The sequence below is a fragment of the Microcaecilia unicolor genome, chromosome 2, assembly GCF_901765095.1.
Source record: "Microcaecilia unicolor chromosome 2, aMicUni1.1, whole genome shotgun sequence".
Lineage (NCBI taxonomy): Eukaryota > Metazoa > Chordata > Amphibia > Gymnophiona > Siphonopidae > Microcaecilia > Microcaecilia unicolor.
In genome coordinates this window covers 624538847-624683025 of record NC_044032.1, presented here as the reverse complement: position 1 = coordinate 624683025, position 144179 = coordinate 624538847, and the positions used below count along the sequence as shown (strand labels likewise).

General features: G+C 44.4%; 1 protein-coding gene across 1 annotated transcript; it reads right to left on the bottom strand.

Annotated features, from left to right (window-relative positions):
* Positions 1-29313: 29313 nt before the first annotated feature.
* Positions 29314-97718, bottom strand: LOC115462700. The gene is made up of 6 exons (XM_030192704.1): positions 97498-97718; positions 63683-64057; positions 43304-43372; positions 36222-36307; positions 33495-33588; positions 29314-29521 (listed from the first exon to the last, which is right to left on the bottom strand). The coding sequence occupies exons 1-6, from the start codon at positions 97559-97561 to the stop codon at positions 29421-29423; spliced, it is 789 nt and encodes a 262-aa protein (XP_030048564.1). The 5' UTR covers positions 97562-97718; the 3' UTR covers positions 29314-29420.
* Between the last annotated feature and the right edge of the window lie 46461 nt (positions 97719-144179).

Sequence of the window (144179 nt, the reverse complement as noted above, 5' to 3'; positions counted from 1 at the left end):
CATTTTATTTATTTATTTGTTACATTTGTATCCCACATTTTCCTACACATTTGCAGGCTCAATGTGGCTTACATAGTACTGTGAAGGCATTCGCCAAGTCCAGTACGGATAAATATAAAATGTTGTAGTGGGATAGGGAAGATAAGATTCAATCAAGTTAGGTTTGAGGTAAAGGGGTTTGTCAATGTTTAATACGATCTTTGATACTGAAGTGTTGCAGGGTTGAGTTATTTAAGTTGGGTCGTTCGGATATGCCTTTCCGAATAGGTGAGTCTTTCATAATTTTCTGAATTTTAGGTGATCATAAGTTGTTTTCACCACTTGTGGCACTGCATTCCACAGGCGCCTAGTGTATCTAGATTTTCAGAAAGCTTTTGATAAAGTTCCTCATGAGAGACTCCTAAGAAAATTAAAGAGTCATGGGACAGGAGGCAAGGTTCTGGTGTGGATTAGGAATTGGTTATTGGACAGAAAACAGAGGGTAGGTTTAAATGGTCATTTCTCTCAATGAAGGAGAGTGCCACAGGGATCGGCACAGGGACTGGTACTATTTAACATATTTATATGATATGGGACGACAAGTGAGGTGATCAAATTTGCAGATGATACAAAACTATTCAAGGTTGTTAAAACAAGTGCTGTCTGTGAAATATTGCAAGAAGACCTTAGAAAATTGGAAGACTGGGCATCCAAATGGCAGATGAAGTTTAATGTGGACAAATGCAAAGTGATGCACATTAGGAAGAATAATCCAAATCATAGTTACCTGATGCTAGGGTCCACCTTGGGGGTCAGCAATCAAGAAAAAGATCTGGGTGTCGTTGTAGATAATACAATGGAGGAAAGGAGAAACAGGGGTGATATGATACAGACGTTCAAATATTTGAAAGGTATTAATCCGCAAACGAACCTTTTCCGGAGAAGGGAAGATGGTAGAACGAGAGGACATGAAATGAGATTGAAGGGGGGCAGACTCAAGAAAAATGTCAGGAAGTATTTTTTCACGGAGAGAGTAGTGGATGCTTGGAATGCCCTCCCGCGGGAGGTGGTGGAAATGAAAACAGTAACGGAATTCAAACATGCGTGAGATAAGCATAAAGGAATCCTGTGCAGAAGGAATAGATCCTCAGGAGCTTAGTCAAGATCGGGAGGCGGGGCTGGTGGTTGGGAGGCGGGGATAGGGCTGGGCAGACTTATACGGTCTGTGCCAGAGCCGGTGGTGGGAAGCGGGACTGGTAGTTGGGAGGCGGGGATAGTGCTGGGCAGACTTATACGGTCTGTGCCCTGAAGAGCACAGGTACAAATCAAAGTAGGGTATACACAAAAAGCAGCAAATATGAGTTATCTTGTTGGGCAGACTGGATGGACCGTGCAGGTCTTTTTCTGCCATCATCTACTATGTTACTATGTTACTATGTAATACGCTGAAATCTTCTGCTCAGTGTGTGGTGGTGGCCAAAAAAAGCAAACAGGATGCTAGGAATTATTAGGAAAGGGATGGTGAATAAGACAGAAAATACTATAATGCCTTTGTATCGCTTCATGGTACATCCGCACCTTGCATACTGCGTTCAGTTCTGGTCGCCGTATCTCAAAAAATATATAGCGGAATTAGAAAAAGTTCAAAGAAGAGTGACCAAAATGATAAAGGGGATAGAACGCCTCTCGTATGAGGAAAGGCTAAAGAGGTTAGGACTCTTCAGGTTGGAAAAGAGACAGATCAGTGGAGATATAATTGAGATCTACAAAATTCTGAGTGGTATAGAATGAGTAGCAACAAATCAATTTTTTACTCGTTCCAAAAATACAAAGACTAGGGGACACTCGAGGAAATTACATGGAAATACTTTTGAAACAAATAGGAGGAAATATTTTTTCACTCAACGAATAGTTAAGCTCTGGAACTCTTTGCCAGAGGATGTGGTAACAGCAGTTAGCGTATATGGGTTTTAAAAAAGGTTTGGACAAATTCCTGGAGGAAAAGTCCATGGTCTGCATTGAGACAGACATGGGAAGCAACTGCTTGCCCTGGGATTTGTAGTATGGAGTGTTGCCACAATTTGGGTTCTGCCAGGTACTTGTGACCCTGTTTGAAAACAGGATACTGGGCTAGATGGACCACTGGTCTGACCCACTATGGCTAATGTTCTTATGAAAATATGATAGTGAAACATCACCCCCCACACACACACTGGAAGGACTGCAGGTGGCATACCCCCGCCTCCCAACCACTAGCCCCGCCTCCCACCACCGGCTCTGCCACCTAAACTGGGCTAAGCTCCCAAGGATACATTCCTTTTGAACAGGATTCCTTTATGTTTATCCCACACGTTTGAATTCTGTTACCGTTTTCATCTCCACCACCTCCCGCGGGAGGGCATTCCAAGTATCCACCACTCTCTCCGTGAAAAAGTACTTAGGCAACTTTCATTTTGGCACTGATTCTTTAGGCTTCATATACAGAAACTTGCCCAAAATATCTAAAAATATCTAGAAAATGGCCATTTTCGACATGAGAAGATAGATGTTTTTCAGGTTTGAAAATGGCAATGTTCGCCACTTGATTTCATTTGGAAGTCATGTCCTAGTGGAGGAGTGGCCTAGTGGTTAGGGTGGTGAACTTTGGTCCTGAGGAACTGAGTTCAATTCCCACTTCAGGCACAGGCAGCTCCTTGTGACTCTTGGCAAGTCACTTAACCCTCCATTGCCCCATGTAAGCCGCATTGAGCCTGCCATGAGTGGGAAAGCACAGGGTACAAATGTAACAAAAATAAAATAGATACTATTGGAGATTCTACATGGAATGTTGCTATTCCACTAGCAACATTCCATGTAGAAGGCTGCGCAGGACGCAGGACGTGCAGGACGTCAGACTCACAGAAGCAGAAGCCTGTGCGGCCACATTGGTGATCTGCAAGGGCCGACTTCTACATGGAATGTTGCTAGTGGAATAGCAACATTCCATGTAGAATCTCCAATAGTAGGAGCATTCCATGTAGAATCTCAAATAGTAGCAACAGTGGAGGAGTGGCCTAGTGGTTAGGGTAGTGGACTGTTGATTCCCACTTCAGGCACAGGCAGCTCCTTGTGACTCTGGGCAAGTCACTTAACCCTCCATTGCCGCATGTAAGCCGCATTGAGCCTGCCTGAGTGGGAAAGCACAGGGTACAAATGTAAGAAAAATAAAAAAGATACTACTGGAGATTCTACATGGAATGTTGCTACTATTGGAGATTCTACATGGAATGTTGCTATTCCACTAGCAACATTCCATGTAGAAGGCTCCTTGTGACTCTGGGCAAGTCACTTAACCCTCCATTGCCCCATGTAAGCCGCATTGAGCCTGCCATGAGTGGGAAAGCGCGGGGTACAAATGTAACAAAAAAAGAAAATAATGCCTCTTCCCGTATACTGATGTACAGAGAATTTTGCTATAGTTAGTTTGCAGCTGTTTTGCAGTAAACTTCTATGGAGGCTTCTTCAGTGTATTTTAAAGGTATAAATTCTTGATTCAATGAACTCATGAAAAATCATTTGGAACCAGAGGAACATCACATTAAGTAGTTTATCTGTTTCACAGCCTAATTCAATACTTAAGAAGCACACTGTGCACACGTAGGGATAGATTTAAGGATGGGGTATAAATAAAGCAGAAAAAAATGCCAAAAGCCACAAGTCAGTTTGCTTGCACAATTTTTAACTACCACAACTTTTACCCAAGGCTCGGGTTTCCTGCTGTTTTTGGAGGGGAAAAATGTCAGTGAAAAAAAAAAAAAACTATACAAGAACTGTAGGGCTTTTGACAATCTCTAAATTTAACTTTTTTGAGCAAAGCTGGGACTGTTGCTTTTTAACATATTTATAAATGATCTAGAGATGGGAGTAACTAGTGAAGTAATTAAATTTGCTGATGACACAAAGTTATTCAAAGTTATTTAAATCGCAAGAGGATTGTGGAAAAATTGCAAGAGGACCTTATGAGACTGGGAGACTGGGCATCCAAATGGCAGATGACGTTTAATGTGAGCAAGTGCAAAGTGATGCATGTGGGAAAGAGGAACCTGAACTACAGCTATGTAATGCAAGGTTCCACTTTAGGAGTCACCAACCAGGAAAGGGATCTAGGTGCCATCGTTGATGATACGTTGAGACCCTCTGCTCAGTGTGTGGCAGTGGCTAAGAAAGCAAATAGAATGTTAGTTATTATTAGGAAAGGAATGGAAAACAAAAATGAGGACATTATAATGCCTTTGTATCGCTGCATGCTGTGACTGCACCTTGAGTATTGTGTTCAATTCTGGTCACCGCATCTTTAAAAAGATATAGTGGAATTAGAAAAGGTACAGAGAAGGGTGACGAAAATGATAAAGGGGATGGGACACCTTCCCTATGAGGAAAGGCTAAAGCAGTTAGGGCTCTTCAGCTTGGAGAAAAGACAGCTGAGGGGAGATATGATAGAGGTCTATAAAATAATGAATGGAATGGAACGGTTAAATGTGAATCTCTTGTTTACGCTTTCCAAAAATACTAGGACTAGGGGGCATGCAATGAAGCTACAATGTAGTAAATTTAAAAGAAATCATGGAAAGTATTTCTTCACTCAAGGTGTAAATAAACTCTGGAACTCGTTGCCAGAGAATATAGTAAAAGTAGTTAGCTTAGCGGGGTTTAAAAAGGTTTGGATAGCCATTATTTAAATGACTTGGGGAAAATCCACTGCTTATTTATAGGATAAGCAGCATAAAATGTATTGTACTGTTTTGGGATCTTGCCAGGTGTTTGTGACCTGGATTGGCCTCTGTTGGAAACAGGATGCTGGGCTTGATGGACCTTCGATCTGTGCCAGTATGGCAATACTTATGTACTAATGTCAACTTTCTGAAATAGCTGATAGGTGGTAGTCTTTCCTAGTTGCATTATACAGTGAATGTTTCATGACAAAAAAATAAGTTAACTAGAAAGACTTTACACAAGGTTCTTTAATTTTGAAATATATGGAACCCTATTGTAGAAAAGACGTGGATAGGGAAATTCAGATACCCAGGTCCCATAGTCTTTTACAAGAGACTCAACCAAACTATAGAGCATATTGTAAAACAAGTGGAGGACTGCATATGTGTATCTCCCCATGTTCAGCGGGAGCAGCAATTTTAAAAATCTGCACATGAGATTAAAAAACATGTTCAACCATCCTCCCCACCCCAGGGGAGCAGCTTTTTAAAACTGATGGTCCAGCAGCCCCCTGACCTACCCTTGCACCTTCCAGGTCCATGCTCCCTTGCAGTTGTGTGCGATGTATGTTGGATGCGCAACTTATAGAATAGCAACTAATGGCACTTGCGGAGGGGCATTTTCGATATGAGCCCTAAACCCGATTGGACGTTTTGCGGAACACGTCCAAAAATCCAGTGGTGAACATGGCGATTTTTGAACCAGAAAAATGTCTACCTTTTTGATTCAGAAATGGCCATGTGTTAGATGTTTTTGTGCTCAGTGCGTCTATCTTTTTGGACCATTTTCGAAAACAAAAGTCCAAGGGAAAAAATGCAGAAAACAAGCCATTGGGATGTATGAGAGGCCAGCATTCTTAGTAGACTGGCCAAACAGACATCCCAGTAGAACAGTGGGGCACCCTAGGGGGCACTGCAGAGGACTTCAGATAAAAGGTTCCAGGTACAAATCTCACCATTACCTCCTTATATTGTTTGGTGAGCCCTCTAAAACCCATCAAAAATCTAGTATACCCAACTGTGCACCACTACAATAGCCCTTATGGCTGCAGGTGTCACCTATGTATAGATACAGTACGTTTTTGGTGGGTTTTGAATGGCTTACTCTTTCAGCCACAAGTGTAACAGAGTGGGATATGGGCCTGGGCTCCCTTCTCTACAGTCCACTGCACTGACCACTAGGTTACTCCAGAGACCTGCTTGCTGCTCTAATAGGGTGGAAGGGTTCAGTGACCACTGGGGAAATAAGGGGGTTCATACCGTAATCCCCCCAGTGGTCATCTAGTCATATAGGGCACCTTTTTATGATTTAGTTGTGATTGAAACAGGTCTAGACCAAAACCAGTGGTTTACCTAGCTTGTTTGCCACCCAGGGCTGGACACCGCTGCACCCCCTGGCGTGTCACTACCTCTGGTACATCACCCTTCCAAGTTGTGCCACACCTTCTGAAGCACTTCACGTGCACAGAGCAGGCACTCAGCTGTTGGCTCTGCCAATCCCCTGTCCCAGAACAAGAAGTAACGTCAGAGGGGGCAGGGGATTGGTAAAGCCGACAGCTGCACGCCGGCTCTGCATATCCCCTTCCTGCCTGCACCCAGGGCAAACTGCTCCCACTGCCCCGCCCTTGGTATGCTACTGACCAATACATCTAACTTTTAGCCCTGGACGTTTTTGCTTTTGTTCCCATCATGGAAGAAAAACGCTCAAGTTTTGGGACTGCTCAAATTTCGCCCCAGCACGCTCCCTTGTGATTTGGATACAGTACATATGAACTGCATAGATACATTTCTTAAAAATGGGTTTTGAAAATAGCAATTTGGAAGTGTTGACAAAAAAAGTCCATCTGTCTCTTTGTTCCACTTTCTGGACGTTTTTCTGTTTCAAAAATGATCCCCCGTATGTTTAACTACTAATTAATGCCATTAAGACCAATTGTAACTTATAATTGCCAATTGCCATCTAATTTTTAAATTAAATTATGCATGCAACTTACAGTGTTCTATAAACTGCCTGCACAAGTTTGCATGTTAAGGTTAAATTTGGAGACGTACGGTTTTTACAATTAGGGGGATAGTGTACATGACCAATACAGCAACCATGGATGTAGACTGAATTTTGATCTTTGCTAGACTGTGTGCTAAATGGTGTTTTTCATTAGTGGTTTTGGTTTTCTTAGAATGATTTGGCATGGGCCTGATCCAAATCACTAAACTGGGGACACACATTTTTGCCATTGAGGGAAGATGGTGTAGCTTTCTCAGTGTGCCAGTGGTTGAATGAGGGCCCCAAGAGGCATGACAAACTGGGAGGTCAACTGTGGATGATCTTCTACAGTCAGGCTGTGAGAATATTCTAATGCAGGAATTTTGTCTCGCATGATGTGTTTGGTTGACTGTGCTTTATCTCTCTTGCTGAAATGAACTGTATTTCTCATGCCGGAAATGAACTTTCTATACTTGATTATCTAATTTATTTTATAACTCACTTTATCACTCAGGAATTTCAATGCAATAACTCTTGGTATTCTATTGTACCTTTTAGCTGCCTTAATGCAATACCACTTGTAATTCTCTATCCGGAAATGGCGATCGCCATTACGGCATAATGCAAGCCACATTGAGCCTGCAAATTGGTGGGAAAATGTGGGATACAAATGCAATAAATAATAAAGAAATATACTATCTGTGTTTCTCTAGCATGCTGGTATGGCAGTTGTAGATCAGTGAAAATGTTTTTAATGTTAGAATCCTCTACAAAAATATATATAGGGCGTTATCGAGGATAATTTAAATCATACACAACTTTGAAATAATCCTCTTCAAATGAGTATGCATCAATTTTTTAGTCAATCAAATTTATCAGATTGGATCCTCAAAAGCTTAGCTGAGATTAGGTGGCAGAGCCGATGGTGGGAGGCGGGGCTGGTGGTTGGGAGGCAAGGATATTGCTGGGCAGACTTCTACGGTCTGTGCCCTGAAAATGACAGATACAAATCAAGGTAAGGTATACACAAAAAGTAGCATATATGAGTTTATCTTGTGGGCAGACTGGTTGGACCATGCAGGTCTTTTTCTGCCGTCATCTACTATGTTACTATCAGATTTTATCAATTTTTCTATCAGTTTTACTGAAAACGAGAGGAAAAGCCTCAACTGACTCCTTCTTGGCTACAGGGACGATCAATTCTAGGAGTTCATGCAGTCACCATTGGCTAAAAAACCTCCCCAAAATTTATTTATTTCATATCTAAAGTCCAAACAAGCTTTTTACTTAGCATTTAGAGATGCACTGATTCCTCATATTGTTTTTTTTTTAGCCAATGATGACTGCATGAACTCCTTGATCGGCCCTGTAGCTAAGAAGGAATCAGTTGAGGCTTTTCCTCCCATTTTTAGTAAAAGTGATAGAAAAATTAAAAAAAACCAAAATGGCTAAAATCTGATAAATTTGATTGACTAAAAAATCGATGCATACAGCTCTCTCTTAGTGTGTGTGCCTTGTTATTTCCATTGTATGTTTTGGGCATGGTTCAGTGTTGCATGAACGAGTGCATTAATTGTTGGGGCTTTCCCAGCATTTTTCAATACAGTTAACACAGAGGCAATACATTTTCCATGTGCTAATTGCATTACAGATAATGCATTGCAGTTAGCTTCACCTACTGAGGTGATATTAACCGTTTCATTTTATCTGCCACATTAATATTCAGTAAGTGCCATCTGTAAGGTGTAGTCCCAGCCCATTGCCCACCTCTTTCCACGTTATGTAGCTCTTGATGACCGACAGGATGACTTTGAGGATGCCAAAGAGCCATAGGGGACCAAGAAGCTCACTCTGGTGTATCCTCATTGGTTACCCTGTATTTTTCTTTACATGTGTGTTGGTATCCCATGTGAAGGCTTACCTGTGTGTGCTTGCAACTTTACTTTCATTAGTGTGTTTGTGTGACACACTGAAACAGGAGTTGAGGTATAGCAGTTTAAAAAATAAATTATATATATATAATATATATATGCCATAATTCAGGATTCACAAAGGTATAGGCCACATCTAGCCAGTGGCCAAATCTGATATGGCCCTGGTAATAGGAGGGTTATATCTTACTTTCAGTGGAAGAGGAGAAGCTGCTGAACTGAGCCTCAGAATTGGCAGAGAGAGGAAGTGTGACTTGCAATTTTTGTACTTGATCAAGGGATCAGTTTAGGGTAGTCAGTATCAAAGAAGGTAGGAGTAGCTGAGCATGCCCCTCCTCTAAAAATGAGCAAGACAATTTCAGCCATTTTGGAGGTCAATTCTGCCCTAAAACCACATAGATTGGGTAGGGGGAGAGGTCCCAGGTTTTATTTTATTAATTTACTGTTTCTTGTTGGTTGGTTGTTTTCATAGCTATGATTACACTTTAAAAGAAAACACAATGAAGCCAAATGAAATTTCATTTATTTTTGTTTTATTTTAAAACATTTAAATGAAAGCATACCCCTAATTTTCAAGCATATGTAACATAACATAGTAACATAGTAAGTGACGTCAGAAAAAGACCTGTACGGTCCATCCAGTCTGCCCAAGAAGATAAACTCATATGTGCTACTTTATGTGTATACCTGACCTTGATTTGTATCTGCCATTTTCAGGGCACAGACCGTAGAAGTCTGCCCGGCACTAGCCCCGCCTCCCAACCAATGGCCCCGCCTCCCACCACTGGTGCTGCCAACCAATCTCCGCTCTGTGTGTAACATTATCCATTGCAAACAAGGACAATAGGTCATTTATATAAACAACATGCTATTTATTTGCACGAGTTTTGAAAATGCAAGTTACTTGCACAAATCAATATAGCACATCCTTGAAAATCTATTTTATGCATTCAAATTTATAGGTGTTCTGAATATGTAAGCATATTGGAGATGACTAAATCCATTTTGGTCTATCTAAGATACAAACGTATTTTCTTTGAGGCAGATAAATCAAAGGGATGCACCGTATAATGTGAGAAAATCTGCCTGCTTTATTATTCTATTTTTTGTTTATTTAATTTTTTTGATTTTTTTTTGGGACCTCAGTTTGTGGGATTGAGAAAACCAATTTGTTTTATTATTGGTATACAGCGCTGTTGTAGCGCTATAGAAATGATAAATAGTAGTAGTATTGCTTAAATGGCCCCAGCTCGTCACTGGTCCGCGTAAATTTGCATAATTCAAAAACACTGTAAAGTATTTTGAATTATGCAAATTTAGGCGGACCAGTGATGAGGTCCCAAAAAAATCAAAAAAATTAAATAAACAAAAAATAGGTATATAAAGCAGGTAGATTTTTTCACATTATAAGGTAAATCAATTTTGGTGCATATGGGCTACTTACGCATGTAACTTGCTATTTTTGCTACTATTAATGCTATACGACTTATCATTTCTATAGTGCTGCTAGATGCCAGGCGTATGGTGCAGCAAGATAAAAGGAATGGAGTTTGGAGTTGGCAATGGAGGCGAAGGGTTCAGATAAGAAAGTCCCTTTTACTAAGCCGTGGTAGGCTCTACGCGCATGCAGCGTGCGCCCGAATGAGACCAGAGCCAGGCCAGCATGCCCTCCTGGCGGTAATTTCAGATTTGATGCGCGCCCATAACGTGTGGATGAATTATTTATTTATTTCCTCCTATGCGCGCCGGTTCCAATGGTAATTGGCAGTTGGTACGCGCCGACCGGTCACCGCGCATGTAGCGCATGAGCCTTTACTGCTACATCAATGGGTGGGTTTGAGGGCTCAGGCCGGTTTTGGGCACGTGCTGGTTTCATTTTTACCACAGGCCCTTTTTCCTGTCCCATTAAAAAAGCCATTTTTTTGTGGATGGGGTAAAAACTGGCCCAGCGCACGCCTAATACACGGGCCTACACTACCACAGGCCACTTTTTATTGCAGCTTAGTAAAAGGACCCCAGAGAGATTTACCCAAAGAATGGAGCTCCCAGGAAGGAATGTAGAGAGAGATAAGAGTAGAGAGGTACTGAGAAGCTGCAGAGTGAATGCACTTGTAAGTCAATAAGAAGATTTTGAATTGTATGCGGAAATGTATAGGGAACCAATGAAGTGACTTCAGGAGATGGCTAATATGAGCGTAGTGACACTGGCAAATATAAGTCATGCAGCAGAATTTTGAACGGATTGAAGGGGGAAACCTGTGAGAAACAAGTTGTAGTCATCTAAGCGTGAGGTGATAAGAGTGTGCTCTGAAAGGCAAGGACAAATTTTGGTGAAATTACAGAGAAAGAAACAACAGGTTTTAGCAGTCTGTCGAATATGTGTCGGGCCCGTGAGATCTTGTACCAAGTAGAGCGCTGGCAAGTCCAGGAATAGAGGACCCAGGTTCTGACTCGGTGGTCGGGCAACCCTGAGGCTTCACTTGCAATGACCACCGTTCCCCAGAGGTTGAGCCCCTAGGTGCGGGCGGCCAGCAGGACTTAAAAGGCAGAGGCTGGACAGACAGGGAGCCAAGAGAAGGTCAAGCAGGCAGCGAGCAAAGAGTGGTCCAGGTACAGACTAGGGTCAAACAGGCAGGCAGCAGGCAAGAGTGGTCCAGGTACACGCTAGGGTCAGACAGGCAGGCAGCAGGCAAAGAGTGGTCCAGAAGGCAGACAAAGATCCAGAAACCAGAAAACAGAGGAGATACTAAATACACAACTATGAAGGAAGCTTACCAAGGTAGAAGCTGAAGCACTGAAGCAGAGGGAGAGCTCCATACAAATAGTGCTGGCGTCTGACGTCAGCAGGAACCAGCTGGAAAGGGAGAGTTGCCATAGGGCAGAGGAAAACCAGAGATATAGTCAAGCCACCAATGGGACAGGAGCATCCAAGACCCAGAAACCGTCCATAGGCCAAGAAGGCAGAGAGAGAAAGAGAGCAGGAGCCTGCCCGTGGAGGTGGCCAATCCCCACGGAGCAGAGAGGTGGGACCGATGATCCAGAGCAGCCCTAGGCATTCCCGAACCGGCATGCACAGGACTGCAAGGCAGAGCGCCGGAAGGGAAAAAGGGCAGCATCGTGCGAGGACACCGGGCATGTAGCACTGCGCCAGCGGAGACAGCGGGGAGCACAGTGCCGCCGGAGGGAGTACCGGGCCAGCTATGGCGGCGGGGATTCCCACGCTGCCGGAGGGCCCTGCTGCTGACGAGGTGAGGGGCATGACAATATGTGCAGAGAAAGAGAGAGAGGAGTTAATGATAACCCCAAGGTTACAAGTTGATGAGACAGGGAGGATGAGAATGTTATCCACATACATAGAGAATGGGGGGAAAGATAAGAAGCTCTGTCTTGGCCATATTTAGCTTCAGATGTCGGTGAGACATCCAGGCAACAATGTCAGACAGGCAGGCCAAGAGACTTGGGCCTGGATTCCTGCTGAAATTTCTGGTATTGAGAGGTAAATCTGGAAGTCATCAGCATAAAAGTGATACTGAAAACCACGGAAGGAGATTAGAGCACCAAGGTAAGAAGATGGAGAAAAGAAGAGGTCCCAAGACAGAGCCCTGAGGTTCACCATCTGGCAGTAGAATAGAAGTTAAGGAGGATCCATCAAAGCATAAACTAAAAGTGTGATGGGAGAGAGAAAGAAGAAAACCAAGAAAGAACAGAGCCCTACAATCCAAGTGAGGAGAGCGTATCAAGGAGTAGGTAGTGATCAACAGTGTTAAAAACAGCAGATAGATCGAGAAGGATGAGGATAGAATAGAGACCTTTGGATCTGACCAGGCACAGGTCATTGGAAAATTTAGCAAGGGCTGTTTTAGTTGAATGTAGAGGGCGAAAATCAGATTGAAGTGGATCAAAAATAGCTTGAAAAGAAAGAAAAGTCAAGACAATGACAGCGAAAAGCGCATTCAAGTAGTTTGGATAAGAAAGAGAGGAGGGAGATAGGGCAATAGTTGGACGACAGAAAACGGGAAAGAGTCCACACTCCGCAGTAAGACAAAGCAAAACACAAGGAGCGAAGTAGATGGCAGGAGATTCTTTATTTCAAACTCAAAGGACCCAACAAGGATCGAGTTGTGGCACTAAGGCCTGCATCAGGGGTCAAACAGTATCTAAAAAATACTTAGAAAGAAAAATAAATGTGTACTGAGATGAGACAGACAAATGGTACAAGTACATTCATTCTAAAAATATAAGATGCATAATAACCATTTCATAAATATGAAGATGAACAAAAGCAAATGAACGTCAAAAATTAAAAATAAAAAAATGGAGTGAAATACAAATAAATATAAATGTAAAAAACAGCCAGTTACAACTTGATACAGTTAAAAAAATGAATCATGATTCATACCTTCCTTAAGTACAGTGAACTAAAAAATCCAAATTATATGGATGGATTCATCAATCCTTGCACAACACTAATGATCTAAAAATAAATAAATTATATGTCAAAGTATAGTTAATTTATTTTTAGATCATAAGTGTTGTGTATGGATTGGTAAATCCATATAATTTTGATTTTTGAGTTCCCAGTACTTCAGGAAGGTATGTTTCATGATTTATTTTATTTGTTATTTTTAACTGTATCGAGTTGTAATTGGCTTTTTTTACATTTATATTTATTTATATTGCACTGCATTTTTTTTATTTTAAGTTTTGATGTTTGTTTGCTTTTGTTCATCTTCTTGTTTATGAAATGGTTATTATCATGTATCTTAAAGGCCCTTAATACAGAAACACAGTCCGTGTCAGTCCTTTGAGTTTGAAATAAAGAATCTCCTACCATCCACTTTGCTCTTTGTTTTGCAATAGTTGGAAGGGCAGGTATGATCCAATGAAGGTTTTTTTGAGGAGTGGTGTAACCAGTGCTTTTTTTAGATACATTAAAAGCAGGAAACCGGCCAAAGAGTCGGTTGGGCCGCTGGACGAAAATGGTGTTAAAGGGGCGATCAAGGAGGACAAAGCCATAGCGGAGAAATTAAATGAATTCTTTGCTTCGGTCTTCACCGAGGAGGATTTGGGGGGGACACCGGTGCCGGAAAGAATATTTGAAGCGGGGGAGTCGGAGAAACTAAACAAATTCTCTGTAACCTTGGAGGATGTAATGGGTCAGTTCAGCAAGCTGAAGAGTAGTAAATCACCGGGACCTGATGGTATTCATCCCAGAGTATTAATAGAACTAAAAAATGAACTTGCGGAGCTACTGTTAGAAATATGCAATCTGTCCCTAAAATCGAGTGTAATACCGGAAGACTGGAGGGTAGCCAATGTTACTCCGATTTTTAAGAAGGGTTCCAGAGGAGATCCGGGAAATTATAGACCGGTGAGTCTGACGTCGGTGCCGGGCAAGATGGTGGAGGCTATTATTAAGAATAAAATTGCAGAGCATATACAAAAACATGGACTGATGAGACAAAGTCAGCACGGATTTAGTGAAGGGAAGTCTTGCCTCACCAATCTAATGCATTTTTTTGAGGGGGTAAGCAAACATGTGGACAATGGGGAGCCGGTTGATATTGTATATCTGGATTTTCAGAAGGCGTTTGACAAAGTGCCGCACGAAAGACTCCTGAAGAAATTGCAGAGTCATGGAATCGGAGGTAGGGTACTATTATGGATTAAGAACTGGTTGAAAGATAGGAAGCAGAGAGTAGGATTGCGTGGCCAGTATTCTCAGTGGAGGAGGGTAGTTAGTGGGGTCCCGCAGGGGTCTGTGCTGGGTCCGTTGCTTTTTAATGTATTTATAAATGACCTAGAGATGGGAATAACTAGTGAGGTAATTAAATTCGCCGATGACACAAAATTATTCAGGGTCGTCAAGTCGCAGGAGGAATGTGAACGATTACAGGAGGACCTTGCGAGACTGGGAGAATGGGCGTGCAAGTGGCAGATGAAGTTCAATGTTGACAAGTGCAAAGTGATGCATGTGGGTAAGAGGAACCCGAATTATAGCTACGTCTTGCAAGGTTCCACGTTAGGAGTTACGGACCAAGAAAGGGATCTGGGTGTCGTCGTCGATGATACGCTGAAACCTTCTGCTCAGTGTGCTGCTGCGGCTAGGAAAGCGAATAGAATGTTGGGTGTTATTAGGAAGGGTATGGAGTCCAGGTGTGCGGATGTTATAATGCCGTTGTATCGCTCCATGGTGCGACCGCACCTGGAGTATTGTGTTCAGTACTGGTCTCCGTATCTCAAAAAAGATATAGTAGAATTGGAAAAGGTACAGCGAAGGGCGACGAAAATGATAGTGGGGATGGGACGACTTTCCTATGAAGAGAGGCTGAGAAGGCTAGGGCTTTTCAGCTTGGAGAAGAGACGGCTGAGGGGAGATATGATAGAAGTGTATAAAATAATGAGTGGAATGGATCGGGTGGATGTGAAGCGACTGTTCACGCTATCCAAAAATACTAGGACTAGAGGGCATGAGTTGAAGCTACAGTGTGGTAAATTTAAAACGAATCGGAGAAAATTTTTCTTCACCCAATGTGTAATTAGACTCTGGAATTCGTTGCCGGAGAACGTGGTACGGGCGGTTAGCTTGACGGAGTTTAAAAAGGGGCTAGATAGATTCCTAAAGGACAAGTCCATAGACCGCTATTAAATGGACTTGGAAAAATTCCGCATTTTTAGGTATAACTTGTCTGGAATGTTTTTACGTTTAGGGAGCGTGCCAGGTGCCCTTGACCTGGATTGGCCACTGTCGGTGACAGGATGCTGGGCTAGATGGACCTTTGGTCTTTCCCAGTATGGCACTACTTATGTACTTATGTACTTAAGGGGGTACTCGGGGGTACTGAGTACCGGCACCTTTTCCAGTGTCTGCTAAAATTGACCCTTGAACCACAAGTTTTAATGAAAGAGCTCAGGCTCTACACACCAATTCTGCCATGTCATAGATTCTGTGACTGGTTGCAGGGGGCCTGGCTATTGTGGGGTGGGTCTCTCAGTGATCATCCCACCCCTGAAGGGTGGCCTGGCATTTGAGTACCGGCACCTTTTTTGCTAGAAAAATTGCACTGGGTGTAACTACAGCATGTTTGAAGGCATCAGGAACAGTTGCAGTGGAAAGTGAAAGGCTGAGGATATGACAGATAGAAGGGACAGCGGGAGAGATAGTGCTGAGTAGATGGGTGGGAATAGGATCAGAGGAGCAGGTAATAAGTTTGGAGAAGGAAAGAAAATGTGCAGTTTCCTCTTCAGTGATTTCTGAAAATGAAGAAAAGGTGGCATGGGTTGAAGGAAGGTTGACAGAATGGATTGGGGGTAGGGAAGGTGGAGGTGTCTTGGTTGAGAACTCAAGGTTAATATTGTCATGGAAGTTCTCAGCTGTAGTTTGGGGAGAATTGAAGAGAAAGGGGGTTGGAGGTGAAGTTCAGTGTGGCACAGACATCAAGGATTTGAGCCAAGAGAGTTTGTCAAATGGGTGCAGTAGTCTTGTTTCGCAAATAAAAGAGCAGACTGGAAGGAGGTCAGCAAAAATTTGATATGTATGAAGTCAGCATGGGCATGGAATTTCAGCCAAAGCCAATCAGCAGATTGGGCACAGGAACATAGGTAGTGGATTCTAGAGGTCAGCCAAGGCTGCGGTTTGGTACACCTTACAGAACGGGGAATGGGAGGAGTGTGAGTATCCAGAGCAGAGAACAGTATTATAGGAGGAGACACCATCATTGACAGACTTGGATAACATAGTGGTTGAGAAGAGGGATGAAACACTGGTGGAGAGAGTATGGGTCAATAGTCTGAAGATTCCTAAATGTATTGGTAAAAATTGGATGAGGCTGGGGGGGGGGGGGGGGGATGGTCAGAAAGGGGAAGAACTGAGGTGCAGAAACTGGAGACTGAGCAGTTGGAGAAGAAGACAAAAAAATCAAGATGGTGGTCATTTTGGTGAGTATGGGTAGTGGAGAACAGTTGAAGATTGAAGAAGAATGTTAAAACAAGAAACTTACAGACATAAGAGTCAGAAGGGTTATCAGCATGAATGTTAAAATCCACAAGAATGAGGAAGATTCGTGAAAGAAGGAAAGCCAGGAGTCAAAGTCAGTGAGAAAGGAAGAAAGAGACTTATCAAGGGGTCAATAAATGACTGCTGCTTGGAGAGGTAGAGGACCGAATAAAACAGATGGAATGGACTTCGATGGAAGAAAAAGCAATGAGACTGAGGCAGAAGAAGAGGTTGAAATCTACAAAAGGGTGAGAGTAGCAGCCCGACACCACCTCCGTGACTAACCAGGTGAGGTGTATGGGAGAAAAGGTAACTTCCATGACACCAAGCAACAGTTGAAGCAGTCTTCATGGTAATGTCAACTCTCAGTTAGTGCAAGCAGATGGAGAGTGTGAGAGATAAAGAGGTTGTAGATGCAGGAAAGCTTGCTGGATACAGAGTGGGCATTCTTCAGGACACATGAGAAAGGCAGAGAAGTAGGGGAGAGGAGAGAAACAGAAATTAGACTGGAGACATTCTGGTGTGACCTAAATGAGTAGGGTGAGAGCTGATTTGGAGGACCAGGATTGGGATTGATATCTCCAGCAGAGAGCAGAAGAAGGAGCAAGATAGTACAGAGAAGAATAGGAGAGGCATGATTACAGTGACGAAGAAAGGAAGAAAATGTTGAAGCTTGACAGCTGAGAAGAAGGGAGAAGACAAAAGGGATGGTGAAGTGACGAAAGCATAAGTTGGGCAAAGTGGTCGTGAGGTATGTAGTGGTTTCAGATGGAGAAAGAGATTGGGAAAGGACAGTATCAAGAAGAGAAATTGTACTGGAGCCATTAGGAACAGGAGAAAGAAAAATAAAAACCTGTAGATATAAAATATTTCATGCACCGCCACCTGGTGTGGAGGCCCTGAGTGGATTGAGGTGGACTTGGGAGTCACCCTGGAGAATGCTGGGAGGAATATTCAGATTGGCTGGAGGGAGCACTGGGTACCTGGAGCAGAGGCCCTGAGTGGATCAGGGAGGACCTGGGAGTCACATAAAAGCAGTGCATTTTTTTCTAGCAAAAAAGGTGCCGATAAACAAATGCCAGGCCAGGGGTGGGGTGATCACTGAGGGACCCACCCCACAATAGCCAGGCCCCCCTGCAACCAGTCACAGAATCTATGACAAGGCAGAATTGGTGTGTAGAGCCTGAGCTCCTTCATTAAAACTTGGGGACCATGGGTCAATTTTAGCAGACAATGGAAAAGGTGCCGGTACTCAGTACCCCCAAGTGCCCCCTCAAAAAAAGCCCTGCATATGTCTCATAACTTGAAGTACAGTAAATCTGAAACACATTTTAAGTTTTGTTTTCTATATGCATCTTGACTGTCCTTTTCTTGTTTGCTTTTTACTCAGATGCTGCTTGCCACTGCTGTAATTTCTGAGAAATAGCTTGAATGTTCTTCATGTCTTCATGTGGGGTTAATGGCTGGATTCTTGCAAGCATGTTGCGAAAGGAGTGGGGCTGGCAGCTCAGACAGCATTGCATGTTACATAAGAGATGATAGCATTATACACTTCAAAGGGTAGATATTCAGTCTGAGGCGGTGAGGGTTTTTTTAAGCCACTGCCAGCATTCTTCCTGGTATTCAATGCTATGTCTGGGGGGTTGGCATTCAATACATGGGTTTATGTGACCAGCTATCTCTTAAGTGCTTAACTGCGATATTCAGCACTTAACCACCTAAGCGACACCCCATAAAGATAGGAGTGACTTTTATGTGGTCCAATTTGGCGGCTTAACTTAGACAGTTAAGTGCTCGGCCCAGGGGCGTATCTGCGTGGGGCCACAGGGGCCTGGGCCCCCGCAGATTTTGCCCTGGACCCCCCTACCGCCGTCAACCCTCCCCCTGCCGTTGTTTACCTTTGCTGGCGGGGGACCCCAACCCCCGCCAGCCGACCCGACGTCTTTAAAGTTCTTCTTCGGCCTCCGTGGCCGTGCTGTAGTTGACTGTTCAATCCAGTTCGGAGTCTGACGGGTTGAGGTACGTGCTTCCCCCCCTCCCAAATGGCCACAGGTAAGAGCAATCTTACCATATAGGCCATGTATTTTTGCAGCCTTTTTATCTTCTGCGGTAAAAACGGCCTCAGTGCGCGCTAAAATGGCCGCTGCCACTACTGCAGGGCCCTTTTTACTGTAGCTTGGTAAAAGAGGCCCCTCTATGATATGGTTGTTAGATCCCTTTCAATATTGACCCAAAGAATATAGGGCACAGAAAAAAAGCATTAAACTATAAGCCGTGTTTAAAATTAGGCGCGGTTTATAGAATAGCGCTTACGCCTGGGAATCACGCCTAACTTTAGGCACGGCCATTTGCTCCAACTGAAACATGGTGCAAATGTATGCACCCAAATTGGGTGCATATTCCCCTTATTCTATAACAACACGGGTAAATGCTCGGAACCGTCCATGACCCTCCCTGTTTCTGCACCCCTTTTTTTGCTCGCACATAAAATTTAGGTGCATAGATTCCAAATAAATCTAATTAGTACCAATAATTGCTTGTTAAAAAGCCAATTATTGGCACGAACTAGCTTGGTATGTTCTTTGAATTGCGTGTGCAAATTGGGCGACTTTTATAGAATAGTGTATTATATGTTATCAGGTGACCTATGTCATTTATGGGGCAATTCTATAACTAGGTGCCTCCATTTAGTGTCCCAAGGGTGCCTGCTGGGATCCTATTCTGTAGCAGACCTAGGTTCCATTCTGGAATATTAGTGTAAGCTGGTATCGACGTACATACCTCCAGATTCCATAGATGGCGCCAAAAGTTCGGGGCTGAAATTTAGGTGTGGTGTCAAGATGGACACGCAACTAAATTGGTAAATAATCTATCAAGTATGAATAAATGAGCCTTAACAATCAATGACTGCACTTAATTGGCAACAATTGAAATTTGCGCACGCATCTTCTTGCACGCTATTTATTCTAAAGCACCCCATGTCTAAATTCACTAGCGTGTAACTCAAGAAGGGAGTGTGGCCAAGGGAGGGGCATGGGGGGGGGGGTTTCCAAAAAGTTGTGAGCACTGTTATAGAATGGTGCCATTTAGGCATGAGCTGGGCGCCAGCATTCACATCAGGTTTCAGCTGGCGTAAATTCTGGCACTTAACTTTAGATGTGGGAATCGGCTCTAAGTGCAATTCTATAAGGCATGTTCAGCTCGGAACACGCTCTATAGAATAGCGCATAGGGGGAATTCTATAAATGTGCCTAAAAAATCGGCGTCAAAAAAGCACATAGTCATTTTCTATAAACTGTGTCTAAAGTTAGGCGTGGTTTATAGAATAGTGCATAAGCCCAGGAATGTGTCTACATTTAGGTGCAGCCATTTCATCAACAAAAACGTGGTGCAAATGCCCGAGCCCATATTTAGGTGTTGAGCTCCTTTATTCTACAATTACACGTGTAACTGAAATTCACACCCCTGATCCACCCACGGAACTCCCATTTCTGAAACCCCCTTTTCCAGTCCCATGCTTAAATTGATACATGTTAATTGAATCTAATTCGTTCCATTCATAGGAACCAACTTTTCAAATTTATTGAGGGTGCTAAGCCCAATGGAAATAACCCATCCCTGAACACTGTGAGGAATATGAGGGTGAGAGGGAGAATGAAGGCACATGAAGGAACGAGGAGGCTCGAGAGGGAGGGAGACTGGGTAGAGAAAGGAAGGAGTCTTTTCCCCTGGGGGATTGGAGAAAAGGAAAAGACTACAATTCCCAGCAGCCCCTGAGTAGGTCCCATGGTAGAAACAGGGACTTCAATCCCCAACAGCCCCCAGAGGAGGTCAGGAGAAGGGTAAGAGACGGGAGTTGGAAAAACCTGTCCCAGAGAGCCAGGATGAGGGAAGGAGTTCTGAACCTGCCCAAGCAAGCAAATGGAGAGCAGCTGAGCATTGGGTGAGGGAGGAACCTATGGACTGGCAAGGGGAAGAAAAGGAGGAGGAACTAGAGCAAGAGGGGCCGATGGAGATTGCTGCTCTGACTAAACTGGAAGGAAAGGAGGTGAAACAGCAGAGGGCTGCTTGGGAGGAGAGCCTGGTAGAAGAAGAGAAAAGGTGGCTATCCCACGAGGGGAGCTGAGAGAACAGGGTATAATGCTGGCCTGGTTGGGGAGGAAAGGATCCTCAGAAGCTTAGCTGAAATTGGGTGGCGGAGCAGGTGGGGGGAAGAGGGGTTGGTGGTTGGGAGGCTAGGATAGGGGAGGGCAGACTTAAACGGTCTGTACCAGAGCCGGTGATGGGAGACGGGACTGGTGGTTGGGAGGCGGGAAATACTGCTGGGCAGACTTATACGGTCTGTGCCCTGAAAAAGACAGGTACAAATTCAAGATATGAGTTTATCTTGGGCAGACTAGATGGACCATGCAGGTCTTTTTCTGCCATCATCTACTATGTTACTATGGTTGGGGAGGGACCCTTGCCACTCTCCCTAGGTTGATTTCTTTTGAAAGGGAGAGAGAAGTGGTGGTTTTGGGCATAACTGCTTACATGAACTGCTGGGGAGTTTGAACCTTCTTTTGATCTACCGTGTTTGGAGAATTACTTTGCATAACTGCTTAATATGAACTGCTGAGATTTTGGAACCTTTTGGGTTTTTTTCTATTTATTTTGAATACTATGCTGTTGAACTGCTCTGCTTCTTGAGAAATGCTGTGGTGGGAACTGCCTTTGGAGGAGCAGTTGACACAAAGGGATTACAATAAAGTATAATGATCTGACCATGTGGATTGCCGTGTGCTCTTTAGCAGTGGATTACAGCACACAGCTCAGCTAAAGGGCCAAGTGACTCAAGAGTTTCTCGGTGCAGGAGACTTTTCCAAGAGTCTCCCGGTGGTGGAGACCTTACAACACATACATGGAATTTTCTCAATATTGGGGGTGCTCTAGTACCCACAGAGCCGGCTCCTATGGTTCCATTAATTGCTTGTTAAACCCCCCCCCCCCAATTATTGGCACTAATTAGCTCATTATTCAATTCAAATCTGCATGCAAATTTGGCACGTGCCCAAATTTGCATGCACATTTTTAGCGCTTTTTATAGAATTAAGGGGTGTTAGCATCAATGTTTCCTCTAAGGAGTGGCCTGGTGTGTGCAAAGTTTTTTTCATGTGAGCAACAAATTTTAAAAAACAACAATTTTTAATCACCAGTATTAGCAATGCATTTCTGTATAATGCACAAAAAGACATTTTTGTGAGCAACCATGTAAAAACTGTGAGCGATACTTCTAAAATGTATGAGCAATCGCTCATGTGTTCTGCTTAGAGGGAACACGGGTTAACGCTGAAGTTTTCCAGCACTGATTTTTGAGCACCACTTCTAGAATTCACAGCCACAGAGGTAAGTGCAAACGTTATGGTGCCCTTTTACAAAGGCGCGTAGTACCTACGCGCGTCCAACGTGGGTCAGTTTGGAAAACTACCGCCTGGCTAAAATGTGTCCCGGGCGGTAGTTCCATTTTTACGTGAGTCCGATACGTGCGTCGGAAAATATTTTTTATTTTCTGTCGCACGGCACTAACTGGGTGATAATCGGCAGTGTAGGCGCACTGATGATTACCACCCAGTTAAGGCATGAGACTTTACTGCTAAGCCAATGGGTTGCAGTAAGGTCTCAGGCCCAAAATGGATGCACGCCAATTTTTATTTTGCCAGACGTCCATTTTCGACTCCCCCAAAAAGGCCTTTTTTACAGGCATGCTGGAAAAAGGACCTGCGTGCGTCCAAAACATGCGCCTACACTAGCGCAGGCCGATTTTCAGCATGCCTTAGTAAAAGGATCCCTAAGTGCTGTAAAATCCGCCCCTTTCTTTCCGAGCACTCTACCAAAACCCTCATCCACACCCTTGTCACCTCTCGTTTAGACTACTGCAATCTGCTTCTTGCTGGCCTCCCACTTAGTCACCTCTCCCCTCTTCAATCGGTTCAAAACTCTGCTGCCCGTCTCGTCTTCCGCCAGGGTCGCTTTACTCATACTACCCCTCTCCTCAAGTCGCTTCACTGGCTCCCTATCCGTTTTCGCATCCTGTTCAAACTTCTTCTACTAACCTATAAATGTACTCACTCTGCTGCTCCCCAGTATCTCTCCACACTCGTCCTTCCCTACACCCCTTCCCGTGCACTCCGCTCCATGGATAAATCCTTCTTATCTGTTCCCTTCTCCACTACTGCCAACTCCAGACTTCGCGCCTTCTGTCTCGCTGCACCCTACGCCTGGAATAAACTTCCTGAGCCCCTACGTCTTGCCCCATCCTTGGCCACCTTTAAATCTAGACTGAAAGCCCATCTCTTTAACATTGCTTTTGACTCGTAACCACTTGTAACCACTCGCCTCCACCTACCCTCCTCTCTTCCTTCCCGTTCACATTAATTGATTTGATTTGCTTACTTTATTTATTTTTTGTCTATTAGATTGTAAGCTCTTTGAGCAGGGACTGTCTTTCTTCTATGTTTGTGCAGCGCTGCGTATGCCTTGTAGCGCTATAGAAATGCTAAATAGTAGTAGTAGTAGTACTGTGAAAATATATATCACTTACAGTATTCTGTAAGTTATGCATGCAACCAGGAGCCCCATCTATGTTCTACTCATGCTCTGCCCCTATGCACATCTGTCCCCCTTGCATAGATGCGGTATTTACAGAATAGCGCTTAGGCGGAATATTGTGCTAATATTCAAAACATTTAAGTGCATAACAAGTGTATAACTGTGTGAGCATCAAGCTTATGGAATTGCTCCGTTAGAGACCAATGCTTTTGCCATATACATTTATTTGTGTTTTATATCTAAGAAGATTTTAATAATGAAAAGAAAATATCCAATTTAGGGCCCTGTTTACTAAGGTGCGCTAGTGCTTTTAGCGTGCGCCAACCATGTAGATGCCCATAAAATTCCTACGGTTAGCCACACTAATTTTTAGCACGCACTAAAAACGCTCACACGCCTTTGAAAACAGGGCCCATAATTTGTTGAGGTCAAGCATTGCCAATCTGTTGCTAACGTTTTACAGTAAACAGGGCCTTTTTTGGGAACAAGGGAGTGGGCCAGGGCTGCTGAGAGGGGGGGGGGGCAAGGGGGATAATTCCCCAGGGCCCGGCATTCAAGGGAGCCCCGCCTGGCGCTAGCATTGCTCTTTTGTTCCTGTGCGCGGCAGTGCATCAGAGCAGAGTACTGACTTCCTGCCAAGTCCAAACAGCCTCTTTGGATGCGGCAGGAAGGAGGGAAGGAAGGAAGGAAGCCGCACACAGGAACAGGAGAGCAATGTTAGCGCCAGGACCTGATTTTGCTGTGCACAGTGACAGCAGCAGGACAAGTAAGTGGGGAGGGCCCGGAAGAGGGCAGGCTTGGCTGGAGGGGGGGGGCTGGGGGGGGGGTGTTTGCCCCTGGCCTGGCTTTATTTTTCAGTGGCCCTGGAGTGGGGTATGCGAGTACAGGCACAAGTGAAGATCTACTGATGCAGACTTCCAGGAACCAGCCAGCAGTACGAACTGTGTGGTTTTACGATTTCAATTAACGTTACATTTGTACTGTAAATATGGCATTTTAAAACCATAAATAGTAGTGACGGATTTAATTGACAAGTTCACAGGGTGCATTAAACAGTACTCTGACACACCATTGTAATCTGAGTTAAAATTTGATATATAGTATCGAGCTCTGGGTTTCTTACTTGGATTGATCCATATGATATCGTCATCTCTGTCAAGTTTGACTCTAGGCTAACTAGTTCCTTGAGCGAGAACCAGCTGGTGTTCACCTTCCCTGTGGCAGTTCCGCACAGTGCCCACTTCTGTGATAGTGGTGATGGCTCCAACGCAACATCCCCCTTACTCTTTCTCCTTTCAATGGCCTCAAATTCATTTTATAACGACACAGCTCCGAGTCTCTGGAACTCTCTGCCACTAGAATTACGTCCTGAAGTAAGTTGTCTTCTATTTAAGAAGCCACTGAAACTTTGGCTTTATAAAAAAGCATTATTTTAAAAATGGTTGTACTCTAAATTTTATAATGTGAATATATGTTTTTTTAAGAGATCTTATAATTTTTTTAACTGCCCTGAGCCTATTCAGGTAGTAGCGGTATGTAAGATTTTTATGTTATATTATATTTTGCCCTCCCTTTTTCTCTCCTCCATCCTCTGCTCGCAAAATTATTTTACCCAATCCCCCTGTCTCTTTCCTCCTGCTCATGTGTGGGGATAAAGAGCACTTTAATCGAATGTTTGAAAATGTGCCTATTTTAATAAAGGAACTCACAAAATACTGCTCAATCCGCCTAATGACGTTTAAAGGGACCGTCAGAATTAGGACCTTATTCCAGCATACATTCCGACTAAATCCATCACGGTTGCATATTTCAATCATCAGTCCCGATTTTAACCTTTTCTTTTGATGTACATCAGTGGCGTAGCCAGACAGCCAATTTTGGGTGGGCCTGAGCCCAAAGTGGGTGGGCACAAAATTTTCTCTCTGCCCCGCCCCCTTCCTCCCCCTATTCTCCACCTCTCCCCCAGCACCTCCCAACTCAAAATAGAAACAGAAACACTTTAGCTCATGAGGAAAGTGACATCCGCTATGCACATTTCTCAAGCTATCATATTTCAGTTAAGATTCAAAATAAAATGCCTTTTCTACCTTTGTTGTCTGGTCATTTTCTTTTTCCATCATGTTGATCCAGTTTCTCGTTTGAACTTTCCAATCTTTCTGCTATTTCTCCTTCAAGCAGCTGCTGTCCATTTGTCTTTTTCTCCTCTCTTGTTCCATTCCCTCACTTCACTTGCCTCTGACATATTGACCTTTCCATTTTAGCTCTTTCCTCTCTTTTTTTTTCTTTTCTGCTCTGTCCACCCAAATTTTATCCTGTCTAACCCCTTTTCCTTTGTTTTACTTTTCAGATACCTGTCAGATTCCTTTTCACCCAATAGTTCTCCTGGTCCCCATCTCTCTACTTCCCCAGCCATCCATTCCCTTCCATCTTCAATCTATTCCCCCTTACCATATTTCTTTCCCCTGTAATCACCATCCTCCTTGCGTTCATTTGCTTGCCACCCCCTTGGCCTCTCCCACATGGTTCCACATTTCCCAATGTCTCTCTCCCTCCACCCTTCTAGCCCAGCATCTGCTCCCTCTCTTCTCCCCACCCTTCACCCCCTCCCAGCATCTTCCTGTCACTTCTCTCTTTCGTCTTGCCTCCCTCTCCTGTGATCCAGTGTGGCCAGAATTTCCCCCACCCATCCTGTTTCTTTCCACCCCCCCTCCCCCTTCGCAGCATCTCTCATCTCTCTTGGCAAAGAACGACAAAGTGGATGCAGCAGCTCACAGGTTTGCTTGCTGTGTTCTGAATGAACGGCGACGTGACGGCTGCGCAGGGGAGTAGAAACAGAAATTTACCAAATGGCTACCTTACAGTGGGCTGGCTCACTTGCACTCCACTCCTGAGGTTGCAGCGGCGAACTGGCGGGCGGGGCGTTACGCTCCAGTAATAAAAGCAGCAAGCCGGCAGGTTCGAGTCCGTCCTTCACTTCCCTGCCTTCTCTGCGTCCCGCCTTCCTGTGATGTCATTTCCTTTCAGGCGGGCGGGATGCAGAGAGGGGCAGGGAAGCGAAGGACGGACTCAAACCTGCCGGCTTGCTGCTTTTACTACTGGAGAGCGGCGCACTGGCGCTCCGCCCGCCAGTTCATCGCTGCAGGCGAGGATTCGAAGATACGGACGGACGGACGGGGTGGGGGGCGGGCCTGAGGCTAAATTGGGTGGGCCTGGGCCCATCCAGGCCCACCCGTAGCTACGCCCCTGAATTGTACATAAAAACATTATGTCCTTGTGATGCAAATGGCAGCTTCATTAAGGAGGGAAGTTTATCAAGGTGGGCTACCATTAATATCTGTTATTTTACTGTTAATCCCAGTAATTAGTCACTAGGAGACTCATTTTCTTTTTTTTTAAATTTGATAATGTACAAATGAATTGCAAAAGAAAATAGAAAGGCTAGATACTCCAGTAACTTTCTCAATCAGAAATAAAAACTAATACAATTACATACTCCTATTTATTTATTTATTTTCTGCATTTATATCCCACATTTTCCCACCTCTTTGCAGGCTCAATGTGGCTTACAAATACCGTAGTGGCGATCGCCATTTCCGGAATAAGAAATACAGAGTAATGTTCCAGTTAGAGTATATAGAATAAACAGTAAATTAGAAGAAAATCAGTAATCAATACATTTCAGGTGATGAAATCAAGGGTGGTGAAAAGCGTTCAATAACGACAATGTAATAAAGTAACCAAAATAAGAATAATTCAATGTTAACTAATTCTGGTGCAGTTCTGATGTCCTGTTTTTTTTTTAAAGAATGGTCCTTTTGATAAGTCTCTCTGAGCAGGTTAGTCTTTAATGGTTTCTGGAAGGCTGCCAAATCGTGTGTTGTTTTTATGGCATTTGGCAGTGCATTCCAACCGGAAGTCCACCTCTCGGACAGAGAGTGAGAACACTCAAAAAGGAAAAAAAAAAAGAAATTACAGAAAAATTAGAAAGAAACAATCTTTCTTTCATTAGAGCTTCACTAAATTACAAAATCCTTAATCCTACTTACTCCCTTGACCATGATCTAACAAATATCTTTCTAGATGAGAAAGATCAAAAATATAAATCTCCTAGCTTGGTGTTTGTTGTATAACACATCTAGAGGGAAAAGGAAGAAAAAAATGTTGCTCCCACAGCCTAAAGGAGGCTCATTTGCAAAGCACATAGACAGACCTACAAAGTTTCTATGGAACTTTGTAAGTCTAAGGAGACCTTTTACTGAGGCATGCCTAAAAGTGGCCTGCGCTGGTCCATTTCCTCAGCGCGCTTGGATAAAAAGGCATTTTTTTGTGTGTGCCGGACAATGGACGTGTGGCAAAATTAAAACCAGCGCACATCCATTTTTGGCCTGAGACCTTACTGTCACCCATTGACTTAGCGGTAAGGTCTCATGCGCTAACCGAGCGGCAAACGTTCAATGCGTGTAAACTGCCAATTACCACCGGTAAGTACCACACGGTAGAAAATAGAAAATATTTTCTGCCACGCGTTTTGGGCACTCACCAAAACTGGAATTACCGTCCAAGGCACATGGTAGCCGGGCGGTAGTGTCAATTTGACGCACGTTGGATGTGCCTAGGCACCTAACTCACCTTAGTAAAATGGCCCCCAGGTGCTTTGAAAATGAGCCCATATGTCTCATTGCTTGAGTTAATGGTAGCCTGTCTTGATATCTACACCTCTAAGAAACTAGAATGGCACAAATTCATCGACCAATCAGTGGCTAGTTTTCACTATTCAAAATTTAAACACCAGTCCCAAATTGTGGTAAATAAGCAGTTTAACTGAATGGGATCAGGCAAGAATTTACTCAAGCAAATTTATTCAAACACTTTTTTTTTTTTAGAGTTTCAAATTATTTTTTCATTCAAAACATTTCCATTTCAAACAAGCAGTTAATATTTTCAGGATTGCCCAACTATGGTGACCTCAGCGGTGCTCATTGCCAAAGATGTATATATGGCAATGTAACTAGCACCCTCTTGTTCATCGGCACACCCGATTAATTAAATTTACTATAGTTATACTTTCTTTCTCTTCTTTATTAATTTTACTTATCTTGGTCTGACATTAAAAAGAGAAAAAGATAAGTAAAATCAATAAAGAAGAGAGAGAAAGTATAACTATAGTAAATTTAATTAATCGGGTGTGCCGATGAAGAAGTGGGCGCTAGTTACATTGCCATATATACATCTTTGGCAATGAGCACCGCTGAGGTCACCATAGTTGGGCAATCCTGAAAATATTAACTGCTTGTTTGAAATGGAAATGTTTTGAATGAAAAAATAATTTGAAACCCTAAAAAAAAAAAGTGTTTGAATAAATTTGCTTGAGTAAATTCTTGCCTGATCCCATTCAGTTAAACTGCTTATTTACCACGAATTCATCGACTGCATCAGTTCTGAGAATGAATCCGAAGCAATGGGAAATGACCTGCCACTCGCGTGTCCTTATAGGATAGCGCTCAGCCACCGTGCTGCTGTTTGCATGCATAAATTAAATGTTTTCTGTGAAAGTGCTGTTATTCTGTACATTTATATGCACAAGTATGGTGTAACTGTGGGAGTTCAGTTATACAACCGCCCTTACAGCATGTGTGGGTCTACCTCTGTACAGCATGAGCATACTCATAATTATTCCAGTTATATGTTGGATTTAGTGACCTGGTAAAAAAAAATAAGACAAAAATAGACTGCTCAAAATCTCTCAATAAAATCATTAAGGCAAATGTTTTCATAGAATGAGAAATGCAAGAACAGGGGCTCACCATGAAGGGAGGAAGATTAACAAAGGAATGTGAGTTACTTGGGTATCCATTGTGAACACATTTCCAGCAGTGTGGCAGAAGGAGGACCAGTGACTGTAACCAAACAAGTGAAAGATTATCTACCACAGGAGAGAGAGGAAAGGTGCAAGGTTCAATGACTGAGCAGGATGTGTGACAGCATAGTGGATGGCTACGAATAGAGACTGAGTGCAGCCAGTAGTCCTTTTCTTCCACATTGTCTATGTTCCAATTTGTTAATAAAAAATACAGGCAATCAGGAAACAGTTTAAGAGCAACAGTGGCATGATTGTCTTGACTCCCCGGCTATACGCATACATATCTTTGTGCTTGGTTGCGTCAATCTTTACTAGGTCCTGTTCAAGCATATCACTTGTCTGCAGAATCAGCCGCGTTTGCTGCTTTTGTGGCATCTTCAGAGCTTGAGGTCCGAGAGGACTCCATAGCGCTGGAGTTATTCTTTTTTTCACCTGAAGTTATAGAAGAAAAAAAAAACAACAACCAAACAACAATAACAAAAACAATTAATAGCAGAATGAGGCAAGAACGGGACAGAATTAACATTCTGGAAATAGAAAAATGACCTGTCATGCAGCATTATATATATAGCACACATAAGTTGTTGAATATTTTGATTGTAATTTCATGTTAATTTGTGGTTTTAGCATTGTGGACAGCTTTGATATTGAACTGCAAGTTGGTGTATCAAGTATATTACACTAAGAATGTTTGGGCTTATCTTTAGTGGGAGTCATGCGTTTGACAGTATTCAGTAATATTAGGTGCATCTTTAGTGAATGCCACGACCCACCCATGCCCACTTTTGAGTTGCATGCTAAAGGTTTTGCACTTGGATCTTTACAGGATAGCCCGTAGAAAGATGCTCGAGCAAATTCAACTTGTTGCCAATTAGTGTCAATAATTCACTCTTCACACCCAATTACTGGCACTAATTGGCTCGTTAGCCAATTTAGTTGCGCATGCATCTCAGTATCACGCACAATTTTGCAGAAAATTGGCCACTAACCCCCAGATTCTATGTATGGCGCCCAAAATTACATAAGTACATAAGAACTGTCATACTGGGACAGACCGAACGTCCATCAAGCCCAGCATCCTGTTTCCAACAGTGGCCAATCCAGGTCACAAGTACCTGGCAAGATCCCAAAACAGTACAATACATTTTATGCTGCTTATTCTAGAAATACTTACAAAACACAAACCAGTACACACGATCTCTGGAGTATCTGCTTAACTTAGTTAAGCAGATACTCCGGAGATCGTGTCTACTGGTTTGTGTTTTGTAAGTGTTTACATCGCAGTAGTACATTGCCATAGTTTATTCTAGAAATAAGCAGTGGATTTTCCCCAAGTAAAAGGTAAAAGGGGCTTTGGCACACAGTAAAACCGGGCACTGCTGAATATACCTATTCAGTTAAGCACTAGTGCGGTCACTTCTTTGAGTGCGGTGGCCTCAACCCCTGTAAATAATAATAAGACACATGACATGACAAATCAGGGGCGTAGCCAGACAGCAGATTTTGGGTGGGCCTAGGCAAGAAGTGGGTGGGCATGAAATGTTCTCTCCCCCACCCCAACACCAAAAAAATATCTTAGCTGGTTGGAAAATGCTTCTCTCTAGTCTCCAACTTGGTAGTCTGCAGCAGGCATGCGCTGAAAACTGAGCATGTGAAGGTGCCAGTATTGTGGAGAGCAGAATTTTCATTACCATGTACTACTGTTGGATGGGCCTGAGCCCTAAGTGGGTGGGCCTCGGCCCACCCAGGCCCACCTGTGGCTACGCCACTGTGACAAATATGGAACAAATGAACCACTCCTGGATTTTCAACTGCTAATTTGTTGCAATTGAAAAATGACAGTACTGGTATTCCTGAGAATACTTGCTTGGCCACTGTTGGAAACAGGATACTGGGCTAGATGGACCACTGGTCTGACCCAGTATGGCTATTCTTATGTTTTTATGTTCTTATGTAAGAGTGCCTCTATTATCTATAACACCTCATAAAACATTACAATACAATTCACAAAATAGCTTTTCTAGGTAAGAGATTTTCAGTTGATCCTCATGTCCAATATCCACTCCCACAAATAGTTCTAACTTTTAGGGTGCCTGTGTTGAAAATTAGAGGTGGGCACTGATAAAAAATTTAAATCGCAATTAATCGAACAATCTAAAAAAATTTAACGGTGCGATTAATCATGACATGCATTTTGGACACATGCTTTTCACCTTTTTTTTTGAATGTTGGCCCAAACATCCTTTTGTACAAATGCTCAGCGTGGCTGATTATCCTTTACAACATGCTATTTAATTAGGGGTGTGCAACAATGAAAAATTGTAATCAAAATTAATCATGGTATAAAAAAATTTTAATCAGATGATTAGTCAAACCTCTGGACTGGATGGCTTGATACTGGTCAATTCCCACTGCATGGAAATTTTTTAAACCTGCTGAATATAATGAAAAGTTGCATACACCAGGGGCGTAGCCACACAACAGATTTTGGGTGGGCCTAGGCAAGAGGTAGGTGGGCACCAAGTTCTCTCCCCCCCACCCACCCAAAAAATGATCTCAGCTGGCAGAAAAATGCTTCTTTCCACTTTGGCAGTCTGCAGCAGGCATGCGCTGAAAACTGAGCATGCACAGGTGCTAGTATCATGGACAGTAGCGTTTTCATTGCCATCAGGAGGAAGTCTTCAGCTGGTAGAGCTTGGGATCCCCACCAGCTACTGCTAAAACTGTGCTACGGTTAGGTGGGCCTGAGCCCTAAGTGGGTGGGCCCCTGCCCACCCAGGCCCACCTGTGACTACGCCACTGGCATACACGCACTTCCTTCCCCAGCACATTGCTCCCCTGCAATAGTATTTACGAAGGCTGCAAAGATCAAATCATAAGAAAACTACAGACAGCACAAAACACGGCTGCCAGACTCATCTTCAGAAAAACATGCTTCGAAAGTGCGAAACGCCTCCTAAGAAGCTTACATTGGCTTCCTATTAACGCTCGCATAACATTCAAAATATGCACAATAGTTCACAGAATCATCTACGGACTCGCAACAGATTACATGATGGAACTTATCGATCTACTATTAAGAAACGTGACGAGAACAGCAAGAACCTACCTAACCCTTCACTACCCCAATTGCAAAGGTATAAAATACAAATCTTCACATGCCACCAGCCTCTCCTAGGCACACAACTTTGGAACTCACTACCCAAAGACCTGAAACTCACAAAAAACTACCTACAATTCAGAAAAAACCTGAAAACACATCTTTTCAAGAAGTCTTTCCTCCCTGGATCTGCCTAATCCCACACCACCATATATCACGAAAAGTTCAGAAATGGAAAACAATAATATTAACCTCTCTCACAATATGCTAATATATCAACCTTAGCGTTTATTGTACTTCTGTATTATGTACTAGACTTCTACAAATCTAAATTTTGTAACTACCTTTTTAGCAATATGTAAGCCACATTGAACCTGCCATATGGTGGGAAAATGTGGGATACAAATGCAATAAATAAATACAGGTACCTACCTTTATCCTCTCCTGCGGCATCCTTCCACTTCAGTTCCCCTTCTGCTGCTAAACCTGTTACACCTGTCACACAGATACCCATTTCTCTCCTCTCCTACAACTGACCCCCCCCCCCTAGTACACAAGTCCAGCACCCCCCCCCCCCTGCATTTATCTGGCTCTTCATAGGGTCTCCAGCAGTGATTCCCACATGCTACTTGCAACTGACACCGATGTCTTCCCTCAGTTATGTTATGCCAACGTGAAGTAGGATAGGCAGGGGAGAGAAAGCAATGCTGCGAAATTGTGATCATGTTTAAAAAATGTAATCGCAAGTAAAATTAAAAAAAATTAATCACATTAATAGTGCATTAAATACCTACCCCTATTAAAAATCATTGAAGGCTGAACACAGCAATAAGTAAGTAATCAAAATAAAAAAAATAACAAAGCAATAAAGAGCGTAAAACTATAAGTCAACCAAAACACAAATAGGTACAAAGCGGGATTCATACAACAAATACACCTCAGGTCAAAGACAATAAAAATCATATCTAAAGACTCTAGCATCAAATTAAATCAATAGACATAAGAGGTAAGAAGGATAAAAATAAATTATATCCTAAAATCCAGATAGCAGGAAAGTCACTGTTTAGAGAAACGGTAATCAACAGTCAACTGTAATCCTTACACCGGTAATCAAAAATGAACTGGACTGTCCTATTGTGTGTGTTCGATAGTTTGGAAGAGATTGTCCATGGTGAAATATATTAACATTATGCACAAAATCTAAAAACACATATTCAAAAGTCTTTTCTTAATTTCAGCAAAAAAATGTCCACTATTGCTTTGTTCCTTTGAAAGTAAAAAAAAACTAAACAAAGGGTACATTACTTGATATCTGTCCATTTTCGTTGTCTTCATGGACAGAACTTAAGGGAATGTTTGCATCTTCGGGGGATTTGTGGTACAAGTCAAAGGAATATCTCTGTAACGGAAACACAGATGAGTTAATAACTAAATCATATCTAATGCACTGGGCGAGATAGAACTTATTCTTCTCGCTAAACCCATTGCAACTTTTTCTGTCATTACAAATGGCAATTGCATTCTCCAAGTCCCCTCAGGTCCCCCTTTGGGTCACCTTTGATGTCTCTCTCTCTCTCTTTACCAGTGGCGTAGCTACGTGGGGCCTGAGGGGGCCTAGGCCCCCTCCCGGCGAACCCGCCCCCACCACCGCCTACCTTCACGTTTGCTGGCGGGGGACCCCACTCCCCGCCAGCCGACGTCCTCTCCATCCTGCTCCTGCTGTTGCATGCATTGCTGACGTCCTGCCCGAGGGGAGGGGGCACATTTTAGCCTTCCCCCCGGCGGCGGGGGGGGGGGGGGGCGCCGCCGGGGGGAAGGCTAAAATGTGCCCCCTCCCCTCGGGCTTTGGACCCCCCTCCCACGGAAGTCTGGCTATGCCCCTGCTCTTTACATGTATCAAAAGATTGATGAAGCATGTTGTTTATTCCTTTCATTGCTAAAATCAGTTTCTTGCTTTATGAGCATGCTGCCAAAATTCTTATCCACTTGTTTATCATATCTCGCTTAGGGGTCCTTTTACTAAGGTGCGCCGAAAAATGGCCTGCGCTGGTATAGACGCGTGTATTGGACGCGCGCAGGTCCATTTTTCAGCGCACCTGCAAAAAAAGGCCTTTTCTTTTTGGGCTGAAAATGGATGTGCGGCAAAATGACCTTACCACGCATTAACCGGGTGGTAATTGTCAGTGCACGTACAATGCTGATTACCGCCCGGTTAGCGTTTTCCGGCGCGTGTAGCCAGTGGCGTACCAAGGGGGGGCGGTGAGGGCGGTCCGCCCCGGGTGCACGCCACTGGGGGGGTGCCACGGCGCGCGCCTGTCAGCTGAGTTCGCTGACTTCGCTAACTTCGCTGCAGCTCCCTCTGCCCCGGAACAGGTTACTTCCTGTTCCGGCAGGGGCAGAGGGAGCTGCAGTGAAGTTAGCGAAGTCAGTGAACTCAGCTGACAGGCGCGCGCCGCGGCACCCCCCCCCAGCGGCGTGCACCCGGGAGGGGGGGTGTCATTTCACCAGGGGGGGGGCCGCGCTGCACCAGGGGGGGGCGCATCAGCGCTCCGCCCCGGGTGTCATGCCGGCTAGGATCGCCACTGCGTGTAGTGGATGCGCATAAAAAATGAAATTACCTCCCGGGCCATGCAGTAGCTGGGTAGTAGTTCATAACTGATGCACGTAGGACACACGTACATGCCTGCATGGCTTAGTAAAAGGGCCCCTTAGACTATTAGAACCTGCTCCTTAGAGGCCTCCCACTGAATAATCTTTTCCCACTACAGTCTATTCTGAATTAAACTGCATGATTCATCTTTCCTCAGTGTTGTGATGACCAACCAGCTTATTTTTGAAGGAGATCGCTGGCCATCTCCCGACACAAATCGGGAGATGGCCAGCGATCTCCTGAACCCGGCCAAATCGGTATAATGGAAAGCCGATTTTGGCCGGCGCCAACTGCTTTCCGTTGCGGAGCCGGCCAAATTTCAAGGCAGGGTACAGAAGGCGGGATGAGGGCGTGGTTACGAGATGGCCGGCTTCGCCCGATAATGGACGAGCTCTGACGAGCGTTTCACCGGCTTCACTTGATCCATTTATTTTTAGGACCAAGTCTCAAAAAAGTGCCCCAATTGACCAGACGACCACCAGAGGGAATCGGGGATGACCTCCCTTTACTCTCCCAGTGGTCACCAACCCCCTCCCACCCTAAAAATATAAAAACAAAAAAGTTTTTTGCCAGCCTCAAATGTCATACCCAGCTCCATCACAGCAGTATGCAGGTCCCTGGAGCAGTTCTTATTGGGTGCAGTGCACTTCAGGCAGGTAGACCCAGGCCTATCCCCCTCTACCTGTTACACTTGTGGTGGTAAATGTTGAGCCCTCCAAAAACCCACTGTACCCACATGGAGGTGCCCTCTTCACCCCTTAGGGCTATGGTAGTGGTGTACAGTTGTGGGGAAGAAGTGAAGGGAAAGCTCAAGATTAATTTGGCTTAATGATATGGTACCAGGATTGAAATGGGATGGGCCTTATCGGCTGTTATATGTTTCTATGAGCCACAAATGAAGGAAACAATGATTTTATCTGTATTTTAATCACAGCAGACCAAGGGTGGAAGAGAACCAAATCCAAATGACCAGCCCAGACCAAGGAGTAAGAGCTTCAAAAGAAGTTTATTGGAACCGAACACGGTCAATGTTTTGGCAACAAGCCTTCCTCAGGGGTCGGGTAGTATAAACCTGTTCCACAACGCCAAAAACGTGGAGGTGCTAACAAAGCTCAGGCGACAGAACGCTGAATCCACAAAGAGCACTGTCTCAGGAAAACAGCCAAAACACGGACCGTGTTGGGTCCCAATAAACTTGTTTTGAAGCTCTTGCTCCTTGGTCTGGGCTGGTCATTTGGATTTGGTTCTCTTCCACCCTTGGTCTTTTCCTGTATCCTTATTTTAATGACAACCCCATTGGACTCTGCCATCTGTATTGAGCTAGCCATACTGGAGAATGCAGAAAGATCAAGCAAATCAAGATATATAATGTTAGAGCTTACTTTTGTCTTTTTGCGCAGGACGCAACAGAGCAAGATGATGAAAAGGACGACAATGAGAAAGGAAATACTAATGATTATTCCAAGAGCTGTGGGGAGAAAAAAACAACAACATATGCATTGGTATTCAGCTTGTGGTCAAGTATTTTAGAAATAAGAATAATAAAAGTAATTTAAAACAATCACACTTTCCATAATTGAATGTTTCAATAGCTATAAAATAAAATATTTGCTTTCTTAGCCACCGCAGCACACTGAGCAGAAGGTTTCAACACATCATCAACGACGACGACACCTAGATCCCTTTCTTGGTCAGTGACTCCTAACGTGGAACCTTGCATGATGTAGCTATAATTCGGGTTCCTCTTTCCCACGTGCATCACTTTGCACTTGCTCACATTTAATGTCATCTGCCATTTAGACGCCCAGTCTCCCAGTCTCGTAAGTTCCTCTTGTAATTTTTCACAATCCTCCCGCAATCGAACTACTTTGAATAACTTTGTGTCATCAGCAAATTTAATTACCTCACTAGTTACCCCCATTTCTAGGTCATTTTAAATATGTTAAAAAGCAGCGGTCACAGCAAATATAATGTTGGGTATTATTAAGAAAGGAATGGAAAACAAAAATGAGGAGATTATAATGCCTTTGTATCGCTCCATAGTGTGACCGCATCTTGAATATTGTGTTCAATTCTGGTCGCCACATCTCAAAAAAGATATAGTGGAATTAGAAAAGGTGCAGAGAAGGGCGACAAAAATTATAAAGGGGATGGGACGACTTCTCTATGAGGAAAGGCTAAAGTGGCTGGGGCTCTTCAGCTTGAGAAAAGATGGCTGAGGGGAGATATGATAGAGGTCTATAAAATAATGAGTGGAGTGGAATGGGTAGACGTGAAGCATCTGTTTACGCTTTCCAAAAATACTAGGACTAGTGGGCATGCGATGAAACTACATAGAAGTAAATTTAAAACGAATCAGATTAAATGTTTCTTCACTCAATGTATAATTCAACTCTGGAATTCGTTGCCAGAGAATGTGGTAAAGGCGGTTAGCTTAGCAGAGTTTAAAAAAGGTTTGGATGGCTTCCTAAAGGAAAAGTCCATAGACCATTATTAAATTGGACTTGGGGAAAATATTTCTGGGATAAGCAGCATAAAATGTTTTGTACTTTTTGGGGGATCTTGCCAGGTATTTGTGACCTGGATTGGCCACTGTTGGAAACAGGATGCTGGGCTTGATGGACCTTTGGTCTGTCCCAGTATGGCAATACTTATGTACTTATGAGCTGGGATATATGGAATTATAACAGATGAGAGGAAGGCGAGGGAACCAGAATGAAGTAGTTTATGGGTGAGAACCAGGTACCTTTTTAATTTCTCAGTCTAGGTTACTTTTTAAAAATTACCCTCTATGGAGGGCCTTCATCTTTCTGGCACTGGCTTTATGGAACTCTCTCCCTGGCTTTATGGTTGGAGGGCTCCCGTCAAAGGTTTGGAAGATTATTAAAAACCTATTACTTCACTGCAGCTTTTTGGATGTCCCTCCTGGTGGAATTAGTAGAGTTTGTCCTGGGTATGTTTGTTACCAGGTTTTATTTTGGTTAGCATGTTTGTCTAGTTTGAATGACCTTTCCTATGATCTTATGCTAATAATTTTATATTGTACACTGACTGCTTTGCTGTTATCTGAGGTTAAGCGGCATATCAAATTGAATTAGCTGTAACTGTATATACTTATATATAAGGGAAGTCCTTTGTGTAGACATGTTCATGGGCAGAGTTTGGGTACCCCTGTGGCATCCTTATTAAGACTGATGGGATTTCCTTTCCTATCATTAATGGAGTCCTCCCCCCCTTTCTTTAATATACTAGTATTTGTACACTGCTCAGAAGGTATTCGATGGGAGGTATAGCAAAAAAAATTAATACATTTGAAACTCAAAATTTGAAACAATTCGGGCAGCTGGAACAATCCCTGAACAACTGAGTATGTGCAAGGGGGGGGGGGGGGGGGAGTGGCCCGTAGAGTGTGCTGCTGGCTGCAGAGAGTTCAGGATTGTTCCAGCTGCCAGTAGAGGCCATCTTTAGCTGATAGGACTTGGGGAGCCCCGCCAGCTCAGGTATCTATTGAAATGGGGGAGGGGGGATGAGGGAAAAATTGTGTGCCCATCCACCTCGGGCTTAGGCCCACCCAGAATAGCACATCTGGCTACATTATATACAGTGGGGGAAATAAGTATTTGATCCCTTGCTGATTTTGTAAGTTTGTCCACTGACAAAGACATGAGCAGCCCATAATTGAAGGGTAGGTTATTGGTAACAGTGAGAGATAGCACATCACAAATTTAATCCGGAAAATCACATTGTGGAAAGTATATGAATTTATTTGCATTCTGCAGAGGGAAATAAGTATTTGATCCCCCACCAACCAGTAAGAGATCTGGCCCCTACAGACCAGGTAGATGCTCCAAATCAACTCGTTACCTGCATGACAGACAGCTGTCGGCAATGGTCACCTGTATGAAAGACACCTGTCCACAGACTCAGTGAATCAGTCAGACTCTAACCTCTACAAAATGGCCAAGAGCAAGGAGCTGTCTAAGGATGTCAGGGACAAGATCATACACCTGCACAAGGCTGGAATGGGCTACAAAACCATCAGTAAGACGCTGGGCGAGAAGGAGACAACTGTTGGTGCCATAGTAAGAAAATGGAAGAAGTACAAAATGACTGTCAATCGACAAAGATCTGGGGCTCCACGCAAAATCTCACCTCGTGGGGTATCCTTGATCATGAGGAAGGTTAGAAATCAGCCTACAACTACAAGGGGGGAACTTGTCAATGATCTCAAGGCAGCTGGGACCACTGTCACCACGAAAACCATTGGTAACACATTATGACATAACGGATTGCAATCCTGCAGTGCCCGCAAGGTCCCCCTGCTCCGGAAGGCACATGTGACGGCCCGTCTGAAGTTTGCCAGTGAACACCTGGATGATGCCGAGAGTGATTGGGAGAAGGTGCTGTGGTCAGATGAGACAAAAATTGAGCTCTTTGGCATGAACTCAACTCGCCGTGTTTGGAGGAAGAGAAATGCTGCCTATGACCCAAAGAACACCGTCCCCACTGTCAAGCATGGAGGTGGAAATGTTATGTTTTGGGGGTGTTTCTCTGCTAAGGGCACAGGACTACTTCACCGCATCAATGGGAGAATGGATGGGGCCATGTACCGTACAATTCTGAGTGACAACCTCCTTCCCTCCGCCAGGGCCTTAAAAATGGGTCGTGGCTGGGTCTTCCAGCACGACAATGACCCAAAACATACAGCCAAGGCAACAAAGGAGTGGCTCAGGAAGAAGCACATTAGGGTCATGGAGTGGCCTAGCCAGTCACCAGACCTTAATCCCATTGAAAACTTATGGAGGGAGCTGAAGCTGCGAGTTGCCAAGCGACAACCCAGAACTCTTAATGATTTAGAGATGATCTGCAAAGAGGAGTGGACCAAAATTCCTCCTGACATGTGTGCAAACCTCATCATCAACTACAGAAGACGTCTGACCGCTGTGCTTGCCAACAAGGGTTTTGCCACCAAGTATTAGGTCTTGTTTGCCAGAGGGATTAAATACTTATTTCCCTCTGCAGAATGCAAATAAATTCATATACTTTCCACAATGTGATTTTCCGGATTTAATTTGTGATGTGCTATCTCTCACTGTTACCAATAACCTACCCTTCAATTATGGGCTGCTCATGTCTTTGTCAGTGGGCAAACTTACAAAATCAGCAAGGGATCAAATACTTATTTCCCCCACTGTACAAAGATATAAACAGGATGGAGTCGGTCCAGAGGGCGGCTACGAAATTAGTAAGCGGTCTTGAACACAAAAATTATAGGGACAGGCTTATGAACCTCAACATGTATACGCTGGAAGACAGGAGGGAGAGAGGAGACATGATAGAAACGTTTAAATATCTCAAGAGCATTTATGTACAGGAAGAGAGCCTTTTCCAAATGAAGGAGAGCTCTGGAATGAGAGGGCATATGACAAACTTAAGAATAGGCTTAGGAGTAACCTAAGGAAGTATTATTTCACAGAAAGGGTGGTGGAGGTGTGGAATGGCCTCCCGGTGGAGGTGGTGGAGTCGAGGACTGTTCCATAATTTAAAAAGGCATGGGATAAGCATGTGGGATCGCTTAGGAACAGGAATAATTAGGGGTTACAGAGGATGGGCAGACTGGATGGATCATTTGGCCTTTATCTGCCGTCATGTTTCTATGTTTCTAGAATGCACTTAGTTGATATCCCAGCACCTAAAATTACGTGCCTCCATTTACACCAATGAAAATGTGGGGTAAAACCCTGCTCGTAGATTTATGCAGACTGGGCCATATTCTATAACAATGTGTAAATTTGGGGACACCCACAAAGCACCCATTACCCCACCCATAACCACACCCCTTTTTGGATATGTACATTAGAATTTAGATGCAGTGAGTTACAGTAGGTTTATACTCTGCCTTCCTCCTTCAAGTCCCCTGTTTACAATTGGATCAGTTTTCAGCCAGTGATGGTCAACGTTTCTTTAAATGCTCACTGCTTTTGGCTAAAATCTCTCTGGATATTCAGTGGCATAGCCCAGAAGTTATGCTAATATACCCGCATAGATAATCAGGCAAAGCTAAGATTACTATTTAAGCAATCCTACTTCCGTGGTTAGCTAAGTGGGTGCCGGCACAGAATATTGCCACTGCTCGCATAACTCCCAACTCTGGGGTGTGCAATGGTGGTCAGAGGAGATATTCAGTGGCACTGCTTATGCTATTTACGTGGCCCTATTTGGCCACAAAAACATAGCCAGCCAATGTTTGAATATTCATGATTAACCGGTTATATTGCATGATATAGCTGGATAGGTGCCAGTGGCGTTCCTAGCCTCGACGACACCTGGGGCGGATCGCCGATGCGCCCCCCTCTGGGTGCAGCGCGCCCCCCCCGGCGAAATGATACCCCCAGGTGCACGCCGCTGGGGGGGGGGTGCCACGGCACGCGCCTGTCGGCTGCGAGTTCGCTACACTAAATTCTCTCGTTCGCTGCAGCTCCCTCCCTCTGCCCCGGAACAGGTTACTTCCTGCAGCGAACGAGAGAATTTAGCGTAGCGAACTCACAGCCAACAGGCGCGTGCCACGGCACCCCCCAGCGGCTGCACCCGGGGCGGACCGCCCCCACCGCCCCCCCTTGGTACGCCACTGATAGGTGCTATGTGCTGACCGTGAATTTTCAGCAGGAGCTAGCTGGCTATCCCTCACTGAATATTCGTGGATAGCCAGTTAAGTGCTATTTACCCAGCCAGGAGCCGTTCCTGGCCAGTTAAATAGCCCTGACTATCAAGTGGTAGGAGTTTTAGAAAGCTATCAACTTCTCAAACTACATTATACACATTCTTTATCCAAGAATAATCAAAATAATTTATATATAGGATTGATTTTTTAGACTCCTCCTCTACAGCTAGCATTTTAAAAATAATTTCATTGGTTTCAATTATGTTTATTGCAACTTTTATACTGTATAATAGCAGTGTTACAAGGACAAGAAGAAGTAAAGAATTTCTTTCACTAAGCCGCAGTAAGTGCTAGCACGTGTTTACCGCAGCTTGAAACGGCTGACCGTGGGATACGCTCAGGCGTCCTGTAGTAATTTTTGGATCTGCATGAGTAAGCCACATGCTAAAATGCAGAGGGAGCATGTCGAGGGGGGGGGGGGGGGGGAAGAGTGGATTTTTCTGTGAATCTACATTAAGTACATAAGTATTGCCATACTGGGAAAGACCAAAGGTCCATCGAGCCCAGCATCCTGTTTCCAACAGTGGCCAATCAAGGTCACAAATACCCGGCAAGGTCCCAAAAATATACAAAACATTTTATACAGCTTATCCCAGAAATAGTGGATTTTCCCCAAGTCCATTTAATAACAGTCTATGGACTTTTTCTTTAGGAAGCCGGCCAAACCATTTTAAAACTCCGCTAAGCTAACCGCCTTTACCACATTCTCCGGCAACAAATTCCAGAGTTTAATTACACGTTGAGTGAAGAAACATTTTCTCCGATTCGTTTTAAATTTACTACATTGTAGCTTGATCACATGCCCCCTAGTCCTAGTATTTTTGGAAAGTGTGAACAGACGCTTCACATCTACCTGTTCAACTCCACTCATTATTTTATAGACCTCTATCATATCTCCCCTCAGCCGCCTTTTCTCCAAGCTGAAGAGCCCTAGCCGCTTTAGCCTTTCCTCATAGGGAAGTCGTCCCATCTCCTTTATCATTTTCATCGCCATTCTCTGTACCTTTTCTAATTCCACTATATCTTTTTTGAGATGCGGCGACCAGAATTGAACAAAATATTCAAGGTGCGGTCGCACCATGGTGCGATACAAAGGCATTATAACATCCTCATTTTTGTTTTCCATTCCTTTCCTAATAATACCTAACATTCTATTTGCTTTCTTAGCCGTAGCAGCACACTGAGCACAAGGTTTCAACCTATCATCAACGATGACACCTAGATCCCTTTCTTGGTCTGTGACTCCTAACATTACCGTTCTCTAACTGATTAGCGCAGGATTAGCGTGAGAGTCCCTACAAAATAGATGGTGGTAAGCGCTCACATGCTAATATTTTTGTAATGGCCATGTGCTAACGGCAACATCAGCGCATGGTAGCATACAATGGAGAGGGTCAAAATGCACAGTATAGACAATCCAAAAAAGAAGCACAAAGGGCTCTCAATAATGACACTGGCTGTGTTTCGGCGTAAAACAATGCCTGCCTCAGGGGTCAATTGAACAGATCAGCATAATCACATGAACTGTTACTCAAATTGTAATATTCAGTGAACGGACAATCCACCCTGAGAACTGAGAGTCACAGACTAGAAGTGGAACAAGCTGCCATAAAAGCGTGCGAAACAACATTAGTGCAGGTAAGTTAGTGCTAAGGCCACTGTTTTACTGTAGCTTAGTAAGAAGACACCAAAAAGATACTCTGCTTTTATTAATTGAATATAGTAGTTGAATTTTTCACTTACTTTTATAATTGGAGGGGGTATGCGGTTTTTCAGTGAAAACAATTGTAGCATTCGATGAGGTTTCTGGTTCTGTAATAAAATAAATTTTGAGCAAACTCATCAGTTGTTTAAACAGTATTATAGAATAGTCTTAAGGATAGTAATTGAAACATGGGGTTCATACTCCAGGGGCTGATGCAGAAAGCTAACACGGGCTGCAGTATACAGTTAACAATTAGTTTATGTGCTCATTAACGGCCACTGTATATAACAAGGGTCTCTGTGCTGGTTAGCTTCTTCAGTAGACATTAGCGCATAGTATATTAAAGTTCATGATAAAGAGCCTATTACTTACCCCACAGCAATACAGAGCTGTATGCTGATGTCTATCAAGGGGCACAACACAAGAAACCTACTTCCAGGTCTGAGGCAGTGTACAGAGTCCACACTGTCTACATTAGCATTGATTTTTCACCCCCTTCCAACTTGCCTGGATCCACCTGTCCCCAGTATGAAAAGGCATTCTCTGATGTCTAGCAGCACCCTTACACCCCCCAACATAACCCACCTTTCCATCATCTAAAACTAAAAATACTGGTGTCTAGCAGAACCCCCTGCCACCCTAATTAAAAAAAATCAGTGGTATCTAGCAGCACCCCTCCCTCTCCCCACTTTTCCCTGACAAAAAAAAACATTTCCTGGTGTCTTGTGGTCCCTTCCACCACCCTTCATGACCACTCATCTCACCAACTCAAAAATAAAAATCTCTAGTATCTTGCAGCATCCCCTACCACCCCCAACCTAACCCAACTCCTTTTATTTACTTACAAAAGGACCTCTTCCCAATCAAACTCCCTTCCTCTGACTTAAAAAATAATCTTTGGTGTCTAGTGGGCACATCCACTCCCTCCCCAAGGTCCTCCAGACTCCTGTACCTTGATGAAGCAGGAGAGATGTCCCCTTGATCCTGCCTCTGTGTCACCATCTTTGAAAATAGCAGGTACTTGACCCTGCCCAGTGCATCCTGCAGTGCACTGAGCAGGATCAATCTGCCATATCAGAGAATCATTCCCTTATTTATTAATATGGGAAGAGCCTACAAAATAAGGAAACATTTCCTTATATGGAAGACCTATGTTGCTCGATCCATCACAGGATGCACTGTGTGGGGTCATGCAGCCATTTTCAAAGATCACAGTGCAGAGGCAACTGTACTGTCAATTTCTAAGCAGGAAAAATATTTCAGACAGTCTGGCCTAAAAAGAGAGACAACAGACCACAGACCTCACACGCCAGGTCACAGTGGCAGAACAATGAAAGACACAGAAAAACACATAACCCCTGCAAGTGAAAATCAATCTCAACATCCTAGCAACTCCAGACACAGTTCTAGAAATTCTAGAGGTTCCAGGTCTTTAAAATCACACATCACAAGCCATTCCAATCAGTTTGCAACAAGTGCAGCAGCTCTCCAGGTCCGAGGCAAGGCCGAGGATGCCAAATCAAAAGTTCTTTATAGTAAACAAGAAGCAGGCTTAGAACTTGAGAAAATTAAGGTAGAAGAACAGAAAGCAGCAGCAGCCACTGCACACAGGAAGGCAGCATTAGAAGAAGAAGTGGCTGACACTGCATGCAGGAAGGCAGAAATAGAAGAACTACTACTACTACTACTACTTATCATTTCTAAAGCGCTACTAGACATACACAGCGCTGTACATTTGAACATGAAGAGACAGTCCCTACTCGACAGAGCTTACAATCTAATTAGGACAGACAAGCAGGACAAACAAGAGATAAGGGAATATTAAAGTGAGGATGATAAACTAAGGGTTCTGAACAAGTGAATAAGGGTTAGGAGTTAAAAGCAGCATCAAAAAGGTGGGCTTTTAGCTTAGATTTGAAGACAGCCAGAGATGGAGCTTGACGTACCGGCTCAGGAAGTCTATTCCAGGCATATGGTGCAGCAAGATAAAAGGAACAGAGTCTGGAGTTAGCAGTGGAGGAGAAGGGTGCAGATAAGAGAGATTTACCCAATGAATGGAGTTCCTGGGGAGGAATGTAGGGAGAGATGAGAGTGGAGAGGTACTGAGGAGCTGCAGAGTGAATGCACTTATAGGTCAAAAAGAAGAGTTTGAACTGCATGTGGAAACGGATAGGAAGCCAGTGAAGTGACTTGAGGAGAGGGCTAATATGAGCATAACGACACTGGTGGAACATTAGTCGTGCAGCAGAATTTTGAACAGATTGAAGAGGAGAGAGATGGCTAAGTGGGAGACCTGTGAGAAGCAAGTTGCAATAGTCTAAGCAAGAGGTGATAAGAGTGTGGATGAGGGTTCTGGTAGTGTGCTCAGAAAGGAAAGGATGAATTTTGCTGATATTATAGAGAAAGAAACGACAGGTTTTAGCAGTCTGCTGAATATGTGCAGAGAAGGAGAGGGAGGAGTCGAAGATGACCCCAAGGTTACGAGCTGATGAGACAGGAAGGATGAGAGTGTTATCCACAGAAATAGAGAATGGGGGAGGAGGAGAGGTTGGTTTAGGGGGAAAGATAAGAAACTCAGTCTTGGTCATGTTTAGTTTCAGATGGTGCTGAGACATCCAGGCAGCAATGTCAGACAGGCAGGCTGATATTTTGGCCTGGATTTCAGCTGAGATTTCTGGTGTGGAGAGGTAGATCTGGGAGTCATCAGTGTAAAGATTATACTGAAAACCATGGGATGAGATCAGAGTTCCAAGGGAAGAAGGATAGATGGAAAAAAGAAGAGGTCCCAGGACAGATCCCTGAGGTACACCAACTGACAGTGGGATAGACGTAGAGGAGGATCCACTAAAGTATATACTAAAGATACGCTGGGAGAGATAAGAAGAAAACCAGGAAAGAACAGAGCCCTGAAATCCAAGTGAAGACAGCATATCAAGGAGTAGGGTGTGATCAACAGTGTCAAAAGCAGCAGATAGCTCGAGAAGGATGAGGATAGAATAGAGACCCTTGGATCTGGCCAGGAACAGATCATTGGAGACTTCAGCAAGCGCTGTTTCAGTTGAATGAAGGGGGCGAAAGCCAGATTGAAGTGGATCAAGAATAGCTTGAGATGAAAGAAAGTCAAGGCGAAAAGAAGAGGCGAAAACCACTGTAGAATACAAGAAGGCAAAGTCATACATTTCCTTGAAGCTGCTCCAGCAAGAAAAATAAGCAGCTGTCATGCAGGCCCAAGCCATGGCCCTGGAACAGGGTATAAAACAGGATGGTGAGGAGAGCCAGCTCAGCCACATTATTGCAGAAGTTTCTGCCCAGCGAACAGCAGCATATATGAAGCTCATACCCCATCTCACAAAAGCACACAGTCACAGTCTGACTCAGAAGAGTCATCAGATTCTGAGCAAGCATGTTCCTCTACAACAGAGTCTTAATTCACCCGAAAGAAGCAAGACTAAGGCAAAGTACATTATGGAGGTGACCCACTGCCACCACAGTGATCTGCATGCTCCAATGATTACGGGTGCACTACCATGGGCTCTCTGTCCAGGAAAGTGAACCAAGGGAAAGGAAGGAAAACCTTCCTTTCAACCACAGACTCTGGTGCTACCCAGGAACTGGGCTCACATAAAGGTTGAATAGTTACACCCAGCAGAACACCCTGTGATTAAGCAAGAGACACCTGACCAGCTACACTCCATGCTTGACTTCAGACAAACCCCAGTGCACACTCAGTCACAGGTATCTGCTGCCAGTGTGCTAGAAACTTCAGAGAGAGATGATCTAACAACATACATGGTACACAAAAATATGGTGAACATGGGGCTTCACAGGTTCAGTGACTGACCACAAAAGTATAGCAGTTGGAAATCTAGCTTTAAGGATGCAACAGCCATTATAAATCTCACTCCAATGCAAGAGATGAACCTGTTGATAAAGTGGCTGGGAACTGAGTCAGCCAATTGTGTAGAGAGATTACCAGATGTATATTTGCATGACCCCTCGAGAGGTTTGAAAGAAATATAGTTGACCAGTGCTATGGCAGCCCAGAAGCTATCCAACAGGCACTGATGAAAAGAATAAGGAATTATCCAAAGGTGACAAATAGAGACAATGACAAGTTACAAGAATTAGGAGATCTCCTCCAGGAACTGGAAGCACTCAAGGCTGATCTGAACCTTCCTGGCCTGTACTACTTGGATACAGCTTGGGGGATAAATGAGATTATATCATAGCTGCATATGACATAAGAGAAAAATGGTCATCAGTGGGCACCAAGTAAAAAGAGGATCACCAAGAGAGGCTTCCTCTCTTCACAGTCTTTGTGAAGTTCATCTGAGATTTGGCAAAGAGGAGGAACGACTCCAGCTTCATATTTGATATACCTGAAGCAGCAGACAGGATACTTCCCCAGTGAAAGGCCAGTCAAGAAATATGGCAACACAAAGCTGTATATATGATGGATTTGCCACCCACAGCAATCCCACCATCCAATCATCCTCCTACTACATATAAAGTAGAGGATCCTGACAGCCAGTGTCCTGTACATAAGAAACCTCATCTGCTCAAGAAACGTGGATGGTTTAGGGAGAAACCTTTAAGAGAACATAAAGATCTGTTGAAAAAGTACAGAATCTGCTATAAATGTTGCTCTTCATCCAAGTACATGGCTAAAAGCAGCCATCAAATGTATGGAGTACAATAGTAACCAGCATGTCAGTGTATTACACCAGAGAGAAAACAGCACTTTACAGTTTTCATATTGAAAATGCTGGAGAATGGCCATGCAGAGCCAGCTCCACCATTAAAAGACAATGAAGAATGTTGGTACTTACCTACCTTTTGTGTGTATTATTCACAAAACCCAGGGCAGATCAAGATTGTCTTCAATTCTAGTGCTCAATTTCAAGGAATCTCACTAAACAATGTGCTGCTTTCTGGGCCTGATATGATCAACAGCCTATTAGGAGTCTTGATCCACTTCAGAAAGGACCCTATCGCCATAACAGCAGATATACAGCAAATAGACTACAGAAATTACTTGAGATTCCTGTGGTACCATGACAATGGCATCAACCAGGAAATTGTAGAATACTGAATGAGAGTTCATGTCTTTGGTAACAGTCTATCTCCTGCAGTAGCAACCTATGGGCTTAGAAGGACAGTTCAAAAAGGTGAAAGAAAATATGGCACAGTTGTCATATGCTTCATTGAGAGAGACTTTTATGTAGATGATGGTTTGAATCCTTACATACTGAAGGAGAGGCCATTGAGATCGCAAGCAATGCTGGCAGAGGCCAATCTAAGATTTTATAAAACTGCCTCCAACAAGCCAGAAGTAATGAGAGCATTTTCTGCAGAGGATCATGCCTAAGATTTAAAGGATCTAGATCTAAAAGTAGACACCCCTCCGCTTCAGAGAAGCCTTGGATTGCATAGGGATCTAAAAAAGAGACATTTTTACTTTTGAAGTCTCCACCCAAGAGAAACCATATACATGCAGAGGTTTCTTATCTACAGTCAATAGTCTGCGCAACCCACTGGGGTTTGCGGCTCCAGTCATCATTCAATGAAGAACCCTACTGAGGGGACTTTCTCAAAGTGCTGATGAATGAGATGTCTCATTGCCACCAGAAATGTGACAAGAATGGGAGAGATGGAAAGATTCTCTAAAGACTTTTGAACAACTGCCCATCCCATGCACTTACATCTCTGCAGCACTGAGTACTACCCGTCACAAAGAAATTGCATCTTCACTTCATCAACCAGCTGATGAAAGAAGGGACACCTATCATCAAAGCACCATCAAAGAAGCAGAACTATAGATCATCAATGACAACTTGGCACCACCTGGGAGCTTCAACACAAGACTTCCCTGGAAGACAAGGAACTTCTTCAGCAGATCCATTACTAAGCCAGTGATCCACACCAAAAAGAGATGAGGACACCATGGACCATTGTCCGCTCCAGAGACTCAAAGATTTTTCTCTTTTCTTTGCATTGTTTGTGCCATGCGTCTCTCATTTCAGCTCCTGTGAGAATGCAAAAGAGAAGTCACCAGAGCAACAGAGAAACGGAGACAAGCAAGAAGTTACTAAGTTTAAGATCCTGATAAAAATGGACTTTTGCATGCTTATAATTTGGGAAGTTAAATAGCAGTATCTAACAATACCAGGTGGGCAGTGTTCTGCCCCCATATTCATGGAGGCAGGGGGTATTGTGATGTATATTTTGTATGAGTATTATCTGTATTTAATTGCATTGTCTGTGTAATAGATAGCACTGTGTACTGGGGCTTCCACTCCCCTATACTTTGCAGTATCCCGTGATTGACTCCTTTTGACCTCACCCTATTGGCTCTCAGCTCTGAGCTAGGGTCAGCTAGCTTTCCTGCAGGCAGTGTGAGAGAGCCCTGTATTCCTAGAATACCTTTGTGATCAGCAGTTATTCTATGGGGTTGATCCCTTCTTAATCGACTGTAATTCCGTCAAGATTTTTCACCATCTCCCCAAGTCATTTCCCATTCATTTTCCCTGAGTTTCTTCCCCTTATTTCCCTTTCAGTGCTACAGCTTTTCCTCTCAGCATGGCTGAGGTTCTGGCCATCTCCTTGCCTCTGAGGTGGCTAGATGCAGACTTTATGTACAGAAGGCAATAATTCTGTCCAAGCAACTGAACTGTAAGTTGGATTTTCTTTGTTTATTATGAGTACTACAATAAAAAAAGATTTGCTTAAGAATTGAGAGTCTACTGGTAACGCATCTAGTTGGGGATGTTTTAGCTGGCTGCTTAAGCTACACTATACTTTACCTAGAACAGTACAACAGGACTTCTTCATTATATATTGTTACTTTAGGAGCATGTGGGAAGTGCCATCAAGAAGGGGCCACGTCAGTGGCGTAGCCAAGGGTGGGCTTGGGTGGGCCCAGGCCCACCCACTTTGGGTTCAGGCCCACCCAGTAGCAGCATACCTATGATGTGGCTGGCAGGGATCCCCAAGCCCCACCAACCGAAAACTCCCAACAACTGTCCCTCCTGCATACCTTGTAAGTAGCAGATCTTCGCCTGCAGTGAGCAGTGACATACATACTGCTCGCACCGACCCCACATGCAGGCAAGAGGAGAGACCAAATCACCTTTGGGACGGGGCGAGGTTCTTCTGCCCACCCATCTTGGGCCCAGGCCCAGCCAAAATTGGGTGTCTGGCTACGCCCCTGGGCCACGTTGGCTCATATGTTTTGGACCTGTCCAAGAGTAGCCTGGTTTTGGAGAAGCATACTAAGGCAAGTAACAGAGCTCTGGTCTCGAAGATGGAACTATGATCCACAGCTGCTTTTTGGACATCCAAGGCTAAGCAAGCCCATGCCGAAAGGACTTACAGACTTTGTAAAAAGAGCTACAGTGGTAGCAAAAAAAAAGCAATTTTACAGGAGTGGCTGGGGAATAAACCACCATCACTGCAATACTGGCGAACTCAAATGCTCATGCTTTTACGTACAGAACATTTGGAAGTGCGGAACTAGCCTCAGCTGAGGAAACAATTTGAATACAGATGGGCACCCTTTTGGGACACTTTGACCCCAACAGCCCGGAGCCAGACACTGAACCTATAATCCTAGATGCTGCTGCTCACGCTGCCTCTGCTTGTTATTGGACATTGAAGAGGAGAGAGGGGAGGGTTTGGGGGAGGAAGGGGGATAAGGAATGGGAAGGGGTAGGGGAGTAGTCTAGGGGGGGGGGGGGAATAAAAAGATAAAATACAAATATGATGGTATGTCAACAGTAATTGTGGAAACAATTATGCAATGTGAAATGTAACAGCTGATTGTGTGAACTTTAATAAAAATGATTGAGACATATATTGTTACTTTAATAATAAGCCAGTGTCCACCTGGGTCAAAACGCTGATCTAAAATTTGTATATTCAAGGTTTTATGAAAGAGGATAGATACTCCATGTTTTCTACTGATGCTGCATCTGTGCAGGATCCAATCCAGTTACATTTATCAAGATGTTGTGCTAAGTTAGATATAGGAGTCTCTTGCAAAACAAATTATTGAGGTATTCAACCTTTTAAGATGCCTTGATCTGTTTTCATTTCAAAAGACAAATGTAATGGGTAAACTGCATTTAGATGGAGTCATTGTAGTAAGATTGAAAAAGTGAGAAATACACTGATTTCCTCAAGTCATAATTGTGCATAAGGAAGGGAAATAAAAGACTAACTCCAGAGAGAGCATGAAAACAAACGGTATAAGGAGCAATTTGCTAAAGGCCCTTTTACAAAGGCGCGCCAAAAACTGGCCTGTGGCAGTGTGGCTGCATGGTTTTGGCGCACACTCGACCCCTTATTGTACCGCTCCTTGAAAAAAGGGATGTTCTTAATGGGCTGGAAAATGGACATGCAGCAAAATGACAACTGGCATGCGCCCATTTTCAGCCTGAGACCTTACCGCCACCCATTGACTTAGCGGTAAGGTCTCACACGCTACCTGGGCAGTAAGCATGTAGCGTGCGCCAAGTGCCGTTTACCGCCGGCTAAAATATTATCTACCGTGTGTTTTTGGCATGTGCCAAATTTGGAATTACCGCCCGGGGCACGTGGTAATAGGGCGGTAATGCCAATTTGGCGCATGCTGGGCATGCAAAGGCCCTTCACACCTTTGCAAAAGAGCCCCTCAGGAAGATGAGCCTAGTGTTAGTGACAAGAGACACTGTCCCACTGTCCTCCCAATAGAAAACACAATCAAAGACGATATGAGATATCCAGCAATGATACGGAAAACGTTATAAACAACAAGTTAGAGTAGAAAGAGTAATGAGATTAAGACCACAAAACCTATAAAGATCTGTGTGATTATCAGATTGGTATAATTGGTATAGTCAATTATAATATTTGAATAGCGGGTATTGAGTCAATATGATAATTAACTCTCCATTCCAAGAGACTGAATTTGAGCCAGATAAAATTGAAGTTGCTTTGGAAGGTCGAATGAGTGAGTGGAGTTGTTAAGGGTCACCATCATTCGAGAAGGATACTGCAGGCTGAATCAGGCTCCAAGGGATTTTAATCGAGCTCTCGTATCGAGGAATAATTTCCTTTTTTTTTCTGGCAGTTGTTATAGCCAGGTCCGGCACAATGAGGATTTCCCCCCCCATTAAATTGTAGATTAGTTGTCGCACAAGCTGTTGTAAGAATCTTTAATGCCTGTGGAAATCTCAGCAACTTTGCCACAACCAGTCTAGGATGTGAAAGACCCAATTTGATGGGCCCACTCAAACTCTAACGGCAGGGAGACATCCATTTTGAGAATCTCAGGAACATAGTAACATAGTAGAAGTCACGTGCTTAAGAGTCCAATCATGTTGGAACTCTCCGCTCCGTCTTGGAGACCTAAAATACGGAAGTTATTGCATCAGCTTCTATTAGAGATGTCTTTTGAGCTCTTTTTCTAATTTATTGAGGTGTGGTCTTGATACTGAGCTACATTTACAGCAGCCTGATCAACCTTTGATTCCAGCATTTCTAAGTGAGTTCGAAACGCCGATACTGAGATGGTAAGGGAAGTGAGATCAGCTTTTAGTTCCATGGTGGTTTCAAAATGTTTAGAGGTCTCTAAATGCAAATAATTCTTCTAACATAATGTCTGCTGATGGCTGTGTGTTCTTGCCAGTTGCCATCTTTGCCACTGAAGGTGGGTCATGATTCATGCACTTGGTTCCAGCCGGTAACAGATTTGGAGGCTCAGATTTAGCCAGTTTTGATGGAGACATTGTTATAACAATATGATCAGTCAAAATAAGAGATTACATTTCAAAAATTAATTTGCTGGACAATGCTCTGCAGGTATTAGGCGGAAAGAGAACAGCTTACGCGTCCATATTTGTTGGCTGCACAACAGGCTTATAAAGTTACCCCCCATGTGACCAGCATTATTAAGTAGCTGGCAATATCGAATCATTTTATAAATGATACATATGATTTGACTTTTGCTCTTTCATTGTCTGTTTATGCTACCTGCCAGCTACCTGCTTGTTTGGATTTGTGGTCTCCACCAGTGATTCAGGGGGCAACTGGCTGACCTCAGTGGTGTCGAACAACATCTGAAAAATGCATTAAAAAGACTCATTTCACTCAGCTTCTTTTGTGTCGATGTTTGTAGAATACCAGTACATGCATGTGTAAGTGCCGGCAAAGACACGCATATGTTGCAATATCACCACTTACATTTGCATTTGTCAATTCTTATTATATCTGCTGTTTTTGTGCATGTGCTGGTCTGTAAAAAAAATGCATTTCCTGCTTGATGACTCAGCAAATATATATGCATGTGCTAGTGTTCATACATATATTTTACAAAAGGCTCCACATTCGATGGGCCTGGATATGTTGGTTTTTAACTCAGGGGGTCTTTCACAAAGGCACACTAGCATTTTCAGTGCATGCTAAATGCCCATAGGAATAAATGGGCATAACAACATAAGAACATAAGAGTAGCCATACTGGGTCAGACCAATGGTCCATCTAGCCCAGTATCCTGTTTTCCAAACAGTGGCCAAAAGCCAGGTGACAAGTACCAAGCAGAAACCCAAATCATGGCAACACTCAGTACTACAAATCTGAGGGCAAGCAGTTGCTTCCCATGCATGCCTCGATAGCAGACTATGGATTTTTCCTCCAGGAATTTGTCCAAATCTTTTTTAAACCCAGATATGCTAACCGCTGTTACCACAACCACTGGCAAAGAGTTCCAGAGCTTCCTCTTATTTGTTTTGAAAGTATTTCCATGTAACTTGCTTGAGCGTCCCCTAGTCTTTCTACTTTTGGAATGAGTAAAAAATCGTTCTACACCACTCAGGATTTTGTAGACCTCAATCGTATCTCCCCTCATCCGTCTCAAGCTGAAGAACCCTAACCTATTTAGCCTTTCCTCATATGAGAGGAGTTCCATCTCCATTATCATTTTGGTTGCTCTTCTTTGAACCTTTTCTAATTCCGCTATATCTGTTTTGAGATATGGCGACCAGAACTGAACGCATTACTCAAGGTGCGGACGCACCATGGAGTGATTCAAAGGCTTTATAGTATTTTCGGTCTTATTCACCATCCTTTTCCTAATAATTTCTCGCATCCTATTTGCTTTTTTGGCCTCCACTGCACACTGAGCAGAAGATTTCAGTGTATTATCTACAACGACACCCAGATCTTTTTCTTGAGGGCTGACACCCAAGGTGGACCCTAGCATCAGGGACTTATAATGTTGTGTTTGGTCTAGCTCCCTTATATTTGACTAATCATTTTGTCATTTCAACTTCAGTGAAAGACAGAAGAGCTTGCAATTTATTCAGTTATCTCTTTTTAAAGGGTAGAAAGAGGCTCAAAATATTGGAGAACCTTTAGTTTTCCAAGTAGCAAGACTACATAAAATTATTTTTAATTGTATTCTTTCTGCTTTGGACTACAGGTATTTTAGTTGCATGATTAAGACATGCTTGCTTATGAAATTTGTGTTAAATTGTGCAGATTAACTATTATCGGTCGTTTACTTTTTTTGCTTAATTAATTTTTGTCTATTACATTGTAAGCTCTTTGAGCAGGGACTGTCTTTTTTCTATGTTTGTGCAGCACTGCGTATGCCTTGTAGCGCTATAGAAGTGATAAGTAGTAGTAGTAGTCTCTTGTAACCAGAGCTAATATTGTGATGTCATAATGCCTCAGTCCACCAATAAGAGCCAACCTCATCAGTGATGTCACAATGGCTTGATTGTCCTATACTTGGCTCACTTTTATTACATAGCTCTTTGAGTAGGGACTGTCTTTCTTCTATGTTTGTGCAGCGTTGCGTACGCCTTGTAGCGCTATAGAAATGCTAAATAGTAGTAGTAGTAGTTTATTACTTTGTCATTGACTGTATTGTAAATTTTAAAGGGAATTTTATTTTTTGTAACATTGTTACATTGTTAATCTCTAGTAATTTCCAGATTTATCTTTTGTAATCCACATAGAACCGAATGGTAGATAGCGGGCTATAAGATACTGTGTTGTTTTGTTAAGAATTCAATCATGTAACTAACCGTTGTAAAATTTCAATTGAACCTTTCCAAAGCACTAAAATGTCGATGATAAATCGAACCCACAGTTGTAAAAGTTGATCAAAGGGATTCTTACTTATCCACATATTTTAAAAAGAAGCAACTTACAAATTGGCTACAGAGAGAAAGGGAATGGGACTTCATTTACTGCCTTTCTGTGGTTTTTGCAAATACATCCAAAGCAGTTTGCATAGTATGTACAGGTATATATGGAAGGTTAAGTGACTTGCCCGGAGTCATAAGGAGCTGCAGTGGGAGTTGATTAGTTGAACCCAGTTCCCCAGGATCAAAGTCCATTGCACTAACCACTAGGCTACTCCTCCACTAGCAACATTCCATGTAGAATCTCAAATAGTAGAAACAGAATCTTAAATAATTGCAACAGTCCATGTAGAATCTCAAATAGGGACAGGGAAATGGGACCTGATGTACTGCCTTTCTGTGGTTGTTGCAACTACATTCAAAGGGGTCTATATAGTACACACAGGCACCTGCCTTGCACCTGGAGCAATAGAGGGCCAAGTGACCTGCCCAGAGTCACAAGGAGCCACAGCAGGGCATGCTTCGGATCCAAGATGGCCACACATGCCTGAGGTGCTGCTTTCCTTTCTCCTTGCTCTTTGGAAATGCCTAAACATCGGGGAAAGGCGGCTGCTCGAGCCTCTCAGCCACCCAAATTCCCTACTGTAGGCCCGATGGATTGTCATTTGAGAAGGGCTGGAGCAGAGGATGGGAGTGGACACATTGGAATTGCTGGCTCACAAAGAGGAAGGGGAAGGGAAATGGGACTTATATACCACCTTTCTGAGGTTTTTTTTGCAACTACATTCAAAGCGGTTTATATATATTCAGGTACTTATTTTGTACCAGGGGCAATGGAGGGTTAAGTGACTTGCCCAGAGTCACAAGGAGCTGCAGTGGGAATCGAACTCAGTTCCCCAGGATCAAAGTCCACTGCACTAACCACTAGGCTACTCCTCCTGGGTGTCTCCTGGGCTTGACACATTGTTGGGCTCCGACAGGAGAGTTCCTCCCCCACAGCCACAAAGATCAAGTTCTCCCCTTTCTGAGTCAATGGTGCCTTCTGTGGGAAATGTGCTGGGTGCTATTATGAGAGAGGTTCATTTACATCGGGGGGAGACTGGAGGAGATGGATTGGGTGCTCACCCTTGGGAAAATAACTTTGCTGTGAGCAAAACGGGGGAGCGAAGAACTCCTAAACTCGAAATGAAAAGTGACACTTCTGAATCTACGGTAGTATCCTTTCCTGAATTCTTGCAAAAGAAGCATACTGAGGTAACATTAGATTTCTTATGGACCTTAATTTTGGATTTAGGTAAGACTTTGTTTTCACAAACTAGTGTTCTCACACAGAAACTTTCTCAAGTAGAACTGAGAGTAGAAAAAACTGAAACAGAAGCGAAGGAGTTGTTCTCCCGAGTAAATCAAATTGATAAAAGATTTTTCTAGTATTCGAAATTTACAGACTTCTTTGGTTAAAGATTTGACTAATTTGAGAAGTAAATGTGAGACTTTTGAAAATTTTGCAAGGAGTAATAATCTTCGCTTTTTAAACTTTCCAAGGGTACCTACAAGTTAGGCACTTGGGAATGGTGAAGCGTTACATGAAGAAAGTTTTGGGATTAACGGATGATAAATTTCCTCCTTTTACACAAGTCCATTATCTGCTGAGGAAAGCAGTGGTGCACCAGCAAGAATCTTTGGATGTTTCAGCTATATTGGACATTTCAGACTCAGAAGTAGCCACCGCAGTGACATTGGTTGCTTCAGTGGCATTATTCCTGATAAACAATGGTTATTGAGAATGTTTTATAAAAATAGAGAGAAATTGTTTCTAGGCTTTAAGATTCAATTATTTCCTGATGTATCAAGAGATACTCAACGTAGAGACATAAGCAGTTTCTTTTGCTGAAACCTGGGGTTCTGCAAATAGGTGGAACCTTTTTCCAAAGATATCCATGTAAATGTATTATTAGATATAATGCAGTAAAATATGTTTTCTTTGAATCTTCTCACTTATCAGCTTTTTTGGCAACTAAGAGAGTCTGAGGAGATTGAGTAGAGCTCTTTATATGGTTGATATCCAGCTCATGTACCTCAGGTATATAATTGCCTTTATTTTCTTATGTTTTCCTCTTATTAATTCTTAGATCTTAATATTGTGGACTTGAGTGTTAGCTATTGTCCTTTAGAATGTTTTCTTTATAAAAGGTTATGATCTCTTAGTAACACTTTTCTGTACAAGTGGAATTACTTGGATTGAATTTGTTAAATTTCATAAATTAAAAAACAAAACAAGGAGCCACAGCAGGACACAAATCCACCTCCCCAGGATCAAAATCCACCGCACCAACCACTAGGCTACTCCTCTACTACACTGTAAGGGTACCCGCTGCCATTTCAGAAATCTATTGAAAAATCCGCTGCAATAGTGAAAAAAATGTTCTATGAAAGCAATTGTCGCTAAATCCACTATGAAACTGGTAGGGACTTCTGAATGTTCACTCCATTGATCCAAAAACTAAGTGATCACTTTTAAAATTTCCTCTTGGGGGATCAATGTATGGAAGGAATCTGATATCACGGTGCTCATTTTCAAAGCAGATGGACATCTCTAAAAAAATATCCATCTGCTAAAACCATCTAAATCTGGATTTTTGAAAATCAGAATTGGGACAGTTCACACTGCAGATTGTAAGCTCTTTGAGCAGGGACTGTCTTTCTTCTATGTTTGTACAGCGCTGCGTATGCCTTGTAGCGCTATAGAAATGCTAAATAGTAGTAGTAGTAGTAGTAGATCATTACATTTTATGCTAATTATCCTAGAAATATGCACTTATAAGTATTGCCACACTGGGACAGCATCCTATTTCCATCAGTGGCCAATCCAGGTCACAAATACCTGGCAAGATTCCAAAAAAGTTCAATACATTTTATGCTGCTTATCCCAGAAATAAGCAGTGGATTTTGCCCATTTTAATAATGGTCTATGGACTTTTCCTTTAGGAAGCCGTCCAAACCTTTTTTAAACCTCACTAAGCTAACCTCCTTTACCATATTCTTTAGCAACAAATTCCAGAGTTTAATTACACATTGAGTGAAGAAAACGTTTCTCTGATTTGTTTTAAATTTACTACTTTGTAGCTTCATCGCATGCCCCCTACACCTAGTATTTTTGGAAAGAGTAAACAAATGATTCACGTCTGCCCGTTCCACTCCACTCATTATTTTATAGACCTCTATCATATCTCCCCTCAACCGTCTTTTCTCCAAGCTGAAAAGCCCTAGCCACTTCAGCCTTTCCTTGTAAGGAAGTTGTCCCATCCCCTTTATCATTTTCGTCGCCCTTCTCTGTACCTTTTCTAATTCCACTATATCTTTTTTGAGATGTGGCGACCAGAATTGAGCACAATATTCAAGGTGTGGTCGCACCATGGACCGATACAAAGGCATTATAACGTCCTCATTTTTGTTTTCCATTCCTTTCCTAATAATACCTAACATTCTATTTGCTTTCTTAGCCATTGCAGCACACTGAGCAGAGGGTGTCTCTAGTGTTTAGTGCGTGCACCTTTGTAAAAGGGTGCTCAATGACCTATGGAAAATGGGGCTTTTTATGTTCTTCTTGGATATTCCTATGAGGATTAGGATACCAGATTGGGTAGAAAGCATGTATATTACAGTATATAAATTCTATAAAAGGCTTCGCATTCAGCAGAGCTTTTCGTAAAATACGTGTGACGTGAATTTCTTACCTGTATGCCCAATTTCCCCACATTGATGGCCTATGTAAAAAGGAGTTTCAAATTTAGGTACATAATATTTTTTTAATATCATGCACCACTCTTACAAGAAGAGCCAATTAAGAAGCAAAGTTGTAAACCTCAAATTTTTAGCTGTTTGAAGTTTTTTTTTTTAAAAGACAATTGTCCTATACTCACACCTCAAAACTCCAAGACCAAATGAATAGTTTGCTCACACATTCAGAGGAAGTGTAAATGTCAATGGGGAATTTTTAAAAATATATATGGATATGTTTACTCCAGTTATAAAATAGGAAATACACATATATTTTAATAGACCACCCACACCTTACTCAAAAATCTCTGTGTGCTGTGGATACACCTGTGCAAGCACTGGCTTTTCCAAAATTGCTACTTATACATGTTAAAATGCTACCTAATCCTTCTACCGTGTTTCCCCGAAAATAAGACACTGTCTTATATTAATTTTTGCCCCCAAAATGCGCTAGGTCTTATTTTCAGAGGCTGTCTTATTTTTCGGGGAAACATCAGGGTTGGCCTGCCCGCCCTCCGTCGCTCCCGGAACTAACCTTAAATGCCTCCTTTCACCTTCGCAGCAAGCAGCAGCAGGGCAGGCCACTCCTTCCTTCCGTGTCCTGCCCTCGCCTGACGTAACGTCCGCGAGGGCGGGGCACGGAAGGAAGGAGAGGTCTGCCCTGCTGCTGCTTGCTGCGAAGGTGAAAGAAGGCATTTAAGGTTAGTTCCGGGAGTGACGGAGGGTGGGTGGAGGGGGGGCCCGGCGACCTCGGGTGGGGGGTGGCCCGGGGGCAGCCTTGTCCGGCTCTCGGCGGCCCTGCTTTCAAACTAAAATTTGCTAGGTCTTACTTTCGGGGGAGGCCTTATATCCACCAATTCAGGAAAACCTCTACTAGGTCTTATTTTCGGGGGATGTCTTACTTTCGGGGAAACAGGGTAAAATGACTTCCATTCTACATTATTTGCTTAATAACATACATTATTTGACAGTTGTGCATGTTATTTGCTTTATTGCAGTTCGGTAAAGAGGCTCTTTAATTTACCAAGACTCATCTTTAATTGGTCTCTCTATTTTTTTTTTAACTTTATAAGTAGACTGTTTAAGACTTAAATTGAAAAGAATGCCCATTAAAAAGCATGCATCCTTTCCAAATAACTTTTCTTACCAATTTTAAGCAGGCATTTTGGAAAGATAGGTAGCAAGCTATGGGACCCTTTTACTAAAGGCGCGCTGAAAAATGGCCTGCGGTAGTGTATAAATCACCTCGGTAAGAATTAATCACCCTAATTTGCAGGAACACCTTAACGCAGTCCTGCTCTACAGACCACCAGGCAACTGGCAGGACTCCCAAACCCACTTCATGGACTTTATCTCGAACACTTGTGTCTCTGCCTCAAGTCTTATCATAATAGGAGATATCAACCTGCATCTTGAAGATCTCAACTCAACAAACACCCAAGAATGCGAAGAGTTCCTACAACTATGGGATCTCCACAGAACAAACAAGCAGCCAACTCACATCAAAGGACACATACTAGACATTGTCACACACAAATTTGATCCCAACTCAAACCTTATACTAACAGACACAAAATGGACACCCGCACCGTGGTCCGACCACTTTAAAGCAAACATCTCCCTCCAATGGCGAATGAAAAATTCACCGAATAAACAAGAACGAAAAACCTATACCACGAGAGGAAAAATAGACCTGGTAATATTCTGGCAACAGATCTACTGCAACGAATGGACAATAAAAACAGATACAATCCAATTCCTCTTAGAATGGGACGACAGATGCAGATCCATATTAGACAATATTACTCCAACCCAAACCAGAACCTCACACAGAAAGAATTCAATACCATGGTTCAATGAAGAGCTGAAAAAACTTAAAACACAAGTTAGAAGGTTAGAACGTGCATGGAATAAAAAGAAAGACGACCCCACATTTAACGCCTGGAAACAACTCCAAAGAAAATATAAATATACCATAAGACAAACTAAAAGATTATATTACAAAACTGTAATTGGACCAAACTACAAGGACACACATAAACTCTTCCAACTCGTGAATAAACTACTAGATACTACACCAGTCACAACCAATAGCAAAGACGCACCAGGAGCAGACAACCTTACGAAATACTTCAACGAGAAAATCGTACAACTGTGACTTAAGATACCTGTCAGTACCATCGACTATGCTGAACTCCTTGATTGTCTAGACCCAGACCCTGGCATTTACCCAGCAGACAGAACCTGGACCAACTTTGAGACAATATCAGAGGATATCATTTCCCAAACGCTCAAAAGATTTGCCAAATCTCATTGCAAACTGGACATATGTCCAAACAACCTTATGACATCTGCTCCTCAACAATTTATAACAGACATAACAAAACACCTGAATTATATGTTACAAAATGGACTCTTCCCGAAGGAGAAAGAAACATTCTACTCACCCCCATACCCAAAGACACAAAGAAAAGTGCCAGTGAACTAACCAACTACAGGCCAGTATTATCCATTCCTTTAATAACCAAACTAATGGAAGGGTTGGTGACCAAACAACTTACAAACTATTTAAATAAATTCTCAACACTCCACGACTCCCAGTCAGGATTTCGGTCTAACCACAGTACTGAAACAGTACTAGTTACTCTCATGACCAAATTCAAACAAATGATTGCAGCTGGAAAGAACATATTACTTCTACAATTTGACATGTCAAGCGCTTTCGACATGGTTGATCATGGAATACTATTACATTATCCTTGAGTACTTCAGAATCGGAGGAAACGTTCTCAATTGGTTCAAGGGATTCCTAACCACACGATCATACCAAGTGACATCTAATTCGATCACTTCAGCCACATGGATACCTGAATGTGGAGTCCCACAGGGATCCCCCCTCTCGCCGACACTATTCAACTTAATGATGATACCCTTGGCCAAATCATTATCAAACCAAAACCTCAACCCATACATATACGCAGACGACGTAACGATCTACATCCCATTCAAACAAGATCTACAGGAAATTTCTAATGAAATCAATCAAAGTCTCCATATCATGCATACATGGGCGGATGCATTTCGGTTGAAACTCAATGCAGAAAAAACCCAATGCCTAATACTCACCTCTCAACATAACAAGAACAAATTCACCGCCATCAATACACCAAATCTGAACCTTCCAGTTTCAGACACCCTAAAAAATCTTTGGAGTTACCATCGATCGACACCTAACACTTGAGAACCATGCGAAAAACACAACCAAGATGTTCCACTCCAAGTGGAAATTAAAAAGAGTAAGACCTTTCTTCCCAAGGAATGTTTTCCGTAACCTGGTACAATCAATGGTGCTTAGTCATCTAGACTACTGCAATGCACTCTATGCCGGCTGTAAAGAGCAAATAATCAAGAAACTTCAGACAGCCCAGAACACTGCAGCCAGACTCATATTTGGCAAAACAAAATATGAAAGTGCTAAACCCCTACGAGAAAAACTACACTGGCTCCCACTTAAAGAACGCATCACGTTCAAAATATGCTCCCTAGTTCACAAAATCATTCACGGAGATGCACCAGCCTACATGTCAGACCTGATTGACTTACCACCCAGGAATGCCAAAAGATCATCCCGCACATTCCTTAATCTGCACTTCCCTAACTGCAAAGGTCTGAAATACAAACTAATGCACGCGTCAAACTTTACCTACATGAACACACAGTTATGGAATGCATTGCCGCGCAACTTAAAAACGATTTACGAATTAATGAACTTCTGCAAACCACTGAAGACCCATCTGTTTAACAGGGCATACCACAAAGACCAACAAATATGAATATACACAACTCCTCCACATATATTCAGAGCTGTCTTACAATATATGCTTGTTATACCACTATCATGTCTTATCACTATCATGTTACCCAAGATCCTTCTGTAACACTAAATGTCTATTTTCTAATGTATTTCCACTATTCATGATTATTGTAAGCCACATTGAGCCTGCAAAGAGGTGGGGAAATGTGGGATACAAATGCAATAAATAAATAAATAAAATACGTGTGTTTTGGAAACGCTTAGAATCATTTTTCAGCACACCTGTAAAAAAACCTGCCTTTTAAAAATATTTGCTGAAAATGGATGTGCGGCAAAATGAAAATTGCCGCGTGTCCCTTTTGGGGTCTGACCCTACCTCCAGCCATTGACCTAGTGGTAAAGTCTGCCACAGTAACTGGGCGGTAATGACCTACGTGCACCAAAAATGAAATTACCGCAAAAGCCACATGGTAGCCGGGTGGTAACTAGACGCTTATGCAGCTTAGTAAAAGGGCCCCTATAGAAACACACAAAGGAATACATATGGAACCTTTCCATGGGCAGGAGCGTCTCTTGTTATACCCCTTATGACATGCTGGAAAGGAAAAGAAACCTTGGGCAAAGATTACCACTAGAAATTCCAGATTCTAAAATTCATCCACTTTGCTGTAAACATTTTATGAATCAGAGCTTGTTACCTGCTGTTGTGAATGATGTCTGGCCATCAGAAGAAATGCTAGGAGTTGGTGAATGTGCGTCTAAAGTTGTATCATTCATTTGTGTAGAACTATTGCTCTGATCATCTGCTCCTCCAGGTAAGGTGGTGTGTAGAGGTATTGCACTTGTGACAGAAGAATCATTATTTTCAGAGTCATTGTCATCACTAGTAGGAGCATCAAATGTAGCATCTGTGTTACTAGAATTGTGTATGTATGTCTCTGATACAATCATAGCTGGTGTTGGGATGATGTCTTTGGTAACTTTTCCAGGCACAGCGTCACTGGTGGCATTCTCTATACTCGTTTGATATTCAGTGGTATCACAAATAATATTCTTTACTTCAATCAAGCAACCTAAAAAGGAAATAAAGTGGAATAAAAATGACATGAGGTACTCATATTACACCAATATCTGATCAGCTCAACGCGGATTATAAAGCAAAGAGAAGTGGGAATAGTCCAGAGAATTATAAACCGATACTAGAAATAGACAAAAAATAAACCGAAACAGATACTAGAAATAGACAAAAATGAACTTTCAATACTTGACTACTTCACCTACTCTGTCAACTACTGAACTTTAATGCGATACCACTTGATTTCTTATTCCGGAAAAGAATCTTTAACACTTGACTGCTTAATTTACTTTGTCATGTACGAACTTTACTACAAAACCACTCTGTATTTCTTGATCCGGAATTGGCGATCGCCATTACGGTACAATGTAAGCCACATTGAGCCTGCAAATAGGTGGGAAAATGTGGGGTACAAATGCAACAAATAAATAAATAAACAAACAAACAAACAAACAAACATTAACATTCAATAAAAACAATAAAATCTGGTATATTAACTCAAATACTTTCAAAAGAGCCAAGTCTTCAACTATTTCCTAAAAGTCAAATAGACTGAAAGATATCCAAGCTCCCTCAGTAAACAATTCCAAACACTAACTGACAAGTAAAAGATGATTAAAAATCAGCTACTGAATACCTTTAGAGGAAGGAAAATGCAATATAAGGGGAGCTCTTAATTTCGTCAACATTTTCACAGTGGGATGGATGATATGAGAATACATATAATATGGTGCAAGGCCATGAAATATTTTAAATAATAGTGTACAAAGCTTAAACATAATCCTAGCATGGACAGCTTGCCAATGAGCTCTAATTAAATGAGGAGTAGCACTCTCGTATTTCCCAACAGAATAAACCAGCCTAACAGCTTCATTCAATAGATAGAAGGATATAAATAGAAATAAAACAGTAAAAAGTAAAATAAGGTGATACATTTTTTATTGGACTAACTTAATATATTTATTGACAAGCTTTTGATAAGAAGATAAGAATAGCCATACTGGGTCAGACCAATGGTCCATCTAGCCCAGTATCCTGCTTCCAACAGTGACCAATCCAGGTCAAAATTACTTGGCAGAAACCCAATTAGTAGCAACATTCCATGCTACCAATCCCGGGGCAAGCAGTGGCTTCCCCATGTCCATCTCAATAACAGACTATGGACTTTTCCTCCAGGAACTTATCCAAACTTTCTAAAAACCCATATATGTTAACCGCTTTTACCACATTCTCTGACAGTGAGTTCCAGAGCTTAACTATTCGTTGAGTGAAAAATATTACCTTCAATTTCTTTAAAAAACATTTCCATGTACTTTCATTGAATGACCCCTGGTCTTTGCACTTTTTGAAAGAGTGAAAAATCGTTTCACGTCTACCCATTCTACACGTCAGGATTTTATAGACCTCAATCATATCCCTCCTCAGCCATCTCTTTCCATGATGAATAGCTCTAACGTCTTTAGCCTTTCCTCATATGGGAGGAGTTCCTTCCCTTTTATCATTTTGGACAATCATCTTGGAACCTTTTCTAATTCCGCGATATCTTTTTTGAGAATTGAACGCAATACTCATGGTGAGGTCACACCATGGAGCAATATAGAGGCTTTATAATATTCTTGATCTTATTTTGCATCCCTATCCTAATAATTCCTAGCATACTGTTTGCTTTTTTTGGCTGCCACTGCACACTGAGCAGAAGATTTCAGTGTATTCTCTAAGATGATACCTAGATCTTTTTCTTGAGTGTTGGCTTCCAAAGTGAACCCTAGCATCAGGTAACTATGATTTGGACTATTCTTCCCAATGTGCATCACTTTACATTTGTCCACATTAAATTTCATCTGCCATTTGGATGTCCAGTCTCCCAGTTTCCTAAGGTCTTCCAGCAATTTTTCACAATCCGCATGTGTTTTGACAATTTTGAATAGTTTTTTGTCATCTGCAAATTTAATCACCTCACTTGTCGTTCCATTTTCCAGATCATTTATAAATATGTTAAATAGCACTGGTCCCAATACAGATCCCTGCGGCACTCCACTATTCATCCTCTTCCTTTGAGAAAAATGGCCATTTAACCCTACCCTCTGTTTTCTGTCCAATAACCAATTCCTAATCCACAGAAGGACATTACCTCCTATCCCATGGCTTTTTAATTTTCTCAGGAGTCTCTCATGAGGTACTTTGAAAGCAGAACCTTCTTCTTCAGGTCAGGAATGAGCAAAAGATGACAATATCAAATATTTAAATGAAATATAATAGCAACCACACTACTACCATAGGCTTCATCAAAAGGAACTTACAAGCACATCTGTATAAGTTGCCTATTATGAATTCAAAAAAGAAGCTCTCTTTGGCACAATGTAGCACTACAGTGAGCACTAGCAGTAAATTTGAGAGACTGAGATCATACTCCACATACCCTGTCTTAGGAGTGAGGTTGATGTCTGTCATGGTAGGTGCAAAAGTAACCCATTTGGAGAAATTGCCCTCCCCCTTTTATCCCAGTTGGAAGGAGGCAGAGAATGAACTGTGTGCAGGAACACCGTGGTCAGACCCTACAGGGAAGTCTTACAGAATAGGACTACCACCGAAACAGTAGACAGAAGAGTGATCAGGAAATGGGCCAAGGTCAGGGCTGGCAGAGCGTATTCATATGTGGAAGGTAGGCAAGGGTCAGATACCAAAGATTGGCTGAATTAGAGCACCGAGGAAAGTGCAAGTGATACCTATCTGAGGGTGAGGTAGAATGGCAGCTCCATACATAGGCAGTTGGTGGCTCACCTGTTTGAGGAGACTAAAGTGGGTGGGGCCAGGGGCGAGGCCTAAGTCTATGATTGTCTAGTAACATGCAGAAAGAAAGGTCTGCAAAATATACAGGATGAGGCAAAAAAAAAAAGTAAACCTAGACTTTTTTTGTTGTTTTCTCAGCAAGTGCTTGGAAATTTCAACATGAAATTTGACAACTTTATTTGTTGTTACTATCTATGTTTATTTGCCAAGTGCAATGAGATTATCTTTAAACATGGTGACGTTTAGGACTTTTTAGCGTGACCACCCAGCAATTTTTATCCATTCAAAAATGTTTGCACTGTAAAAATACTATTATTTGAAACAAAAAAAAATGGGATACCAGCTTACTGCTAATGATGTCAGTTACGTAGATGTTTGTCTGGGGAGCAATATTGGAGGCCTATCACAAGCTTTACCCAAAGCCACAAGCAATCGCCTAGCTCAAGGAAGTGCGGCAGATGATCTGGGGCCTGTGATTTCCCCATTCGTTTTCCTCTGCTTTTACTCAAAACTTAGGTTGGCCCTTAAATTTAAAACCTAATGAGAGAGGATGGACACTTTGAGCATTCACAGTGACTGCAAAATTCTGACCCGTTAATTGTATCCTTAGAATGATGTTATTTTACTGCTAGGTAGTAACGTTAAAATGTCAGTAACATCAACGTAGCTTAAAATAATTAGATGTTGCTTAATTGCAATACATAAGTATGATGACCAAATTTATTTTTATTTTGTTACATTTGTACCCCACGCTTTCCCACTCATGGCAGGCTCAATGCGGCTTACATGGGGCAATGGAGGGTTAAGTGACTTGCCCAGAGTCACAAGGAGCTGCCTGTGCTTGAAGTGGGAATCAACAGTCCACCACCCTAACCACTAGGCCACTCCTCCACTGTTGCTACTATTTGAGATTCTACATGGAATGTTGCTATTCCACTAGCAACATTCCATGTAGAAGTCAGCCCTTGCAGATCACCAATGTGGCTGCGCAGGCTTCTGCTTCGTGCAGGACGTCAGACTCACAGAAACAGAAGCCTGCGCAGCCTTCTACATCGAATGTTGCTAGTGGAATAGCAACAATCCATGTAGAATCTCCAATAGTAGCAACATTCCATCTAGAATCTCCAATAGTATCTATTTTATTTTTGTTACATTTGTACCCTGCGCTTTCCCACTTATGGCAGGCTCAATGCGGCTTACATGGGGCAATGGAGGGTTAAGTGACTGCCCAGAGTCACAAGGAGCTGCCTGTGCCTGAAGTGGGAATCAAACTCAGTTCCTCAGTTCCCCAGGACCAAAGTCCACCACCCTAACCACTAGGCCACTCCTCCACTGTTGCTACTATTTGAGATGGAATGTTGCTATTCCACTAGCAACATTCCATGTAGAAGTCGGGAAGTTGGCCCTTACAGATTACCAATGTGGCCGCACAGGCTTCTGCTTCTGTGAGTCTGACGTCCGGACGTCAGACTCACAGAAACAGAAGCCTGCGCAGCCTTCTACATGGATTGTTGCTAGTGGAATAGCAACATTCCATGTAGAATCTCCAATAGTAGCAACATTCCATCTAGAATCTCCATTATTTTTGTTACATTTGTACCCTGCACTTTCCCACTCATGGCAGGCTCAATGTGGCTTACATGGGGCAATGGAGGGTTAAATGACTTGCCCAGAGTCACAAGGAGCTGCCTGTGCCTGAAGTGGGAATCAAACTCAGTTCCTCAGTTCCCCAGGACCAAAGTCCACCATCCTAACCACTAGGCCACTCCTCAAAGTGGTTGTTGAGAAAATGGCAAAAAACTCTAGAGGCTCACTTTTTTTTTTTGCCTCACCCTATACATATGAAATGCCAAAGAATAAAGTGGCAAGAAAATTGAATAGTGTAAATTTCAGTAGATACAGTATTAACTAGTGAAAAAAAGAAACAAAACAAATAGGACAGCGACAAGATCTCTACACAGACACGACACGCTAGCAGAATACTACACTTTGGCCACACATAAAAAACACATGACACAACAAATGTGACACAAGGGACCAGAGATCAAAAAGAGATATGACCACAAAAAACTGAACTGAAAACCTCAAAAAGTCAGGCTTGGCATACGCCATTACTAGAGAAATTGAAACCGAACTGCAAAATATCAGAGATGCACATTTACAGAAGCTGACATATCCCAATTAATAAATTCAGAATAAAATACCTTTTACGTTACCTTTGTTGTCTTGAGTATTTTATTTTTCTATTCGCATTGGTTCCATGCCTCTTTTCTGGGTTTCTCTGTTTTTTTCTTGTCTTTGCAATGTCTCCTGTCCATTTGACATTTCTTCTCTCTCCATGTCCACCATCCTTCTTCTACATCCTTATTCATCCTGTCTAACATCTCCCCTCTGTGTGCCTATTCCTATCCTTCCTCCAGTTTTTGCCCTCTCAGTGTCCCGATCCAGCCCTTATATTCAGTGTTTCCCCCCTTGTGTCTCACGCTCTCCTGCATTCCCCCTCTGTGTGTCTCTCCCTGTAATCAGCCCTATCCTCCATCCCATGTCCAGTATTGCCCCTCTGTGTCTTTATCCCCCCCAAGTCCAGCATTGCCCCGCTGTGTGTCTATCCTTTCTCACTCTATACCTAGCATCTCTCCTCTGTCTCCCTGTCCCTATACTCCCTCCATGCCCATTACTTCTCTATCTTCCTATCCCTATGTCCTTTCCATGCTCAGCATCACTTCTCTCTCTCCTTATCCCTTCCCTCTCTCTTCCCTTCTTCCCACACCCCCGCCCTAGGGCCAGTATCTCTCTCTTTATCTTCACCCTCCTGGGTCTCCAGTGTTTCTATGTCTCTCTTTCATCCAACATCTTTTCCCCTTTCTTCCCCTCCCCTGGTCTCTCTATCTATCTCTTCTCCCCCTCCCCAAGCCGGTCCAGCATTTCTCCCTCCCCCTTTCCCATCCAGCACCTTTTCCTGTCTGCCTATCTGTCCCTCCCTTCACTCCCCCCAGTCCAGCAATTAGTTCTCCTTCCCCTGATAAAGCCCCTCACTCTCGCCTGCAGGTCCACCATTTCCCTACTTTCCTTCCCCCCTCTGCAGTTCCAGCATCTCTCCCTCCATCCTGCTGCCTGTAGCCCACAGCCCAAAAATGCTGCTAACCTGCTTTGATTGCTGCCAGTAGAGGCACTACAGTGATTGAAAGGAGCTGCCTCAGGGTCTCGGTCTTCCCTGTGATGCATCCTGCCTCTTCTGAATGCAACTTCCAGTTCAGTGTGGGCAGGATGTATCACAGGGAAGACTGAGACACTGAGGCAGCTCCTTTCAATCACTGCGATGCCTCTACCATCAGCAATCAAGGCAGGGTAGCAGCATTCATGGCAGGAGAGAGGGAGAGCTGTTGGCAGCTGGAGTGGCCCTGAAGCTGACAGCAGCCTGGGACAGTGCCTGGTGGTGGGCTCTAGTGCCTTGCTGTGCTGTGCACTGGGGCTGCTAACAGTTTTTAAACACATAGTGCTCTTGCTGCTGGGATGGCTCACACTCCTCAAGCCTCTTATATGGGGCGCCTATGGCTCCAGGGTTTAAATACATATAGGGAGCCAAGCAGAGAAGATGCATACATAAGAACTAATCAGACCAGAGTGCATCTTCAGTGGGTCAGTTGGGGCCACTCGCATCATCAGGCCGTGGCTTGAAGCAGTATAAAAGGCAGGAAGAATCCACAGTTGACTTCTTATGAGTTCCTGGGGGGGGGGGGGGGGGGGGGGTAAATACATGACAAAATTCCCACAAGTATTTTACAGTTGTGGGTACTAAAGTGAACACAACAGAGGTCAGTTGGCTCTACATTTTCAAAACGAACTTAGGTGCATTTTCATTTAGAAAATCTGCTTGTAAGTCCATGGGTACAAAATACCTGTAGACCTGCAATCTCTATGGGATCTTTGAATACTGCCATTGGGAAGGCAATTATTAAAAGCCATTTGAAAAGTGTGGGGTCCTTTTACTAATGTGTGCCAAAAAATGGCCTGCGCTGTTGTAGGTGCGTGTATTGGACGCACACAGGTCCATTCTTCAGCGTACATTGTTTTTCATTGAAAACATTAGTCTGCACTTTCCGCCTCTGGTGTAAACTCCACAGATAAAGCACCCAAAAACTTTTCCTCTAAACATAGATTTAAATTTACCCATTAGGATGGTAATTTCATAACAGGCCACCTAATTTGTGTGGAAGGTATGTGCATAAGCCACACCCTTTTTACTACTACTACTACTACTACTACTACTTAGCATTTCTATAGCGCTGCCAGGGTTACGCAGCGCTGTACAAGTTTAGACAAGGGGAAGGACAGTCCCTGCTCAAGAGAGCTTACAATCTAAAGGTAATAAGCTATGTAGTCAGTGTAGGTATCAGGAATGGGGAAGGTGGTTAGGCGCCAAAAGCAAGGGAGAAGAGATGGGCCTTGAGTAAGGACTTGAAAATGGGCAGGGAGGGTGCACGGCGTATGGGCTCAGGAAGTTTGTTCCAGGCATAAGGTGAAGCGAGGCAGAAGGGGCGGAGTCTGGAGTTAGCGGTGGTGGAGAAGCTTTACCTCTCCACTCCCGACATCACAGTTGAAACCCAGGCCAAAGTTTCAGCCTGCCTTTCCGACATCGCTGCCTGGATGTCCAACCGGCATCTGAAACTGAACATGGCAAAGACTGAGCTCCTTATCTTTCCACCCAAACCCTCTTCTCCTCTTCCCCCACTTTCCGTCTCTGTTGACAACACCCTCATCCTCCCCGTCTCTTCAGCACGCAATCTCGGAGTCATCTTCGATTCCTCCCTCACCTTCTCTGCCCATATCCAACAGACAGCTAAGACCTGTCGCTTCTTCCTCTATAATATTAGCAAAATTCGCCCCTTCCTCTCTGAACAGACCACCCGCACCCTCGTCCACTCACTCGTTACCTCTCGTCTTGACTATTGCAACCTTCTCCTCGCTGGCCTCCCGCTTAGCCACCTATCCCCCCTTCAATCTGTCCAAAATTCCGCCGCACGTCTTATCTACCGCGTGAACCGATACTCTCATATCACCCCCCTCCTTAAGTCTCTTCACTGGCTCCCAATCCACTACCGTATACAGTTCAAGCTTCTTCTATTGACCTTCAAGTGCACTCAATCTGCTGCCCCCCATTACCTCTCTACCCTCCTCTCCCCGTATGTTCCCACCCGTAACCTCCGCTCTCAGGACAAATCACTCCTATCTGTACCCTTCTCCACCACCGCTAACTCCAGACTCCGCCCCTTCTGCCTCGCAGCACCTTATGCCTGGAACAGACTTCCTGAGCCCATACGCCATGCGCCCTCCCTGCCCATCTTCAAGTCCTTACTCAAGGCCCATCTCTTCTCCCTTGCTTTTGGCACCTAACCACCTTCCCCATTCCTGTTACCTACACTGACTGCGTAGTCTATTACCGTTAGATTGTAAGCTCTCTTGAGCAGGGACTGTCCCTCCCCGTGTTTAAACTTGTACAGCGCTGCGTAACCCTGGCAGCGCTATAGAAATGCTAAGTAGTAGTAGTAGTAGTAGTACAGATAGGAGTGATTTGTCCTGAGAGCGGAGGTTACGGGTGGGAACATACGGGGAGAGGAGGGTAGAGAGGTAATGGGGGGCTGCAGATTGAGTGCACTTGAAGGTCAATAGGAGAAGCTTGAATTGTATACGGTAGCGGATCGGGAGCCAGTGAAGCGACTTGAGGAGAGGGGTGATATGAGAGTATCGGTTCACGTGGTAGATAAGGGAAAGGCTGCACGTATCCACAGTGGAAGCAGAGGGTGATGGATAGAAAGGAAATGGCAAAGCTAGAAGGAGTTGCCAGGTGAATATGGCGTCTGACATAATTAGATTTAAAGGGCAGCCATCTTTACAAATTTGTCTTTCTCCAATTCACTATAGCGAAGGTAAAATATAGCGTGGAGGCTCTTCAGTATCTACCAACGTCTACACAATGGGTAACTTCTTTCTCTTTCTCACCAGATATTAATGGAGACCACAGACCCTGAGGCAGGTTGTCGAAACGCTGGCCACCGTAGGTCGTGGTTAGAATTCCAGGTGGTGGAAAGACCACAAGACTCGCAACAAGAAGTGATACAAGTAGAGAATAAGTGAGCAACAATACAAGCTAAGTAATCTATAAGACTCGTTAAGATTGCATGCTCACAATAACAACTAATGCAAAAGAGTTTTTTTGGCCGATGATGAAGAAGTCCAGCCCCTGAAGCTATAATAAAGCTGGGGGCTTCTCGAGGCCTTTTTCTCTCAAAATACGTCTAGTGTTCAAACAAAGATTGCTATAACTTGACAGCAATATACTTTTGCCAAGAGATTTCCCTATTTTTCTAGGTGAATATATCTCCATTTTATTAGCATCTAGTATTCTGGGTACTGACACAAATGAAAGTAGATAATGTAATGGGGCCTTACACCTATGTCATCCTAGAATAGTGATGAAGCTCAAGAAGGACTGGCGGAATGCTTCACAGCCCTGTTCAACTTATCACTTGAAAAAGGAGAGGATCCAAGAGACTAGGGAAGAGCGATTGTAGTTCCACTCGACAAGGAAGTGAAAAAGGAAGAAGCAAAGGAAAACAAAAACAAAACACTGACCTGTCTGCATTAGTGGTGGTCCAAATACTGGAAACACTACTGAAAGCTAGAAGAGTGAAAACCCTTGAAATTAGGGGGTTACGAGATTCTAGCAACACAGTTTAAGAACAATGGCCCATTGAGTCCATCATCCTGTCTGACAGTTGCCAACCCAAGTCACAAGTACCTGGCAGGATCTCTCAAAGAGTAGATTTATCCTTGTTGCTCACTCCCAGGGTTAAATGGTGACTTTTCAAAGCCTACTTGGCTAATAATGATTCTTGGAGTTTTCCTCCAGGAACTTGGCTAAATCCCTTTGAAATCCAGAAAACTTAGATTCCTTGATCATATCCAACAGCAAAATATGCTACACTTTAAATGTGTGTTGAAGAAAACAATACTTTTTTCAATTTATTTTAAATTTGATACCACTGAGCTCCACCCCAACGCCCTCCACCATTTGCCTTTTGCCTCCTTAGGCCAGCCATGGAGAAACCACTGTCAATGGTCCTTCTTACTAAACCCTTGACAAAGAATATGTTTTTTTTTTTTTTTTACTTTTATCACTTATGAATGAGATCCATGGTAAGAAAAACTTTAAATGTCCATGAATACTGTGGAAAAAGTGAAACTGAGGGAAGCCCAATACAATTATGATGACGTGAAACATCCTTTACATGTTCAACAGAGTATGCCAGAAAGCTCTAGGAGCTCTGAGTTGAACATTACATTTGGACTGCAACTGATGAAATCATCCAAGAGTAGGGTAAAAGGGTGACGAAAATGATAAACGGGATGGGACGACTTCCCTATGAGGAAAGGCTAAAGCACCTATGGCTCTTCAGCTTGGAGAAAAGACGGCTGAGGGGAGATATGATAGAGGTCTATAAAATAATGGGTGGAATGGAACGGGTAGACGTGAATCACTTGTTTACTTTTCCAAAAATACTAGGACTAGAGGACACGAGATGAAGCTACAAAGTAGTAAATTTAAAACGAATCTGAGAAAATATTTCTTCACTCAACATGTAATTAAACTCTGGAATTCATTGCCAGAGAATGTAATAAAAGCAGTTAGCTTAGCAGGGTTTAAAATGGTTTGGATAGCTTCCTAAAGGAAAAGTCCATAGACCATTATTAAAATGGACTTTGGGAAAATCCACTGCTTAATTACTACTACTACTACTACTATTAAACATTTCTATAGCGCTACTAGACTTACGCAGCGCTTAATTCTAGGATAAGCATCATAAAATTTATTGTACTGTTTTGGGATCTTGCCAGGTACTTGTGACCTGGATTGGCCACTGTTGGAAGCTGGATGTTGGGCCATACTACTACTACTACTACTATTTAGCATTTCTATGTGCTTATGTCATGAATTTGACATACCACCTTTCTGTGGTACAAGTTACAACCAAAGTGGTTTACATTTATTACATTCATGTGATTAGAAAGAGGAAGAAACATCACTATAGCCTTACATGGAAGGAATACCCACTGAGATCCAACATGATTTGATGGATAAAGAAGAGTCTCTAAACCCTACCACTCTTTAATGGCACCAGTACTCCACTTCCAATGATTTTGTACCCTTTTCCCTCCTTCTCCCTTAAGGCCACTGTTCCTCTACAGTTCCACTCTCCTACCTTACTGCTACTGGTCTTTCACACCCTCTCCAAAGTCACAGCTTTACCACACACTCCCTCTCATCACTTCCCACTATTCCTTAACCATCTAACTATTCTTCACCCCTTTCCTTATACATGGGATCAGTTCTTTCACATTCCTACCTTTGAATCCTCCTGATCTCTGCTTTTCCACCCTCTTCCACAGCTCATCTAATTCTTATGCAACACAACCACTATCATTACATCATTAAGGCATGGCTTTTCACATTGCTTGTGGCTGTGTAATGGGAGGGCCTGTGATTTTATGAACTTAATAATTTATTTGTGTTTTATTGTGTGGATTATGGTGTTTATGCTTTATTTATGAATCTTGTGTATGCGATGATGGAAACCAGACTAACACGGCTGGTATCTGTATAAGCAGTTTATAAGTTGTTAAGATAAAAATAAGTAAATAAATAAAAATTTCCAGCTCTGTACTGAGTACCACCAGCAAGGGAACCCTTCCCCACAGCCACCATTCCTCTACTAATGACCTGATGAATCCTTCATTCTTTCATCTTGTCTTCAGGACTAGTGGGGGAACAGTCCAGGAAAACCTGCAGGGATGAAGGCAGCTGTGAACTTTGGTACTGTACTTATTGGGCACAGGATAGAAGGAGATTCTGCTGCAGTCAGGCAGCAACGAAAGGGACTGTATAGTCCCACAAGTAAGTAGAATCTACTGAGTTCCACACAGCCAGGTGAAGAAGGAAGAACCATAGAGTTCCACTGTTGTCTTTCCCCCATCACCCAGCTTCTACTAATCATTTTTGCTCCTTCTTTCCTTCATACTACCATATCTCTTCCAACCATCCCTCCTCCAATCTGCTGCTGGCACTCCACTATTTGCGGGCAAAAGTCCTCTTTAAAAATGTATTTTTATTTATTTATTTTGCTAGAAAACTGTTCATTCATCTCTCTCGCCACAACCTGTTGATCCTCCACTCATGCCTATTCTCCATCCTGCTTCTCATGCTTATAAGCTCCCACTGCTCCATGTATTCTCCTCCTAGATTGACACTCCTCCAAGCCAAACCCTGCTACTGGTTTCTCTTACAGTTTGACTCTGCTCTTCATTCTTGCTACTGCCAAACCCTGTTCCTGCTTCCTGCTAAAACTAAAATTCTGTTCCTGGTTCTTGCTATAGCCAAAGCTCCGTTCTTGGTTCCTGCTACATCCAAAGCTCAGTTCCTGTTTCTTGCTATAGCCAAAGCTCCGTTCCTGGTTCTTATTATAGCCAAAGCTCTGTTCCTGGTTTCTGATACAGTCAAGATCCATTCCTGTTCCTGCCAAACCAAGTCCTGTTCCTGGTTCCTGTTCTAACCAAGCCAAGTCTGGCTACTGCCTTGTCTATAGTATTGTTTCTGTTTGTTCCTGTTGCCCAGCTCCTGTCCTGCTTTGTCTGCCGAGTCTTGTGTCTGGATCCAGTTCTTGCCCTGTCTTGCCGTGTCTGAACCCAGTTCTAGTCTTGTTCCTGTGTCTTGCCGTGTTCCTGTCTGGGTTCAGTTCTAACCCTTTGCTTTCTTGTCTTGTTTGGATCCAGCTTCTGTCTTATTTGTTTGCTTTGTCCAGTTGTGTTTAGCCTTGCCTCATCTTGTCTTGTCTCATCCAGTCCAGTCCTGTCCAGATCCATTCCATTCCTTGCCTTGTCCTTGTTTTGCTTTGCTGGACCTAGTTTTAATCTAGTTCCGTGTCTTGCCTTGTTCTGCCTTGCCTTGTATTGCCTGGGTCCCAGTCCCAGTTTTAATCTAGTTCTGAGTCTTGCCTTGTCCTGTCTGGGTTCCAGTTCTAGCCCCTTTGCCTTGCTTTCCTTGCCTCGCCTGGATCCGGTCCTGTCTTGTCTATTGTACCTTGTTGCCTCTGTCTTGCCTTGTCTAGTCTGGTTTATTCTAGTTTTGTCTTGTCTAGCCCAGTCTTGTCTTGCCTTGCTTAATCCTGTCTTGTTCTGACTCCTGCCCTGTGCCAGCCCAGGTGACTTGTCTGCCACAGCTCCGGCTGCGTTCCAAGTGCTCACCATACCTGAATCCGTGACGGTATTTAAGTATCTCCTGAATTCCTTGGTAAGATGCAGTGGCGTAGGAATGGGGGGGCGGTGGGGCGGTCCGCCCCGGGTGCACGCCGCTGGGGGGTGTCGGCTCCGCCAGTTCCCTGCTCCCTCTGCCCCGGAACAGGTTACTTCCTGTTCCAGGGCAGAGAGAGCAAGGAACCAACGGAGCCAACGCAGCTCCCAGCGATGTGCACTTGGGGGCGGATTTGTCCTCTCGCCCGCCCCTCGCTTCCAAATCAAGTAAGAATGCGCTCTGGAGGGGGGGAGGGTGCACGCCGAGTGGGGGCGCCGTGCTGCACCCAGGGGGGGGGGGTGCACAGCGGCGAACCGCCCCGGGTGTCAGCCGCCCTCGCTACGGCACTGGTAAGATGTCTACATATCACTAGGTACTAGATGCATTTGTTAACCTGCTGAAATCTGGTTTGCTGAATTTGTTGCCTTAATTTTAAAGACTTTATTTCCTAATAACTATTGCATAAAATCTATTCTTCTGTGATCTCTTCATCTAACTTTGCAAGAGACTCTGACTAGGGCAAGGATGCAACTGACAGGAAGCTCATCCTCTCTGGATTCCCTCAATGGCTCTCTTTACTGGTTCATTGAAAACAATTTTCCAGGGACACCCAACAAAAAATATGAGAGCGATATTTAGCAGTGATCATATGGGCAGTGGACCCTCCTTTCCTTCTTGTAATGTAATAAACTTGCCTCTTTTTGAACTCAGACTACCATCTTATACATCATAAATAGAGGTCTATGCCAAAAAGAGAAAGCACAGTATGTAGAAAAAAAAAAACCCTTATCAACTTCGTGCATATGCTTGCATGCAGCTTGGCTTAAAGATGCAACATTGTGAAGATAACAGCTTTTTTGGGGAGGTCTTGTCTGATCATTTCTCGTCTCCTTGCCTGCTGTTCTAATGATAGAGCAATCAGTGATCTGCTACTGGACAAATGTTGCAGTTCTTTTCAAAGGTTTCCATTGCCCTTCTTCATAACATGTTTTATCATGTCTTTCAACAGTTCGTCTTAACAGTTAAATCTTGAAAGACAGCAGTTTGATGCGAACTCTTCTTAAGTCCAAGATAATTTGGATTTAGCTCACACCTTTCTCTGGTAAAATAAGTATTTTTCCTCTACCTGGAGGCACGGGCGTAGCCAGATGGGTGATTTTGGTGTGCCTGAGCCCAAGGTGGGTGGTAATAGAATTTGTCTCCCCCCCCCCCCCCCACTTCCTGCCTGCCCACCAACTAAAAATATTAAATACTTGACCTGGTGGGAATCCCTAAACCTCACCAGCTGAAGATTTCCTCCTCCTTGGGCAGCTGAGACTCTTCCAAACAGCAGCTGGAAGCACCTGCCTCAAGCTGATGCTGCCACGGGCTGGCTGTGCATGTTCAGTGCTTGCGCATGTGCCAGTGGCGTTCCTAGGGGGGCTGACACCCGGGGCGGATCGCCGATGCACCCCGCCCCCAGGTGCAGCGCCCCCCCCCCGGAACAGCGTGACGCCCCCCTGGTGAAAGAACCCCCGATCCCCCGGCGAAAGAACCCCCCCGGTTGCACGCTGTTGGGGAGGGGGGTGCCACGCGCCTGCCGGCTCTTCGTTTTCATGCTCCCTCTGCCCCGGAACAGGAAGTAACCTGTTCCTGGGCAAAGGGAGCATGAAAACGAAGAGCCGACAGGCGCGCGGCACCTCCCCAGTGGCGTGCACCCGGGGCGGACCGCCCCCACCGCCCCCCCCCCCTGGTACGCCACTGGCATGTGCAAAAACTGAACATGTGTCGAGGGGCTGGTGTTGTCAGCTTGAGGCAAGTGCTGCTGGCTGCCATTTGGAAGAGAGCTGGCTGCCCAAGGAGGAAGAAATCTTCAGCTGGTGGGTTTAGGGATCCCCGCCAGTCAGGTTTGTACCTGGTTCAATGGAGGGTTAAATGAGTTGCCCAAGATCACATGGAATCACAACGGGATTTGAACTGGGCTTCCCTGGTTCTTAGCCCACTGCTGTAATATTAGGTTACTTCTCCACTCCTCACACTTTTTCCCTAGTAGCTCAAGGATGGTTACATTCAGGTACATTAGGTATTTTCTAGTTCTCAGAAGGCTTACAGTCTAACTGCTAGACAGTGGCGTAGCAAGGGCGGGGCGGTGGGGGCGGTGGGGGCGGTCCGTCCTGGGTGTCAACGGGTGGGGGGGTGCATCCGTCCACCCCCCTCCGGCGCAGCGCCTCCCCCCCCCCCCGACACGGTCCCCACCTGCCTACGAGCTCCATCCATCTGCAGCGCTGCTGTAAAGAAGAAATCGCTTCGTCGGCCCTTCCCTCACTCACAGTGTCCCGCCCTCTGACGTAACTTCCTATTTCCTCAAGGGCGGGACACAGTGAGTGAGGGAAGGGCCGACAAAGTGATTTCTTCTTTACAGCAGCGCTGCAGATGGATGGAGCTCGTAGGCAGGTGGGGACCGTGTCGGGATGGTGCTATGCCGGTGGGTGGGGGTGTCGACGCTGGTGTGTGTGGGGGGGGGGTGTTGTGTTGGTCTGCACCTGGGGGTGCAGCCGCCCCCGCTACGCCACTGCTGCTAGATCTACTAAAAGGCACTACTGCATGTTAGCATGCGTATTTTACACAAGTTCCAATTTTATGCAACAAGCCCTTTTAGTAATAATGCATGTCAGCTGCATTAGTGCATGCTACACACTTTATTAACTTTATCCTTAACTTGGTATCTGAGAAAATGGAGGATGAAGTGAGTTATCCAAGGTCACAAGGAGCATCAGTGTTGGCAGATAAAGACCTCAATGGTCCATCCAGTCTGCCCAACAGTCACATTCATTATCAATTCAAGATTAAATCAACAATGAACGCAGAAGCGTAGCGAGGGCAGCTGACACCCGGGGCGGTTCACCGCTGCGCCCTCCCCGGGTGCAGCACGGCGCCCCACCCCGGAGCGCGCAACCCCCCCTCCCAGAGTGCAGTCTTATCAAGGGGGGCGGGCGGGAGGACCGCTCTGCCCCGAGTGCAGTCGCTGGGAGCTGCATCGGCTCCGTTGGTTCCCCTGCTCTCTCTGCCCCCAGCGGCGTGCACCCGGGGCGGACCACCCCATCGCCCCCTTCCTACGCCACTGAATGAACGTGATATTATATACTTGGTCATGGTCTTTCTTTGTTATTTCTAGCCATAGACCGTAGAAGTCTGCCCAGCTCTGTTCTTATGTTCCAACTACTGGAGGTGCTGTCAAAGCCCACTCCAGCCTATCTGAATCCTGAACCCTGGGCTTCCTTTCTACCTGCTGCTCTAATCATTAGGCTATAACCTGCTGCTGAATATTTGCACTGAAACTCCACTTGCATTATTTTGAAATAAGCAATGAGGATGTATTATTTTACCCATGTCTTTTAACCTGCCGAACTATGATACCCATATACCCAGTTAGTACTTAGACGATCTGAGAGAAGAGGACATTTCTCTGGGTAAGTGAACATTATTTTGCTCTGTGCTTTGGTAACTGGACTTGGGAAAATCCACTGCTCATTTCTAGGATAAGCATCATAAAATGTATTGTACTTTTTTGGGATCTTGCCAGGTACTTGTGACCTGGATTGGCCATTGTTAGAAAGAGGATACTGGGCTTGATGGACCTTCGGTCTGTTCCAGTATGGCAATACTTCTGTACTTATGTAATTGGAGTATATAGCACTAAATGAAGAGGTGTATATATTAGGCATTTCAGATACCAGGTGGAAGGAAGACAATCAATGGGACACTGTGTTAGCAGGGTATAAATTATATTGCAATGATAGAGTGGATCAAATTGGGGAGGCGGGTTGTGCTGTATGTTAAAGAGGGAAATGAGTCAAACAATTAAACATTCAACATGAAACAGGTAGCAGCATGGAATGTTTATGGATAGAAATTTCAGGTATGAAGGGAAGGAGTATACTGGTAGGGCTGTACTACTCTCCGCCAGGACAGAACGAACAGACAGATGAACAAATGTTTATAGAAACTAGGAAAGCTGGCAAATTAAGCAACATTATAATAACGGGTAATTTCAATTATCCTAATATTGACTGGATGAATGTTATATCAGGGAGTGCTAGGGATGTAAAATTTCTAGATGTAATAAATGACTGCTGGAGCAACTGGTCCAGGAACTAATGAAAGGGGGAGCTATTCTGGATCTAATCCTTAGTGGAATGCTTCCGTATGAAGAAAGGCTAAAGAGGTCAGGGCTCTTCAGTTTGGAAAAGACAGGTATTAATCCGCAAACGAACCTTTTCCGTAGATGGGAAGGCAGTAGAACTAGAGGACGTGAAATGAGATTGAAGGGGGGGCAGACTCAAGAAAAATGTCAGGAAGTATTTTTTCATGGAGAGAGTGGTGGATACTTGGAATGCCCTCCCGCGGGAGGTGGTGGAGATGAAAACGGTAACGGAATTCAAACATGCGTGGGATAAACATAAAGGAATCCTGTTCAGAAGGAAGGGATCCTCAGAAGCTTAGCCTTGAATGGGTGGCAGAGCTGGTGGTGGGAGGTGGGGCTAGTGCTGGGCAAGACTTCTATGGTCTGTGCCATAAAAATGGCAGATACAAATCAAGGTAAGGTATACACAAAAAGTAACACATATGAGTTTATCTTGTTGGGCAGACAGGATGGACCGTGCAGGTCTTTTTCTGCCGTCATCTACTATGTTACTACCCAGCTTATTTTCGAAGGAGATCGCTGGCAATCTTCCGACACAAATCGGGAGATGGCCGGCGATCTCCTGAACCCGGCCAAATCGGTAGAATCGAAAGCCGATTTTCGCCGGCGCCAACTGCTTTCCGTCGCGGAGCCGGCCAAACTTCAAGGGGGCGTGTCCGTAGGGTAGCGAAGGCAGGATGGGGGCGTGGTCATGAGATGGCTGGCTTCGCCCGATAATGGAAAAAAGAAAGCTGGTCCTGACGAGCATTTCGCCGGCTTCACTTGGTCCCTTTTTTTTCAGGACCAAGCTTCAAAAAGGTGCCCCAACTGACCAAATGACCACCAGAGAGAATCGGGGATGACCTCCCCTTACTTCCCCAGTGGTCACCAACCCCCTCCCACCCAAAAAAAAATATATATTTTTTACAGCCTCTATGCCAGCTTCAAATGTCATACCCAGCTCCCTGACAGCAGTATGCAGGTCCCTGGAGCAGTATTTAGTGGGTGCAGTGCACTTCAGGCAGGTGGACCCAGGCCCATCCCCCTCTTCCTGTTACACTTGTGGTAGTAAATGTTAAGCCCTTCAAAACAGGGGCGTAGCTACGGGTGGGCCTGGCTGGGCCCAGGCCCACCCAATTTCAGCCCAGGCCCGCCGAGCGCCAGCGCCAGCCCCAGCACCCATTGCCGGCCACTGCTGCTTTTCCTGTTGAGCAGCAGGGCCGGCGCTACAAAAAGAAGAAGCGCTAACGGCGCTAAGGACGAGAAATGTTAAAAAAAAAAAAAAGCGCGGCACCGGCAGGCACTGTCTCGGCAGCCTTGAGACATTGGCTGCTGAGGCATTGGCTGCTGGCTCGCAGGCTCCTCCCGTCTGCGGGAGGAGCCTGCGAGCCAGCAGCCAATGCCTCAGCAGCCAATGCCTCAAGGCTGCCGAGACAGTGCCTGCCGGTGCCGCGCTTTTTTAAAAAAAAACATTTCTCGTCCTACGGTCCTTAGCGCCGTTAGCGCTTCTTCTTTTTGTAGCGCCGGCCCTGCTGCTCAACAGGAAAAGCAGCAGTGGCCGGCAATGGGAGCTGGCGCTGGCATGCAGGGCGGGCCTCGTCGAAGAAAAGAGGGAAAACATGGAAGGATGGGGAGAAAAAGAGGGAAAACATGGAAGGATGGGGAGAAAGAGGAAAAACTTGGAAGGATGGGGAGAAAAGAGGGAAAACAGATGGAAGGATGGCAGAGAATGAGGGAAAACATGGAAGGATGGGGAGAAAGAGGGAAAACATGGAAGGATGGGGAGAGAAAGAGGGAAAACGGATGGATGGGGAGAGAGACTCTGGATGGAAGGATGGGGAGAGAAAAGGGAGAGACTGGAAGGATGCAGAGAAAGGTGAGAGACTGGAAGGATGTGGAGAGAGAAGGGACACTGAACAGAAAAGGGTAGAGTGATACAGAGACACTGGTTAGAAAGAGGGAGAGAGACATTAGATGGAAGGATCAGGAGAGAGGATAGATGGATGGAAGGATGGGGAGAGAAAGAGGGAAGACGCTGGATGGAAGGGTAGGGAGAAAGAGGTGACACTGGACGGAAGGATGCAGAAAGAAAGAGGGGAGACTACTGGAAGGATGGGGCGAGAGAGGGGAGACTGGAAGGATGGGGAGAGAAAGAAGAGAGCTGCTGGATGGAAAAGGAGAGTAGTGAAAGACTGGAGAATAAGAGGAAGGGGCATGGGGAGAACAAGGGTGAGAAAAAGATGAAAAGCCATAAGTAGATGAAGGAAATTAAAGAATGGATAGTAAGAATGAATTAAATCAGGACAGAGAGAGAGAGGCAGAAAAATATTGAAGAAAGCAAAGAAAAAGGAGAGAAAAATGAGAAATGGCCAGGAATCCGTGGCAGAAGAGTTAAGCGAAAACGAAGGAAAGCAGAATCTAGAGACTGGGAGCGACACAATGAAAAAAAGTAAATGGCCATACAAGAAAGGTAAAGAAAATAATTTTATTTTTAATTTAGGATAAAGTAATATGGTACCTGTGTTAATGAAGTTTCAGAGACCAATACTTCCTTCCTTAGGTCAGGCGAGGATACCGTAACAGCATTATACTGACCTGAGGCAGGAGGTTTTGGCCTCTGAAAGCTCATTGAAAAGGGTGTTAGGCTATTAAATAAATTTTCTGAAATCTGATGCACTGAAAAGCAGCACTTTACCCTGTGTGACAAATGCATCTGAGGCTTTTGCAACTACATTCAAAGCGGTTTACATATATTCAGGTACTTATTTTGTACCAGGGGCAATGGAGGGTTAAGTGACTTGCTCAGAGTCACAAGGTGCTGCAGTGGGTAATTGAACTCAGTTCCCCAGGATCAAAGTCCACTGCGCTAACCACTAGGCTACTCTGAGGTAGGTAGGAGAAAAACTGAGACAGAATTCAAAAAGGCATGGGATAAACAGAGGACCTCAATCTAGGAAGAGAATGGGACCAATGCAAAACAATTGGCAGAGCCTCAGGTATAATCCTTAACAAAGGTACAAAGGAGATAACCTGCATTTCTTCACAGAACGACAAGTACAACTGTAGCCACCATGCTGGGCAAACTAGATGGACTATGCTAGTCTTTATCTGCCACCTACTTCTATGTTATCTACTGTTATATGTTACCCCAGAAATGTCTACGCATATATCATATAACTGTAGGTGGGATGTTTCTGTCAACTTTTGCCTCCAGGCAATTTTAGAAGGGCCTATTTAAATATATAAAAACACTCTTCCACATGCTGAAGTCTGTTATAAAATGTCTTCAGGAAATTTTAGCTTGTTTATATTGTAGAAATGTAGCTATGGGTGGGCCTGGGTCCATCCACTTTCATCTCAGGCCCACCTAGGGTTACCATATGTCCGGATTTACCCGGACATGTTCTCTTTTTGAGGACATGTCCGGGCAACTGGGCGTGTTTTGCCAATCTGCCCATTTGTCCGGATTTCTGGACAAACGGGCAGGCTGGTGGGCGGGCGGGCCATCCTATGCTAGCCTCCCAGCCCTCCTCTCCCTTTACGTACTACTCTACTGCCCTGGTGGTCTAGTGACCTCTTCTGCCTTCGGGGCAGGAAAGAGCCCCCTTTTTCCTGCCCGGAGCGCTGCACTGCATCCTGTTGCTGATCTCGGCACTGATTCAAAATGGCTGCCGAGAGTTGAAGCGACCTTGTGAGACTTCAACTCTTGGTAGCCATTTTGAATCAGCGCCGAGATCAGCAACAGGATGCAGGACAGCGCTCCGGGCAGCAAAGAGGGGGCTCTTTCCTGCCCCGAAGAGGTCACTAGACCACCAGGGCAGTAGAGTAAGGTAAGGGAAGGGGGGTGACGGGGAGGGGACTGGAGGGGAGGGGAGTGACAGGGTGTGTGACGGGGGGGGGGCAATATGTGACAGGGGGCGGTGTGAGGGTGTGAAAGGGGGTGGGGCAAGGGTGTGAAAGGGGGTGGGCAGGGCATGTGTCCTCTTTTTTGGGGGACCAAATATGGTAACCCTAGGCCCACCCAGCTGCTGCATGCCTTTCGTGCAGCTGATGGTGATCACCAATCCCCACCAGTAGAAGACTCAGCAGCCAGATGATCCCCTTCAAAAATGTGATCATCAGTCGAGTGCTCTAAGCCACCAACATTGGCCTTGTGGCGTGCTCACCTCTCACACATGCTTAGCTTATGCATAAGAACTGAGCGTGAGGAGGCTGCAAGTGCCTGCTGCTGAAGGCCACTGTTTTCTGAAGGAGGTTGGCAGGTGACTAACCAGCTTATAATCGAACGAGAAAAACGCCCAAGTTCCGACCTAAATCGGGAGATGGGCGTTTTTCTCACAAAAACAAATAAAGCGGTATAATGGAAAGCCGAACTTTGGACGCTTTCAACTGCACTCCGTCGCGGATGCGGACAAAGTTGACGGGGGCGTGTCGGAGGCGTGGTGAAGGCGGAACTGGGGCGTGGTTATCACCCGAACAGAGATGGGCGCCTTTCGCCGATAATGGATGCGTTTGTAGGTAGAATTTAGGGCACTTTTCCTGGACCCTGTTTTTTTCACGAATAAGGCCCCACAAAGTGCCCTAAATGACCAGATGACCCCCAGAGGGAGTCGGGGATGACCTCCCCTGACTCCCCCAGTGGTCACTAACCCCCTCCCACCACAAAAAAAATGATGTTTCACAACTTTTTACTTTCACCCTCAAATGTCATACCCTCCTCCCAAGCAGCAGTATGCAGGTCCCTGGAGCAGTTGTTAGGGGGTGCAGTGGATGTCAGGCAGGTGGACCCAGGCCCATCCCCCCCCTACCTGTTACAATTGTGCTGCTTAATGCTACTAGTCGTCCAACCCCCCCAAACCCACTGTACCCACATGTAGGTGCCCCCCTTCACCTCTTAGGGCTATAGTAATGGTGTAGACTTGTGGGCAGTGGGTTTTGAGGGGGATTTGGGGGGCTCAACACCCAAGGGAAGGGTGCTATGCACCTGGGAGCTCTTTTACCTTTTTTTTTTTTTTTTGTAAAAGTGCCCCCTAGGGTGCCCGGTTGGTGTCCTGGCATGTGAGGGGGACCAGTGCACTATGAATCCTGGCCCCTCCCACGAACAAATGCCTTGCATTTATTCGTTTTTGAGCTGGGCGATTTCATTTTCCATTATCGGTGAAAAGCAAAAACGCCCAGCTCACACCTTGGCGAATAAAACATGGGCGTCTATTGTTTTTTGAACATACGGTTCACTCCGCCCCTTCACAGACCCGTTCTCGGAGATAAACGCCCATGGAGATAGGCGTTTCTGTTCCATTATGCCCCTCTAAGTCTTCAGCTGGCAGGCCTTGGGGATCCTCACCAGCTAAGTTTAGGGGCCCTTTTACCAAGGCGCGTAGGCGCCTACGTGTGTACAAGGCGTGTCAAATTAGAAGTACCGCTCGGCTACCACGTGCCCCAGGTGGTAATTCTAATTTTGATGCACATCCAAAATGCGCTGCAGGAAAGAATTTCTATTTTCTACCTCGTGGCGCTAACCAGGCGGTAATTGGCAGTGTACGCACACTGACAGTTACCGCCCGGTTAACACATGAGACCTTACTGTTAAGTCAATGGGTGGCGAAAGGTCTCAGGTCCAAAATGGATGCACGCTGATTTTAATTTTGTCGCACATCCGTTTTCGGCCCCTCCAAAAAAGGCCTTTTTTTGCAGGTGCGCTGAAAAGTGGTCCTACGTGCGACAGCAACACAGGCCGTTTTTTTGGCATGCCTTAGTAAAAGGCCCCCCTAATTTTTAATGTTTGGGGGTGGGGTAGAGAAAAAGGTGAGGAAAAGAAATGCCTGCCCATCCAACCTACCCATTGGCCCACCCAAAAATTGCCTTCTGTCTATGCCACTGGTGCACTGCAATCAGTTCTGAAAGGCAACCAAAACTAAAGTCACTGAACGCAATGTGTACTTTAAGTAAGAGCATGTAGACTTCAGTTCTTCAAAATGGCGACGCTTTAAAGAATTGAAGTCCTCATGCTGCTCAAGTTGTTGTCAGGGTTCCTGAGGAAGGACTGGGATTCTGAAACTACTTCAGGCACATGCAGCTCCTTGTGACTCTGGGCAAGTCACTTAACCCTCCATTGCCCCATGTAAGCCGCATTGAGCCTGCCATGAGTGGGAAAGCGCAGGGTACAAATGTAACAAAAATAAAATAGATACTATTGGAGATTCTACATGGAATGTTGCTACTGTTGGAGATTCTACATGGAATGTTGCTATTCCACTAGCAACATTCCATGTAGAAGGCTGCGTAGGCTTCTGTTTCTGTGAGTCTGACGTCCTGCACGTATGTGCAGGACGTCAGACTCACAGAAGCAGAAGCCTGCGCGGCCACATTGGTGATCTGCAAGGGCCGACATTCCATGTAGAATCTCAAATAGGAGCAACAGTGGAGGAGTGGCCTAGTGGTTAGGGTGGTGGACTCTGGTCCTGGGGAACTGAGTTCAATTCCCACTTCAGGCACAGGCAGCTCCTTGTGACTCTGGGCAAGTCACTTAACCCTCCATTGCCCCAGGTACAAATAAGTACCTGTATACAATATGTAAGCCGCATTGAGCCTGCCATGAGTGGGAAAGCGTGGGGTACAAATGTAACAACAACAAAAAAAACAACAGCAAAAAAACACATCTGCTGCCTGCACTGGTCTCTGCAGGCTTCCCTCTACCGTGTCCTTACTCAAAGCCCATCTCTTCTCCCTTGTTTTTGGCACCTAACCACCTTCCCCACTCATGATACCTACACTGACTACATAGTTTGTAACCTTTAGATTGTAAGCTCTTTTGAGCAGGGACGGTCCTTCCCCATGTTTAAACTTGTACAGCGCTGCGTAACCCTGGCAGCGCTATAGAAATGCTAAGTAGTAGTAGTAGTAGTAGTAGTCCCACTCTTGCTAACATCACTTCCCGTTTCCTCTGGCAGGACGTGGCAGAGGGAAGTCTGCAAAGACCAGCGCAGGCAGCGGATGTGTGCTGCCGCTGCCGCCCGTGAACGTGGTGAGGTGCACCGGAGAAGGGGAGTTGCCAGGTCGCAGGCAGGGGCAAATACCGGATCCGGGGGCAGAGGAGAGGGAGAGAGATGCAGGATAAAGGGGGGGGGGGTGGTATGAAAGGCCCACCCAAAATAACTGTGGGTCCACCCAAAATAACCACTGGCTAAGCCCCTGCAACAGGCTGTTGAAACTCTAAGCCGAATGAGTTAGGGTTGTTCTTCTGCTCACTGGATGTGGGCGGGAGGCTATCCTGAGAGCTCCATTTTTGAGTTTTATAAAAGTTAAGGAAAATCTATTTTGTAGTTGTTATTGAAGTTTCCTTGGTGGGTTTTTAAATATCCTTGAGCACAACATAAGCATTGCCCTCTCACAACCTGTAGACCGGAAAATGTGGTGAAGGCGGTTAGCTTAGCAGAGTTTAAAAAGGGGTTGGACGGTTTCCTAAAGGACAAGTCCATAAACCGCTACTAAACGGACTTGGAAAAATCCAAAATCCCAGGAATAACATGTATAGAATGTTTGTACGTTTGGGAAGCTTGCCAGGTGCCCTTGGCCTGGATTGGCCGCTGTCGTGGACAAGATGCTGGGCTCGATGGACCCTTGGTCTTTTCCCAGTGTGGCATTACTTATGTACTTATGTACCTTCCCTAGCCCTACCTTAGAAGCCCTGGTGATCAAGTGGCCTCTTCAGGACAGGAACATTCCCCAGTTGCTCCAGTCCATGTCAGCTCTGCAGTCAAAACGGCTATTTCAACTTCCTGAGGCACCCTTGCAAGATTGTTGTGGGAGGTCGCGGCAGCCATTTTGAGATTGGAACCGGCATGGGCAGGAGCAATCCCCAATCATTCCTGCCCACACCAATTCCTATCTCAAAATGGCAGCCGTGGCAAAATTTAAAAAAAAAATAATTAATTTAAAAAGAAATGGCTGCCGTGACTTTATTTATTTATTGCATTTGTATCCCACATTTTCCCACCTTTTTGCAGGCTCAATGTGGCTTACAATATATCATGAATAGTGGAAGTGAGAAGAGAATAGACATTTGGTATTACAGAAGGATTTTGGGTTACATGATAATGAAAAAGAAAAACATGATACAACAAGTAGATACTATAAGACAATTCTGAATATGTGTGGAGGAGTTGTGTATATTCACATTGGATTATCTTTGTGGTATGCCTTGTTAAAGAGATAGGTCTTCAGTAGTTTCCTGTGGCAGTCTCATGAGCAGGGGCGTATCTGGAATCCGGCGGTAGGGAGGGCCAGAGCCAGAGAGGGGGGGCACATTTTTGCCTCCCTCCCCCCTCCCCCCTGCCGCCGCCTCTGCCTCTCTCCACCCCCTCCCCGCCGTCAACCCTCCCCCGCTGCTTACTTTTGCTGGCGGGGGGCCCCAACCCCCGCCAGCCGAGGTCCGACCCGCAATCTCCATATTTCGTCTTCCGAAGTTCCTCCGTGGCCATGTGCTTCAAGGAAGTAATGCTGCAGTGCTGATTGGTTGAATCCAGTTCGGCGTCTGACGTCGCAGCACGTCAGACGCCGAACTGGATTCAACCAATCAGCACTGCAGCGTTACTTCCTTGAAGCACATGGTCACGGAGGAAGACGAAATATGGAGATTGCGGGTCGGACCTCGGCTGGCGGGGGTTGGGGCCCCCTGCCAGCAAAAGTAAGCAGCGGGGGAGGGTTGACGGCGGGGAGGGGGGCCAGGGCGAAATCTGCGGGGGCCCAGGCCCCTGTGGCCCCACACAGATACGCCCCTGCTCATGAGGCTGGCATAAAAAGTCGCAGCAGCCATTTTGACTGCAAAACTGGTATATGTAGGAGTACCTGGGAATTGCTGCTGGCCTGAAGAGGCCAGTAGAGCACCAGGGCATCTAAGGTAGACCTGGGAAGTTGGTGAGTGGGTCTTCGGGCGGTGGGAGGGCAGAGCTTGTGGTTGGGGGAGGGTCAGATAGTGATGGCACTTGTGGTCACAGGGGGAAGTTTCAATTTTAGCTGAAAATGCCAGGCCAAAACCAAAGCATTGCTAATTCCAGATTTCTGGCCAGTTTCATTGCCGAAGCCCAGTTGCTCCAGTCCATTGTCCAGTGGGACAGCACTTCACAGAACCAGGACACTGTATCAGTGATTTCACAGTGAGAATACTGAAAGGTAACTTTAAAACCATACAAAAACGTAAGACCTTTGAAGTCAGAATGATTGAATATTTTAACACCCAACAGAAAGGACTTAACAAGGATCTGGGGTTCCTAGCCCATTATAAGCCATAAAGCTGTATGTCTCTGTTGATCACCCCACCCCACACCTATCCACACCCATCCTGTTAGAATATCAATGATATGCTTTGATGTCCCCATGCATACCTCCGACCCACCCCCATCCTCCCACCCTGTCAGACTGGCATAGTAATGCTTGAATGTTTTCACTTATATACACTGTCAGCTAGCACATTTGCTTATTTCCGATCTGAGGAAGAAGGGCAACCTTCGAAAGCTAATCAAGAAATGTATTAAGTTATGTCCAATAAAAAAGGTATCATCTTATTTTCTTTTCCATGTTTTATTTTGTTTGATTTCTATAGATTCTACATGAAATGTTGCTATTCCACTAGCAACATTCCATGTAGAAGTCGGCCCTTGTAGATCACCAATGTGGCCGCGCAGGCTTCTGCTTCTGTGAGTCTGACGTCCTGCACGTACGTACGTGCAGGACGTCAGACTCACAGAAACAGAAGCCTGCGCAGCCTTCTACATAGAATGTTGCTAGTGGAATAGCAACATTCCATGTAGAATCTCCAATGGTATCTATTTTACTGTCATAGTAATGCTTGAATGTTTTCACTTATATACACTGTCAGCTAGCACATTTGCTTATTTCCGATCTGACGAAGAAGGGCAACCTTCGAAAGCTAATCAAGAAATGTATTAAGTTATGTCCAATAAAAAAGGTATCATCTTATTTTCTTTTCCATGTTTTATTTTGTTTGATTTCTATTGATTGCCGAAGCTGAAACTGAAACATGGTCGGCCTTTAATTCATACGGGGGTGCTACTATTTCAGGGGCACAACGGCATCAAATCAACTGAAAGGCCATTAGAGACCATATATCAGTGGCGTAGCCACAGATGGGCCTGGGTGGGCCAGGGCCCACCCATTTAGGGTTCAGGCCCATCCAACAGTAGCACACGTTTATTGGTAGCTGGTGGGGATCCCAAGCTCGGCCAGCTGAAGACTTCCCCGATGGTAATGAAAACACCACTTTCTACAATACCAGCATCTGCGCATTCTCAGTTTTCAGCGCATGCCTGCTGCAGACTGCCAAGGTAGAAAGAAGCATTTTCCCGCCAGCTGAGATATTTTTTTGGTGGTGGTTGGGGGGGGGGAGGAAGAACACTTGGTGCCCACCCACTTCTTATCTAGGCCCACCTAAAATCTGTTGTCTGGCTACGCCCCTGCCATATAACCACAAATAAATGATTACCTCTTTACTTACACTATTATAGTTGCATCCGTTTTATATCACTTTGTTAACATGATTTACTATGTAAGCCGCATTGAACCTGCTAATGAGTGGGGAAGTGCGGGGTATAAATGTTACAAATAAATAAATGTCGGCAATTATGCATGTAATTGCCATTATAGAATACTAGCGTAAATCCACAGTTACGCACCAACACTTAGGCAGTTGTACATGTAACTGACATGATTCTAGAATCTTGGAGCCTGATATTCAGCATGAGTTAACCAGCCCAGCCGCCAACCGGTTAGCTCACATCTCAGTGGATAACAGGTCATTTTCAGAGGCATTTATCCAGTTATCACTGCTGAAAATGCCTGTTCAGTGTCGAAAATAAAGCCGATGATGGTGGGGGCCAGGGGCTTAGCCAGACTTCGGCGGGAGGGGGTCCAGAGCCCGAGGTGAGGGGGCACATTTTAGCCCCCCTGGCGCCGCCGCCCACCCCCACCATTTTTAACTCCCCCGCCGCCACCACCAACTTTGACCCCCCCCCCCCCCGGTGCCAACCCTTTTGACCCCCTCTTCCTGCCACCACCAACACTCCCCCGCTGTCGGGTACCTTTACTGGTGGGGGTCCCCAACCCCCGCCAGCCAAAGTCCTCTTCTTTGGCCCGGCCGCGTTGATGATCTGTAAGGGCAGGCTTCTGTTTCTGTCACAGAAACAGAAGTCTGCCCTTGCAGATCAGCAACGTGGCCGCGTCAGACTCACAGAAGCCTGCCCTTGCAGATCAGCCACACAGGCTTCTGTTTCTGTGAGTCTAATGTCCTGCACGTACGTGCAGGATGTCAGACTCACAGAAACAGAAGCCTGCCCTTGCAGATCAGCAACATGGGCGCGTCAGACTCACAGAAGCCTGCCCTTGCAGATCAGCAACACGGGCGCGTCAGACTCACAGAAGCCTGCCCTTGCAGATCAGCAACGCGGCCACGCAGGCTTCTGTTTCTGTGAGTCTCACGTACTGCACATACACGCAGGATGTCAGACTCACAGAAACAGAAGCCTGCCCTTGCAGATCAGCAACGCGGCCGCGCCAGAGAAAAGGACTTCGGCTGGCGGGGGTTGGGGAGGGTTGGTGGCGGGAGGGGAAGTCGAAGGGTTTGGCAGTGGGGAGGGCAGGGCCAAATCTAAGGGGGCCCATGCCCCCATGTAGCTACCCCCCTGGTGGGGGCATTGCATGGGCATGACTGGTTAAGTCCCGATTTTCGGGCCTTAACCGTCCAGGCTTAGTGGCCAAATAAGGCCGCATAAAAAGCAGGGCTATTTTTGCCTGCTATGTCATGGCCGGTTAAGTCTCAATGTTGACTTAACCGGTCATGCGCTGGCTGGCATTGAAAAACTCGGATATTCAATGCTGGACACCGGAAACAGCCCGGCATTGAATATCCGAGCTGAACACTGGCAGCAGGCAGTCAAAGCGTTGCCCGCTGCTGTATGAATGTTGGAGGTTAGTGCATAAATGTTTGACGTGCCCCTGACCCGCGATACGCATTTCCCCTTCCACTTATAAGCTATTGATTTTGAGGGCTAAGTTCACAGAATACTGACTAAAAGCCCTGGCCTGTTTACTAAGGTGCACTAGCATTTTTAGTGCGCACTAAAATTAGCACATGCTAAACGCTAGAGACACCCATCTATTCCTATGGGCGTCTCTAGCGTTAGCGCACGCTAATTTTTTTTTAGCATAGCTTAGTAAACAGGGCCCCTAGTGTACTAATGCGTTCAACCACAAATTAGTGCCTGTTAGCGTCAATTAACTCCAATAATCACCAAGTAGTTGTTAGTGCCAATTAAGTTATGCACGTAACTGCCAGTAGTCTACAACCTACGTCACAATTTGTACACACTAAGCGCAGAAATGTGTGCACGAGATGATAGAATTAGGGAGTACACCTATAAATATGAAACAGTTAAAAGCACAAGAGTATGGTTGTCTTAGGGGTCCTTTACCTAAGCTGCGGTAAAAGAGGGCCTGCGCTAGCATCGGTGTGTGTTTTTGACGTACGCTGAGGTCTCCTTTTACCGCAGCGGGTAAAAGGCTCTTTTTTTTCTCAGAAAGAAAAGGAGCGTGCAGTAAGTGAACCACTTGCCGCGCAGCCACTTCGCAGGGGAGCACGATTATCGCTGGATAAGCACCCGTGCTACAAAAATAGAAAATATTCCGGAATGGCGAGCAGCAAGCCTGTTGCCACATGCCAAACCTTTAGTGAAAAGGGCCCCCGAATTTGTGTGGCTCTCAGGATAGGTTTTACTTTGCTTTCAGGCATTGCTATTCTGGGCAAAGTACCTAATTTGCTTAATGGTTAAACTGGCTCTGACTGGTATAACATAAAATAGTAAATGACGGCAGATAAAGACCTGAACGGTCCATCCAGTCTGCCCAACAAGATAAACTCATTTTACATGGTATGCGATACTTTACTACTACTACTACTTAACATTTCTAGAGCGCTACTAGGGTTACGCAGCGCTGTACAAATTAACAAATTAACAAATCAGGATGGTCCCTGCTCAGGAGAGCTTACAATCTAAAGGACGAAATGTCAAGTTGGGGTAGTTACGGATTCCTGGGAAGAGGTGTAGTGATTAGGTGCCGAAGGCGACATTGAAGAGGTGGGTTTTGAGCAATGATTTGAAGATGGGTAGGGAGGGGGCCTGACGTATGGGCTCGGGGAGTTTGTTCCAAGCATGGGGTGAGGCGAGGCAAAAGGGGCGAAGCCTAGAGTTGGCGGTGGTGGAGAAGGGTACTGAAAGGAGGGATTTGTCTTGAGAGCGGAGGTTACGGGTAGGGACATAAGGGGAGATGAGGGTGGAGAGGTAAGGAGGGGCTGCAGATCGAGCGCATTTGTAGGTGAGTAGGAGAAGCTTGAACTGTATGCGGTATCTGATTGGAAGCCAGTGAAGTGACTTGAGGAGAGGGGTGATATGAGTATATCGGTTAAGGCGGAAGATAAGACGTGCGGCAGAGTTCTGGATGGACTGAAGGGGGGATAGATGGCTAAGTGGGAGGCCGGTGAAGAGTAGGTTGCAGTAGTCAAGGCGAGACTTTATATGTATACCTGAGTTTAGATGTGCTGCCACCACGGCCGGTAACACTCTGGGGTGGGGGTGGACCCTTCTCCCTATCCTGGAGGACACTCCTACAACTTTGAAGGGGTGCCTACTACATCCCATAGCAATCTGGCGGGACTCCCTGGACATGGACGGCACTGATACCGATGGTGTTAAAGCTGGCCTGTGTAACATGATATCTTAATGACTGAAAATGATACTATTCCACCAACACAAAATAACTGGGTGAGGTGGGGGGGGGGGGGGGGGGGGGGGGAGGGGAACACAGATATTTTTCAGATGCGTTCTCCTTTGGATTTCCAGTCCCCAGCAATAGAAACTGGCAGCTATAGTTTTAGCCAATTGGCAGGAAAAGTATATGCAGACACTGGCATATAGCAACACAGATCTTCTCATGCTCTAGTCTTATCTACAGTCATATCACCATTGCTGTCATTTCCTGACCATTTTTATCAGCTACTCTTCACCCCACCCAGGGCTTCTTGTACCATAATAAATCAAGCAAAGTTTATAAAAAAAAAATAAAAACCCCAAACAGCATAAAAAAATACAAAAAGAAACCCCCCAAAACCTACACAGTTTATTTAAACACAGTGGCAGGGTGTCATTCGTAGAAACATCTATGTTACCATTTGCCGAAACATAGAAATCTCTCACTCGGTATATCTACTGTACCCAGTACGTTTTGTCTAGCAAAAAAGGTGCCGGTACTCAACCTTCAGGGGTAGAGTGATCATTGAGGGACTCACCCCACAATAGCCAGGACCCCTGCAACCAGTCATAGAATCTACGACAAGGTAGAATTTGTATGTAGAACCTGAGCTCTTTCATTAAAATGCGAGAACCATGGGTTGAGTTTAGCACACAGTGGAAAAGGTGCCGCCAGTACTCAGTACCCCCTCAAAAAAAGCCCTGACTGTATCTGTGCCACTGTGCATACTGTATATCTGCTACAAACAAGGGAGTGAAAGTCAGCCATGGTCTAGTATTTAACAATTTTTGCACTGACAGCTTCTGTTGAATTTCAATAAAGCAAATTCTAGGCCCTTCACAGGAAGTCTGAACCTGATCCATCCACTTAAAAAAAAAAAACATTGTCAGGATTCCGCACAGAGGGGGCCCCTTTTACTAGGCTGCAGAAAGCACTAACACATGCTTACCACAGTAAAAAAAAGCGCTTACCGTGGAGCGCGCTCAGGCGTCCTGTGGCAGTTTTTGCATGTGCAGGAACTACCCACATGGTAAAAATTTTTTTACTGTTGGGGGGGGGGGGGGGGGTGAAGAGTAGGCATGTTCTGCCCTAATTGGTTAGCACAGCTACATTGCCGCACATGGTTAGTGCGTGAGCCCTTACCGCCTATAAAATAGGGGTCATTACATGCTCACACGCTAAAGGCCACACACTAGTGGAAAACAGTGCATGGCCGTTAATGCTGGAAATAGAAAAAACTGGCCATTTTACCCACGCGGTAAAAAATGGCCTTAGTGCACACAAGAATGACGCACATAAGCACGCGCTAAGGCCACTTTTTACCGCATCTTAGTAAAAGGGCCCCGGAGAGACAGACCTGTCGCTTAAACACGTTTCAGACGTGTTGAAAACGGCTAACATTAATCTTGGCAACATGCTAAACGACGGCAGGAAAGGACTGTCAAACCCATCCAGTTTGCTGATTCTTGAGGCACTACAGCACAGCCTACCCTATCCCAGGCTCCTATCCAAGCAGTCTCTGCATTTATCCCTGTTTTTTTGGGGGAATTATGTTACCCTTATTTTCTCCACCGCCTCCCCTGAATCTAGCACCCTCTCTGTAAAGAAATGTTCCCTTAGATCCCTCCACCCTCGGTTTCGTTTCCGCCTCAGATCATAACCCATCGTTCTAAAACCTCCTTTCTGCGCTTCCTTCATGCGTGTAAACACGTTTCAAGCATTCCGTGCTGCATTTCGTTGCTAACAGTTTATATTCTGCTTAGTTGATCATCTGAGCTAAAATTCACGTGGTATTTCTTTTTCTTGCGTGTAATCCATACAAAGAAGATTTTTTTCAAATGTTTAGCTCATCCTAATTTCTCTACATGAGCTTTCCCATGCACGGTGGGGGCATTCATATTGTGGATTTTTGTTTTCTGAAATCAGTATTAAAAAGGCATAACCTACCAACCCAACAAATGCCTGATCTCTGCAACACAATAACACTAGAATTCAAAATGCACAAAACACAACTCTCCCACTGTTCAACGGCCTTATGTGGCTGTCTCACATGAACTTTACCTCATCTGAACATCACTCTGTATTTGTAAACACCGGAGACTGCAAACGCACCTCCGGTACGATGTAAGCCACATTGAGCCTGCAAATAGGTGGGAAAATGTGGGATACAAATGCAATAAATAAATATATGGCTTCTTAATGGAGATTAGCTGTAACCTTGACTGCTCTGAGCACAGCACACCAGACACTGTCCGCCACGTACACCACGGGAAAACAAAGCTGCTCTTATTAAAAATGTAAGTCCGATCCAGCTTTCACTCACCTGACAAGAGCAACAAGGCACAAGACACTGCCGTTTTGTGCATCCTCCTCAGACCAGGCTGCATTTTTGTAACTCTGGAGGAAAAAGTTCCCTGAAACGAAGCAGAAGACGCGCTATTTCCTCCAACGTGCAATGAGCTTCTGAGGGCTACCCCACCTTTTCTGCAGTCTTATCATCAAAGCTCTCACTTCCTGGCCATTTCATCAGCTAGTCTACTCTTCACCCCACCCAAGGCTTCTTGTATATAGGAAATCTAGCAAAGTTAAACAACAAAACAATGCTCGGTTTATTTAGCCAGAGTGGCAGGATGTCATTCGCAGAAACAGTCTAGCTCACTGATCAAGCTGGTAGAAAACTGACGAGAATATGGTTTCTTTTTTTTTTTTTTCAAGACCGTTGGAGCTCTTTTACTAAGCTGCAGTAAGCACTAACACATGCTAAAATCCGCTACCATGGGCCACGTTCATGCATCCCAGGGTAGTTTGTGGCAAGGCCTGAAGTGGAGGAGTAGCCTAGTGGTTAGTGTAGTGGTCTTTGATCCTGGGAAACTGAGTTCAATTCCCACTGCAGCTCCTTGTGACTCTGGGCAAGTCACTTAACCCTCCATTGCCCTTGGTACAAAATAAGTACCGGAATATATGTAAACCGCTTTGAATGTAGTTTCAAAAGCCTCAGAAAGACGGTATATCAAGTCCCATTTCCCTTTCCCTATTTGAGATTCTACAGGGAATGTTGCTACTGTTTGAGATTCTGTTGCTACTGTTTGAGATTCTACATGGAATGTTGCTATTCCACCAGCAACATTCCATGTAGAAGCCTGCCCTTGCAGATCAGCAATGCAACCGCGCAGGCTTCTGTTTCTGTGAGTTTGACGTCCTACACATATGTGCAGGACATCAGACTCACAGAAACAGAAGCCTGTGCGGCCGCATTGCTGATCTGCAAGGGCAGGCTTCTACATGGAGTGTTGCTGGTGGAGGAGTAGCCTAGTGGTTAGTGCAGTGGACTTTGATCCTGGGGAACTGGGTTCGATTCCCACTGCAGCTCCTTGTGACCCTGGGCAAGTCACTTAACCTTCCATTGCCCCTGGTGCAAAAATAAGTATTTTAATTTATTTGTAGCATTTGTATCCCACATTTTCCCACCAATTTGCAGGCTCAATGTGGCTTACATTTGCCGTAGTGGCGATTGCCATTTCCGGTTAGCAGAGTTACAATGGTATTGTATTAAGGTGCATACATACATGGTAAAGAAGAATATGTTATGTTATTGTCTGTAGGTTCCTGAGTAATAGATTGGATTGTATCATATGTTAGGTCATCAATTATAGAGAAATCATTTTCGTCATAGGATTAGAGTGGTAGTGCTTGTTCGTTAATATCAGTGAGGTAGGTCAGTCAAGTGATAAAAGTTCGGTTTTGTCTAGTTCATGATCGGTTTTATTATTTAGTAATTAGGATGGTTGTTTGTGGTATGCCTTTTTGAACAGGTCAGTTCTCAGTAGTCTTTGGAAGATAGTTAGGTCTTGCGTTGTTTTTATGGCCTTCGGTAGTACGTTCCATAGTTGCATGCAAATATAGGAGAAGCTGGTTGCGTATGTAGATTTATATTTTAGTCCTTTACAGCTGAGGTAGTGGAGATTAAAGAATGTGCGTGCTGATCTTTTTGCGTTCCTGTTAGGTAGGTCTATAAGGTCTGACATATAGGTCGGGGCTTCCCCGTGTATAATTTTGTGGACCAGGGTGCAAACTTTGAACGCAATTCATTCTTTTAATGGGAGCCGGTGTAGGTTTTCTCTTAGGGGTTTGGCGCTTTCGTATTTCGCTTTCCCAAATATGAGTCTGGCTGCTGTGTTTTGAGCAGTTTGGAGCTTCTTAATGATTTGTTCTTTGCATCCGACATAAATGGCATTACAGTAGTCTAGATGGCTTAGCACCATTGATTGTACCAGGCTGCGGAATATTTCCCTTGGGAAGAAAGGTTTGACCCTTTTAAGTTTCCACATTGTGTGGAACATTTTCTTTGCTGTATTTATTGCATGGTCTTCGAGTGTGAGATTTCGGTCAATTGTGACTCCCAGAATTTTCAGACTGTCAGAGACCGGGAGGGTGTAATCTGGGGTGTTTATGGTGTTGTGTTTGTTTGTGTTATATTGTGAGGATAGGATGAGAAATTGTCTTTTCTGCGTTTAGCTTTAGTTGGAATGCGTCTGCCCATGAGTTCATTATTTGGAGGCTGTGTGTGATTTCATTTGTGATTTCAGTTATGTCTTGTTTGAACGGGATGTATATCGTGACATCATCTGCATATATGTACGGGTTAAGTCCTTGGTTGGATAGTGATTTGGCTAAGGGTGTCATCATTAAGTTAAAAAGGGTTGGTGAGAGCGGTGATCCTTGTGGTACTCCACATTCGGGTTTCCATGGTGTTGATGTTTTTGACTTTGAAATCACTTGATAAGTTCTTGCTGTTAAGAAGCCTTTAAACCATTTTAGTACGTTTCCTCCGATCCTGAAGTAGTCGAGGATGTTCGAGAGTATTTGGTGGCTGACCATGTTGACCGCGCTGGACATGTCGAATTGTAGGAGCAGCACATTGTTTCCGGTTGCAATTAATTGTTTGAATTTGGTTATGAGAGTGGTTATCACTGTTTCAGTGCTGTGGTTGGATCGAAATCCTTACTGTGATTCATGTAATATTGTGAATTTGTTTAAGTAGTTGGTAAGTTGTTTGGTTACCATACTTTCCATTCGTTTGACTATCAGGGGGATGGATGCTACTGGTCGATAGTTGGTTGTGTCGCTTAATTTTTTCTTTAGGTCTTTGGGTATAGGTGTAAGTAGTATATTTCCTTTGTCCTTGGGGAAAAGTCCGTACCTGAATATATGTAACTGCTTTGAATGTAGTCACAAAAACCTCAGAAAGGCAGTATATCAAGTCCCAATTTCCTTTCCCATGCACTAAAAATACTTTAGTGCATGGGAAGGGCTTTACTACAGCTTAGTAAAAGGGCCCAAAGTTAAAAAAAAATCTTTAAAGGTGCGCCACTGATGATCTAGTGGTCTCTGCAGAGGGGAACATGTTCTTTACTGCCCGTAGTGCTGCTGCTATTCCCTCTGCCCTGCACTGGTGTAATGGTGGCCAAGACTCCTTGCGGAAGTCTCGCGAGACTGTTGAGACCCGCGAGACTACCCCAGGAAGTCTCGGCTGGCAGGTGGGGGAATAGCGGCAGCGCAGTGCACAGGAAAGAACATGCTCCCCCCCTGCACAGACCACAAGACCACCAGGGTCCTTCAAGTAGGACTGGGACAGTGGGGGCATTGGCTGTGGTAGGGGGCATGTCAGGCAGCAGCCGGGCGGGGGGCCCCAGACCACTCTCAGTCTTCCCCTGGTTACATTCCATATCTTGCCCTGTTTGGACCCTTTGCTATTTCTGATACCCCTTGACTTCACCGGAACGTCATTCCTCCCTTTGCTGACCTTTCTTTGCTCTCCCTCACTTCTCAGTTTCAATTCTTTTCTAGACTTGGCTTTCTACTGTTTAAGATATTTATTTATTTTTGTTACATTTGTACCCCGCGCTTTCCCACTCATGGCAGGCTCAATGCGGCTTACATGGGGCAATGGAGGGTTAAGTGACTTGCCCAGAGTCACAAGAAGCTGCCTGTGCCTGAAGTGGGAATCGAACTCAGTTCCTCAGTTCCCCAGGACCAAAGTCCACCACCCTAACCACTAGGCCACTCCTCCACTCAATGCCTCTTCCTGTCCTCTGGACTCTGTCAGCCGCTTACGCTCTGGTAAGTTTGACATGTTTTGCCTCAAGACCTTCTGGGTGAGAAGTACAGGGCTGGATTGGATTGGAATTATTAATTGTTTGTTCTTCTTTGTACCAAGTGTGAAAGCGGTTTACAAAGCGAAAACCAAAGTACAATATAACACAGATACCAGACACAAATATTCAAATTCAAATATATAAAAGCATTAATTGAAACACTGCTGAAATAACCAAGCCTTTAACAGTTTAAGAAAACTGAAATAGGATGGAGTGTTATGCAATTCCTCTGGTAAAAAGTTTCCACAGTACAAGGGCACCATATGAAATACCCTTTTTGGTTGTTGTTGAGAGCCTTATCAAAATAAGACCAGACAACTGAAGCTAGGTTTTTTTTTGTTTTGTTTTGCTCCTTTGTGATGAACAAAATGTCCGCTGAGGAGTGTTCATATTATTGCAGTGCAGTAATAGCAGGAGATTCCATGGCGGCAGCGAAAGATAGTCCTGTGGCATGGGAACAGAGTGAGTGAACACATGGTCCTCCCAAAACTGTTATGTCTCCCCTCTATGTTTCCACTTCAGAATGAAAGCACTGACTTATTTGGCGTAGCCACGGGCGGGCCTGGGCCCACCCAATTTCGGGTCAAGCCCGCCCAGCAGCAAAGTTCCTGATGGCGATTCCAGTCGCAGCGATTCCCACACGCTGCCTGCCGGCTGCTGCTCAATCTCCTTGCGCTACTAAGCGCTAACCCGGAAGTCTCTCCTCTGCAGGAGAGACTTCCGGGTTAGTGCTTAGTAGTGCGAGGAGATTGTTGAGCGGTAGCCGGCAGGCAGCGTGTGGGAATCGCTGCGACTGGAATCGCCGTCAGGAACTTTGCTGCTGGGCGGGCCTGCAAGGAGGGTGAGATGCTGCAGCTGCACGGGGGGGGGGGGGGGAGAGGTTGCATGGGGGAGGGAAGACGGGGGGGGGGGGACACAGCAGCTGCACAGGGGGGAGGGAAGATGGAAAGATGTGGCTTGGTTGGTGGGTGAGGGAGATGCAGCAAAGGGGTGGAGGGGTGAGGAAGGGAGAAGTCTTGGCTGTGTATGAGGTGGAGGGGAGGGACACATGCTGCATACAGAGGGGATAGGTGGGGAGGGTTAGAAATGGTAGGCATAGGGGTGGAGAGGAGGGAGAAATGGTGGGTATAGTGGTGGAGGGAGGGTGGAGCAGAGACAATTTTGTGCCCACCCACTTTGGGCTCAGGCCCACCCAAAACTGGCTGTCTGGCTACGCCCCTGACTGACTATGAGGAGGGAGTGGCACGCCCTCCCTCATTTTGTAGCGGCTGCAGAGACAGCAGAATTGAAGGAGAGTATCAGTCAGGGGCGTAGCCAGAAAACAGATTTTGGGTGGGCCTAGGCAAGAACTAGATAGGTACTAAGTGTTCTCCCCCACCCCCAAAATAAAATCTCAGCTGGCGGGAAAATGCTTCTTTCTACCATGTGCAGGTACTGGTATCGTGGACAGTAGTGTTTTCGTTACCATCAGGGGGAAGCCTTCAGCTGGCAGAGCTTGGGATCCCCACCAGCTACCACTAAATATGTGCTACTGTTGGGTGGGCCTGAGCCCTAAGTGGGTGGGCCCTGGCCCACCTGTGGCTACGCCACTGGTATCAGTACAACAGCTGCATTGGTTGCTCGCTCACTGTGAGGTTCCACCACTAGTTTGCAGGTAGCTTTGTTTCTAAGAGGACCAGTGCCCCCCCCCCCCCATAACACCATTGCTTCCAAGGGAGTGGGGGATGCCTATTTCCCAAAGCTGATATATTGCAATTAATAAATTCAGAAAAAAAATCCTTTTTCCCCTACCGTTGTTGTCTGAGCGTTGCTTTGATCCTAGTGTCTCTCTTTACTCTTCTGGGTTTCTTTTCTTAACTCTCTCCAGGGCCTCCTGTCCATTGGACATTTCTTCTATGTGCCTACCATCCTTTTTTCTTGTGTTGTTTTATTCATCCTGTCCAGCATCGCCCCTCTGTGTTCCTGTCCCTATGCGCCTTCTAGAGCCAGCATCCTTTTGTGTCCCTGGCCCTCCCCATGTTCAGCTTCTCTCTTCTATCTTCCCCTCCTTCTGTACCTCCTGATCCTCAGCCCACGCACCCTCATGCCCTCTCTTTCTCTATAATCTGGCATCTCTCTCTTTCTTTTCCTCTGTTGGTCCGTCTCTCCCCCTCTCTCCCCAGGCCATCTCTCTCTCTCTCTTCCCCTCCATCAGCCCCCCTTAGTTCACCCTCTGTCCCCTCTTTCCCCCTCCCCTTTGGACCAGGTCTCTCTCACTGAGGTAAGACAGAACACAATCAGTCTGGAAAGGCCTTTGTGAACAGGTAGGGTTTTCAGTCCTATTTTCAACTTATCCAACAACGGTTCTAAATGGAGAGGCAATGGAAGTTCGTTCCAGAGCTGAGGTCCTATAATACCTAAAAAAAATGGCCTACAATGACTTTCCAAACATATGAATGAATAAGCAGACACCTACCAATAAATTAGATTGTTATGATCTGAAAGGATGATTAGCAGGGTTTTCGTTGAGGGAGCACTTGGGGATACTGAGCACCGGCACCTTTTCCATCGTCTGCTAAATTTGACCCATGGTCCCTAAGTTTTAATGAAAGAGCTCAGGCTCTACACACCAATTCTGCGTTGTCATAGATTCTGTGACTGGTTGCAGGGGACCTGGCTATTGTGGGGTGGGTACCTCAGTGGTCACCCCACCCCTGAAGGGTGGCCTGGCATTTGAATACCGGCACCTTTTTCGCTAGAAAAAAATGCACTGACGAGACGATTAGGCACGCAAGGAATTAAATGCTGTGCAGGATAAGTAAGAATACCAGTTATCCGAACCTTAAAAATCAAAAGGAGTGTATTATAGATCAGCCAAGATGAAATCAGAAGCCTCTGCTCAGTACGATAGCAAGGCACGATACGATCATATTTATGAGTGGCAGTAAGATGACGGAGTGCTGAATTTTGCACCAATTGAATATTAGATATGTTCTCACTGTGTGGCATCAGAGAGCTTAAAAGGAGGTACCCGCTATTAGACATACCCGATTAGGGCCATGACCAGTGGTGTGCTGGAGCAGGCTCTCACAGGCTCGCAAGAGCCGGTTGTTACGTTTTTAAGAATTTTGGGAGCCGGTTGTTAAAGTAGGGCCCTCCATGGCTACTTTAGCAACTGGCTCCCAAAATGTGGGCTTGGGCCCCCTGCTGAATTCTCTTTTACTTTGCTGGTGGGGATGCTGAGTCCTGCCAGCCAAGTAAATAGACTGCTGCTGCTCCTCACTCCTTGTTTTCAGCTCTGAGCAGCAGGCTGGGACTTCTCCAGCATGTGTGAGACGTTTCAGCATGCTGCTCAGAGCAAGACGTTGGGAGTGGTGGCAGTCCATTTATTGGCTGCCAGCAAAGGTATGCCTAGTGTGCCCACACGAAGGGAGGAAGGAGAGAGAGGCAAGTGTTGCTCCCCCCGGCCACCCCTGGCCCTTCCAACTGCAGAGCTGGTTACGGCCGGAGAAAGAGCCTGTTGTTAAAAATTTACCAGCACACCCCTGGCCATGACTAACACAGACAGGACTTGGTCACCCTTCTCTTTGGGTTCTTTCATCCACAGTTCACAACCTCATCTGATAGTTCTCATTTGGAAGACACATAAGACTGTCAAGAATTACTTCCCTTTCATTCAAAAACTGCCCAGCACCTTCAACTCTTTTAACCAATGAAGTATCTTCCCTATATCTTTTCATACAGAACTTATGTATGAACTTTGAAAAGATACAGGGAAGATACTTCATTGGTTAAAAGAGTTGAAGGTGCTGGGCAATTTTTTTTTTTTTTTAGAGTTTAATTTCTTTTATTGATTTTTGATACAGATACCATCAAGAGCTCACAACATAACAACAAGTAACATTTTACAAAGTAAGGCAATATTGTAGCTCACATGTAAGAAGCAGCAATCTACATCCAGAATCAAATTAAGTGAAAACAAGACAGAGGGAGGAACGAGGAAAAGAAGAGGGAAAGGGGAGGGGGGGGGGGGCTGAAGAATACAAACCAAAGTGTAAAGCATGCACATGTCAAAAAACACACATCAAATTTAGTATTTATCATTGTTCCTTATCAAAATAAGCAACAACTGGTAGCCATTTTTCCCTATAAGAAGCAAAACGAGAAGATCGCAGCTGGTAGACATTTTTCACCTTCATGGCTCACTCACTTATCAATTTGTGATTCTCAGGGATCAGTATTACAAGAGTCTGCTGGCTCCTAGTGAAGGGGCTCTTGTTAGCACCCTGGTTTCTTTAGCGTTGAAGGTAATCTTCTCCCATTGGAAGCCTTTACATCAGGCTACCTACCAGGAATGGTGGAACTTAGTGCTCCAAATTTACAAATTCGAATCACACCGTGCTGGGCAATTTTTGAATGAAATAGATGGTATAATATAGCCCACACCGATTGAAACACTGATTGAGTTGTATTGAGTCCTTACCAGTGGCGTAGCCAAGGGTAGGCTTGGGTGGGCCCTGGCCCACCCACTTTGGGCTCATGCCCACCTAGTACCAGCATAGCTATAATGTGGCTGGCAGGGATCCCCAAGCCCCACCAGCCGAACTCCCAACAACTGTCCCTCCTGCATACCTTGTAAATAGCAGATCTTCGCCTGCAGTGAGCAGTGACTGATGCACACTGCTCGCACCAGCCCCATAGCCTTCGCTCTGATGTATTCTTGCCTAGGCGGAAACAGGAAGTTGCATCAGAGGGAAGGGTATGGAGCCAACATCAGCTGTGTGTATTAGTTGCTGCCTGTTGCCGGTGAAAATCTGCTGTTTAAAAGGTATGCGGGAGAGGGAGGATATCTGAGAGACCATATGGCATGCAGGTGAGAGGAGAGACCACATCATCTGTGGGATGAGGCGGGGTTCTTCTGCCCACCCATCTTGGGCCCAGGCCCACCCAAAATTGGGTGTCTGGCTACGCCCCTGGCCGCTATAGATTTTGCCCAGTGCCATGGATTCTCTATGCCAGCACTGCTGCTGCTTTATCCTTCTCCTGGTGCATTGGAGTCTCCATTCCAATGTTGGTGTGGATTTTGCCTCTCTCCCTGTGCCTTGGGGATCTTCATTCCAATGTTTGTGCTGCTTTGACCTTCTCTTGGTGGCTTGGAGCCTTAATGAAACTGTTAGAACCAGGGGCGTAGCCAGACACTCATTTTTGGGTGGGCCTGGGCCCAAGATGGGTGGGCAGAAGAACTCCACCCTATCCCACAGTGATTTGGTCTCTCCCTCTCTTGCCTGCATGCCATATGGTCTCTCAAACATCCCCCCTCCCCCGCATACCTTTTAAATAGCAGATTTTCACCAGGGCGAGCAGAAACTAATACACATTGCTCATGTTGGCCCCATAGCCTTCCCTCTGATGCAACTTCCTGTTTCTGCATAGGTGGGAATACATCAGAGGAAAGGCTGTGGGGCAAGTGCACAGTATGTATCAGTCGCTGCTCGATACAGGCAAAGATCTGCTATTTACAAGGTATGCGGGAGAGGGAGGATATTTGAGAGACCATATGGCATGCAGGTGAGAGGAGAGACCACATCATCTGTGGGATGAGGCGGGGTTCTTCTGCCCACCCATCTTGGGCCCAGGCCCACCCAAAATTGGGTGTCTGGCTACGCCCCTGGTCCTTACAAAAGATTTAAGAATTACTTCCCTAGCAAATGATCACACAGTGTTGTAATTAATGTTACCTGACAAGTTAGAAGGGAAAAAAAAGTTCACAACATTTTGCAACAGAACAAGAAATGAACTGAAAATTTATTTTGTTGCATTTGTATCCCATATTTTCCCGCCTCTTTGCAGGCTCAATGTGGCTTGCATAGTACCATAAACGGTGTTAACCGATTCCGGTGTGAGCAAATACAAGGTCTGAACAATATCAAGGTGATATTATGGTAGAATGAGGTACATGTATGGTAAAGACAATTGGGGAGAACTTAGAGAGGGAAAGGAAGAGTTAGGATATGTCCATTACGGTCTTTGGTTACGTTGTGTCGCAAATGTCCAGGTTTTTTATGTTGGGTCGGTGGGGTATGCCCTTCTGAACAGATCTGTTTTTAGTGCTTTCCGGAAGTTCAAGTGGTCAAGTGTAGTTTTTACTGCTTTTGGTAGTGCGTTCCACAGTTGTGCGCTCAGGTAGGAAAAGCTGGATGCATAAGTGGATTTGTATTTGAGTCCTTTGCTGCTTGGGTAGTGGAGGTTTAGGTATGATCGTGCTGATTTTATGGTGTTTCTGAGTGGCAGGTCGATGAGGTCTGTCATGTATCCCGGTGCCTCGCTGTAAATGATTTTATGAACTGTCGTGTAGATTTTGAAAGTGATAGGTTCCGTAATTGGAAGCCAGTGCAGTTTTTCCTCAGAGTGGTTTGGCGCTGTCAAAACTCGTTTTTCCAAATATAAGCTTTGCTGCTGTGTTTTGGGCAGTCTAAAGTTTCTTTATAATTTGGTTCTTTGCATCCCGCATAGATTCCGTTACAGTAGTCTGCGTGGCTTAGTACCATTGATTGTACCAGGTTGCAAAATATTTTCCTCAGGAAGAATGGTTTCACACGGTTTAGTTTCCACATTGAGAGAAACATTTTCTTTATGGTGACTTTAGCTTGGGTCTCTAGTGAGAGGTTTCGGTCTATTGTTACTCCAAGAATTTTCAGGCTGTCTGAGATAGAGAGGGTGTATCCTGGGGTGTTAATGTTTGTGGGTTTGTATGTGTTGTATTGGGATGAGATGATGAGACAATGTGTTTTTTCTGTATTGAGCTTTAGTTGGAATGCGTTTGCCCATGAGCTCATCATGTTTATTGGATATTTCTGCTAAATCATATTTGTAGGGGATGTATAGTGTAACATCATCAACGTAAATAAATGGATTAAGGCCTTGGGTGGATAAGGCATTGGCTAGTGGGACCATCATGAGGTTGAAAAGGATCGGTGATAGTGGTGATCCTTACGGACTCCGCAGTCTGGTTTCCAGGGTGACGATATGTTTGTGCTTGATTTCACTTGGTATGTTCTGGTGGTTAGAAAGCCCTTGATCCAGTTGAGAGTGTTACCACTAATTCCGAAATAATCAAGGAGTCTTAGAAATATGTTATGGTAAACCATGTCGAACGCACTGGACATGTCAAATTGAAGGAGGAGAATGCTTTTGCCTATTGCTATCTCTTGCTTGAATTTAGTTAGGAGAGTAAATAGTACTGTTTCGGTGCTGTGTTGGGGTCAGAATCCTGATTGTGACTCATGTAGTATAGTGAATTTGTTATGTAGTCGTTGAGTTGTTTGGTCACCAGTTGTTCCATGAGTTTGACTACTAATGGGATAGACGCTACTGGGCGGTAGTTGGTGATATCATTTGGTTTTTTCTTAGTGTCTTTTGGTATTGGGGTGAGCAGGATGTTGCCTTTTTCTTTAGGGAAAATACCCTGCTGAAGCATGAAATTTAAGTGGGATGTGAGATCTGTTATGAAGCGGTGGGGGGCAGATTGTATTAGGTAGCTGGGGCAGATGTCCAATTGACAGTGGCTGTTGGAATATCTTTTAATCGCCTGGGTAACTGTGTCGGCGCTGAGGAGAGTGGAATTTGACCATGATATGTCCGCCGGGTATTCACCAGGGGTTGGGTCTAGCCCATTAATGAAGTTTTCTATGTCAGTGTTGTTCAGAGGTAGGATTTTGCGTAGATTTATAATTTTGTCGTTGAAATATTTAGCAAGGCTATCTACAGATGGGATGTCAGTGCTGGGTGTGATGACCAGCGTTGTGTCTAGTAATTTGTTCATGAGATGGTATAGTTTCTTCGTCTTATTGTAGTCCGGCCTAATTTTAGTTTTGTAATATGACCTTTTGGTCTGTCTTATTGCATATTTGTATTTCCTTTGTATCTGTTTCCATGCGTTGAGTGTGTGTTCGTTTTTTATTTTTTTCCATGCGCGTTCTAGTTTCCTTGAATGTGTTTTTAGTTTTTTTCAATTCTTCGTTGAACCACGGTATCAAGTTGAGTCTGCGTGAAGTTCTTGTTTGTAGGGGTGCTATTGCGTCTAGTATGTGTCTGCGTCTTTTGTCCCAATCTGAGAGGTAGTAAATGGAGTCCGTTTGTGTTGTCCAATCGTTATTGTATATCTGTTGCCAGAAAGTATCCGGGTCTATTTGGCCTCTCGTGGTGTGGGTTGTATGTTCTCGTGTGTGGAGAGAACCTTTTTTCCGCCATTTTAGGGATAGGTTTAATTTATAATGGTCGGCCCATGGTGTTTCCGTCCATCTGGTTTGTGTTATGGTTAGGTTCTGGTCAATGGACAGTTTGTATGAGATGAGGTCAAGTGTATGGCCCTTCGTGTGGGTTGTTTGACTGTGCGGCCATGTAAGATCGAATAAATGGAGGAAGTCCTTACATTCTCGTGCATTGGTGTTATACTATACTATAATATGTGTTATACTAACCTTACAGGGGTCTTTTAACTAAGCTGTGTAAGTGCGCACCACATTGGAGTTACCGCACGGCTACCACGCGGCCCTTGCAGTAATTTTGTTTTTGGCGCGCGTCCATTTTATTAATTTTATGGTGCTCGTCAGTTACGTGTGCCATGTGCACCAAGTGACATTTGGCGCACATAGGTCATTACCGCCCCGTTACCACGTGAGACTTTACCACTAGGTCAATGGCTGGCAGTAAGGTCTCAGGCCAAAAAATGGATGTGCAACAATTTTGATTTTGCCGCACGTCCATTTTCAGCAAATTTTTTAAAAAAAGGCACTGAAAATGGCCTGTGGTAGTGTAGACGTGTGTTTTGGGCGTGCGCAGAATCATTTTTCAGTGCACCTTAATAAAAGGACCCCACAAATAACAATCCATTACAAACAAAATGAATATGATTTTATTCTAAACTGAGATATCATATGCATCATAGAGGGGCATAATCGAATGGCGCCGGCCATCTATATTGCTGGTGCCGTAAAGCGGCGCCCGAACCATATTATCGAAAAAGATAGCCGGCTATCTTTTGTTTCGATAATACGGTTGGAGCCAGCCAAATGTCAGCATTTGGGCCGGCTTTAGAAATGGCCGATAATGGAAACTAATGCCAGCGATCTCAAACCCAGCCAAATGCAAGGCATTTGGTCATGGGAGGAGCTAGCATTTGTAGTGCACTGGTCCCCCTGACATGCCAGGACACCAACCGGGCACCCTAGGGAGCACTGCAATGGATTTCAACAATTGCTCCCAGGTGCATACCTCCTTTACCGTGTGTGCTGAGCCCCCCAAATCCCCCCCCCCCCAAAACCCACTCCCCACAACTCTACAGGGACCTGCATAATGCTGTCAGGGAGCTTGGTATGACATTTGAGGCTGGCAAAAAATTGTTTTTGTTTTATTTTTTTTTTGGGTGGGAGGGGGTTGGTGACCACTGGGGGAGTAAGGGGAGGTGATCCCCGATTCCCTCCGGTGGTCATCTGGTCAATTGGGGCACTTTTTTGAGACTTGGTCCTAAAAATAAATGGACCAAGTGAAGCCGGCGAAATGCTTGTCAGGGCCGGCTTTCTTTTTTCCATTATCAGGCGAAGCCGGCCATCTCGTAACCACGCCCCCGTCCCGCCCCTGTCCCGCCTTCACTACCCTACCGAAACGTCCCCTTGAAGTCTGGCCGGCTCTGCGACAGAAAGCAGTTGGCGTTGGCCAAAATCGGCTTTCGATTATACCGATTTGGCTGGGTTCAGGAGATCGCCGGCCATCTCCCGATTTTTGTCAGAAGATGGCTGGCGATCTCCTTTGAAAATAAGCTGGATAGGCTGAGATCTATAAATCACACCTAAAAAATCGGTGTGGAGAAAAACACTTAAGCACTATTCTATAAACCACATCTAAAGTTAGGTATGGTGTATAGAATAGCGGTTAAGTACAGGGGTTGCACATAAATTTATGTGCATCCATTTGCACCAATGAAAATATGGTGCAAATGCCCTCGTCTAAATGTATTCATGGAACCCCCTTTATTCTATCATTCTGCGAATAACTCATATCCATGCCCACGCTCTACCCCGAAACTCCTATGACTCTCCCATATCTGAGCCCCCTTTTTCTGTGATGTGTGTACAATTTAGGTGCAATGATAAAATAACTGGGTTCTGTGTATACATTTTTTTTTGTTACATTTGTACCCCATGCTTTCCCACTCATGGCAGGCTCAATGTGGCTTACATGGGGCAATGGAGGGTTAAGTGACTTGCCCAGAGTCACAAGGAGCTGCCTGTGCCGGGAATTGAACTCAGTTCCTCAGGACCAAAGTTCACCACCTTAACCACTAGGCCACTCCTCCACTCCTAAATTTAGGTGCACACATATTAATTGATTTCAATTAGTGCCAATAATTGCTTGTTAAAAAGCCAATTATTGGCACTAATTGGCTCATTATTCAATTAAATTGTGCATACAAATTGGACATGCGCCCAAATTTGCACGCACACTTTTTTGGTGACTTAGGGGTCCTTTTACAAAGGCACGGTAGGCTCTACGTGCATGCAACTTGCACCAAAACGAGACTACTGCCAGGCTAGCGCGCCCCCTGTTGGTAATTTTGAATTTGCGCACATCCATATCACCAGGACAAATTATTTTTTAATTTCCTACCACACATGGCGTTTCCGGCATTAATTGACTGGTCACCACACATGAAGCATGTGAGCCCTTACCGCTAGATCAATGGAAGGTGTTTAAGGGACCTGGCCATAAATAGGCACGTGCTAGTTTCAATTTTACCGCAGGCCCTTTTCCCAACCCATCGAAATAAAGCCCTTTTTCCCAGATTGAGTAAAAACTGGCCCGGTGCACACCAAAAACATGTGTCTGTAGTACCATAGGATGCTTTTTGCAGTGGTTTAATAAAAGGACCCCTTTTATCAAGATGCGACAAAATGTTTTTCATCCGCATCCAGGCCTCCTTTTACCATAGTGGGTAAAAGGAAATCTCTTTCCTGCAGGAAATGGCCATGTGGCAAGTAAAGCACTTGTCCCACGGCCATTTCAGGGGGGAGCCCTTACTGTCATACATTGAGGTGGTGCTCCCACGCTAACCCAGTGGTAAACGGCAGGGCTGCTGACAGACTGGGCGAGGCCTGGGACAAGGCCGCCCCCGGGAGCCCCCCACCCGAGGTCACCGGGCCCCCCCTACACCCACCACCGGGCCCTCTCTCCACCCCCGGGCCTCACCTTCGAAAGCGCAGCAAGCAGCAGCAGACCACTCCTTCCTTCTGTGTCCCGCCCTTGCAGGTTACGTCAGGCGAGGGCGGGACATGGAAGGAAGGAGTGGTCTGCTGCTGCTTGCTGCGCTTTTGAAGGTGAGGCGCTTAAATTCAATGCCAGGGAGTGATGGAGGGCGGGCGGGCTGGACTGCGGCGCCTGCACCGGGCCCCTCCCCGGAGGCCCGGGCCCAGGGAATTTTGTCCCCCCTGTCCCCCCTCTCAGCGGCCCTAGTAAATGGGCAGCATGCGGCACTGCCCGATTACTGCCAGGTACACTCAGGCACTACAAAAATATATTTTTTGTAGCCCTGGCTATGACGGCGCTCTAGGGGTGGGAAGTACCACCGGGCTGCTGCAGTAGCCCGGCAGTACTTCCTGTTTAGCAAGCAGTAAGCCTGCGCTGGGCTTACCACCGCTTAGTAAAAGGGGCCCTTATAGAATAAGGGGGCATATATGTGCTTTGCAATTCAGTTCTTAAGTCTCCATTAAGTTTGGCAACAACTGGACTTTAGAGACACCTAGTGGAGAACGTAAAAATTGCAAAAATACTAGTCTTGCATACCTACATGTGTATGTATCACATACACATGTCATAGTAGTGATTTGCAAGGCAGATAGCTTTAGAGAGCCTCAAACCACCTATAAAGTGGAATTTCTTTTCCACAAACATGGCTCAATCATTGCAGCAATGGAAACAAGAATTCTGCATATACAAAGAATTAATCATGGCTAAGGTTGGCATTATTGTCAAACTGACGATGACAACGGCACTTGACTTTCACAACTTGCCCTTGGCTACCGTGGATTTCTTGGTGGACTCTGCTTAAGAGGACAAGGGGATGCTCAAGAGCTGCTCCAGAAGTTATTGTCCTGTATGTGGATAAGGCACTGTATGTAATTTAGCTTGGTGGATTCTCTCTATTTCTTAAATTATATATATGCATTATTTTAAATATAATGATTACACAGAATTCCTAATCTTTTAAAACATTTTCTTATTTTTGTTTAAAAAAAATTATAGCCTGCATTATCCATCATTCTAGGTAGGTAACAATAAAACATAATCCTCAATTCCAGGATATAGCAACTAAAAATAGTAAAAACAAAAAGCTGCTAAATCCTGGAACGATTAGATCAGTATATACCAAATCACTCTCTCTCTCTTGTCCCCGCTGCCCACAAGCAGCAAGCCATGAATGGTTAATGGAACCATGAAAAACATGACGGTTTCAGTGACAAGGAGCCACCATGGAATTTGAACCTAGGCCCTCCAGTTTCCAGCCTGCTGATTCCAAATCAAAGAATTTCTTAAACTTATTGAATTCAGACACATTTCTATGGTCATAGGGGCTAAGTTGTCCATAACAGTGGAAGCTGTCATATGCCAATTGTCCTTTATAGAAATAGGATCCACCACCGCGTTATAAAGCAAAGGAGTATTCTAAAATATATCCTTATCAAATTTGTGGCAAGTATAAACTCAGACAAGTAATGATATGACCAAGGAATAGACTTTCAGACAATATCTGTAATTGAAAAATAATCGAAAAAAAAAAAAAAAAAACACACCCAAGGGTGCTTAATACAAGAGTATGAACTTGCGGAGCTACTGTTAGAAATATGCAATCTGTCCCTAAAATCGAGTGTAGTACCGGAAGACTGGAGGGTAGCCAATGTTACTCCGATTTTTAAGAAGGGTTCCAGAGGAGATCCGGGAAATTATAGACCGGTGAGTCTGACGTCGGTGCCGGGCAAGATGGTGGAGGCTATTATTAAGAATAAAATTGCAGAGCATATACAAAAACATGGACTGATGAGACAAAGTCAGCACGGATTTAGTGAAGGGAAGTCTTGCCTCACCAATCTAATGCATTTTTTTGAGGGGGTAAGCAAACATGTGGACAATGGGGAGCCGGTTGATATTGTATATCTGGATTTTCAGAAGGCGTTTGACAAAGTGCCGCACGAAAGACTCCTGAAGAAATTGCAGAGTCATGGAATCGGAGGTAGGGTATTATTATGGATTAAGAACTGGTTGAAAGATAGGAAGCAGAGAGTAGGATTGCGTGGCCAGTATTCTCAGTGGAGGAGGGTAGTTAGTGGGGTCCCGCAGGGGTCTGTGCTGGGTCCGTTGCTTTTTAATGTATTTATAAATGACCTAGAGATGGGAATAACTAGTGAGGTAATTAAATTCGCCGATGACACAAAATTATTCAGGGTCGTCAAGTCGCAGGAGGAATGTGAACGATTACAGGAGGACCTTGCGAGACTGGGAGATTGGACGTGCAAGTGGCAGATGAAGTTCAATGTTGACAAGTGCAAAGTGATGCATGTGGGTAAGAGGAACCCGAATTATAGCTACGTCTTGCAAGGTTCCGCGTTAGGAGTTACGGATCAAGAAAGGGATCTGGGTGTCGTCGTCGATGATACGCTGAAACCTTCTGCTCAGTGTGCTGCTGCGGCTAGGAAAGCGAATAGAATGTTGGGTGTTATTAGGAAGGGTATGGAGTCCAGGTGTGCGGATGTTATAATGCCGTTGTATCGCTCCATGGTGCGACCGCACCTGGAGTATTGTGTTCAGTACTGGTCTCCGTATCTCAAAAAAGATATACAGTGGTGGAAATAAGTATTTGATCCCTTGCTGATTTTGTAAGTTTGCCCACTGACAAAGACATGAGCAGCCCATAATTGAAGGGTAGGTTATTGGTAACAGTGAGAGATAGCACATCACAAATTAAATCCGGAAAATCACATTGTGGAAAGTATATGAATTTATTTGCATTCTGCAGAGGGAAATAAGTATTTGATCCCCCACCAACCAGTAAGAGATCTGGCCCCTACAGACCAGGTAGATGCTCCAAATCAACTCGTTACCTGCATGACAGACAGCTGTCGGCAATGGTCACCTGTATGAAAGACACCTGTCCACAGACTCAGTGAATCAGTCAGACTCTAACCTCTACAAAATGGCCAAGAGCAAGGAGCTGTCTAAGGATGTCAGGGACAAGATCATACACCTGCACAAGGCTGGAATGGGCTACAAAACCATCAGTAAGACGCTGGGCGAGAAGGAGACAACTGTTGGTGCCATAGTAAGAAAATGGAAGAAGTACAAAATGACTGTCAATCGACAAAGATCTGGGGCTCCACGCAAAATCTCACCTCGTGGGGTATCCTTGATCATGAGGAAGGTTAGAAATCAGCCTACAACTACAAGTGGGGAACTTGTCAATGATCTCAAGGCAGCTGGGACCACTGTCACCACGAAAACCATTGGTAACACATTACGACATAACGGATTGCAATCCTGCAGTGCCCGCAAGGTCCCCCTGCTCCGGAAGGCACATGTGACGGCCCGTCTGAAGTTTGCCAGTGAACACCTGGATGATGCCGAGAGTGATTGGGAGAAGGTGCTGTGGTCAGATGAGACAAAAATTGAGCTCTTTGGCATGAACTCAACTTGCCGTGTTTGGAGGAAGAGAAATGCTGCCTATGACCCAAAGAACACTGTCCCCACTGTCAAGCATGGAGGTGGAAATGTTATGTTTTGGGGGTGTTTCTCTGGTAAGGGCACAGGACTACTTCACCGCATCAATGGGAGAATGGATGGGGCCATGTACCGTACAATTCTGAGTGACAACCTCCTTCCCTCCGCCAGGGCCTTAAAAATGGGTCGTGGCTGGGTCTTCCAGCACGACAATGACCCAAAACATACAGCCAAGGCAACAAAGGAGTGGCTCAGGAAGAAGCACATTAGGGTCATGGAGTGGCCTAGCCAGTCACCAGACCTTAATCCCATTGAAAACTTATGGAGGGAGCTGAAGCTGCGAGTTGCCAAGCGACAGCCCAGAACTCTTAATGATTTAGAGATGATCTGCAAAGAGGAGTGGACCAAAATTCCTCCTGACATGTGTGCAAACCTCATCATCAACTACAGAAGACGTCTGACCGCTGTGCTTGCCAACAAGGGTTTTGCCACCAAGTATTAGGTCTTGTTTGCCAGAGGGATTAAATACTTATTTCCCTCTGCAGAATGCAAATAAATTCATATACTTTCCACAATGTGATTTTCCGGATTTAATTTGTGATGTGCTATCTCTCACTGTTACCAATAACCTACCCTTCAATTATGGGCTGCTCATGTCTTTGTCAGTGGGCAAACTTACAAAATCAGCAAGGGATCAAATACTTATTTCCACCATTGTAGTAGAATTGGAAAAGGTACAGCGAAGGGCGACGAAAATGATAGTGGGGATGGGATGACTTTCCTATGAAGAGAGGCTGAGAAGGCTAGGGCTTTTTAGCTTGGAGAAGAGACGGCTGAGGGGAGATATGATAGAAGTGTATAAAATAATGAGTGGAATGGATCGGGTGGATGTGAAGCGACTGTTCACGCTATCCAAAAATACTAGGACTAGAGGGCATGAATTGAAGCTACAGTGTGGTAAATTTAAAACGAATCGGAGAAAATTTTTCTTCACCCAACGTGTAATTAGACTCTGGAATTCGTTGCCGGAGAACGTGGTATGGGCGGTTAGCTTGACGGAGTTTAAAAACGGGTTAGATAGATTCCTAAAGGACAAGTCCATAGACCGCTATTAAATGGACTTGGAAAAATTCCGCATTTTTAGGTATAACTTGTCTGGAATGTTTTTACGTTTGGGGAGCGTGCCAGGTGCCCTTGACCTGGATTGGCCACTGTCGGTGACAGGATGCTGGGCTAGATGGACCTTTGGTCTTTCCCAGTATGGCACTACTTATGTACTTATGTACTTATGTACTTATGCTGAAATTAAATAAATAGGTTTAAAGGTGCTTCAGGAAAAGAATGATGTTACTCAGTTGGAAGAACATTCCATAGTATTGGGCTAGCAATATAAAATATTGATGACTGTTATTCATTCAATCTATTTATTTATTTATTTATTTTGTTGCATTTGTATCCCACATTTTCCCACCTATTTGCGGGCTCAGTGTGGCTTACAATACATTGTAAATGATGGAAATACGATTTGTTACAACTCAGCTATGGATTACATTATGAGAAGTTATGCGGAGACAAAGTCAAAGTATCATTAAGGGAATAGGACCGAGGAAAAGAACAATGGAACAGTGGAAAGAGACAGCGGAAACTGATAGGGTAATAGAACATTAGCAAAAGAACATTTGGTATAACATTTTCTGTGAGTAACGGTATAAATGTGATAAAATTATGGGGAATGAGAATTCAGAAGAGAATGTATTGGTGTATTTCTGAAAACAGTGAGTGTGGACTTCATGTGTTTTAATCCTTACAATAAATTTTGTCAAAGAGATGGGTCTTCAATAGTTTGCGGAAGTTGGTTAGTTCGTGTATCGTTTTCAAGTTGCGTGGTAGTATATTCCAGAATTGCGTGCTCATGTAGGAAAAGGTTGATGCGTGCAGCGCCTTTGCAATCTACTATGATGGAACAAAGGAACATCAAGTAAGAGTTTCTTTGCTGATCTAAGCAAACGAGAGGGCCAATAAATTCTAAAGGCAGTACCAACTGACAGGGAAACATAATTATTCTTTGCTTTATGAATGAGTGTTAGTACTTTAAACTGAGTGCGTAATATAACACAGAGCCAATGTAACGTCTTCAAGACTGGAGAAATGTGGTCAAATCTCTTGAGTCCAGACAATCATTGCCGCTGTGTTCTGCACCACCTGCAGAGAATGTAACAGATACACAGGTATCCATAGATACAAAGAACTGCGATAATAAAATACAGCATCATGATGGTCTGAATAATAGTTCTGAGAATCTTAGGAATACCATTTTATTAGTCTATTATTTTGCAGCTGAAAATGTAGAAATGTTATTCCATGGCAGACCTTGAGAGATTAGAGACCTCACAAGAAGCAAACAAAATTTTTATGCTGTCTCAAAGTGGGCCAGTTCTCAATCATTGGTCTTTGAAAAAAACTTCCAAAACTTTCTATTTTTCTAATCTTTGTTTCTTCAAATTTTTTATCATTTTCAAAATTTTTATAAAACTTTTGAAGACTTTTTCATATCTTATTCCCAACGGAGCTTCTGTTTCACTGCAAGAGCAAGCTTCCTCAGGGGACTGTGCTATTCATGCTTATATGTTGGCAAATTTCTCTTAAATCAACTTTGAACATCATCTGTCAGCCAATTTTAAAGGCTGTTCAGCTGATTTTCGAAAGTGATCGCCAGCCATCTTCTGACACAAATCGGGAGATGGCCGGCAATCTCCTGAAACCAGCCAAATCAGTATAATCGAAAGCCGATTTTGGCTGGGTTCAACTGCTTTCTGTTGCGGAGCCGGCGAAACATCAAGGGGACGTGTCGGTAGGGTAGCGAAGGCAGGACGGGGGCGGGATGGGGGCATGCTCATGAGATGGCCGGCTTTGCCCGATAATGGGAAAAAAAAGCCAGGCTTGACGAGCATTTCGCCGGCTTTACTTGGTCCCTTTTTTTTTCCACGACCAAGCTTCAAAAAGGAGCCCCAACTGACCAAATGACCACCGGAGGGAATCGGGGATGACCTCCCCTTACTCCCCCAGTGGTTACCAACCCCCTCCCACCCTAAAAAAACACCAAAAAAACCCTTTTTTGCCAGCCTCTATGCCAGCCTCAGATGTCATACCTAGCTCCCTGATAGCAGTATGCAAGTCCCTGGAGCAGTTTTTAGTGGGTGCAGTGCACTTTAGACAGGTGGACCCAGGCCCATCCCCTCCTACCTGTTACACTTGTGGTGGTAAATGGGAGCCCTCCAAAACCCACCTAAAACCCACTGTACCCACATGTAGGTGTCCCCCTTCACCCCTTAGGGCTATGGTAATGGTGTAGAGTTGTGGAGAGTGGGTTTTGGGGGGGGGGGGATTTGGGGGGCTAAACAACCAAGGGAAGGGAGCTATGCACCTGGGAGCTATTTTTATTTTAAATTTTTAGAAGTGTCCCCTAGGGTGCCCGGTTGGTGTCCTGGCATGTGAGGGGGGCCAGTGCACTACAAATGCTGGCTCCTCCCACGACCAAATGCCTTGGATTTGGCCGGGTTTGAGATCGCCGGCATTAGTTTCCATTATGGCTGAAAACCGATGGCGGCCATCTCAAACCCGGTGAGCTCTGACATTTGGCCGGGCCCAACTGTATTAACGAAGAAAAAGATGACCGGCCATCTTTTTCGAAAATACGGTTGGATCCACCCACTTACAGCGCCGGCCTGGAGATGGCTGCCCATAGAGATGGCTGGCACCATTCGATTATGCCCCTCTGTATCAACTTAGGAATTAAATGCATTTTGTTGTTGCAGTTTACTAGTATTTTTTGCATTGGTTTTGATACTGTTTTGGTGTTAGGCCTTGAGAGATCCCAGGCACCAGTATTCTGTAAGTTGCATGTTTAAATGTGGGACCTACTCATGTCCCTCCCAAACCCCATCCGTGTGTACACCCCCCCCTTGCAATTACTCTCTAAGAGAGTTTGGTTTGGGCGTCTATAAACCGGCACTTAGACATCTATCATGCATAGATGTCTAAGCCAAAACATTTTTTTTACTGAGAGCATTAATTTGTCTTGCATCCTAAAACAATGTACCCCTCCTCCCCAGTCACTATGTCTCCAAGGGTCTGGAGCTTGGAGATTTACCCCTGTCCTCACTGTACACCTCCAGGAACCTTCTCAGCCCATCACCAGAGAAGTGAGCATCTAGCTTCCTCAGTGAGACAAAGAAGCAGCAGTAGGCAGTGGCCATGGGCAGAAGGATGCTGGGCTGTATAGAGATAGGTATAACCAGCAGAGGAAAGGAGGTGTAGATGCCTCTGCACAAGTCATTGGTGAGGACCCACTTGGAGTATTGTGTTCAGGTTTGAAGGCCACATCATGCTAAGGACATATAAAGAATTGTAGCGGTTCAGAGGAAAGCGATGAAAATGGTATGGGGTTTGCATCACAAGATATATGGGGAGAGACTTGAGGACCTGAACATGTATACCCTGGAGGACAGGCGTGGCCTAGTGGTTAGAGTGCTGGACTTTGGTCCTGGGGGACTGGGTTCAATTCCCACCGCAGGCACAGGCAGCTCCTTGTGACTCTGGGCAAGTCACTTAACCCTCCATTGCCCCAGGTACAAATAAGTACCTGTATATAGTATGTAAGCAGCATTGAGCCTGCCATGAGTGGGAAAGTGCGGGGTACAAATGTAATAAAAAAAATAAACAAACCTTTTCCAGAGATGGGAATGTGGTAGAAGTAGAGGACATGAAATGGGGTGGGGTGGGGTGGGGGAGATGCCCCATGATGATGTCAGATGTTCATGAAGGGGCTGTCCACAGCACTCATCTCTCTCCTCCAGCAATCTCTGGCTCAGTACAAGGCTGCACAGATCTCTCTTCCAACCGTACCCACTGCAGTGGCATGATTTTGAGGTATCAAGGATGCCCACTGATGATGTCAGATGCCTGGGAAAGGTCCGCCCATAGCACTCAGCCAGCCTTCTCCTCCAGCAATCCCTGGCTCAGCACAAAACAGCACCAGGTCTCTCCTCCTCCATCTCCTATTTTAAAACTGTGCACGGAAACTGACTTGCAAGTCTTTTGCACTTGTTTTTAACGGAGCTGGGTCCAAGTGTTATGGATAAGATCCCATTAACACTTAAGTAATGCTACTATATCATTCTAGTAGCTTCTCCAGATGAGAGAGTAGTAGCCTAGAATTAGATATATCTTCCACCATAAGCCCCTGTCATTTAAAAAAAATGAAAATATGTCTCAGTGAAATTTGGAAAACTGTTCTAACATAAACAGATTTCAGACTTCACTAGTATTAGTGAAACCAGAGCTGTCATCACTGTGGGAGCTTTTCTTCTAAGAGGCCTGCGTGCAGTTTTCAAAGCTAGGATTTCCATCACTTTGAGTGAGATTGCTTTAGAGCTGATGAATTCTGTCTCTTGACAGTTAGAACATTCAGTGATTTAATGGTTTCCAAGTATTTAAATTGCATTTGTGTTGGACCACCCCTGGTTTTAATAAAGGATCGGTTATGAAATCCCCATTTGTATAATGACTCAGCAATAAGAAATAGAATCCATCAGGTTTCAGTCCATTATTTAACATCATGACATCATGAATTGTTTAATTAGGCCTCGAGACAAGAGGGATGGTATGATTTTGCATTATGGCAACACATTACATTAGGGATGACCATTCTTTCTCCAGTTTTATAACCAGCTCACATTTCTCTTGATTCAATTTAAATATCCCCATGATACAACATTCTTTTTAATTTTAAAAGCAAATACCGCCCCCCCCCCCCGCCCCCAGTCTTCTCACCAAGGTACAGGGTAATTTGTACAGCTGGCGGAGTCCTAACAAAATCACTTCCCGTATAAGTGCAGCTCCGTGTCTCTTCAGGATGGTGAGGGGGAGGAAGGAAGATGTGATGTCCTGCCACAAGCCTGCGGAGAGGGTGTGGACTCAGCCTCTAGAAGAGTCTTGCCTAGGAGAACCTCTGACCTCCAGCCAGTAAATGCCAGCAGGCTCCAGCAGGTAGGCTGGCTGCTGTGATTTGCTGCATGCTAGACACTTCCTCTTGGAGGCCACCTTCTTCATGGTAGATTTGGTGGTGGGAGGCGTGACTGGTGGTTGGGAGGTGGGGATAGTGCTGGGCAGACTTATACGGTCTGTGCCAGAGCCGGTGGTTGGGAGGCGGGGATAGTGCTGGGCAGACTTACACGGTCTGTGCCCTGAAAAGGACAGGTACAAATCAAGGCAAGGTATACACAAAAAGTAGCACATATGAGTTTATCTTGTTGGGCAGACTGGATGGACCATGCAGGTCTTTTTCTGCCGTCATCTACTATGTTACTATGTATGTTACTATGTTACTATGAATAGATTTGGATGGGCTGGAGTAGAGCTTTTCAGGGGCTTTGACAACAATTTCAGAAATTTTAGAACAAGGTTAGTGTCGAGCAGACTTCTATGGTCTATGCCCTAAAAAAGGCAAGGATAAATCAAGATCAGGTATTCATATGATGTATCACTTCATACCATATGTAATAAGTTTATCTTGTTGGGCAGACTGGATGGACTGCATGTCTTCTTGGATTGCGTCTTTTTAAAGACACTGAATTTCCATCAGTGATTCTATATACAGACCCCTGATGTAGGCTTTATGCCGAAACACAGTACTGTGTCGGGTTTTGAAGAATAAAGATTTTGTTCATTACAACTCTCGCCCTCTGGTATTTTGTGAAAGAGCCCTGCTACCTTCACTACTCCTTCTGCTGGTTTCCTTCTACGTAGTGACACATGGCTGTCACAACCTACACTTTGAGCCGCATTGAGCCTGCCAAGAGTGGGAAAGTGCAGCGTACAAATGTAACCTGTAGTGGTGAACTGGATTAGGAACTGGTTGACGGACAGAAACCAGAGGGTGGTGGTGAATGGAATTCGCTCGGAGGAGGGGAAGGTGAGTAGTGGAGTACTTCAGGGATCGGTGCTGGGATCGATTCTGTTCAATATATTGTGAGTGACATTGCCGAAGGGTTAGAAGGTAAAGTTTGCCTTTTTGCGGAAGATACTAAGATTTGTAACAGAATGGACACCGGGGAGGGAGTGGAAAACATGAAAAAGGATCTGCGGAAACTAGAAGAATGGTCTAAGGTTTGGCAATTAAAATTCAATGCGAAGAAATGCAAAATGATGCACTTAGGGAGTAGAAATCCACGGGAGAAGTATGTGTTAGGCGGGGAGAGTCTGATAGTTACAGATGGGGAGAGGGATCTTGGGGTGATAGTATCGGAGGATCTGAAGGTGACGAAACAGTGTGACAAGGCAGTGGCTGTAGCCAGAAAGTTGCTAGGCTGTATAGAGAGAGGTGTGACCAGCAGAAGAAAAGAGGTGTTGATGCCACTGTATAAGTCGTTGGTGAGGCCCCACCTGGAGTATTGTGTTCAGTTCTGAAGGCCGTACCTTGCTAAGGATGTAAAAAAAATGGAAGCGGTGCAAAGAAAAGCTACAAGAATGGTATGGGATTTGCGTTACAAGACGTATGAGGAGAGACTTGCGGACCTGAACATGTATACCCTGGAGGAAAGGAGAAACAGGGGTGATATGATACAGACGTTCAAGTATTTGAAAGGTATTAATCCGCAAACAAACCTTTTCCGGAGATGGGAGGGCGGTAGAACGAGAGGACATGATATGAGAGTGAAGGGGGGCAGACTCAAGAAAAATGTCAGGAAGTATTTTTTCACGGAGAGAGTGGTAGGTACTTGGAATGCCCTCCTGCGGGAGGTGGTGGAGATGAAAACGGTAGCGGAATTAAAGCATGCGTGGGATAAACATAAAGGAATCCTGTGCAGAAGAAATGGATCCTCAGGAGCTTAGCCGAGATTGGGTGGCAGAGCCGATGGTGGGAGGCAGGGCTGGTGGTTGGGTGGTGGGGCTACTTCTGGGCAAGACTTCTACGGTCTGTGTCCTGAAAATGGGGCTAGTTCTGGGCAAGACTTGTACAGTCTGTGTCCTGAAAATGGAAGATACAAATCAAGGTAAGGTATACACAAGAAGTAGCATATATGAGTTTATCTTGTTGGGCAGACTAGATGGACCGTGCAGGTCTTTTTCTGCCGTCACCTACTATGTTACTATGTTACAACCTACACTTTGCCCTCCCTACCCAAATGGAACAGTCAACTACACCTGTGAGAGGGAAGCCACAGCCTTGGATTGTTCTGCCAGAAAGGATGGGTATAGGAGGACTGGTCAGTATTGTAAATATTTAAGTATCCTAGGATTTTTCAAGAGAGTATCAATTCAGTTATTGAGACCTCTATCAATAGGGCAAGTCACTTAACCCTCCATTGCCCCATGTAAGCCGCATTGAGCCTGCCATGAGTGGGAAAGCGCAGGGTACCAATGTAACAAAAATAAAATAGATACTATTGGAGATTCTACATGGAATGTTGCTACTATTGGAGATTCTACATGAAATGTTGCTATTCCACTAGCAACATTCCATGTAGAAGGCTGCGCAGGCTTCTGTTTCTGTGAGTCTGACGTCCTGCACGTACGTGCAGGACGTCAGACTCACAGAAGCAGAAGCCTGTGCGGCCACATTGGTGATCTGCAAGGGCCGGTGGTGGACTTTGGTCCTGGGGAACTGAGGAACTGAGTTCGATTCCCACTTCAGGCACAGGCAGCTCCTTGTGACTCTGGGCAAGTCACTTAACCCTCCATTGCCCCATGTAAGCCGCATTGAGCCTGCCATGAGTGGGAAAGCGCGGGGTACAAATGTAACAAAAATAAAATAGATACTATTGGAGATTTTACATGGAATGTTGCTATTCCACTCCACTAGCAACATTCCATGTAGAAGGCTGTGCAGGCTTCTGTTTCTGTGAGTCTGACGTCCTGCACGTACGTGCAGGACGTCAGACTCACAGAAGCAGAAGCCTGTGCGGCCACATTGGTGATCTGCAAGGGCCGACTTCTACGTGGAATGTTGGAATAGCAACATTCCATGTAGAATCTCAAATAGTAGCAACAGTGGAGGAGTGGCCTAGTGGTCAGGGTGGTGGACTTTGGTCCTGGGGAACAGAGTTTGATTCCCACTTCAGGCACAGGCAGCTCCTTGTGACTCTGGGCAAGTCACTTAACCCTCCATTGCCCCATGTAAGCCGCATTGAGCCTGCCATGAGTGGGAAAGCGCGGGGTACAAATGTAATAAAAATAAAAAAAATAAAATAATATAGACTGTTTAAGTGAATAGGATGAAGTTTTGATATCTGCCTGTTGCAGCATTCCAGTAAAGTTGTTGCATTTAATACAAATCCTGGAGTGGAGAGTTTCTTTGGAGTGCAAGTGAAGTCAATTGGCTCAGAGAATAATAGAGAAATGAGAAAGAGAGTGGTTTAATACTCTACGGCCTACCGGGAATTAGCCTGGCCCTGGCCTGCACCCAGCTCATGAGAACTTAATTTTGTTTGTAGCCCTCATCTCAGGAGCCCAACCCGAGAGCCTAGACAGTGCCCAGGACTTATGGGGGAGACCAGGGTTACATATATACATGATCCACCTGAAAATATCCCTGCTTAGAGAGTGGGAAGAAGGATTTTCAGGGTGGTTACTAAGGAAACAGAGCTGATACTGTGACAGCCCGGTGGGAGAACCAGAACAAAGCCCAGCCCTAGGAGGTAGGGCCAAGAGCTGATAAAAGAGATTGTTTGGAGAAAATTCTGGTCTTTAGAAGCCCACCCCTGCCAGGACCCATTGCACCGAGTGGGAAGTCCTGGGAACCAAAGCAGGTGAAGTTTGCAGTGTGTGGTGATTGGAACCTTCTGCTACACAGCAGCGGGTGTGTGAAGGGAGTTCCTGAACTGGGAACGAGAAGGAGTGTTTGAGGGACAATATACCCCAATTAGGAGAAGTGGATGCGGGTGTGTCTCACCTGGCAGGACTTTCATTGCACATGTGAGTGACCCCCGTCCCATGATGGGACAGAGAGTATCTAAAGAAATTATGTGGACATGATTATGGACTGAGAGTTTAATCAAAAGGAGATTAATAAGTACTTTGTCCAAAATTCCAGGAATAACATGTATAGAATGTTTGTACGTTTGAGAAGCTTGCCAGGTGCCCTTGGCCTGGATTGGCCGCTGTCGTGGACAGGATGCTGGGCTCGATGGACCCTTGGTCTTTTCCCAGTATGGCATTACTTATGTACTTATGTACTTATGTACTTATGTCCTGGTTTGCAAATAGAGGAGATTTAAGATAAAACCAAATTGTGAGTTTGAATGCCCTGATATCATGTGGAGACTATATTTAGCGCTGTGCTGACCACCGAAGAAAAACACCCTGAACTGCACAGACCAAGTTGACGAGTTTATGAACCGTTCTTTTTTTCAAGTTACTGATAATAAAGCAACTTGGAGTTTAACACTGAGACTGCTGACTAATCTTTGAGTGAGAGTGCCCAGTGAAAGAGTACTCTTGGCCTACCGGATTTATTCCGGCCCCGGCCTGCACCCAACTTGAGTTATCCAACCAGTGGGAGCTGTGTGTGTGGCAATGAAAGTCCTGCCAGAACGAAATACTTGGTTGCAAATAGAGGCCCTTTTACAAAGGCGCGGGAGGGCCTACACACGTACAGTGTGCACCAAATTGGCACTACCACCTGGCTAGGTCACGAGCCGGGAGGTAATTTCAAATTTGGCGTGCAATGAATCCCGCGGTAAAAAATAATTTTCTATTTTCTACCATGGGCCACTTACCTAGCAGTAAAGAGCAATTGGTGCACACTGCATGCTTACCACATGGGTAGCGTGTGAGATCTTACCGCTAGGTCAATGGGTGGCGGAAAGGTCTCAGGCCAAAAACGGAAACACACTTGTTTCAATGTTAGCGCACGTCCATTCTCTGGCTCTTTAAAAAAGGCCCTTTTCCCAAGACACGGTAAAAAATGGCCCAGTCAGCGCCTGAAAGATGCATTCACTTTTTACCGTGGCTTTTTACCTACTATCTTACCTATCTGCAACAGCCTCAAGTATAAATCTACTTACGCTACCTCCTTTTCCTTTATCAGCACCCAATTATGGAATGCTTTACCAAAAGCTGTCAAAACTACCCAAAATCATCTTAACTTTAGGAAATTACTCAAGACCAGCTTATTCAAGAAAGCCTACTCCCAGGATCCAACATAAATCCTAAAGTCCTCCAAAGCAATACATTAATGGACTATTTTGGACTCTTTTTCCTTTCCCTTTTCCCTCCTTTCAACTTGTTCTTCTAAACTCTCTGTTTACCACAATATATTGTAATTGATTAAGAACCGGGTTGGCGATTGCCTTCTCAGTTTAATGTGAGCCACATCGAGCCTGCAAACATGTGGGAAAATGTGAGGTATAAATGTGATTAAATAAATAAATAAATAAAATCTATATGTTAAAATCTTTGCTTTACCCTTCACCATCAATTATAATGCTCTATTAATTATGTATTGTGTTGACATTGTAAGTACTATACCATACCATACTTTGTATTGTTATTTGCATATTTTTACTGCTGTAATTGCCTATTGCTCATGTTTGACCTATTCTTACTGTACACCGCCTTGAGTGAATTCCTTCATCAAGGCGGTAAATAAATCCTAATAAATAAATAAAATAGTAAAAGGACCCCATAACGACTTGTTCTAGTAAGTCACATTGTGATGAAATCATTGAAACTCCAATTGGTGCTCTCAATTGTGACCACTAGAGGTCGCTATGGTTACAGAGAATATGTTTGGCATGGCTGCGCTCTTTTCATTTGTTGTTTGAACAAAGGCATGAAATAGGATTCAGTGTGTGGCAGATTTAGGTCTTTCTTGCTCTTAATGTGAGTTGCCAATCATAACACACTGAGCATCAGACTGGTAGCTGCCTTTAATATCTTGTGCGAATCATCTATTTCTTATTAAGGTCTGTCTGGCTCTAGGCAGTAAATGAAGCTTAATTTTATTTTCCACACTGAAAAACTGAGAAAGTACTACAATTTGCTAGTTTTAAGTTTGTTTTAAATTGCATATTTGTCTACAAGAAATTGTATAGAAGTAACATTCAGCGGTGCTGGACAGCATGTTAATTTAGATGCTAGCTGCAGCACTTAAATTAGTATTTAAATTTACCTCTACTCTAGGTGTAGTTACCAGTGTACTACTGACTATACTCATTAACTGCTGACCATTGCCACTACTGTCAGCAGGCCAACACGAAGAAGGTAGTTCTATAACTGGGCACCATGTAGGTACATAAGTATATAAGTACATAAGTATTGCCATACTGGGTCAGACCGAAGGTCCATCAAGCCCAGCATCCTGTTTCCAACAGTGGCCAATCCAGGTCACAAATACCTGGCAAGATCCCAAAAAAGTACAATAAATTTTATACAGCTTATCCCAGAAATAGTGGATTTTCCCCATTTAATAATGGTCTATGGACTTTTCCTTTAGGAAGCCGTCCAAACCTTTTTTAAACTCCACTAAGCTAACCGCCTTGACCACATTCTCTGGCAACGAATTCCAGAGTTTAATTACACGGTGAGTGAAGAAAACTTTTCTCCGATTCGTTTTAAATTTACTACATTGTAGCTTCATCGCATGCCCCCTAGTCCTAGTGTTTTTGGCAAGCGTAAACAGATGCTTCACATCTACCCGTTCAATTCCACTCATTATTTTATAGACATCTATCATATCTCCGCTCAGCCGCCTTTTCTCCAAGCTGAAGAACCCTAGCCACTTTAGCCTTTCCTCATAGGGAAGTCGTCCCACCCTCTTTATCATTTTCGTCGCCCTTCTCTGCACCTTTTCCAATTCCACTATATCTTTTTTGAGATGTGGCAACCAGAATTGAACACAATATTCGAGGTGCAGTCGCACCATGGAGCGATACAAAGGCATTATAACATCCTCATTTTTGTTTTCCATTCCTTTCCTAATAATACCTTACATTCTATTTGCTTTCTTAGCTGCAGTAGCACACTGAGCAGAAGGTTTCAACGTGTCATCAACGACGACACCTAGATCCCTTTCTTGGTCCGTGACTCCTAACGTGCAGTCTTGCATGACGTAGCTATAATTCAGGTTCCTCTTTCCCACATGCATCACTTTGCACTTGCTCACATTAAACGTCATCTGCTATTTAGACACCCAGTCTCGTAAGGTCCTCTTGTAATTTTTCACAATCCTCCCGCGATTTAACGATATTGAATAACTTTGTGTCATCAGCAAATTTAATTACCTCACTAATTACTCCCATCTCTAGGTCATTTATAAATATGTTAAAAAGCAGCGGTCCCAGCACAGACCCCTGGGGAACCCCACTAACTACCCTTCTTCATTGAGAATACTGACCATTTAACCCTACTCTTTTAACCAGTTTTTAATCCACAATAGAACACTACCTCCTATCCCATGACTCTCCAATTTCCTCTGGAGTCAAACGCCTTCTGGAAATCCAGATACACAATATCAACCGGCTCACCTTTAGCCACATATTTGTTCACCCATTCAAAGAAATGTAGTAGATTGGTGAGGCAAGATTTCCCTTCACTAAAACTATGTTCACCGTCTCATTAATCCATGTTTTTGAATATGCTCTGTAATTTTGTTCTAAATAATAGTCTCTACCATTTTGCCTGGCACCGACGTCAGACTCACCGGTCTATAATTTCCCGGATCTCCCCTGGAACCTTTTTTAAAAATCGGTATTACATTGGCTACCCTCCAGTCTTCTGGTACCATGCTCAATTTTAAGGATAAATTACATATTACTAACAATAGCTCCACAAGCTCATTTTTCAGTTCCATCAGTACTCTGGGATGAATACCATCCGGTCCAGGGGATTTGCTACTCTTCAGTCTGTAGAACTGTCCAATTACATCCTCCAGGTTTACAAAGAATTCATTAAGTTTCTCCGACTCGTCAGCTTTGAATACCATTTCTGGCACCGGTATCCCACCCAAATCTTCCTCGGTGAAGATTGAAGCAAAGAATTCATTTAATCTCTCCACTACGGCTTTGTCTTCCCTGATCGCCCCTTTTACTCCTCGGTCATCTAGCGGTCCAACCGATTCTTTTGCTGGCTACCTGCTTTTAATATACTTTAAAAAATTTTTACTATGTGTTTTTCTCTCCAACGCAATCTTTTTTTCGAAGTCCTTCTTTGCCTTCCTTATCAGCGCTTTGCATTTGACTTGACATTCTTTACGCTGTTTCTTATTATTCAGTTGATTCCTTCTTCCATTTTGTGAAGGATTTTCTTTTAGCTCTAATAGCTACCTTCACCTCACTTTTTAACCACGCTGGCTGTCGTTTGGTCTTCCGTCCTCCTTTTTTAATACACAGAATATATTTGGCCTGGGCTTCGAGGATGGTGTTTTTGATTTCCTATGTATACTTACTTCAAAGCTAATATCAAATCCGATCATATTATGATCACTGTTATCAAGCGGCCCCAGCACCATTACCTCCCACACCAGATCATACGCTCCACTAAGGACTTGGTCTAGAATTTTTCCTTCTCTCGTCGGCTCCTGTACCAGCTGCTCCATAAAGCAGTCCTTGATTTCATCAAGGAATTTTACCTCCCTAGCGTGCCCCGATGTTACATTTACCCAGTCAATATCAGGGAATGAAATCACCCATTATTATTGTGTTGCCCAGTTTGTTTGCGTCCCTAATTTCCTTTAACATTTCTGCTTCTGTCTGTTCATCCTGGCCAGGCAGATGGTAGTACACTCCTATCACTATCCTTTTCCCCTTTACACATGGAATTTCAATCCATAGTGATTCCAAGAAGTGTTTTGTTTCCTGCAGAATTTTCAATCTATTTGATTCAAGGCTCTCGTTAATATACAATGCTACCCCTCCACCAATTCGATCCACCCTATCACTACGATATAATTTGTACCCCGGTATGGCAGTATCCCACTGGTTATCCTCCTTCCACAAAGTCTCAGAGATGCCTATTATATTTAATTTTTCATTTAGTGCAATATATTCTAACTCTCCCATCTTATTTCTTAGGCTCCTGGCATTCGCATATAGACATTTCAAACTATGTTTGTTGTTCCTATTTACATCATGCTTAGTACTTGACAGTATTAATTTGCAATCTTTTGTCTGATTTTTATTTTTATTTAAGGACGCCTGGAGGCGTATTTTCAAAGCACTTAGACTTACAAAGTTGCATACTAACCTATGGAACTTTGTAAGTCTAAGTGCTTTGAAAATGAGCCCCCATCTACTACGGTCTCTTCAGCAACCACACTATCGAGATACCCTAGCTTCCCTGTTTTGGTGATATTTTTGAAAGATACCTTATCCCAAACCATGCGCTTTTGAGCGACTGTCGGCCTTCCCCCCATTACTAGTAGGTACCCAAGGCTGCACGGTAGGAGCTTATTCTATAATGGAACATAGGCATCTAGGTTCCAGTTTGGAATACTAATGTAACTTGGTATTGGCATGCTTAACATCTAGGTGCCACATTATACCAGCCATAAAGCTGGGCAGCAAAATGGAGCAGGGACACATGTAGCTTCCAGTCTGCCCATCCATGCCATCTACTCTCCCCATCACCCCCTTACAGATCCTATGAACTTGTCCCAAGCTCTCTTGAATTCAGTTATAGTTTTTGTCTCCACCATCACTTTCACCGGGACGCCATTCCATGAATTCAACACCCTTTCCTTGAAGAAGTATTTCCTCAGGTTACATTTGAGTCTATCCCCTTTCACCTTCACCTGCTCTCTCTTTTCTACTTCCTCTTGCTTTGCTTTCCAGGATCTCGTTTCCATTTTCTGTTTCTTCACCCTCTCCCCTAAGTCTTCTTCTCTTCCTCCCCTACATTTGTCTCTGACACTGATCCTTCTGTTTCATCTCTCCCCTCCCCTCAGGAGGACACCTATTGAGATACTTTGTAAGACCTTTTCACATTGCTATTAGTCTCATTAGGTCCTAACCCTGTTACGTTGTCCCAGGTGACTCTGTGCCTCTCTGACTCGGGGAAAATCCTTGCTTAATAGGTGCCTATTCCTCATCAGCAAGTCTTGCACATTATGTTTGTCCTATACCTACTGTCTTGACTGTAGTAAGGTAACTTGTACCTTACAGGCATGATTGGTGTAGCACTCTTGAACTACAGCTTTGCCAAATGATGTGAATGAATGAATGAATGAATGGATAGATGAATAGCAAATATGTCATACTGGAATCCTTAGACTAATGACATTCTACAGCTGAACTGCTATTGTGAATGAGTGGTAATAGAATCTCCAGAAGGACAATTTTATAAGAGGATGCTTACCATTACATGCCACTTGCATGCATAAATGTAAAGAGAACTAGTACTTACACACATGAGTGGCAGCAAAGTGACTGAGAATTACTCTGTAAGTGGTATAGGGGCCCTTTTACTAAGCTGCAGTAAAAGGGGCCTGTGCTAGCTGAGGCCCCCTTTTACCACAGAGGCTAAAAGGCTGTCCATTTTTGATGAAAAGAAATGGCTGTGCAGTACCATACGGCCATTTTAGTGAGAAACCCTTATCGCCATCCATTGAGATGGTGGTACGGGCTCCCAGGCACTGCAGCAGCGGCGAGGAGAAGCAGGAAGAGGCACTGATCCTGGATGGCTAGACCTGGATCTGCGGGAGGGAAGTCAGTGAGGGACATTAGATTTGGGGGTAGTTTGGGTGGGCCACCCATGGCTATGCCTTTGATTACCGTTAGTTAAGTTCCAGTGTTACAAAATTTTTTAAAAAATCCTGTAACACCAGAAATGGTGCATGCTGGGGATGGGAACTACTGCTGGGCTCCTGTCGTGTGCCAACCCTTTAATAAAAGGGCCCCATAGTGAATACATGCAAGGAGGCATTCACGTGGAAGGAGCATGGGAAAGGTTGATACTTAACACATGCAACTTAAAGAATATAGTAAGTTATGTGTGTGCCTGTGCCACATTTACATGTCTGCAGTACACAAGATCCATGGCCAGTGTAACTGCGGGCCTATTAATGTAAACAGGGCCAGCCCAAGGCAAGATGGCACCACCCCTAGGCCGAGATGCTACCCCTTCCTTTCTCTAGCTCATTCTTGACGTTTACCTCGTCATGTTCCAAACCCGGCTGCCAGCACCCGCCTCTTCCCTTTACTACAGCTGTCTGAGCCTCTGATGAAACAGGAAGTTACATCAAAGAGGCGTCCACAGTAAAGGGAAGAGGCGGGTGCCGGTGGCATGGTAGCTTATGGGAATCGCTGCCGCTGCCAGGTTTGGAACGTGATGAGGTAAACGCCGCAAAGGGGGAGATACTACTCCTGAAGAGTGTTGCCTGAAGCCCCTGCCTCACGTGGCCTAATGGTCAGGCCGCCCCTGAATGTAAGGTACACTGATACTGGCTTATGCTAGTATTCTATAATGGAACTTGGTTGCATAGATATTATTATAGAGTAGGTTCTCACCATGTGGCATCAGGATGCCTACAAGAAGGCACACCCTTATAGAAATATTTAAAAATCCCCCTCCGAAGGGACACCACCGTGTCGTGGTGGAGGGGCTTCAGTGTTTCAATGACTCAGAGGGCTATGCTGTAGGGTTACCCATATCAGACAGGCCTCTGAGGAGAAACCAGACAAAGAGTGTCCCAAACTGGAGGATCCAAGATGGCGTTGAGGGAGGACGTACATTAGTTGAGTTCCCGTTTTACGCCAGAATACCTGAAGAAGTAGGCAAACTCCCCAGAGAATGGGGAAGAGAAAAGGTAAAGCCGTGGTGTTGTCCTCCTCGAACACGGCTGGGGTCCCCACCACTTCTCAGCCTACTTTGGAGAGATTCGGGGTCATAACGTCAGGGATATCGGTTCCTGCTTCGGGGAACAGCAAGGCTTTATTGCCGAATCTCAGTGGAGAGGGAGTGACTTTGAGTCCCCCTGTTGGCACGACCCCTCCAAGACCCGGAAACAGTAACGCTTTGCTATGGAGGTCGACAGTGGAAACGCCCGAAGTGGGTCAGGATTTTCACGTGACCCGTGGAGGTCCTGGCGCAGCATCGACTCCAGATAATAAACCAACTGGGGGATTGGAGAGTGAGTTCTCCCCCCCGAAGATATCTGGAGTGGTTTCTGTGGAGAAATTGGACCTGGTGAAGCCAAAAAATGTCACAATGGACGCATTATGAGAAGCGCTGCAGAGTGTAAATAACTTTCTTCTTCAGATGTTTAAAAATTTTCAGGAATAAACATGTGAATTAAAGAATTTATATCAATACTTATCTAACAAAGTGGAAGTCCAAAATATAAAAATAGAGACTTTGACTATGGAATTTTTTCTTTTATTGAACTGTTGAAGAAATATTTCTCTGATAATTTGCAAACATTTTCTGATAGCCACCCTCCGGTGTCTAAAGCGATTTATATTTCCCTTAAATAATCTTCTTTATCAGAGAAAAGAGATGTGAACTTAACTGATATTTTGGAAAAGCTATATTACTAGTGACTTTCGCCTTTGATTTAGATAGGAATAATGTTTTGAAATTGTATTTCCGACACATGGTTAATAGTTTTTTGGGTTCAAAGATAAATATATTTCCTGACTTATCGGGGGAATCGCAGACTAGGAGGTGTGAACTCTTGGCTTTTCAGCCAAAGATCATTGCCCTAAGTGGGACCTTCCTAGTGCGATTCCCTTGTAAGTGTTCTATTTCTTTGAATTTTAATAATTACTTATTTGTTGAACCTAAGAAATTACAAGAGTTTGTGGAGTTGAAAGAACAGATGAAGAACCCTCTGCAGCGACTTCTTTTAGTTACCACTGTACCGGCTGCAATTACCGATTAACCTTCCTCCCTCAGAAAAAGTGAATTATAAGATTAACCATTTTGAGTTTTTCTTATTTTCTTTGAGATTGTTTTCCTGATCTTGGATCTCCCAGTTGTGGACGATTATATAACATATATTGGTGGGAGAAAATGTTTTCTTTTTTAATATCAATTTCTGTTTTCCCTTACATTTATATGATAAATGTGAATGTAATTAAGTAAAATGATAAATAAATAAAATAAAATAAAAAAAAGAAATATTTAAAAATCTATGTTCACCAGCAGCCAGTGAATGTATAACTGGCTTTGAATATCAGCATGGATATACAGTATGGGGTAGATTCAAGAACGAGCACCAAATTTTAGGTGCCGTGATGATGCGCGCTAAGCGTGAATTCTTTTTTTGTATTTTATTTTTACAATTTACTTACAACTCTCCAAGAATAGATCTTGTTACAGAAAATAAGGAATATTGGCACAATTCTTTGTCTTAACCAATCATACCTTATAAAAGGAAAAAGGAAGAAAAAAAATTATATATATAATCTTATGTTAGTCCACCATTGTAAAAGGGAGCAAACACAATTCTCTAGGAAAATAGAACTTCAATCTGTAATTACTCAATTGGTAGCATGAAAGGAGAATGACAGGAATTATCCAAACAGATTTTGGTGTAGATGTCATTAACGCTTCTGGATTTGGGGATGGCGTTATTGCCTTTTTAGATTCTAGAAAAGAACTTAAATGTACAGGATCAAAGAAAACATATTTCACTGAAGACAGCTTCACTACGCATTTACATGAAAAACTGAGCCAAAACAAACCGCCTAACTGTACAACCAACGGGCGTAACCTAAGAAACTTCTTTCGCCTCTTTTGGGTCATTCTAGAGACGTCAGGAAATATTCTAATTTTACAACCCAAAAAGGTCTCCTCCCAATGCCGAAAAAATTGTCTAAGTATCCAGTCTCTATCTGGTTGCAATACAAAAGTCACAGTAAGCGTTGCTAGTTTTACCCCAGCATTATCGTCCTCAAGTATTTGCGTAAGATTTAAAGTCTCAAAAACAACTTCAGTTCCTTCAATCACAGGCTTGTCAGTTGATTCCTTTTTATAAGGCTGTGGGTAATAAATTGTTGCAATCGGAGGATATGTTTGTTCTGGGTTTTTTTTTAATGTTTCAAACACGTATTTTTTAAGTTATTAAAGGTGCTACAGACACCTGTCTTGGAAAGTTTATTAAACGTAAAGTTTTTGATCTTTGCCGATTCTCTAATATTTCGATTTTACTCTGCAGACATTTGTTTTCTTTAATGATATTTGTTTGAATTTGTCGAAAATATTTTATATCTTTGCTATTAGTTTCAGTTTTTTCTTCAATCGCAGAAATGTTCTTTTCCAAGGTAAAGATCCTCTCATGAGGTATTTGAACTTGTTGTATAACTGAGACCAATGTTTGGGAAAAAGATGTCTCTAATCCCAATAGGGCTTCCCATATAACTTCCAATATTATAACTGTGGGTTTAGTTGGTAAAAAAGACTTAATAATGATAGTTCAGTCGAAGAAACTCCAAAAGGTTCCTACTCCTTCCCCAGCTTTGTTGCAACAGAAGCGCTGCTGCCTTGCTGTGTCACGCCCAAATCCATGGGGGTGATCGGCAATCCGCTGCTCGGGTCTGCCCCCGCTTTAGGGAGAACCATGGCCTCTTCGGACCGTGGGAAACCCTGTTCAGACGTTCCTTGCTCGGTTGCAGGCATTGGCGGCGGCCTTCTAATCTCTGGGCTGAATGAGATGTTGACTTCAAGCTTTGGGAGCGGTTCACCTCCCGCCGCTCCCACCAGCAACGAAGAATCACAGCGTCCAGAGGGTCCTGAGGTAGTGGAGCGATCCATGGGCCCCGCTTTCAGCAGAATAGGTGTTACGGGGTTAGAACGCTGTCGGCCTCTCCGTTTAGGCATCTGGTAAGCAAGAAAACATTTCAAATTTAATACGAGATTAGCGCGAGTCCAGGGGCAGCCTCACTGAGCTCCTTTCGTGCCGCCATCTTGCTCCTGTGTGAATTCTTATATTGGCAGTTCCATGTGGAAATGCCAACATAAGAATTCTAGTGTATGTCTGCAGTTTCGTGCCTAACTTTAGGCGTCAAAACTTACGCCATGCCAAAGGCTGACATAAGTGCTCGTGCCTAACTGTTCGCAGTTAGGTGCATATAGCTCCCTGTATTCTATAAACCCCTGGGCATGCCCCAACCCACCCCTGACCCTCCCGTGTCCATGCCCCCTAGAAGTCGTGCACGAAGGAATTAGCGTACGCACAATTTCTTGCATAGTGACTAAGGGCAGTTGCATGTGCAAATGCCAATGGGTGCCAATTAACACCGATTTAAGCCAATAACGGGTCAGTTATTAAATTAAGCTACACATGCGACTGCCCCTTTTTTCTAACCTGTGCATGCACATTTGTGTGCTAGACATAAATTCAGGCATCAAAGTTTACAAAATCTGGGGGTATATGTAAGGCAGGTCCTGGATTTTATAAGGAGAGACCATTCACATAATTAATTTATTTGGTTAGGGTGAGAGCTGGGACCAACAAATGCCTAGAGACCTTGAGCAGTTAGTCTACACATGCTGCACTCTTCACCAATTCAGACTATTCTGGTACTGGTGTTCTGCAGTGGCGTACCAAGGGGGGGGCGGTCCGCTCCGGGTGCACGCCGCTGGGGGGGTGCCGCGCGCCTGTCGGCTCTTCGTTTTCATGCTCCCTTTGCCCCAGAACAGGTTACTTCCTGTTCCGGGGGAAAGAGGGAGCATGAAAACGAAGAGCCGGCAGGCGCGCGGCACCCCCCCCAGCGGCGTGCACCCAGGGGGGTTATTTCGCTGGGGAGGGGGGCGTCACGCTGTTCCTGGGGGGCGCTGCACCCGGGGGGGCGGGGCGCATCGGCGATCCGCCCCGGGTGTCAGCCCCCCTAGGAACGCCACTGGTGTTCTGAACCAACAAGTGTGCTTAAAAGTCTTTCTTGGTAAATAACTGGGAGTAAAAAGTAAAAGTGCAACTATTGTCAATGTTTTTATATCCAAATAGCTTTACTGCTCTACAGTTCAATCTACTTTGCTTTCAGTAAAACTACATTTTTGAAAACGACTGTTACTCATGCGAGTGCGCTTGTGAGTCATTAATCCAGCACAGCTAAAAAGGTTCAACAGCGGCACAGGCAGGAAGTGGAGTGTTCAGTTTGAGAAAAAGTTCCTTCAAATCAGACCAGGCTGAAAAGCTACCGATGTCTGCTGCCAGGGTCTGCAGATGTCGATCAAAGGGAATCTCTGTCTGAAACACTTGACTTCTGTATAGCAAAGAATGCTTTATCATCATCATTGTCACTTGACCTCATTGACCAGTCACTTCTCTTAGTTTGCCTTCCTGCTTTGGGCTTATCTGGCTGTGTCTTAGACTGTTTTCATTCTTTTTTTAGAAGACCCTTCTCTTAAGGTTAGTACCCCCTATGGAGAGTCTGTAGTCAAACCACTTGTTTGTGGTGTTGTCCCTCAGGGCAGGGCCTCTGAGAGACTGAGCCAGGCCTGAGGCAGGGTCCGGGGCAGGGCTGCCACCACCCCCCTCCCCAGGATCGCCGCTGCTGCCCCCCCCCCCCGCCCGAATTCCACATACCTTGGCTGGCAGGGGTCCCCAGGCCCTGCCAGCAGAAGAAGCCTTCCTCCATCACTGTTCTTCACTCCGCCCCATTGCTTGCCCTTTCCCTGCAGTTGCTTTTCCCCTCACATTGCGCATGCTCAATTTCTTCAAAACCGAGCATGCGCGACCTGAGGGGAAAAGCAGCTGAACAGTAGGCAATGCAGCGGAGTGAAGAACAGCGCTGGAGGAAGGCTTCTTTTGTTGGCGGGGCCTGGGGACCCCACCAGCCAAAATGGAGGCCCCAAAGCCCTGTTTCTGCTCCTCCTCGGCCTCTAAGGGGGGGCCCGGCGCAAAGGTTTTCTCTCTCCTGCTCCTATCGAGAGGCGATCACCCAGGTTCCGTCAGGAGCAGGAGAGAGAGAGACCCTGGCGTTGGGCCCCCCTTGGAGGCCAGGCCCGGGGGAATCTTGCCCCCTTGCCCCCCCTCGGTGGCCCTGCCTCAGGGTTCCATCTCACCCCCTTTTTATTTAATCTGCTTCTAAACCCTTTAGTGTTACTCATAGTGGAGAAGTGGCCTAGTGGTTAGGGTGGTGGACTTTGGTCCTGGGGAACTGAGGAACTGAGTTCGATTCCCACTTCAGGCACAGGCAGCTCCTTGTGACTCTGGGTAAGTCACTTAACCCTCCATTGCCCCATGTAAGCCGCATTGAGCCTGCCATGAGTGGGAAAGCGTGGGGTACAAATGTAACAAAAATAAAATAGATACTATTGGAGATTCTACATGGAATGTTGCTACTATTGGAGATTCTACATGGAATGTTGCTATTCCACTAGCAACATTCCATGTAGAAGGCTGCGCAGGCTTCTGTTTCTGTGAGTCTGACGTCCTGCACGTGCAGGACGTCAGTCTCGCAGAAGCCTGCATGGTCACATTGGTGATCTGCAAGGGCCGACTTCTACATGGAATGTTGCTAGAGGAATAGCAACATTCCATGTAGAATCTCAAATAGTAGCAACAGTAGAGGAGTGGCCTAGTGGTTAGTGGTTAGAGTGGTGGACTTTGGTCCTGGGGAACTGAGTTCGATTCCCACTTCAGGCACAGGCAACTCCTTGTGACTCTGGGCAAGTCACTTAACCCTCCATTGCCCCATGTAAGCCGCATTGAGCCTGCTATGAGTGGGAAAGCACAGGGTACAAATGTAACAAAAATAAAATAAATCCAGGACTTAGGGATTTCTTTTCATTTTTATGCAGATGATATCTTACTTCTCTGTCACACTGACCTTAATAATTTGGATATTAAGCCTTGGCAACACTATCTAGATTCCACTGCACATTGGCTTGCAGATCATCGTCTCATTTTAAACTGTGAAAAAACAATTGCATGCTGGTTATTTGTTTTTTATAGCTGCCCAGAGTTTGATCTGCACCTATTAGGTACTAAAATTCTCCTGTAAAACGTTTCTGCTATCATGTCATTTTCTTGGATTCTCAGTTCTCATTTGCCCCTCAAGTGTCTGCAATCTGCAAATCTGGGTTTGTTTGCTTGTTTTTTTTGTCTTACAGCATCTGCGCTCCATTTGCTCTTTTTTTCAATCATGAAACTTTTCATTCACTTATTCTGTCACTCTTCCTGACTAAGATTGATTACTATAATATTATTTACCTAGAAACAACTAAATTGACCTTTAAGAAGCTTCAGACATTGCAAAATACTGTGGTCCGCCTTTTATGTAATTACATAATTCTGATCATGTTACTCCGGCCTTAAAAAAAAATTACCATTGGCTTCCTGTTGAAAACTGTGTCCGATTTAAAGCCCTATTAATAGCAATTAAGGCATTTAGGCTAGGAACTCCATCCTACTTTCTTACTGTCCCTTACACACCAACCCATCTTTCACAGTCTTTAAATGATCATTGTATGGTCCCTTCCTGGACCTCGTCTAGCTCAGTTAGAAACCACTAGACATAGTGCTTTCTATTTCATGGCCCCCGCCCTTTGGAATTCATTACCTTTTGCAATTCGTGGTGAATTCAAAATAGCTGTTAAAACGTGGCTTTTTCAACAGGCCTATGGCACTTGACCAGACTGAATCAAGTTGATTTGGGCAGCTGCTCTATAAAGTGTTTGCCTACCTTCTGTTGGTTAAATGTCTGCTTTCATTATCCACACAAAAAAGCAACACTGGGCCTTCAAGACTGGGACAATTGAAATTCTTTATTGATGAGTGACCCGACACGGGCCGTGTTTCGGCGTTAAACAATGCCTGCCTCAGGGGTCAAAGAATAGCTCTATGACATACCCGTGGTGTAAGTTCAATGCCCCAGAAATGGATAGTTGTAATCGCAATTTGCCGCACTTAATTCTTCAAACAAAAACGCTACAACCCCAAAATAATCTTCAAGAATATTGTCTCTTCCTTTAAAATAGCCAGAGAAAACCTATTAAAACCTATTACAGTATAAAGAAAAGAAAACCACAGAGAGAGTCCCCCTTGTAGTGACATTCAATCTAGAGCTGGAAAAATTGAGAAGAATCATGAAAGATCTACAGACACTACTCTAGGAGGATGAACTTGATATTCCCAGTTCCACCAGTGCTGGCCTTGCCACCTAATCTGAATCACAAATTTGTGAAAAGCAAGCCCAAAAAGAAGAGAAAGGCACACATCCCTGCAATGGACCAGGCTGCAATCTGTGCTAACACATTTCATAGGATCCCACAGTCGCTCATATAGGAAAAACATTCAGCATAAGGGAATCTCACATGCTCATCTTCAAATGTGGTATATATATCATTCAATAACTCAAAAATTTTGTTACTGGTAATACATTTATAAAATACACAAACTTTTATTCATAGTGCTATATACCTTTACATATAAAATCCACTCTCAAACTAAAGAGATGAAATGAAGAAATCTGGTGCACTAAAGATAATTTACTTTAAGAAAGCTGAAGTTTCAACAAATTTCAACTCCAATCATGTGAAAATAAACTATAATCACCATGAGCCAATCCTATCTGAAGTGATTCAAGTTAATATAGCGGAGAAAAGGACTTCAGTAGTCTACACGTGGCAGCAGAATGGACATTATTCTCAATGCCAGCTTCTTCAAGACTCCGTTATTAGCATCGGTCAAAAAACTCCACTTGTTTATTTATTAAATCAATAATCACTCCATAAATCTTGTAGGTATTACTAAATAATTGTAACTCTCTATGGCAATTCATAAGATATAAACTGTGTCACTTAGCTTTGGCTCTCTGCCCAATGGGGCTCTCCGTTTCACTCCGTAGTTGAGCTTCCTCAGGGGGCTAAGTAACTTGTAGCCATTCAATGTGCCTGAAAACTGAGGTAATACCAAAATATTAATGAAATACTGCTCACAGTGAAAACTATGTGATGAAACATTTGTATTCACTAACCTAACAAAATGGCGTCCACCGTCTCTAGACAGACTCGACCTGGAAGCAGGGTCAGGCTATTTAAACCGTTGATGTGATTGACAGATTCGAACCAACCACATTTGTCAATTAGCATTATTATGTTTTAGATTTTAGAAAAATGCTGACCATTCAGTATTTACATTCAGGCCGCGTGGTTCTAAAGACTGAAGTGCGTAAATCCATCTGTGTTCTTTTTTTTTTTTAAATTTTATTTCTGCCACCGCCTCTATCGTTCAATGGAACATGATCAATTATCAAGCAACGAAAGGACTCAAAATCATGGCCCTTGTCCAAACAATGTGCCACTAATGGAGCTCCTCTTTTCAGTGTTTTTATGCAGGAGCGATGTTCCGTGATCCGGTGGTGTAATCGTCTCTTGGTTTTATCTACATAAATTTTCTGACAGGCATAGATAAGAACATATATGACATTTGTTGTCTGCCAATCTGTGTCATATTTCAATTTAAACCTTTTACCGTCTAAAGGGTTTCTGAATTCCTGTGTCTCCAAAGTGATCATGCATGTTTTACAATGCTGACATTTTCTGTGTCCACCTATGACCACATTGCATGCCAGTGGTGGTAAATTGGCGGGGCTAATGATTTCTTTTAAGTTACATGCCCTGGAAAAAGCTATTCTTATGTGGTAGTCATTCAATATGGCATGGGATTGCATAATGGTCCAATTTCTCTTGATGATTTTGCTCATGCGGTCGCCTCCCTTGGGGAACTGGATTACAAAAGTGTTAACGTTTTTCGTGGCTGCCCGTGCATGTGACGTTCCCTGGAGGAGGCGATCTCTGTTGTTGTGTTTCGCTCTCTTATATTTGCCTTTCTCACCACTCTTTCTGGATAACCCCGTTTGGCCAGATTGGTGCGAAAATTCTCGGCACAAATTTTAAAATCTTCATCCTTCTCACAGATCCTTTTAAACCTCAGGAACTGTGAGAATGGCAAGCTGTTCTTGAGACTGATGGGGTGGCAACTTTGATATTGGAGGAATGTGTTTCTGTTGGTAGTTTTTTTTGGAAGACTTTTGTATTGAATTTATGATTTGCGATGCTCACGTCTATATCTAGACGGTTTAGGGGGGTATGATAGAGGTCAACAAAATCTTGAGCATAGTAGAATGGGTAAACGTGAATCAATTTTTTTTTACTCTTTCAAAACATACAGAGACTAGGGCACACTCGATGAAATTACATGGTGACACTTTTAAAATAAATAGGAGAAAATATTTTTCACTCAATGAACAGTTAAGCTCTGAAACTCATTACTGGTGAATGTGGTAACAGCAGTTAGTGTATTTGGGTTTAAGAAAGGTTTGAACAAGTTTCTAATACAAATCTGCTATTAAGATAGACATGGGGGAAGGTCACTACTTATTCCTGGGATTGATAGCATAGAATGATGCTACTCTTGGGATTCTGCCAGGTAGTTGTGACTTGGATTGGCCACTATTGGAATCAGGATACTGGGCTAGATGGACCATCGGTCTGACCCAGTATGGCTATTCTTATGTTCTTATGGCAAAATACTGCCAGGAACTGTCACGTTTTCAAAGCAGGAAACTGGGTTGTGAGCCCTTGGGCCACTGCCAAGGAGCGGCAGCGGCAGGCAAAACCACCCCACACCAGAGGCAAGGCAGAACTCTGATAAAGAGTTAGGCTTCACCTGCACATAGCCACCTTTTACCAGGAGTTGAGCCCCTGGCTGCTGGCGGCCGGCAGGACTTATAGGACAGGGCAGGACTGGATAACAGCTAGGCAGCACAGGGACTGAGGGTCAGAGGGAAAAGGAATGAACATGGGCAGCAAGGCAGGAAACTGGGCGAGGACTCACAGATAGACAACACAACACAAGGCAGGGAATGGACAAGCTAGGGGACTGAAACTGGAAGCTGCAAGCAGCCACTAAAACAGGAAACAAACACTGGCAAACAAGGGAAAGAACTAAAAGCTGCAAGCAGCCACTGAAGACAGACAACACAGATAACCTAAGCACTACACAAAGAACTGCAAACAAGGAACAAGACTAAGAAACAAGCAAACCCTAAACTAAACACAGACTAACTAGAAACAAACAAGAATCTCAGGCAAGAACTACACTAGGCAGAAGTGCAACAAGCACCAACGTACCAGGGCCTAAGGCGATGCAAAGGCAAGGCAG

What these genes read in the sequence shown, in the direction of transcription:
- LOC115462700 (XM_030192704.1), bottom strand. Translation starts at nt 97,561, where the DNA reads ATGCAGCCTGGTCTGAGGAGGATGCACAAAACGGCAGTGTCTTGTGCC. An exon ending in TACCCCCTCCAATTATAAAA is followed by an intron (nt 36,308 to 43,303) that starts GTAAGTGAAAAA and finishes TTCTCCCCACAG; the next exon opens with CTCTTGGAATAATCATTAGT. An exon ending in CGAAAATGGACAGATATCAA is followed by an intron (nt 29,522 to 33,494) that starts GTAATGTACCCT and finishes CTATAACTTCAG; the next exon opens with GTGAAAAAAAGAATAACTCC.